The sequence below is a fragment of the Chlamydotis macqueenii genome, chromosome Z (assembly GCF_036417535.1).
Source record: "Chlamydotis macqueenii isolate bChlMac1 chromosome Z, bChlMac1.mat, whole genome shotgun sequence".
Lineage (NCBI taxonomy): Eukaryota > Metazoa > Chordata > Aves > Otidiformes > Otididae > Chlamydotis > Chlamydotis macqueenii.
Window position 1 is genome coordinate 60857022 of NC_141593.1, and position 144179 is coordinate 61001200.

Below are 144179 nucleotides of genomic sequence, written 5' to 3' on the forward strand. Positions count from 1 at the left end.
TTTTGAAAAGCCTTACAAGTTGTTAATTCTAGTAAGAAAATCTACAGCTAGTGATTTTTATTAGCAGAAAAATGTCTAAAGAATATTTATAAACCACCATGCTTAAGACTTTGGATAGAATAAAAAACTGTTTTGTCTATCTGTTTTTCAGAATGATCTATTGTACATCTAATATCGACCTGAGCTGCAGCTGGAATGCTGGACCGGATGAAGATCTGGTTGAATGCAGAAGAGCACTTCCTTTGCTCGTAGACACAGACCTGTCTGTAAAGGCCTTTCTCAAAATCCTAAGAGAAGACATAACTAGAAGCTGAGTTACACCACCATGGGCCATGCCCTATGCCACGCTCGTATAGGCGTGATTGGATCCCATGTGCTAGGGACAGTATGCTGCTGCTCCTCCTTCCCAGGGCTGCTGCCTGCACACAGGCCAGTCAGAGCTGGATGGCAGCCTCAAAGGTGGCCGGTTCAGAATCACCCTTCGTGGCTTTGAAAGTAAATTCACTGAAACAGGAGACCAGTTTGCACAGCTGGCCCAACACATAAGCTTAAGGCACAGTTCTGTCTTTACTCTTTTTTTTTCATATGCACAGAGCAGGTTGCAATCAAGTAGTTAGTAGGGCGCAGCGCTCGTTGCAGTGTGCAGTACATAGGTGATGACTCCTTATCAAGAAAATCTCCCTCCTGCTTCACTGTAGTGTGCAACTACTCTGTGTTCAGTAGATTTTGTTACCTAAATGCTGACTCCTCTAATTTGTATTGGCAGTTGCGGCACAATGATTTATTGGCTGTTTGAAGGGTTTTTAAGGTATATTTATAGTGAAAATACATAACAAGCAGCTAGTTTAAATCATGCTCAGTGTGCCAGCACTCTACTTATCTTTACAATGTGTTAAATCCAAACACTATTAGTTTACTGTGTCAGGCTTCCATTTTTTTTCACTAATATTTTATGGGTTCTGGTCTTAAACTCCTGGAGACAAATTAACCTCTAGTGTCATACTACCAACAGAGTACATTAACTGTGAATTCAGGCTGCAGCTTTATTTTCCAGCAGGAGTATATAAAAATGATTCTTTCTCTGTGTGAATCTTCACTGTGTGCTTTGAGTCATGTCTTTTTATTTGAGTGACTACATTTTCCTGTGTTTTCACCCTTAATAGCATTGGAGAGCCAAGACAGCAATGAAAGAAGCAAGCTATGTGTTAAGAAATTTGTTATGCAGGATGCACTGAGGATTCATCTTACTCTTTACTATACAGATAAGACCTAACATAACACGTAGTTGTTATGTCTGTGAGCTGTGGTGTACACCAGCTTGCAAACTGAGATCAGAATAGGGTCTGAGGAATGATTTTGCAGAATCACATGCTCTTTTTGTAGGTAGGCAAAATGATACTGTTAAGAGACAGGAATTGGTAACATAGCTGGGTTCATAATTAAAGATTTCTGATGAGACTCTTTCAAATGACTTATGATCTCTCATTTATTACTCTTGATACCAAGAAAGGTAAAAGGAATCCTTATCTTGTTAAGCTAAAGAGTTTAATTTTTTTTCATAATAAATGTGATGTGCTCTAACATGGCAATACTGAATGTTACAAAACCAGCTATAAGGAAATAGCATTAAGTACTTTGGTTGAAGATGGAAAGTACCTGGATTAAAAAAAACTGAGAAAAATTGAAAAGCAACCTTACAAACCTTCAGTTCAGCAACACTTCAGAATTACCATAGAGTCACAGAATCTTTAAGGTTGGAAAAGGCATCCAAGATCATCAAGTCCAACCAAATGCTGAAGTGAGCTTTGTACACAGCTTTGGTATACAGCTTTGGTAGAGGTCTCTTAGGAGATATTTTTCAGGCAGCTACATCAGACAGTCAGTGTTTATTTGCTGTTTATTTAGTTCTTAATTTCAGTTGTGGAATAGTTCACTCTTCTTCAAAGTGTTCTCCTTCTGACTGAATAATATTTCCAAAGTAGCAATCTTCAATAGTTAATTCTGTGTTATGTCCAAGAGGTTTTGTTGGTTTGTTTTTTTTTTTACCATATCCTCAGCGTGGAGTCACAAGACAGCAGGAAAAGATGATTGTTTCAGCCAAAGGGTTATTTGCTGATCCAAAGAACACTCAAGACACTAACAAATCCCCCATAATTCTAAATGGCTAAACAAATTCCCCTTGGAGTGCAATCTTGAGAAATTACTTGAATTTGACAAAATCCAGGGTAAGTAATACTTTACAGTGAAGAGGCTGAGGACTGTGATGGTCTTACCCACCTACATTAAATGTCATTCAATTAAATTACATAATTTACTACCAGACAGATAGCAGTGCTACTTTTTTAGTTACTGCCAATTGTACACTGTTCAGTGATGCACACTTTAACAGCCTAATGAAAAAAAAACCCATTTCCTTCTGTTTTGTATTTAGCTGACATCAGTTTTGGGCATGCAGCACCCCACCATTGTGGTGTACTTCAGACATCATCAGAGAGTATTTTTGCCATTTCTCTGAGTTGAAGAACGCAGCTTTCATTTTTCAGCTTTCGCGTTCACCGAGATGACCTGGGTTTGGCAGGGATGGAGTTAATTTTCCTCTCAGTAGCTGGTGTGTTTTGGATTTTGGATGTGAAGAATGCTGATAAACACCCTGATGATAAGAGTTCTTGTTAATGAGAGCAAGGACACTGTCTGGCTTTCCAAGTCTCGCTAATGTGCAGATGCAGGAAGCTGGGAGAAGACAGACAGAATAATTGACCCAAACTGGCTAAAGAGAGTATTCCATGCCATGAATGTCATGCTCAGTATGTAAGTGGGGGTTGCCCATGGTGGGGGCATCTATTTTTCCATCTCGTCTCTTTGTTTTGCTCGCTGGCATCGTTCCCTCTACCTTGCTGGCTCCCTCTCCGTTCCTTCACTTGCTGCTCGGTTTCGTTTCCGTGATCGCTGCTCGGGTCGGGCTGTGTCGGTCACTGGGGCATCAGGTGGTGGGAAATTGTGCATTGTTCATTTTGTATATTTCAGTATCCTTATACTCTGTTGTCACTGTAGTTTTCCTTTGCTATTTTAGTAAGCTCTCTTCATCCCAACCAACGAGTTTTCCTTTCTTTCCGATTTCTCTCCCCCATCCCGCGGGGGAGGGGGAGGCTCAGCGAGAAACTGTGTGGTGGCCCGGGCTAAACCGCCACACGAGGTCACAGTGCTGACAGCTGCCGGCAGCACGTCACGCCTCGCGCACCCTGCGCTTGTGCTAACTGACCCCAAAATTGCACCCGACTGGAAAGAGCCCCCCAGCCCCCGGGGCTGCGAAGCCGGCGCCTCCTCCCCCGGGGCCGCGCGCCGAGGGGGGCCAGCGGGGGCGCCTGCTGCCGGGGGCCCACCCCCGGGATCCGGCTCTCACCTCTGCCCACCGCCCCTGCCCTGGGGGCGGAGCCTCCGCCGGGTGAGCGCCGGGGCCGGGGCGGGGCTTCTCCTCCTGCCCTCCCCGCCCCGCTCGTTGACGTCGCGACGCTGCGCCGGGTCGGCCGCGCTCCCGTGCCGGTGGGGTCGCAGCCGCAGCGCTTGGCTTTCCCCGGGGTTCCCGCGTCGCCGTTGCCGCCGCGGTATCTGTGCCAGCTCCGGTCGGTCACCCCCGGTCGCGAGGCCATGTCGCGGCCCAGCAGCGTCTCCCCGCGGCAGCCCAGCGGGGGCTCGGGGGGCTCGGGTACCCCCGCCGCGGCCGCCTCTGCCGGCCCTGGGGCGGGCCGCGGCCGAGGCAAGGGGCTGAAGGACATCCGCATCGACGAGGAGGTGGAGATCGCGGTGAACCTCGCCCTGGAGCGGTTCCGGTACGGAGAGGAGAAAGGTGCGTAGCGGCGGCGGCGCCCCGCCTGCCAGGTGCGGCCGGGCGGGCCCATGGCGGCGGGCGGCTGGCGGCCGGGCGGGCGGCCGTAGGGGCTGGGGCGGCTGTGGGCACCAGGCCTGAGCGGGCGGGAGGAGGCGAGCCCCGGAGCGGGGGGGACAGGCGTCTAGGCCCGGAGGCTGTTGATCGGTTCCCCCGTAGAAGCCTCGCCACAGGTCCTTCCTGCCCGAATAAGGTGGCTTTCTTGCGAACCCTGCGTCGCCTGCAGGTGCCAAGGTGCGGCACTGCCTTCAGTCTCGTTGTTCACGGGAGAATGTGATGGGTTTGGGCGCTGAAAACTCCTAACGCCGAGGTAATATGTAATGCCTGTTGTATTATGTTTACTCTTTAAATTATCTTTCTAGAAATGGAATTTCCTTCTTCTTTCACTAGTACTGAAAGAGCGTTTGTTCACCGACTCTGTCAGTCTCTTGGACTGATATCTAAAAGTAAAGGGTAAGTTTGAGTCTGATTTTTATTTATTATTTTCTTCTTTTGGTACAAGTGCATGGAATTTCATTACTAGCATTAAAATGATCTGTGTTTCTGTTATGTCTTCCACTGTTACAGGGAATATTAATAGAGAAAAAAAATTAAGAAGTAAGATGACTTATCTCTGTGATTTGCTTGATGTCTACTTAAAAAAAATTCGTTATGTGCTTTGTTCTAGATAGGTTGCCCTTATACTGTTTTGTGGATTTCATGGGTCCATAAAAAAAGGCTTCTATTCTGTTTTTCATGTGCTATTTTGTGTGCCCAAGGGTTTTGCATAGAATCTCGTGCCTTGAAAGGTAAAGTGTGACCTAGAGTAGTACGTCCGAAAGAGTGCTGCTGTTGAGAAGTGTAGAAGAGGGTCCTTATGTAGGTATTGTGATGTTACTTTGTCTTACCCTGCTGGCATCTTCGAGGGAGAAAACCCATCTTCACTGACCTGATGAGCTTGTGTGAAAGCTGAAAATCCAGTTCCCTTTCCTGTTCCTTTGCCATTTGCTCTAAAGGAAAGTTGCAGGAAACACACAGATAGATTGAGTGTCATGTATGATGTGTGTGTGTGTGGACTGTTGTAAAACTGTAGCAGCATTTACTGTTCCTCATTTTTGGTGATACTTCATGATTCTTGCAAAAGTACTGTGAAACTCTAGTTCTCTCATCTGTACTTAATTAGGGCATAAGTGCTACTCAGCACTGCTTGTGTTCAACCTGTAGCTTTGTTCCAGAAGATCTTGTTCAAGTATAGCATTGTTCAAGTGAAGTTATGCTTCCAGTGTGGTTCCAATCTCGGCCGTGGTATAGCTGATTTTTGCCACAGATGCCTGACACAATAAATGTGGCTGAACTTGTGTATCTTTGCATTATATTTTGGGAATGTGGAGCGTTAGAAAGCCTTGTCAGATGTGCGCAGATGGTTAGCTTGGGTTGGAGCACACTTGGGTTGTATGGTGCCTGTGCTTAACTCGAACTGGTAAACCCTACCTGCTCTTTGTAGAGCTTTGTAAGTGTCTCTGAGCAGCTCCCTGGTAGGTTCTGTGGTATTTTTGGTGGTTGTTTTCATAGAATATCTCAAGTTGGAAGGGACCCATAAGGATCATTGAGTCCATCTCCCTGCTCCTTGCGTGACTGCCTAAAACAAAATGATACGACTAAGAGCACCATCTGGTTGCTCCTTGAGCTCTGACAGGCTTGCTGCCTTGACCAATTCCCTGGGGAGCCTTTTCCAGTGACCAGCCACCCTCTCAGTGAAGAATCTTTTCCTCACGTCCAATCTGAACTCGCCCTAATGCAGCTTCATTCCATTTCCTCGTCTTCTATCACTGGTCACCAGAGAAAGGAGATCAGCACCTCCCCATCCGTTGCCCCCTTTAAGGAAGTTGTAGACTGCGATGAGGTCATGCGTCAGCCTCCTCTTCTCCAGGCCAAAGGACCTCAGCTGCTCCTTGTAAGTCTTGTCCTCGAGACCTTTCACCATCTTGGTTGCCGTCCTCTGGACACGTTCTCATAGTTTGATGTCGTTCTTGTATTGAGGCGCCCAAAACTACATAGTACTCGAGGTGGAGCCACACCAATGCAGTGTAGAGTAGGACAATGACCCCTCATTTTTGTTTGTGTATTTTTTTTCTTTCATGTGGAGTGTTAAGGATGACACGAAGCTTGGAGAATAGTTGAACTGAAATTTAAACAGCTGAGGAAAAAGGAGTATTCACCTGGGAAGACATAAGTGGTTGTCGTAGTTCAGCCCTGATCAGGACTAGACTACATAGTCTCTCTCTCACTCCCCCCACCCTCCGAGAGAATAGGGGGAGATGATATAAGGAAAACGGCTCGAGGTTTGAGGTAAGGACAGGGGAGAAATCCTTAAAGTTACCATTACGGGCAAAACAGACTCAACTTGGGGAAAACTGTTCATTTATTACTACAAACAGTAGGATAATGAGACAGAGAACAAGATAACCTCCCCCCCACCCCTCCCTCTTCCCAAGCTTAACATTATCTCTACTACCTTTCCCCAGCCCGAGTAGCACAGGGGGGAAGAGGGAATGGGGGTTGCAGTCAGTTCATCATGCGTTGTTTTACACTGCTGCTTCATGGTCGGGGGAAGAACTCCTCGCATTCCTCCCCTGCTCCAGCCTGGGGTCTCTCCCACAGGCCACAGTCCTTCGTGAAACTGCTCCGGCGTGCGTCATCTCCTCCACGGGGTGCAGTCCTTCCAGAACGGCTGCCCCAGCAGGCCCTCCACGGGCCACAGCTGCCTTCAGGCATCCACCTCCCCCGGTGTGGGGTCCTTCACGGGCTCCAGGTGGATCTCTGCCCCTCCATGGACCTCCATGGGCTGCAGGGGCACAACCTGCTCCACCAAGGTCATCACCACAGGCTGCAGGGGAATCTTGGCCAGGAGCTGCATTTCTCCTCCCCTTCCTTCTTCACTGACCTTGGCATCTGCAGCTGTTCCTCTCACAAGAAAAGTTCTTCACAACAGGCTGGCCGACGCCTCTCAGAATCTCTTTACATCATCCATCTCATCTCCTCTCCACTTCTTGCAGGCAGGCCGGGCCGAGTGGGGCCCAGTTGGCTGCCCAGTGAGAGGCCAAAGGGTGAGGCCTGCAAGGCCCATGAGGCCTGCGCCTCCCCCTCAGCTTCTCCACATCTTCTCTTCTCTTTTTTTTTTCTGTTTTCCCCTTCTTAGATACGTTATCGCAGAGGCGTTATCATGGAATATTGTGCTACCAATCGGCTCGGCCTTGGCCAGCAGCGGGTCCACCCTAGGCTGGGCCGAGTCCACTGAACAAAGGGGAGCAACTTCTAGCAGTTTCCTACAGAAGCTACCACCTTAGGCCCCCCTCACTAAACAAAACCACAACAATAGTATATATATTTTTTTTACTATAATAACTGCATTGCATATTTAAGAAACATAAATTCATTTTAAAATAAATTCAAGTGTTCTACTTCTGTTTAGTCTTCTAGTCTCTGCTTGTGTTTAGTCTCCTTGCGTTTAGTATTTGGTCTTGCAATAACTTCTGAAATAATCAGTCTTTAAAAGCTTGATCATGATTGGCTTTCATAATTGAATTTCTACATAGAGTATAATTTTAATGTTAATATTCATTACTGTATCTGTACTTGTTGCACAGAGTGGATAAATAAAGGAAGCTATTGCCGGGGAACCATAGGACAATATTTTGTCTCCTTAGTTTTTTCCTTTGAGTTAAGCAAGCATTTGTTGAATATTTACAGAAAACTTATTGTAAACTCTTCATAGCTAGTATGTTTTCCTCTAAGCATTGTTAGCAGTGCAGTATATTTGGTCTGGCTGGGACGGAGTTAACATTCCCCATAGCAGCCCTCCTAGTGCTGTGCTCTGTATTTGTAGGTAGAACAGTGTTGGTTACGCACCAGTGTTTTGGCTACTGCTGAGCAGTGCTTGCACAGCATCAAGACTGTCTCTCCAGCTCCCTCCTACCCCGTCAATTAGGAAGAGGGTTGCCAGCAGGTCGAAGATGGTGATCCCCCCCTTTACTCAGCACTGATGAGGTTACACATGGAGTGCTGGGTCCAGTGCTGGGATCATCAGTAGGAGAGAGACATGGACATCCTGGACAGAACAGCCACCTCGTTGCTGAAGGAATTGGAGCATCTCTCCTAGGAGGAAAAGCTGAGAGAGCTGGGACTGTTCAGCCTGCAGAAGAGACGGCTCGGGGGTGGGGATCTCATCAATGTATATAAATACCTGCAGGGAGAATGCAAAGAGGATGGAGCCAGGCTCTTCTCAGTGGTGCCCAGTGACAGGACCAGAAGCACTGGGCACAGACTGAAACACAGGAGCTTCCCTCTGAACATCAGGAAGCCCTTTTTCACTGTGAGAGTGACCAAACACTGGCACAGGTTGCCCAGGGAGGTGGCGGATTCTCCCTCCTTAGAGATATTCAAAAGCCACTTAGATGTGGTCCTGGGCAACTGGCTTTACGTGGCCCTGCTTGAGCAGCAGGGTTGAACGAAATGACTTCCAGAGGTCCCTTCCAGTCTCAATGATTTTGTGGTTCTGAATTGCTGAGATACAAACTACTGAAGGCTGGGAGTGTAATCATGGGAAGCATTGGAGTTTGTTTTTTCACTTCTGCCAACCTTTCCCTCGATATGCACAGTCAAGTACTGTTCCAGCTTCAGTATTTTTGCTGTTCTGAAATGTTATCTTGCGTTGACCAGGAGATGACCCAAGCCAACAACCTAAAAAGCAGCCATGTTGTGGCGGTTTGACCTTGGCCAACTGGCAGGTGCCCAGCCACCTTGGTCTGTCACTTCCCCTCCTCAACAGAATGTGGGTAGAAAATAGCATGGAGTCTCTCCCACAGGCTGAAATTCCTTCAGGATAAACCTACTCCACTAAGATCTCTTCCGTGGACTTCAGGGGAATCTCTCCTCCAGCATCTGGAGCACCTCCTTCCCCTCCTTCAGTGACCTTAGTGTCTGCAGGGCTGTTTCTCCCACATTTTTCTCACTTCTTTCTCTCACAGCTGCTGTGCAGAGTTTTTTCCCTTTCTTAAATATGTTGTTACAGAGTCTGCACCATCGTGGCTGAGGAGCTTGGCTATGCCCTGCAATGGGTCTATTGAAGCTAGCTATGTCCAACGTGGGGCAGCCCCTGCCTCTCCTCATAGAGGCTGCCCCTGCCAGCACCTGGGTACCTGCGCCCCATACACATGCACCACAATACTGCCCCTGCCAGGGATGAGGCACTGGGCTCCTAGTGTGACCAGCTGATGTCGCCTACCTGGACTTGTGCAAAGCACTTGACACTGCACAACATCATTGTCTCTGAGCTGGGGAGTCATGGATTTGATGGACTGACCACTCGGTGGATAAGAAATTGGCTGGATGGCTGCACTGAGAGAGTTGTGATCAGTGGCTTGATTTCCAAGTGGAGACTGGTGATGAGTGATGTTCCTCAAGGGTCAGTACTGGGACTGGGTCTGGGTAACGTCTTTGTTGGCGACATGGACAGTGGCATAGAGTGCACCCTCAGCAAGTTCACCAATGACACCACGCTGTGTGGTGCAGTCGGTACGCTGGAGCGAAGGGATGCCATCAAGAGGGACCTTGACAGGCTGGAGAGGTGGGCCCATGCAAACATCATGAAGTTCAACCAGGCCAAGTGCAAGGTGCTGCACATGGGATGGGGCAATCCCAGGCACAAATACAGGCTGGGTGAAGAATGGATTGAGAACAGCCCTGAGGAGAAGTGTTGACGCGGAAGTAACGGACACTGACGACCAATATGATCAAGCAAATGCCAATTTATTGTTGATACATCCCGGTTAATATAGCCCTTCTAATTCCGTATCATGCGCAAGCTCTCTACTAATTGGCTAACTATATCGTGCACGCGCTCCTAGCTAAAATATGATTTGTTAAGTCTCTATGTTCACGCGCACGGCTCTCTCCACCTGCACCCTGTGTCACGTTCAGCCCCCAGTCACGTATGCCAGCTGTTTTCCTTCTTCTCAAGGTTGCTTCGTTTACTTTCTCACAGGAAGCTTCATTACTTTCTCACAGGCGGCCTCATTATTTTCTCACAGGTGGCTTCAGTACTTTCTTACAGGCAGCTTCAGTACTTTCTCACAAGCAGCTTCAGTGATGTCCTTGAGGCCTGCTGCTCACAAACATAACAATTCCATTCGGTCTGGATTGTTCACTAAGTGCCCCTGGTACTCCAGGTATCCAACAGAGAAGGGCTCGGGAGTGCTGGTGGATGTGTGTGCTTGTAGCCCGGAAAGCCAACCTTGAGGCATTCTGGGCTTCATCAAAAGGAGCATGGCCAGCAGGTAAAGGGAGGTGATTCTCCCCCTCTACTCTGCTCTTGTGAGACCCTACCTGGAGTACTGTGTCCAGCTCTGGAGCCCCCGACATATGAAGGATGTGGACCCATTGGTGCAAGTCCAGAGGGGGGCCACAAAGATGATCAGAGGGCTGGAGCACCTCTCCTCTGAGGACAGGCTGAGAGAGTTGGGGCTGTTCAGCCTGGAGAAGAGAAGGCTCTGGGGAGACCTGATAGCGGCCTTCCAGTACTTGAAGGGAGCTTATAAGAAAGATAAGGATGCTATCTTTAGCAGGGCCTGTTGTGATAGGACAAGGGGTAATGGTTTTAAAACAGAAGGAGGTAGATTCAGACTGGATATAAGGAAGACATTTTTTACAGTGAGGGTGGTGGAACACTGAAACAGGTTGCTCCATCCCTGGAAACATTCAAGGCCAGGTTGGATGGGGCTCTGAGCAACCTGTTCTGGTTGGACATGTCACTGCTCCTTGCAGGGGGGCTGGACTAGATGGCCCTTAAAGGTCCCTTCCTACCCAAATTATTCTGTGATTCTATGATTCTGTTCTTATCCTGAGAAGTCAGTTTCAAAGTATTGATATGTCATTCTAGCGGAAGCACAAGATAGTTCAGTTTCAGATGTATTTACAAAAAATATTTGCATTTCACCATCAGAGTTCAGTCTGAGAACAACTGCAGTGTTATGATTAAGTGTTTTGGCTCTAATTACACATTGTAAAGATTTGATAATTAACATCCTGGGAATCTAATCTGTTTTACTGGATTTTGTTAAGGCTTGGAATATCACTAGTAGGCTGCTTGTTAATCTGTTATGTCTATTTGTTGATTTTTAACCTCTAAATCTCTTAAATTAGTCTAGAAATCAGTTTTATGTCATATCTCTCCGTATCGATAGAGTGATTGATGGAGCTGGCTGTCTTTTGGGAAGCAGATGCAGTGAGAGACCTTTAAGAGAAAGGTAACAGAACAGTGTTATATTATAGAGGTCTAATTGTAAGGTTGTGCTGTGCGTAGTCATCTGAAGTCTGCGGTGTCTCAGTGTCTGTGCTGCACCACCTCATGTGAGTAGAGGGTGGCTTTGATGGTGGATAGCGTGGATGCTTCTGTTATTTTGATATGTCTTATGCTACTTAGGACATTATTTGGAGATGTTTAGTTATGACTTTACATTTAAAAATATTCTGACAGCCATCTTGAAAGAATTATGGTCAAAGGTCATTACATAGAGGTAAATAGGTTACTTGTTCCTTTGTATTTATTTATTTTTTTTCCTCCCAGAAAAGGAGCAAATCGATACCTAACGGTAAGGAAGAAGGATGGATCAGAACTAACACATGCAATAATGACTTGTTGCTTGGCTGCCAGTACGAAACATGCTGTTCGGAGTTTAATTCAGAGATTTCCTGTCACAAATAAAGAACGAACAGAACTTCTGCCAAAGACTGAACGAGGAAATGCATGTGCTGTTGAATCTGGTATGTTCAGTTGGTCTTCTGGTAGAGACTTGTGAATCAACACTACTTAAAAAACAAAACAAACCAACTCACAACCCAACCACAAAACAAAAATCTTTATTTTCTGTCTTCTCTCCTGTGCCAACTGACACCCTCCCCCTGAAACAAACCCATTAATTTTCTTGACTTTTAGTTGTTAATATAGGGACTTTTAAAACTGGTGTTATGAGGAACTTAGGCAGTCATGTCACATGCATTCCAATGTCTCCCTTGTACCAAGTTATTTTTGAATCCTTGAGCCAGTTCCAACCAAATTTATTTGGAAATACATTTCTGAAGTGTGAGTTCCTGTGACTCCTGTGAGGTGAGGTAGTAGAGAGAAGTGTTACCATGGTTGCTGTATAAGAACACTCTTATAAGAAAATAAGGCTGACTGTTCTGCTTATAGAAATTCATGTTCTTGATAAAATAAAAGATTTATTTTTTGTTTAGCTGTCTTCTGAAATAGATTTGGTCCCTAGGAGACTACTATCTACACTTCTTGATTTCTAGAATATGGAAGAGTTCACTGGAAGACAAACTTCTGATATATTGTGGGTTTTTTAAACAATGCTTTTGACAAGATTGTTGCTTTAACAGTTAATGAGTGTAAGAGTTCTGTTGTGTTTCTGTGCACAAAGCTGTGTGTAGTGCACAGAAAACACTTGTACCAATATGCCTTGTTTTATTGGATAGTTCTGATTTATGATGGTTCATGCTTTAAGTGCTTCCTTTGCTGGTTTTCTTTTCCAGTTGTTTCAGTTGTTTAGTAGGATTGTTTAATGAGCAGAGGGAAACTGTAATGAAAGTACTGAAAAGCAATTCCTTGGGAATGTAAGGCATAAACTAATGATTAGTGTAAAATGTTTCTCTTTTTACTTCTCTAGAATGGTTTTTGAGTTTTTTAGTCTGTCAGCCTGTGTCTGTCTTGGTAAGACAGTGCTTGTAATTTAGTATGTTAATCTGTTATTCAGATTAAATATCATAGAATCATAGAATCTTTAAGGTTGGAGAAGACCTCCAAGACCATCAGGTCGAACCATCAACCTAATACAACTGTGCCCACTAAGCCATGTCCTGGAGTGCCATGTCTACGTGTTCTTTGAACGCCTCCAGGGACGGTGACTCCACCACGTCCTTCGGCAGCCTGTTCCAGTGCCTGATCACTCCTTCAGTGAAGAATTTTTTTCTAATATCCAAACTAAACCTCCCCTGCCAGAACTTGAGGCCATTTCCTCTTGTCCTGTCACAAGTTATTTGGGAGAAGAGACCAACACCCTCACTACAACCTCCTCTCAGGTAGTTCTAGAAAGCGGTAAGGTCTCCCCTCTGCCTCCCCTTGTCCAGACTAAACAACCTCTCAGCTGCTCCTCGTAAGACTTGTTCTCCAGACCCTTCTCCAGCTTCATTGCTCTTCTCTGGACATGCTGCAGCAACTTAATGTCCTTCTTGTAGTGAGAGGCCCAAAACTGCACACAGGATTTGAGGTGTTGCCTCAGCAGTGCAGAGTACAGGGGCACTATCACTTCCTTACTCCTGCTGGCCATTCTGTTCCTGATGCAAGCCAGGATGCTGTTGGCCTTTTTGGCCTCCTGGGTGCACTGCTGGCTCATGCTCTGATGGCTGTCAACCAGCAAACCCAAGTCCCTTTCCACTGGGCAGCTTTCCAGGAGGTCTTCCCCAAGCCTGTAGGATTGCATGGGGTTGTTGTGACCGAAATGCAGGACCTGGCACTTGTTGAACCTCATACAGTTCACCTTGGCTCATCGATCCAGCCTGTCCAGATACCTCTGCAGACCCTTCCTACCCTTGAGCACATGGACACTCCCAGTTTGGTGTTGCCTGCAAACTTACTCAGTCCCCTCACCCAGATGATTGATAAAGATATTAAACAGAACTGGCCCCAGCACAGAGCCTTGGAGAACACCGCTTGTGACCGGCTGTCAACTGGATTTAACTCCATCCACCACAACTCTCTGGGCTCAGCCATCCAGACAGTTTTTAACCCATCACAAGGTACACCTGTCCAAGCCATGAGCTGCCAGCTTCTCTAGGAGAATGCTGTGGGAGATGGTATCAAAGGCTTTGCTAAAGTTCGGATCATATCCACAGCCTTCCCATCATCCACTAGGAGGGCCATCTGGTCATAGAAGGAGATCAGGTTGGTCAAGCAGGACTTGTCCTTCATGACCCTGTGCTGGCGGGGCCTGATCCCCTGGTTGTCCTGCACATGCCTGGTGAGTGCACTCAAGGTGAACTGCTCCATAATCTTCCCTGGCACCAAGGTCAGGCTAACAGGCCTGTAGTTCCTCAGATCCTCCTCCTGCCCCTTCTTGTAGATGGGTGCCACATTGGCAAGCCTCTAGACATCTGGGACCTCCCCTGTTAACCAGGACTTCTGGTAGATGATGGAGGGTGGCTTGGCAAGCTCCTCCGCAAGCTCATTCAGTACCCTCGGGTGGATCCCATCTGACCCCATAGACTTGTTTGTGTCCAGGTGGCGTTGTAGGTCAAAAACTGCTTCCTCCTGGATTGTGGGGATTTCGTTCCGCTCTCTGTCCCCATCTTCCGGCTCAGGAGGCTGAATACCCTGGGGATAACTGGTCTGACTATTAAAGACTGAGGCAAAGTATAATTGAGTTTACAGCAAGCTTTCATTCTTCTGGAAAATAATTATTAAGGAATTATAGAATAGCATTTAAAATCCTGACTTTGAAGTAGTCTCTGAGGACATGCAGATTCTTTGGCTACTTATGCATCGCTTTCTAATACATCACACTGTGTTGTGGCTCTAGGGGTCTAGGTACAGGATAGCTTAATTTGTGTCATTTAAGACACATGGACTAGAACATTAGATTATATAAGACTGACTGAAAGGAGGTCATAAAAGACCAGGGAGGATGTGAAGGAAGGCATATGAATCACAGTGAAGTTGTTTTTTTCTCAGAAGACATGTTTGTCGGTTTGGAGCAACTCAAAGGTTTAACTATACAGTGAATATTTCCAGGTGAAGCGTGCAGGTGTGAATGTGTAAACATGGTACAAAGGCCAAGAAAGTATATCGGGCTACTTTTCTGGGATTCAGTTTCTATTTCTCTTTCAGTCTTCATTACCTTTATTGACTTTGAGCAATGCACTGGGGTAGACTTTTGTTATTCAAAATAACACCTTTGAACAATACTTATTTCAAGTACTGTAACAGGATGTGTTCCTATAAATATGGCTCTTAAATGTGTGATGAGTTTGTCGCTTTATCTATAGGGATGCATATAAATTCAAGAATGTTCATTTTTATGCACGATTTTTAAGCAGTGTTTTAGTGACCTTCTTTTGTATCTAAGTAAATTGTTATCTTCTCCTCACAGAAAACAGAGAAGTGAACAAGACAAGTGGACGACTTAACAATGGTATCCCCCAGGTTCCAGTGAAAAGAGGGGAATCAGAGTTTGATTCCTTTAGGCAGTCACTACCAGTTTTTGAAAAACAGGAAGAAATTGTCAGAATAATAAAGGACAATAAAGTTGTTTTGATTGTAGGAGAGACTGGATCAGGAAAAACTACTCAAGTATGTTCCTTTAATAAAATTTAAATGATAACATATTTGTAGTATTTATATACAGTATTTAAGCAAAACTAATACAAATTTTGTAATAATTATGTAATAAGGGGTTACTTTATGCTAGCTTTAAGGCTTTTTGTTTTCTTTTGTAGTTGAAAGTCTTGTGTTCTAATTCACTTTCTTGCTTTTGAAATGCTAAGCCAGCAAATGCTTACTCAAGGCATAAATGGTTCTGCACAATTTTCTGATAGATACTAGTTTTTCGTTGAAGTAATTTAAAATATTGAAGGGAAAGTAGCTATGATTTTGTATAACCCTTTTCCTTCTAAAGCTAGTTCTGTTCTTAGTATCTAGAGTAGAATATTGTGTTAAAATGAAAGACTACCTACAGGTATTTTTTTATGGGATTTCTCTGAAGCAGGAGAGAGAAGCTTCAACTTTTTTTTTTTTTTTAAACAGATTACATTTAAAATCATAAATTTATTTTTGCTGCCTTTCTGCCCCTTCAAGTACGCTTGCAGTGGTAATCCTATTGTGAATACTTTTGCAACCTTTGGAATATTGAGACACAGTTAAGTTGTTTCATCGTTGTAAAAAAGCTATGACTTTATCAAGCTAAAAAGTAAATTTAAACTGCTTCTTTACAGATCCCTCAGTTCCTTCTTGATGACTGTTATAAAAATGGAACTCCTTGTCGTATATTTTGTACTCAGCCAAGACGTTTGGCGGCTATTGCTGTGGCTGAAAGAGTGGCAGCAGAAAGAAGAGAAAAGATTGGCCAGACAATCGGTTATCAGATCCGATTAGAAAGCAGGTACTAATGATATTTCTTAAAGTCAAATGATCTTGTGTTGGTATCTTTGGTCTTGTGTACATTTAAACTACAGTATATTTGAGATACAGCCTAGTAAAAGCTCGGTATGTAAAGTATAGGTAGGATACGTTCTTTCAGGTCATGGACTATTTAAGAGTGAAAAGGACAGTTTTCCTCCTGTATTTAGCAGTTTCATGTAGTAAGTTCTCTTATGTAAGTGAATTGCAGGTACTTTCTCTTGGTTTTTGTGTGTGTGTGTGTAATTCCTTGTCTTATTTTCATATCAAGTCTACACTTTCGTCTCTCTTTTTTTTTTTTTTTTTCCCCTCTCCCTGCTTTTAACATGTATAAATTGAAAAGTTCTGCAAGCTTGAAGACAGGTAGGAAAACCAGCATGCTGTAACAAATTTGTTACTAAAGCAGAGCAGGAATGGATGGAAGTCTGAAGATTGTGTGTGGTTTCTAGATTCTTTGAACTATGTAGATAGCGGGATTTCCAGGAATAGGCAGAAGTTGGGATGAGTGAGAATAAGATGGCCAAAAGTATAGCTGGTTATGTTGCTTGTATGGATGAAGATATCACATAGCTAATGAAAATGAATGCGTTTGAACAACAAAGCCAAGTTAGAGGAAGTTGAATATGTAGACAAAAGCTCATGAGGCTATTAGGGTATTGAAAGAGCTAGTAAAGATGAATTGCGAATAAAGTGGATTATTACTGTGTGGAAGTGTTATGCTAGCTGAAGGAGAGCAAAGTGTAGCTCAGATCAAAATAGAAGAATTACTGGAAGCAGTGCAGAAAATCCTGCTTAAGAATAATCAATAGATTCACTCAAGGAAAAGGGAGAGATAACAGTATTTCCAGCTCTGGCAAAAAAGATACAGGTGGAGGTGTTTACGGTAACACAGGAATCTATTTTTTTTTTTAAGTTTTATTAACTATTATACAGCAGTGATGATTTCTAGAAGGCTGCTGAAGAAGAGAGTAGAAATGGGTAAAGTAAAGCATTTCCATCTTGGATATGTTCCTTCAATTTAATATGTAGGAGGATTTTTGAAAGGAGGGATGAACTGCAAACTCGGAAAGAAATATGCATATGATAACTAGTGACCACTTGTCTTCCAGAAGAGAACTGTAGAGTACAATACAGAGGAACTTTTGAGTACTTAAGGTTGCAATGCTGGAGAAAGTAGTGGCAATCGCTGTTTTTCCTTGCACACCTAACTCTGCCACAGGTACTAGAATAGTAACTTTTAAAGATTTTTAAATTCTTGAAGAGAAGCATTAAAGCATTTGTAAAGGATCAGCTGATTTCTTTCCAATTCAGTCAAGTATAGTGTATTGGGTTTGTGTGGCAAGGTTTTGGTAGTGAGGGGGCTACAGCGGTGGCTTCTGTAAGAAGATGCCAGAAGCTTCTACCATGTCTGATGGAGCCAATGCCAACCAGCTCCAAGAAGGACTCACTGCTGGCCAAGGCCAATCCCATCAGCGATAGTGGTAGTGCCTCTCTGATACCATATTTAAGAAGAGGAAGAAAAACCCATGCAACAGCAACTGTAGCCAGAAGAGAGGAGTGAGAATACATGAAAGAAACAACTCTTCAGACACCAAGGTCAGTGAAGAGGAAGAGGGAGGAGTAATGCTGCTCCTGGCTGAGATTCATCTGCAGCCAGTGGTGCAGCCCATGGCACAGCCCATGGTGAGCCAGACTGTCCCCTGCAGCCCATGGAGGCCCACAGAGGAGCAGAGATCCACCTGCAGCCCGTGGAGGACCCCATGCTGGGGCAGGCAGATGCCCAAAGGAGGCTGTGACCCCATGGAGAGTCCATGCTGGGGCAGGCTCCTGGCAGGACCTGTGAACATATGAAGAGAGGAGCCTGTGCTGGAGCGGGTTTGCTGGCACAACTTGTGACACTGTGGAGGACCCATGCTAGAGCAGTCTGTTACTGAAGGAGCGCACCCCATGGAAAGGATCTACGCTGGAGCAGTTCGTGAAGAACTGCAGCCTGTGGGAAGGGCGCACATTGGAGAAGTTTGTGAAGAACTATCTCCCGTGGGAGTGATCCCAAGCTGGAGCAGGGGAAGAGTGTGAGAGGTCATCCCCCTGAGGAGGAAGGAGCGGCAAAGACAACATGTGATGAGCTGACTGAAACTCCCATTCCCATCTTCCTGCACCACGTGGAGGAAGGAGGTGGAGAATTTGGGAGTATAGTTAAGCCCAGGAAGAAGGGAGGAGTGGGTGGAAGGTTTTTTAAGATTTGATTTTATTTGTTATTATCCTACTCTGATTTGGTTGGTAATAAATTAAACTAATTTCTGCAAGTCAAGTCTTTTTTGCCTGTGACAGTAATTGCTGAATGATCTCTCTCTGTCCTTATCTTGACCCACGAGCCTTTTGTTAAATTTTCTCTCCCTTGTCCACCTGAGGAGGGTAGCGATAGAGCAGCTTTGGTGGGCACCTCATGTCCAGCTAGGGTGAACCCACCCCATAAAGGCAAATTCAAAGACTATATCCAAGCATAGGCTGAAGCATATATATGCTATAGCATATATGCTTTCCAAAACAATCTGCACTGAAATTTCCAGTAAATTAAATAACATGGAGAAGTCCTCAAGGTTCTGTTTTGCTTGCTTATTGATTTATGTAAATTTGAATCTCACTTTGTTAATTAATCCATTGCCTGAAATTTTGCAGCATAAGCACTAAGATTCCTTAGGAACTGTCTGGGAATAGGTGTAGTTTAAAAACAAATAGTATGCATGAATTCTTTAGTAAGAGAACTATAATCTAAATCTACTTCTGTTGAGCAGCTGTTCAATCCTTTAATTTTCAGTAAGTAGTGGAAAGCTAGCAGCATTTAAACAGTGCAAAAACCTGAAATATCTTTATGAACTGTTTAATAGGGTTTCCCCAAAGACACTGTTAACGTTTTGCACTAATGGCATACTACTTCGCACGCTAATGGCAGGAGACAGCACTCTATCAACTGTAACACATGTTATTGTGGTAAGAATCCTGTTGTATTTCGTGTGAGGTGCAATAGTATGTATTACTTGCTAATTGGAGGAGGAGATCCTAGTTTTCTTTATTAATTTGCTGAGCATTTAAGGTGTTTTTGTTTGGTTAGAATCTGAATTAATATTAAAACTTGCTGAGTCTTTATTGCAGCATGTACGTTTTTGTTTTTGTTTTTTTTTTAGGTAAAAGTATCTTATTCTAGGTTCATGCCAATAATTAATTTTGGAATCATAATGCAGTTGTGGATAACAGAGCTCTAAATTTTTTTAGGCTTCCTTTATGAGAAAGCAGAAAAGCTTTAGGGAGACCTGTGTAGATATGATTCAATTTGCGTGTGCCAGAATTATTTGTATCATGTACTTGTTTCAGCAATACCAGGTTTGCCCAGATGATTTCAAGATAATGAGTAGTCTAATTTTCTGCAAATTATTTAAATGTGTTCATTTATGATTATATGAATATTCCTATTATGGAGTTTGAGAAGTCAGTGGAACCAGACTGTTTACTGCAAGATTAAGTTCTCCACTGCTGAAGACAGAAAAATTCATTATAATTTTAAGTGCCTGCCTGTTTATCAAGATGGAAAAACGTGTGAGAATGATTTATGTGTTCTTGACCTCAGCCTAAAAATGTTGTATTTGGACCCCTCCTTCATAAGTTCATAATATAAACCAGACCAGAAGAACACACATTGATTTATCAATCATGTGCTTTAATTGATGATAAGCTTTGTGCGTGACTTAATGGATCTAACCGATCTTAACTTTTTTCTGATTATGTGGTATCATACATTTCTTTAAATGTTCATCAGTTGTGAAGTGAGAATTTCTTAAAATAAGATTTGTAGGATTTGCAGTTTGTGTCATTATCTTGAAAATGAGATTCAAATCTAAGAATTAGAAAAGTTTCAGAATTCTGCTTTACCTTCTGAAATCATGGTATATGTGGCTTGTGCATTACCAGTGCAGTCTGCTTTGATATTTCTATAAAACTTTTTGAAATATTTTTTTACTTTTGGATAGTTTTTTAAAAAAATCGTTACTTAAACTAGATGTACACATTTTAATGTGTCTGTAATGTACCAGGTAGTTATATATTTTAGTTTTTAAAAAAGTTCATATTTGTGAAAATTTATAATCTTGCATCTGTGATGTTTATCTGTTGTTTGTTTTTTTTTCCCCTTTTGTTATAGGATGAAGTACATGAGAGGGATAGGTTTAGTGACTTCTTATTAATAAAACTGAGAGATGTGTTGCAAAAACAGACTAACTTAAAACTAATTATTTCTAGTGCTGCTCTAGATGCAAATCTCTTTATTAGGTATTTTGGAAGTTGCCCAGTAGTACATAGTAAGTATGTATGTAAACTTTTAATTCTGAATATACCTACCCTATGACTTACAGATTTTATTAAACTGTAGCAAATCGTTCTGTATAACAACATGATAAATACACTGAGAGTTACAGCAGTGCTTGTTCTTTCTTTGTTCATTTTTGTTCTTAACTATTTGCATCTACATTAGAGTGAAGTGTTTTTCTCACAGGGAGTTCTGTAAGTGCAGGGCTGTCCTGGCCCTTGCCATGTTTAATTAAAGAAGCAGGAAAAGGTTCTTAAAGTGCTGGTCTCCATGGTGGTATAGACCCTAGGATCTACAGAGGGTGATATATATTAATTCCTTCCAGTAGATTCTAGTTCTTCAGGTCTCACAGAGATTGCTTCTACTTATTGGATAAAACAGAGATAACTGCACCTGGTCATTTCAGAAATACAGTTCTATGCAAATTGTATTTTCCTGTTTTAATCACATGATTCTTTATTTTAAAGGAAATTATTAGCTGTTGATCTAGTTAAGCATTGAGAAAAAACATAGGAATTAGAGTTTGTGATCAGTGTTGGAAGGCTTCCTCTGTGACAGCCTCTAAAAAGTATGTAAATTGTAGCTTTTTCTTTCTGAAGAAAAGGCCTAGGTGATTTAAACTCAGCTATGGCAAGTGTCTGCTAAGGGACCGGAAATTAAAATGTAGAGATTTTAATTCTTTCTCTGAAAAAGAATCCTTTAATGTAATAAGATCTAGAAAACAGTGATACTGGAAAAGAAATTATAGTAAATTATTAGGAGATAAAGACCATTCTAATTTATCAGGAAGTACTCAGTAAAGAAAGCCAAATTTGTCTGAAGTGATTGGGGAAATTGAGAGAAGTCCTTCTCCTCGTATAGTTCTCATGAAAAAAAGTAGTTTAATACAAAGGTGGTAATCTGCCTATAGGCTCTTGCACTAGAGCTGTATTAATAGCTTTTGTATTTTGTAATCTAGATGGCACTTACACAGTGAATTCTTTTTTGTAATCCTAAACAAAAATGTTTGTTATTTTTTTTTTGTTATTTGTTATTTTTCTCATTTTGATAAAATTGCAAGTAGTAAGTGTCAATCTTATGAAGATCTTGTGTTATAACATTTAATAGAATTGAAGAGGTTAATGAGAAACAAGGTATCCAGCTGGCATTTCTCTTTTGATGTGTTGTTTTGTTTTCTGTCCCAGTAATCTTAAGAAAATGAACTTCAGTGCTTGTATAAGACTTTTCAAGGAAAGTAATAATTCCTTAAATGAGACCCTAATAATGTTTAATTAACTTTCTATGTCTACAAAAATGCTTTTTAAAAATTAAGTTTATGAATGATGCTAGGGAGTATCTAATATTTTATGAATTATTTATACTTTCAGTACAAGGAAAACCTTTTGAAGTTAAAGAGATGTTTTTGGAGGACATTTTACGAAGCACTGGATATACAAACAAAGAGATGATAAAGTACCAGAAAGAGAAGCAGCGAGGTTGGTGGACTTCTTAATTGTTAGGGTTGGCAATGAGTCTTGTCGATGGATTGATCAGCTAAATAGGACGATTCTCTGTTAAAATTCCGAAGTCAGAATATTAAATGAGACATGATTAGATAACAGCCAGTATCTTTAAGCTCTTAGTGTTTACATTATTGAAGCAGATTATGTAATTTTTTTTCAAAAAATTTTCACTTTCTTTCAATGGTTGCATTCTTTTTGCTTTCACTTGATAATTATTATATTTTTCCCAATTATTCTGGAGTAGAATTGCCTATAATTTGGGCTTTGCCCATAGGAAAACTACAGAAGCAGAAGATAGTCTGTGCTAGCTTTTAGGTGCAGATTAAAGTGGAGCCATTACAAAGGGCAGGATTTTGTACATCTTGCACAGAAGTCATTCCTATCAGTAACATTTTTCAGTGCATTCTTCAGATATGGATGTAATTAATGTATGTAACCCAGAAGCATTAACACATTTGAACTTATGGTAGTTGTTTTTCAATTGATTAATTAGCTATATTATTAGAGAAGTTTTCCTGACAACTGAAATTAACGATCCTGGTGTATATTTAAAAAAAATAAAAAGACAAAACCCAAAGCTATAGCATACAGTCCTAACTGTAGGTTTATTCTGGTGCTCAGCTCTGATGACTGTGGATAGAAAAGTTCAGTTCAGTCACTAGTGTCTTCTATTGTTTCTTCTACTTGTACACAAAAATTAGTTGTTACATGCAGGAGCTGTTTCACTTCTTTTCATTATTTCACTTCTGGAGAAAGATCTGGACTGAGAATTGTGTAGAAAATATTTGCTTAGGAAGCTCATTCGAATTCAGTAAGTTGGAATATTGGCACCCAAATGGTATTTTTTACCGTGTTCTTAGAGCAGATGTTTGCAGTCGTGCACTTTGGGTGCCCCGATCGTGGAATTTATACTGAACTGGTAACAGTGTTCTAGATTAAATAAAAGAGATTGAATAGGTAAAACTTTGTGACTTATTATAACTATTTTTTTTTTGTAACTGAAAACAATGGATAATTAAGATGACTGTAAAACTTTTTTTTGGAAATACTTTATGCATTCCAGAAGAAAAACAGCAGAGCACTCTTACTGAGTGGTGTTCTGCTCAAGAGGGTAATAGCAAACTGGAATCTCAGAGGCAAAGATGTGCCCCAAGTGCAACTGAAGTGTATAATCTGTTGGAGGATGGTGGTGACACAGTATTTAATCAACTGGTAAGTTTTTCCTTTTGTTGGAAGAAAATTTTAAATCTACTGTTACTACTACCTATTTAAAAACTGTTTTCTGAAGATATTACTTCTATAGAGTTTCTAGAAGGGTGTTAACATATTTAAAAAACATGATTTTTTTTATTAGTGTGAACTACTCTAGCTAAAGTGTGCTTTTCAATTATGATGGTTGTATATAACTCTTGTTTAGATCAAATGGCTAAACTGCTATTGTTTAAAGTACTTGCATGTGATACAATAAGTGCTTTAACTGGTATCTGAATGCTATATTTCTGGTTCTTATTTAGAAAACTCAACTTCAAATTTTTCATGTGTAATATGTGAGGATTAACACAACTCTTTGAAGAGATTAATCTTTCAATAATGTTTTTCTTTTCAGACTGAAAAAGATGCAAATTGCCTTGAACCATGGCTAGTAAAAGAAATGGATTCCTGTCTTTCTGACATCTGGTTGCATAAAGATGTTGATTCCTTTGCTCAGGTGTTCCATCTCATTTTAACTGAAAATGTCAGTGGTAGGTTTCTTACAATATTGTATAAGAAAAAGACAATCATAAAATTACTTGAATTTCTGTGGCTACTTTATCTTCAATTTCAAATGTTGGTAGCTTTGAATTCTGATGCCTGTTGAAGGAATGAATAGAGTTAGCAGAATTTATGAGTTTTGTAGTTATTCGTTGTTGTACTTGTTTTGCAGTATTGGCAGATGTTATAATATGTTTCTAAAATAGTGTTAAATTCATGTGAACTGACTGGTGGGATGAAGTGAGGAAACAAACTTTTTGGGCTGGGTTTTGAAAGTCATATTCATACTATGTTCAGATGAAAAAATAATGTTTGTGTTATTTTTGCTGGGTTTTAAAAATTTTTAATAATTTTTTTTTATTTCTCAGTTGATTATAGGCACAGTGAAACCAGCGCCACTGCACTAATGATTGCTTCAGGGAGAGGCTTTCTGAGTCAAGTAGAACAACTGATCAGTATGGGAGCAAGTATTCACTGCAAATCATCCAATGGCTGGTAAAAACAAACAGATAAACTGACAGATACATTTATTTGTCAATATACAAATGAGAAAGAAATAACTATAACATCTAAACTAGTTTGGTAACTTACCAGACTCCTGTAAGCACTAAAAGGTTTTGACAGTTTAAACAATTTCTGAATTTTGTTTGTCACATTTTTTCCTGTAAATTCTAAATTGAATTCTTAATTAAACAGTCTTGAATATGAGATAAGCACTCTTGATTTCAATGAGTCTGACTTAAAACACTGGTTGGAATTAAAATCGGAGTCTTTCTCACTGGGTTAATTGAATTAGACCCAAAATATTTGGCAATTCTTATATTAAGAGAGTAACCTATATAGCATTTAAAAACAGTGTATTACAGGTGCAAAGATCTCTGCTGTGTTATGTCTGTAAATATGTTGTATTATGTGAAAATATTTGTGAATCTGTAAAAATTCATATCTTTGTGGCCATGAATTGTATCTTCATATAAACAGGGAACTATAGTAAATACTTGTAACTATAGTAATAATTGTAATGGAAATACAAGAATTGGGATTCCAAGTGTCTTATATTTGGTACTACCACTTGAAAAATGTGTGAAGGAATACAATTTAAAAGGAAAGCAGAGTAAACTGCATTGTGAGGAGGGCCACTTCCGTAAGACATCAAAAGGCCAAATGTTTTCACACATTTTGGAAAAAAGTCTGGCATGTGCCTTCTTGGGATGATTTAAAGGAGCAAGTGAAGGATACTGCAAAAAGGCCTGGCTTATCTCTGCACATTGGTGTGTGGTTTTTGAAGGAATGGCACATGCTTCCTCCTCATTTCCTTTTGCATGTTTGCATATACTTCTGTGTAAAACTGTATTCTTTCCTGGTAAAGAATTGCAGTTGTCTGGAAATCTTACAGCTATTACACCTGTATGTGCACTTTAAACTGGGAAGTTGCAGATCCAGCAATAACAGCACTGATTAAAAAACAATGCAGAAATTGATATAAAAATGTGTTAAAATGTGTTGTCAGTTGTCTCCTCACATAATGTGCTATTCATAGGCGTCTTTTGGAGTGAGAAGTTAGTAAAGATTTTTATGCGACTCTTTCAGGATGGCTTTGGATTGGGCTAAGCGCTTTGGACAGACGGAGGTTGTTGATCTGTTGGAATCCTACAGGTAAGCTGTAACTACAGAAACAGTTGTATAACATGGTGAAGGGAAATTTGTATTTTGTCTTCTTTTATTCAGGACAATTTTTATCTTTTTATACTTTAAAATCTAGCCTAAACAGTAAGATTTATTTGACAATAAGAATATTTTGATAACATTTTAAAAAACCCAGTGTGTATTCAGTATCATAGCGATTATGTTTGCACAACTCCTAGGATGAATATAGTTCTAACAATGTAATACTTCTTTTATATTATTAGTGTTTATAATCTTAATATAGACATTCCTATCATGATTCTCTATCTAGGCAGGATGTGATTATAGTAACTTGGATAAATAAGCAGAGGACATGCTGATTCTATACCATGTACCATTTTAATTTCAGATGCTTATTTAGGAAACAAATCTGTTGTGTGGTTTTTCAATCTGTATATTGTTGATACATGATAGCCATATTAAACTTTATATGAGTAACATGTTCACTAGGCCATTCAAGAATTGTTTTTTGATTAACTTACAGTTATCATAGTTTAGTTACAGTTTGTAGAGACCTATGTAATTATAATTTCTCTTAGTGTAGTTTTTGTTAATGTAGTACCTGCTTAAATGTTATGGTAGGGAAGTTTTTGTAAAATACATTTCTTTTTACTATTTTTCCTTTAACAGATGAACAAATGATGTCTCTATACTTCAAATTCTGTCACATTTGCTTAATGGTTTCATTTCAGTGAAGTATAATAAAATTTAAGTTAATGCTAAAAATTGAAGTTGTGTGCTTTCCTAGGTTAACAATTAAATCAGTGACCAGTAACAGTATTGTGGAGATGCTGTTCTGCTACACTTTAAAATTAAAATTCAAGACAAGTAGTCGTGTTGGTTTTCATCTAAATTTGAATTGATAGCTGAATGCAAATCCAAAGCAAACAACTTTGACTCTGGCCTGCGTATTTGTATATTTTAGTGCTTCAGTGGAATCTGGAAATCTGGATGAAAGTTCCCTAGTCCAGACAAGTGGTAGTGACCTTAGTGCAGAGGACAGAGAACTGCTGAAAGCTTATCATCACAGTTTTGATGATGAAAAGGTGGATCTGGACCTGATTATGCACTTACTTTATAACATCTGTCATAGTTATGATGCTGGTAGGTATATATACAGTCTCCCAATAAATTGCTCTGGATTCAGCTTCTGATGAATTGTGCTCTTTTTTTCAGTAATACCAAATATGTGAAACCTTCTGAATGCTTGTATATGTGGTACTGATACATATTTGAAGTGAATTTTCTGTTTAACTCTGCAAACCAACTTTTTTTTTTAGGAGCAATTTTAATATTTCTTCCTGGATATGATGAGATAGTTAGCCTGAGGGACCGTATTCTTTTTGATGACAAGAGATTTGCTGATAATGCTCACAGGTAAAACCTCTGGTTTCTATGGTTGTCTTGAGTTTTTATTGTTTCTTTTAAAGATCCTTAAAATGTTTTCTTTATCTTGCATTAGATACCAAGTTTTCATGCTTCATTCAAATATGCAGACTTTGGATCAGAAGAAGGTGCTTAAAAGTCCACCTTCTGGCATCCGCAAAATAGCAAGTATCAGAGGACTTCGTCAGATATTGTATTGATCTATTTTGCCTTTGCTTTTACAGTTACTATCGCTTTTTTTTTAATTGCAGATTCTTTCTACTAATATTGCAGAAACCAGCATAACAGTCAATGATGTTGTATTTGTTATTGACTCAGGAAAGATGAAAGAGGTACGATTAGCTTAAACTTTCTTAGGGAAGTAAACTTCCTAATGTTATTTTAAAATATATAATAAATAAATTTTGGAGAACTTTTTTTATAGTAGGCTGAGAGCTAGTGCATGTCAAGCAACAAAACTGACTGAGATGTTCTGACATCCATTTGACTTATGACAAATACTGTAAATAGCTAGCTGTTCAAAAACACTCTAAAAGGTATTGCAAGTTGATACATTGATATATTGATTTAAAAAAAAAAATAAATTTAGTGTTTCTGTTTGATTTTTAGAACAAGTCTGTTAGTTCACACTGCCATCTTCCTGAGACTAAGAGAACACTGGGAGTTCCCTTTGCCTGCTATTGTACCTAGCCCAAGTGTAATCTGTTAAGTTTTTAAGTATTGTTTTTGATGTGTTGAATGCCCATTCCCTAATTACTTACTCAAGAAAAGTGAGATAACATGATGAGGCAGTTTAAGACCTAGTATATGGCTTAGAAAATGAAATTGGATTTCATAGGAGATAATACACACCAAATTTCTGAACTTCTCATGGTGATTTTTTTGTAATTTTTCATCAAATGTAGGAAAATAAGGATGTCGTTTCCAAGTGAGACAAAGAGGAAAACTTTATTCAGTATAATAACATATTTTTGCTTGGTTTGTGATATCACAAAACACAATCCGTGTCTTTTATTGACTTACAATTACCTATTGACTAGAAAACTTTTATTTGGAAAACTGTATAGGACAAAGGTAATGCAAAGGAGGTAGCATAAATTCACTTGAAACTAAGTACTTTAGAACACACCTTTGTGCCACAAGCTGCTGGTACTTGTTCTTATTATTTTTTTAAGAATTTCTGTTGATTATCTAAATAATTAGTAACTTTTATTTCATGTACCTTAGTCAATCTTGTTTTTGTATTCCTTGCTTTGCTTTTATAGAAGTCTTTTGATGCGCTGACTTGCGTTACAATGCTAAAAATGGTGTGGATTTCGAAAGCCAGTGCTATCCAGAGAAAAGGCAGGTAATAAATGCTTCAACTGAATTTTATTTTGCAAATATTCGCTATCCTGTGTGTTATGGATAAAGTACACAACGTAATAGCAGCCACACTGGGTAATGTTACTAGCCTAATCCAGTATCGTGTTGGACAATGGCAGGGCTAATTCTCTGCAGAAGTGTAAGGGTCAAACCTGTATTTCCTTGGAGTAATTTCTCAAATTGTAGAAGAGTGACACTTAGGAATTTCCCAAAGCTTACATTAGGTCTAGGTTGTTTTACCCCCATGAACTTGTTGTTCTTCCCCTGTTTCCTATGTAGCACCAGCAACCGCAGTATCCAAAAAGGTGTTTCACAATTTATCTTTGGGCAAAGGGCTGCCTATTGCTAGTTTCTAGTTGGTGTCTCTTCATCCCTATATTAGAAGAGACATTGAGCAGTGATTCTTTGTTCACGTTCTCTGAGCTATTAATGACTTAACAGGCCTTTAGTATATGCTTCCCAAGACTATGTGAGTGGGTGAGGGCTAAGAGGATATGGAGCAACAAATGCCTATGTTTGGTGATATGATATTCGCATTAACTTGCGGGAATTTGAATGTGAATGTGAGCATTTGCTGTCTCTGTCCTCTCACTGACAAGTTGTTTGGTCTTCGTTCTACCTTTTACTCCCAGAGTGACTTCCAACTCTTTGGGGGATGTGAAGAGGAAGAAATGAAATTAACGATTTATATTCCTTAGAGCAAAGGACAGTTGAGATTTGGCTTGATCTTAGGTTAGCAAAAAACCCTCATCACTTTATCTTTAGAAAGGCCTTATTATTATTTCTCCAGATCTTTCAGTGTTGGGGTAAAATCATAATAACAAATTTCCATCAGAAATAATCCATGTATTGGAAAACTCTCACTTCACGTGTGGGACTTACACTTAGTAACAAAATTGTCTTTTTCTGAGACCTTTTTCAACATTTCCATTCTAAGTTTGTGTGTGTTGTTCTTTTTATTTTTAATTTTTTTTTTTTTTAAAGAAATTCTAATTTTCAGCATCTTCCTATATTTTATTTTCAAGGGCTGGGCGCTGTCAGCCTGGAGTCTGTTTTCGTCTCTTCAGCAGACTCCGATTTCAGAATATGTTGGAATTTCAGACTCCAGAACTTCTAAGAACGCCACTTCAGGTGCACATTCAGTTAGAAATTATAACTTTTAAAAAATGTATTGTCATCAAAGCATACTATTAACTCCAAAAAAGTGTTTTGTTTTGATTAGGTTTTTTTACAATCCTAATGATCTTTTTTTTTTCTTTTTAACTTGCAGGAGCTTTGTTTACACACAAAACTTCTGGCTCCAATTAATTGTCCAATTGTTGACTTCCTTATGAAAGCTCCTGATCCTCCACCAGCTTTAATTGTGAGAAATGCTGTGCAAATGCTTAAGGTCAGCAGAGGAATAGATTTAAATGGGAATTGTGTACGGTTCTGTTTATGATGTGCCAACATATAATACTGAGTTTTAATTATAATGAGACTGTTGGTTAGTTACTTAAGGATGCTCTGAGCTTTTGTCTGTTTTCTGTTTTCATTTTATGTGTGTTGATGTTCCCATGTTGAGGGAAGAGAGTGCTTAAAAATCCTATCTCAAACATAAGAGTTTGACTTGCTTTCCTAGGGTCTGGGAAGAACTCTAGTTAATGTCTAGTATTCACATCTTTTCTACTTCTATTGTAAAATAATTTGATCCACTTTCCCTGTCTCTGCCTTTTTTTATTTTTTCTTGCTCAGACAATAGATGCCATGGACCCTTGGGAAGATCTCACTGAACTTGGTTATCATCTCACTGAATTACCAGTAGAGCCACACCTTGGTAAAATGGTGTTGTGTGCGGTTGTTTTGAAGTGCCTGGATCCTATCCTTACTATTGCTTGCACTCTTGCATATCGAGACCCTTTTGTCCTACCTACACTGGCCTCTCAAAAGCGCGCAGCCATGCTGTGTAGAAAACGTTTTACTGCAGGAACATTTAGTGACCATATGGCACTTCTCAGGGCTTTCCAGGTATTATTTCTTCTTCAGAAAGAGTACTAATCAGAAAAGATCACTTGTCAAAGTAAATGATTTACCAATCAAGTTGGGTGTAGAATGATAGACTATGATTAAGTCCTTGGAGAAGAGACTTTATTTTTGCCTAGTGGCTTTCCTAGATATTGGACTCATAAATTTGTGAGGGAACACTTTTTGTAAGATTTTTGGTTTATATTTTCAAACCTGGTTAAATTCTGAATGTTCCAACAAGATGCCACTTTATATCCTGCCACATTGATAACTTAAAATAATGATCTTAACATAATGATCTTTATAATAACTTAATAGAATGGTCTTATAATAAACTTAACATAATGATCATTATGTTAATTTAAGGAATGGGTAAAGAGAATCTAGTACTTAATCAGAAATAAAATCTAGCTTGATACATTTCCTTCCTTTCAGAATGGTTTTTGCCTTAGTATTATTGTCATAAATGTTATTTTTTTAAAAAACGTGCATTTAAAAAATTTTAGCTAATCAAATTAATAGGCAAATGTAAAAAAATAAAAAATCTTTACAGGCGTGGCAGAAGGCACGCAGTGATGGCTGGGAGAGAGCCTTCTGTGAAAAGAACTTCCTATCTCAAGCCACAATGGAAATCATCGTAGGAATGAGAACGCAGTTGCTTGGCCAACTTAGAGCCTCAGGTAAATAGCTTGTAAAGAATTTTAACATAGTTTCGGGTCAAGTGTATACCTAGTACAAGTGTATACAAATTGTAACAGGAATCGTTTTCACTGGTGTCATTTTTGTTCCTTAGTTTGAAACAGACCAGTCCACATCCATGCTGGGCATGGTGCAGATGCTAGAGTGAGGAAGTGTGGTTGGGTAACAGCTGGTCTAGCTGAAAGCACCCTGATTGTTCCACATGCTGCTGGCTTTCAGATACATTTCCTTGGATTTTTGCATTCTAATAAATTATTTCCATCGGAAATGTTGTAAAAAGTAATTCTATTCTATGTTAGTATAAAACCACCTATCAGGAAGGATTTCAGTATAATGGTTTCTTCTTGCTGTTAAGGTTGGCAATGGTGAAAAAATGCAACAGATTTGTAGTTTATTTAACTTTTTTTTTTTTTTTTATTCCTTTTGAGAAACAAAAAAGTAGATCTTAAATACCAGCAAATATAACACACATTTTCCCTCTTTTTTCTTCAGGTTTTGTTAGAGCCAGAGGTGGAGCTGATATCAGAGATGTTAATACTAACTCTGAAAACTGGGCTGTAGTTAAAGCTGCCTTGGTGGCTGGGATGTATCCCAATCTAGTGCATGTGGATAGAGAAAACCTGGTTTTGACTGGACCAAAGGAGAAGAAAGTGCGATTTCATCCTACCTCTGTTCTTAGTCAACCTCAGAATAAAAAGGTGAAATCACTTTTTCTTTTGAACTATAAATGCAGAGCACTATAGTCTATCAAAAGTTTTAGAAAGGTCTCTTCATAGTTATCAGTACTATAAAAGCAATATGTGCATTAAACACTATATTTTTAGAAAATATTTTTCCTGGCAATTGGTAAAATAAAGAAGTGGAGTTAGTTTATTTTTCCAATATAATTTCATCAAAACTTACATCAGTTAGTCCTTCTAGGTGGAATGAGACAAAATGGTTAAAAAAAAAAAGCTAGTTATGAAACTGTTTTAAAGAAGTAACAATCACTGCTCATAATAGTAGGAGACAGTTCTACTCTGAAACTGATTTTTTTGTGGATCTTTTTTTAAAGCACAATATTTTATTTCAAGGTGGTAGGATGATTTGTAAGTCTGATTGAATTCTCTGTTGCTTTATATTTGTGTTTGTAAGTTTATGTGTATATAAATATGTATGTATTTATTTCTACATATATAAAATAATAAATATGTTAAAATTTATTTTAATTGCAAATAGAGGATAAAATAGCTTATTCTTATTTGCTCTTGCACAGATTCCCCCAGCAAATGGGCAAGCTGCAGCCATTCAGGCACTCCCTACAGACTGGCTTATATATGATGAAATGACGAGAGCTCACAGGATAGCAAATATCAGATGCTGTTCTGTTGTAACACCTGTCACTGTGTCACTCTTCTGTGGGCCAGCTAGATTACCAAGTAATGCTTTGCAGGAACCTGCATCCTTTCGAGGTATAGTGGATTTTGGATTTGGAATGTTTCCCTTCTTATATACTATTGTGTGATATGGAAGGTTTGTTTTTCAAGAATATTTAATATATATATTGGCTAATACTTAAACAACAGAGCTAGAGTTCCTATAGCTGTTCAAGAATAGTTTATAGGCTCTGTAATAAATGTCTCAGTTTTGTGAATCCTTATAGATTCATATCCATAAATTACACTTACATAGTTCTGAAGTCTCAGAAATTACAGTATAGTTGTAATAAAATAAAAAATGTAAACAAAATGTCTAATGACATCACTAATGTTGAAAAGTGTTGTATGTGTATGTTTTTCTACAGACTTTGGTACTTTAAACCAGTTTGTTCAAACTGAATAATAGTTTATAAACTATCAATATCGCAAATACTCATATTGCTTCCAGCTGAAACATGCATTTTAGAGATTATTTTCCACTGATAACTTTTAATGATAATTAGCTACACTATTAACTAGAAGTAATAGGGAATACCGAGGAATTATCTTTTTAAAAAAAATTAAATGGCATGCTGTAGGAGTAAAAGCAAAAATAATCTGTTGTGCTGCCAGTTCTCTAGAAATATTAGTTTGAATCAAAGTAAGAGTTCAAGTTACTTTTGAAGCTTTTCTGTCTTGCTGTTAAGCTGCTACCCTTAAAATAGTGTTTCTGCTGATTGAATTGCACCTTTTTTAAAAAAAAAAAACATATTTAATAGCCATATATATATATATATTTTTTTTTTTTCTTAATGAGTCTTTAAATCTGCTCTTTTACTGGGAAATACAGCATAGAGCAATGTGTGGTTCTGCAGAAAGCTTCAGGCAACAGTTTGATAATGGCTTATTGATACTGATAAAGCTACATGAGTGAGTCAGATCACATCAATACAAGTGCTTCATAGCAGGCTCTCAGCAGGTCTAGATACTTGAATTCTGCTAACTGAAGCAAAGACTTTTCACTGAGGTGTATTTGCAGAAAATAAAAAGTGGTTTTACAAATGTTTATATTTTAAAATAAAATTTATAAGGAAAATGGGTTTATTTCTGGGAATACAGTAATGTTCAGATTTTTGTATGTAAGTGCAAATAATATAGAAATGTTAATGCACCTCTTATATTTAATTCAGGGGATGGGGTATCTAATGATAACAGTGATAGTGAGATGGAGGACAAAACAACTGCTAATTTGGCACTACTGAAGCTAGATGAATGGCTCCAGCTCAAATTGGACCCTGAAGTAAGTAATATATCACTTCAGTGCTTGTTTCTTGTAGAAGGATATTTGTGTCATACTTTCCTAAAAAGATTTCTGAAACATTTGAGTAACCAGTAATTTTCTGTAAGAATGGCTGTTAAGGTCCATTTGGGTCTCTCAGATTTACAGGACCGCATAGTCTGTGATTTAACCTTTGTTTCATTAGCCTGTTAGGCTCAATCCCCTTTTGGCCCAGACGGATCTATTACAGGAATTAACTTATTTACCATTCAAATAATAAGTCTTCATAACTTATAACCCATAACTCTTAATTCGTGCACCTATGAGCAAAAAGATAAAAATAGTTAAGTTACTTAGTTAATGGTGAGAGTGCTCATCCTTCTTCCTCCGTCACAATGTGGGTGTCACCTGTATCGTACTGGAAAGCCAGAGAACCTCAGCCATCCAGCTGCTGTTGGATCCATTTCAAAAGCTTTTTGGTAAGCTGATGTTTTATACCTTTCAGCTTGGAGTTTTGGTCCATTTCCATGAGTGAGCAGATTCTGATGAAACTGCCAGACAAAAGATAATGGCTGCAGGAGACAGCAAGCTGCAGATGATAGTGGCTGCATAATGGCCCTTCAGCTCTTTCTGACCACCTGTCCTACCTACATGTGCTCTCGCTTTGATGTAATGGCACTGCTCCCACAACACATCAAGCCTTAGCATCAGCTGGGTTAGCCAAAATCTGAGCAGAAGTTGAATGAACAGTCACAATGGCATATAGTGTGTTTCCTTCTCTGAGAGGATGACTAAAGTTGGATCAAAATGGAGTACTTAAAGTTGGAGTTGCTGAAAGAAAGTTGCTGCCAGATTTTAGAAAAAGGAAGAAAAAAAAACCTTTTGAAGATAGAAGTCTTCAGGTCATGGAGAAGTTCTGCCTGTGGCAGGAGATAGAGTAGTTTGTGGATTGTGAAACACTTGGACTTACCAGATCTAATAATAATACTGTCTCTTCTAGAGATGTTCAAAGGGTGATTTTTATTTTTTTTTTAATGGAAGCACTTCTGATAATATATGAATTAGACTATAACCTTCTAAATTCAGTCATCTCATTTGAACAGAAGTTTGTGTAAGAAAATATGTCACTTACAGCTCTTTTCCCTCAGGTGTGAAGGAAGAGTGCATGAATACAGACTGAATTGAGAGAAAAGGCTGTCATAGTTCAGCCCTGCTCAGGACCAGACTATGCAGTCACTCTCTCGCTCCCCCACGCTCCAAGAGAATAGGGGGAGATGATATAAGAAAAACAGCTCGAGGTTTGAGATAAGGACAGGGAGAAATCCTTAAAGTTACCCTTACAGGCAAAACAGACTCGACTTGGGAAAAACTATTCATTTATTTCTAAAACTAGCAGGAAAATGAGACAGGGAACAAGATAACCTCCCCCCACCCCTCCCTCTTCCCGGGCTTAACATTCTCTCTACTATCTTCCCCTGGCCCTAGCGGCACAGGGGGAAAGAGGGAATGGGGCTCGCGGTCAGTTCATCATGGGTTGTTTTACGCTGCTGCTTCTTTGTCGGGGGAGAAACTCCTCGCATTTCTCCTCTGCTCCGTTGTGGGGTCCCTCCCACGGGCCACAGTCCTTTGTGAAACTGCCCCGGCATGGGTCATCTCTTCCATGGGGTGCAGTCCTTCTAGAACAGCTGTCCCAGCGGGCCCTCGACGGGCCACAGCTGCCTTCAGGCCTCCACCTGCCCCAGAGTGGGGTCCTCCCCGGGCTGCAGGGGGATCTTTGCTCCTCCATGGGCCTCAATGGGCTGCAGGGGGACAATCTGCTCCACCATGGTCATCACCAGAGGCTGCAGGGGAATCTTGGCCAGGAGCCGCATTACTCCTCCCCCTCCTTCTTCACTGACCTTGGCGTTCCTCTCAGAAGAAAAATTCTTCACAACAGGCTGTCAGATGCCTCTCAGGATCTTTTTACATCTCATTCACATCTCATCTCCTCTCCACTTCTTGCAGCCGGGCCAGGATGAGTCAGGCCCAGTCGGCCGCCTGGTGGGAGGCCAGAGGGTGAGGCCTGCAAGGCCCACAAGGCTCGTGCCTCCCCTTCTCTGCCCCTGGTCAGCTGCTTCAAATCTTCTCTCCCTTTTTTTTTTTTCTGTTTTCCCCTACTTCAATACGTTATCGCAGAGGCGTTATCATGGGACATTCTGCTACCAATTGGCTTGGCCTTGGCCAGCAGCAGGTCCGCCCTAGGCCCGGCCAAGTCCACTGAACAAAGGGGAGCAACTTCTAGCAGTTTCCTACAGAAGCTGCCACCTTAGGCACCCCCTCACTAAACAAAACCAGAACAAAGGCATAAAGCATGAAGAGGTGTGTTTTTTTTAAGGATAAAATTTTAAAGTGAAAAATAAAAAAAACCTGTGATTTTACAATATAATTTTAAGTTTGGTGCAGAGATAAATGAAATAAAACGTTTTAAAAAATGGTCTTGCACCCAAGGAAAGAAAAGATAACAGCTTAGTTTAAGTGTGGGGGTTTTTCTCTTTCTCCCTGGCACTTTAGTCTTGCCTTTCAGTTTGGACCCTGTTCATTTTAGAATGCCAGATGCTGCCTGATAGGAAAGATGTAGGGTACGCTCACCTGTCTGATCTACTTTTTATCCGTCTCTAACAGAATTTAAATTCATTACAGGCTGCTGGTTTGCTTTTGCAACTGAGACAGAAGTGGCATAGCTTATTCCTGCGTCGTATGCGAGCTCCTTCTAAACCATGGTCTCAAGTTGATGAAACAACTGTAAGAGCAATTATAGCTGTTCTGAGTACTGAAGAACAGTCTGCAGGTTTGCAGCAGCCTTCGGGAATTGGTCAGAGACCAAGACCTATGACTTCTGAAGAACATCCTTTAGCATCTACATGGAGGTCAACCAATAGTAGAAAAAGCTCAGCAGAAACAGAATTTTCTGATGACTCCTCTAATGCTGAAAAGTAAGCTTTTGAGATCTTATAGAGACTGCAGGTTACAATTTTGACGTAGATGTCAAAGCATCACTTAAATTTCTGCTAGTAATAAAAAGGAAGAAACAAATACAGTTGAAAGAATTTATACTATCCTATGTTGCATTTCATTTAGAAGTATTTCATATGTGTGCCTGCTGTTTGAGAGAGCAGTCAGGAATATTGTCTATGAACTGTGATCTCTGGGAAGAAGTAGCAGAAGTGGTTTAACCCTAGCATTCAAAAACAATGGGTGATCCATATTTTTTTTAGCTAATATTTAATGTGTGGAATTACTGTAATACGTATAGTCATACAATAGGCTGATATGTAGATACAAATTGTTCTGTGACTGCCTGGTGTGTCCTATATCTACCTTTTACTTTTTAGAGTTTTAATGAAATCTACACCTCCTACTCTTCACCAGCCAAAGTACAAAGAAAAAAACATTTTGCACTCCAAACGAACTTCAGATGACAGGTCAGATCAATCATCATTGAAGTCTACAGACAGCAGTAGCTATCCTAGCCCCTGTGCTAGTCCGTCTTCTCCAACATCTGGAAAGGTAGAGTTCTCGTAAACAAATTAACCTACTCTTAAAAATCAACAGAATTTCAGAAATACATTTCCTGATATCTTTCAGCAACTATCAGCATTATATTGATAAATTAAGAACATAACTTAGATTTTAATTTTTAATGACTGCATAATATTTATTTATTTCTAGAACTTAAAATCTAGACTAAATATCTTTGTTATACTAGTTTAATACAGTAAAAATATAGTTCTTTGCAGACTGCTGAGGTAAAGCTATCCAAAGTAGAAAAAAGCAGATTTTTTTTTTTTAAACTTGATATAATAACCAGTGAAGATGCATTAATTTTTTTCTAAATCAGTATACAGTACATGCACTTCTGAATTCTTTGGATTCTGCCTTCCTCAATTTCTATAATAATGTACATTGATACTGATTCTCTTGAAGTTTTGTATTATCAGCCTTATTATTACTGCTTTCTAAATTATGGTTATTTTAAGAAAGCACACATTTTTAATGAGGTTCTTGGCATAATTCTCCCTATGTACTTGAATAGTAAACTGCAGCAATATTAAACAGATCACTGAGAGGAAAACCTGTTGTTCCTCTAAGTGCAGACTCATTGGAGGATTTAATAATTCCTCTTAAGTCTTTCAATTTCTAAATTCAGCCAGTGTAAAAGGGAAAAAACTTAGGTTTCCTGAAGATGGAAATGTGAACAGTGTGCTTGAGGCTACAGTCTAGAATGATTAATTTTGTGTCATCTGAAGGTGTGTCAGACTTCAAAGAATCGTATTTAATCAGTAGACTGTTTAGGGCCCTTCTGCTATACTTGTTTGCTGCTCCTCATGAATTATTTCGGAAACTGTTTAAAAAATGTAAAATAGATGTGAAATACATTTTAAAACCAATTCAGACAGTATCAGCTGATAGATTCTGTGTTTCCTGTAGAATCGGGAGGAGGAGGGTAGGAGCGCTACCAAGGCATTTCTGTCTTCCTATGTGTAAGACTTTAGAACTAAAGCCTGGTTTATTTTATTGTAGCTTAATTTATTTTAATGTTTCCAGGGTTCCAAATCTCCTTCGCCAAGACCAAATATGCCAGTTCGGTATTTTATAATGAAAAGTAGCAACTTGCAAAACATCGATATTTCTCAACAGAAGGGTATATGGTCTACTACGCCAAGTAATGAAAGAAAACTAAATAGAGCCTTTTGGGAGAGCAGCATGGTTTACCTAATATTTTCTGTTCAAGGGTCTGGACACTTTCAGGTGAGTCCTTAGTTAATACTAAATATTGGCTTTGACTGAGGGTTTAGGAGAGCACAGCAAATTACTGTGTAGTATGGAGGTTTTTGCTTATGACTTCTGACCTTTTAGTAAGTAGAGTAGCAAGCAGATGTATCTGAGGAAAGAGTACTTCATTCTTCTCTGAAGTATGCCCTTTTAGCTAGCTCAGTTTGTCACTCAAAGGCTAAGACTGAACTGCCTCAAAACATCTTGAGTCAGAATAATGTTTATACCCTTCACTAATCCTTTAAAACAACAACAAACCAGCCAAACAAATCCAAACAAAGTGAGGATTGATACTCTTTTCTCTGCATGCCAAAATAAATATTGTAAGTGAACAAGCAGTTATAATCAAGTCACAGCTTTCTAAAGCCATGAAACTCATAGATATCTTTACTACAAATCTTAGTAAAATCTATTTTACCTGAGCTGTAGTTTCTAAAAATTAGGAGGCTGGAAAGTCATGACCATGATTCTTCCAGAGCTGTTTCTTGACTTCAGGCTTAGCAAGGTATTTGTCGATAATTTGCTGACAAATTTGTAGCAAATTTGAAGTTAAAGACTTGACCTGGTAGTGCAAAGTTGCAGGTTAGCTGTGATGTAGAGGGCTAAACTCAGTTCTTCCAGGTAAAGAAATTTCAGCTTACCTCTTTATATATCAGCTATTCATGAAATCAGCTAAACTTAAAATCTAAATTCTTAAATTCTTAAATTCTAAAATGAAGTAGCCCAAATGCAGCTGTCTTGGTGATACCACTGAAGGATTACAGTAAGATATACATATGGTGATTTGTGTCATGATGTAGGTTTGGAAAGTAATTTTCAGCATGCCGGTTAATACTGAAAATGGGCTGTTGTATTGGTGCTCTTAGATGAGGAAGCTGGGAGGGGAAGACATGCTGAAGTAGGAGTGTAGGTGGTTGATATTGCCTTGCCCTTCCGGTTTTGACAATGCACTGGACATTCGTGTTAATGTGAGATTAACATTCCTATTAATATTGTCTTGTACCAAGTGTCCCTTTACTTTCCGCCTTTATTTTTCCTCTGTTTCTTTTATTCATTTCCATTTAAGTCTGGCTTGAGCTATCTAGGACTGCATGTCTTACAACAGTAGTGTGTGCTGATAACTTATGTAATGCACTGCATCTCTTGGACTCCTAAGTCATAACTGGCATAAATTTGCTTGAATAGTTCCTAAGTTGGGTGTGTGGTGGTTTTTGTTTTGTTTTGCTTGGTATGTGGGCAAGTAGGTGTGTCCTTAAGTAAGTTAGAAGCAATCCTGGATATGGGGTTTCTTTAATTTTCTTTCTGGATACTTGTCTTGTTGGAATTTCTTCCCACTTTGTAGAAGAAGAAAATGAAAGCAACTTTGACTTCTCTCTGTGGAGAACAACTACACTGTTCTGTAGAGTGGAGAGCTACACTCTCTTAATTCTATGTGAAAGTTTGTTGACATAGAGGGAACATGGGAAGGAAAGAATGGATTTCTGCAAAAAGTATCTACGACTAACAAGGGATAGCTGATGGACTATTATGTAGTAGAACATTCATCTCAATTCCTTATGCTTCAAATGTTTTTACAACACCTTTTCAACCTCTGTTAAGAAGCTTTAAAAAACTTTACATGGTAATTGTGAGAGATTAATTGAGAGGCATTTTCTCTGGTCAAACTCTAGAAGGCCTATTTGAAATGGAAAAACAAATGATACTTCTTTTAACTTTCTAAACATTTTAAAAGATCCAATTCCATGGGGGAGAGCATGTGAATCACTTTGAAACTAATTAGTTAGAAAGTTCTGTGTGAAGTCCAGTCACTTATTTAATTCCAGCATAAGCAGATATGCTCTAATTATGTCTTTCCTTTCATATTTAAATTTTTGTTCCAGGGTTTTGCTAGAATGGCTTCAGAGATAGGATGTGAGAAAAGTCAAGACTGGGGATCTGCTGGTTTTGGAGGTGTATTTAAGGTGGAGTGGATCAAAAAAGAAAGCATTCCTTTTCAGTTTGCACACCATTTACTCAACCCTTGGAATGACAATAAGAAAGTACAAATAAGCAGAGATGGACAGGTAATGTTGTTCTCTTCTTAAGTCTTCTTTACTTGGTGGAACTGTTTACTAGCTTGTTTAGCCTTGGTAGTTATCTCAGCTGTCCTGATTATTAATCTGAATCACAGTTCATTGATGCATGTTGTACATTCTGCTGATGCAGAATGTTGGTGTGTGTTAATGTGTTGAAGTAATAGAGGTGTTTTGATAAAATCAAAGCAGTTTCTTGCTTATTATGTGTTTTTAAAAAAAAGATTTAAAGCTGGATGCTTCCAAAAATAAAAGCTTTTTGGAATTTGTAATTTTGATTCTGGAGATTTGTTCCCTGTTTCATTCAGGTTTGTTCCCCAAGATAATCTATCACACCAGAATAACTGTTCGTAATTATAGCTTTGAGTTTCCTGTAAAGGCTGAAGAGAACCTTGAGATTTGAGGTAGAATAAAGCTTAGGACAGTTCTCCAATCTGTTAAAGCAAAATGCAACTACAAAAAGCTGAAAAAGAACTGGCACAAGAGTTCTGTATGGCAGTTTGTGTTCTCCCAGTCCCCTTCCAAAATTCCTCATTGATACTAGATTCTAGAGCTGAAGTTTTTGTATCATCTTCTCACTACTTCCCCAACACCCTTCCAGTTTTAAGAATGAGGAAAGGAACATACTGTAAGAACGAGGAAAGGAATGTAGCGTGTGATGGAGTGAACAGTGCTTCTGTAGTAAGTGGCTCTTAAGACCTAAAGAGTCTTAATGATCTTAAAGATCATTCTGTCAAGAGCCACTGTATTACTTGTGGCCTACCTTTCCACATCCACTTGATGGAATGTGTAGAATAATTCTCTTTAGTTAATAAGTGACCTGTAGAAGGTATAAAGTGTATAGTGCATATGTTCCTGTATATGGTGGTGGTGTGTTCACTCAGAGTTCTCTTCTTAAGAACTGACATCTTACTGTGGATGAAAAAAAACAACCAGCTAGGCCAGGGTTGCTTATAAAAGTTTTAATCTCTTCTTGAGCTCGAGTGAAAAAACCTTCCTGTGCAGGGAGTTCTAACGTATGTCTCAATAGCAAAAGGAATGAGCTCTTTCAGAAAGACAAAGCAATCACCAGTAACATCATCTAACAATGTTGTTATAAATGGTTTCTAAATGTTCAATAGTAGCAGTGCAAATAACTTCTGTAATTTCTTGCTCATTTCTAGGAGCTGGAGCCACAAGTTGGAGAGCAGTTGCTACAGCTTTGGGACCGTATTCCTTTGGCAGGAAAAAGCTCAACTGATTGAGCATGTCAAGTAATGTGATAGAGGTAGTTACTTCATGCATTACTTGCTGTTTTTGTGATAGAGAAAAATCTATCTATATACAATGCATCATTACAGTACTGGACACTTGGTACTAAATATTCTCTTCCTTATGATATTTTTTTTCTTTTTAGCTGTGGTTGTTGGAACATCAGCTATAATCACTAGAACCAGCAGTGTGCCTACAATAAATATAAAGATGAGGAAGAAGATGGCTCAACAAGCTCCTGAAGTTGTTAGTCATGCTGTGCAGCTAGCAGTGGAAAAATAAGAGGGAATTATGTTGGTTTCAGTATTTCCTTGTCTTAACAAATTTCATTACATTATTCACCAGCCTGTTTATGACTGAATTATTTTTTTACAGTAGTGTGCCGTTGATACTTAAAAACATGGTTAAGTTCAAAAACCAAGTTTGAAACAAAGGACCACATATAAGTTGTCTCTGGGTTTAAAATAGTACAGCAGACAGTTTAAATATACAGTTTACATTTAAAGCTTTCTCAACACAGTAACATGTATGAGAGAAACCAGTGTAATATTAATTAATCAGTCCTGCAGTTTGCGTAAAATAAATAAATTGAAAATAGATGTCTCCAAATATATTGGAAGATTCCGTAAGTATTTGTTGAACTTCTACATGCATGCTGCGAGAGAGCAGGATATATTCATAAAAACAACTGGGCAGCTGGAGTATGTAAAATGTTAATTTAAATACATAAGTGAAAGAAGCATGAGACTTTTGAGAGTGGATTGGTCCAGTGGTGTTTCCAGTTTCTGCTATTTTTCACCTTTAAAAGGTATTCACACTTTGGCAAGCTGAAACAGTCTTTCAGAGGCCTGCTGCCAAATGGTACTCTAATAGTTCCCTAACTTGGGCTTTACTAGAAGATTTTTATTTCTTTAAAAAAAAAAAATACCAGTACAACTTTCTTCATCTTTCAATCTTCATCTGTACTATGTACTATTGTTTTGTTTTATTGGGCTTCTTCTTAGTCATTAACATACTGTACTATAAGGCTGGTATAAACTCAGTCTGCTCAGTGTCAGCACTACATTTGTGGTCATTCTTATATTAAACTGAGAGCGTTTTCGGCTTCTGAGCCTGTACTTAGTTTTTAATGTCTGCTAAGGATATTCATGCAGTTCCAGAGTACCCTGGGTTTCATTCTTGCATTCTGTGTAGTGACTTTCATACATAAGCAGTCACTTTTGCCTTTACAAGACTAACTGGGTCCTTGTAAGGCTCGTATTGCCTAATACGGCATTTCTGGAGACAGTGCATACAGCAGAGCTGTTAGGCCCATGCTGACAAAGGAATGCTGGGCAGTATTGCCTTGTACAGGATTCTCGTGCCCCATGCACACGAAGGACAGAGCTGGCACAGAGAGGGAGCAGAGGTGGGGTGTAATGTTAGGTTAACAAGCCCAAATAGTGCTTTTGCAGCTTGATGATAAAAAGGATGGTCCAGCCAAGGAATTTGTGTTCCTCAGTGTCATTAACTGGTCTGGGTCACTGGTCTGGAGAAGAGGTCATGCCCTGCTGCCTGCCTGACAGTCATGGTCGTGTAAGTTTTTGCATGCCCAGATGTTAGGTCTAGCCCAGTTGTAGTGAATTACTTGACTTGGTGTTGTTACAAACCAGATAATTGTACTGCTGATCTGTATTTTTTTCCTGTATTTACTTAGAGATAAACTGTTTATTCTTGAAGCTGTTGGTCAGGTGTCTGTTACCATATCCCAAATGTATAACTTGGCAGGGCTGCCTTAAGCCCTTACATTCTGATGTCAGAAATGGGTTACAGTACACTGCATCATGACCAGCCCTGACACTGCAGTGGGTGCCTTAGTTGACTATTTTGGCACCTTGCCCTGCCTGTGAATGTCACATTCTACTTTGATTAGAGAAAGTCAGAAAGACAGAAACATGAAGGGAGAGTTACTCTGCTTATATCTCTTAGCTCATTGCCTTAAAGGTACGGAGCAGTGTTTGAAAGCAGACCAAGCCCAAGTTGACCACCTATGAAAAAGAACTGCCCCACACCCAGCAGGATGCTGGTGCTGCAATAGAGGAGAAGACTCTAGCCCCTGCCTATATTAAAAGCCATCAGGCTAATGTGGAGAAACTAGAGCAATGCATTGTCCCCCATGTAGCAGTATCTGTCTTGCAAATACTTGACCATCACCTAGAAGCTACAGAAAAGGGAATTTCTTTATGTAGAGACTCAGAAGACAGGGATGATACTTGACGTGATTCAGATTCAGACTATGCTGTGTCAAATTCCTCCTTTCCTGAAGATTTACTAATCAAATCAGTTAAAACAGAGTGTGATGCTACTGGAGGTGTGACACATGCCTCTGCATGCTCTTTGATGAGCACAGACCTAGCCAAACTAAGCGAGTGCTGTCACAGTTCTGTTACTGTGGATTGTTTAACCTAGCTTGCACATATGTTGTGTGTCAGGGTGGGATGCCATCAAACTGGAAAGTTACAAACTGGAAAGCCTGGAAACTCACTTTGGGGTCTGGGATCCAACTACAGCTTCCAGCAGGAAGTGTTGACAGTCTTCTGGGCAGCACTAGTGTATATTTGGAGAAGTAACCTGAGATTACTGAGGACCCCTGGCTATTCCTTGGGTCAGTCCCACAGATTTGGAATTGAGCATTGCTAGCTGATTATCAGTCATGCTTTAGAAGTAGCTGCTGTGGCAGAGGAAGACCTTATGTGTACATTGTCCCATGTGGCCCACTGGTGTCCGCTAATCAAAAAGGGTCCTGGTCCACTCAGCACCCATTCAAAGTCAATAGGCACTGGCCTTACAGGCGCAGCAGCCAGCCTCACGTGGGCCCAGCTCTTACAAAAGGTAGTTTCTGCTGTGCCCATTCATACCTCATGTCCAGGTATTTGAAAATTCCCAAGTATATGTGAAGAAAAGGAGTGCACAGGAGCTGATTATGTATTGAGATGCTTTTTTAAGTACACTTGAAGCTACTTTCGTCTTCTTCCATGATTTGTCAATGTTCTCAGACTGTGTATAGTTGGTTTCATTTTAGCAGATATTTTAGCAAGTATTTTAAAACAAGGTTCATGTGACTTTGCTTGTTTCACATGTCTTTTGTTGTTTTAATGATTTTAATGCTGAGAAAACTAGGATAAACCCATGCTGACGGTGTGGACAGTTACTTAATGTGATCTTTTTGGTTCTAATAAGCTGAAAAATTGTTGTTCAGTTGTACTTGTCTTCCTTTCCTGTTTGTATTTTCTATTTTCTCTCCTTTTCCTGTGAAGTTGCCTGTGACCTCATGGATATGCATTCAGGATTGCTGTTAGCATCTGCACTCAGGAAAGACCACATCAGAGATGACTTGTGTCTAGAGAATAGATCTGGGGGACTTTTCTTGAAGCTATTGAAGCATCAAAGGTTCATCTGTAACGCGATAATTATGCTGGGTTTAAATGATGATTTGGGGGAAAAAAAAAGCTTACCTCTGATCTCTCTAGTTGTTTGTTCAGTGCTGCGGGGTATCAGTGCTTCCAGTAACTTCTCAGACCACCTTTACAAGACAGAGTCATCTAGTAGTTGCTGGTGCTCATCCTTTGGACTTCTTTCGTTCAGCAACAATAACAAGTGGTCTGTAAAACTGAAGGTAAATGCTTTTTCTGTAAACAGCAATACTGCAACTTGTCTATGGCACAGTCTGCAAGAAGCATTGTATAGAATATTTTATATCTGTAGTAGATTTAAGTGTTTTCATAATTGAGCTAAATTACTAGATGAGTTTATTTTGGATGAAGAAACACAGAACAATGTGATGCATAGTAATCTTTTGCTGTGCAAAGTTATTTGCAGAAATATTTCTAAATAAAAATACATATGCTGTCATTCTCTTTTTCATCTGAAATGAGCAACTGTTTATTGGTAATACCATAGTAACACACGTTTCTGAACTGTAACTTTCAATAAATTAACATAAATTATTTTTGAATGAGTCTGGATGAATGTCTGCAGTAAAATATTCCACTGTTGAATCTCAGAGGAAAGTGACCGTGTTTTCTCAGGTAAACTCCTTTTACTTTCTGCATTGTCATCTATACAAGTTTTGCTAGGTTTCATCCAGTGGAAATAATGGTGTCTTTATGGCAGACATCATTACTTCAGTTAAATCCATGCAAAATGTCTATACTGTTATTTCACTGTGCAACCATGAATTTTCTGATAGTTCTTTCCATAGAATCTTCTGCTTTGGTTTCATATTAAAGTCTGTAAAACCACCACTCTGTTTTGGAAAAGTGTTCTTTTGAGCCATCAGGCACATTCCAGTTTCCTGACCCTCTGTATTGTCATTCTTTGTTTTCATTCCGCTCTTTCTATCACCCAGATCCCCAAAGAGAGAGCTACCTTGGTAGCCATGTGTGTGATGGTACCAGCAGTATCATCAGTCTGTGGCAGAACCCCAGTGCTGTGGATCTGTACCAGGATTTTTGGAGACACCCAGACTGCCTGATAAGGACCGAATGTGATTAACCTGAAGTGAAAACTAAAGCATCAGGAAGGGCAAGGAGGTGAATCTGTCTGAAAAATACCAGGGCAGCAACAGCATGTAGTTCACAGAATCCTGCCTATGATGATAAATAGCCCATCACCATCTACTCTGCAACAGCAAAAATCCCAGCTTGGAGGTTGTCAGTCAGGAGTTGATTTACTCTGCTTTAGAGTGAATGAAATTTTTGCAAGCTATATGGTTGTCCATAAACAGTACAGTGAGGAGGAAGGCAACAGAAAGAGGGTTAAGGATGACAGCCATGGGTTTGCAAAGTTTGTTCATACCGTGAAATCAGCACATGAGCAGTGCTGCTTCAGGACAACTCCAGTCATGTTCCGCAAGACTTCCATTTTAAATGCCTGATACACTGGCTGTTGTCAAAATGAAATCATAGCTCACACCTGGCAGGCCAGTTTCTCTGGGTTGTGGTTGGAGTAGTTTGTAGTTACCCCTAGATATTTTGTCTTTAAAATGAATTAGAGTGGTTTCTGCAGCTACTATTTTTTTTCTTTTTTTTTTTTTTTTCTTTTCTTTTTTTTTTTTCCTCATAGGCAGCTGAAGTGATTATTCCAGAGCAGGCACTTCTAGATGTATTCAGTCACAGCTTCTACTATCTGAATAGTATTAGCAGTTTGTCTTCTGTTCATCTACATCATTCTTCTCACACTCAGCTGCACTGTTTCATTCCCTGTGGATTATGCTATGTTGCTTTCAGCCATCATCGTTGCTATCTTGCAGCAGTCTTTGTTGTATCTTCTAACACGTACCACAATACAGAAAGCAGGTGATGCTACTCTGGATTAAAAACTTTATTTGTTATTAATGATTCTCTTGGCAAATGTTGAAAGGGTGTGGCCTAAACCAGAAGTATAAGTGTGGGTTTAAAGACAAATCAGTTCTCAGAATAGTAGACTGAGAGAATATCTTGCATCATATTAGAGAATAAAAAGTTAGAGTCCTGAAAAAACTAAAAAGCATGGCACATAATGGAATCAAGCAATTCAGAAAGGAGGCTGTATTTTTATTCATGTCAAGCCCTGGAGGAGTTTTAAAGCTAATTCCACACCATGTGGGTGTGAAATTATTAATTTTTGCCTTCTGCTGTATAATGCACAGCTCTGAGATTCACAGCGTGGTCTTGTAACTTTGCCTGTGTGAGTGGGCATATTGTGTTTGGTTCTGTTGGTGTATGAGCAAAGGTTGTAGCCTGCGGGTCTTAAATAATTTACCACTTTGTTCTATCTATAGGGAATACCTAGTGAAGCCAAATAAGATTAAGGAACAAAACACCATTTCCAGAATTGCTCATATATGAGGATGTTCTGGATGCTGGCAGGAACTGAGAGTGAAATTGTATGACACATGGAAAATAGACTTAATATCTTCTGCTCTTATAAAACATCTTATTAATCTTTTTAAAAACAAGCGGTGCAGAAAAGGGTTCTGACTCGCTGTGGGCTGACAAGCTTGCTGTGACTTTTAGTTTATAGTGTGTCCTGTCAAAATAAAAAGCACAAACCTTCCTTTTTTGGGTTGTTTTTATGGCTCTGTTCAGATTAAGGAACTCTTTTTGTACTCACGCTTTTTGTATTAGTTTAAGTACATTTAGTAGTGAAGAAATATGTCTTGCAACTCAGCAAGGGTAGCATTTCAGTGTCTGCACCGCTGCTAAGTTTTAACATGCCCTAAAACAATATTAAATGAGGTGTCATCACTGTAAGAGAATTACTGTGCTCTATCTACAGCTTTTATACAAAAGAGGCATATACCTTTTATTCTAGGACAGGCCTAGGGACTTGATAAGAAGTACCAATCTAGGAGGGAGAGAAAAGAGAAAAGAAGGGCCACAGGACTCCTTACAAACAGGCTTCCAGGAGACTCATGAACTGATGCTCTGGTTTACTTTTCTGATCATCTACATTGCTTGAATTGAACTGATTAAAGTAATACATATTCGGCATAGATTTCATGGGTGAATGTCTCTGAGTCTTCTGTCTTCAGAGGCACTGCGCAATATGTTACAAAGGACCATGTCCCAGCTTGGACATTAGAGAACTGCAGTAGCCATATTTATATTGCTCTTTTGCCTGATGTTGAACTGTAGCTTAGCTACTCTGTTCTGCTTTCATTCCTCTTCAGAGCATTGAAGCTGGATGAAGTCAGAACGTAATTAAAAAACATACCATGGTGCATTTACCCAAGGGAGGTACACAGACTCTGCTTTTTTGTTCTCCAGTACTTAAGTTCAAAAACTGCAGTAAACGTGTTTTGTCAGAATTGAAACTTAGTGGGAAAGTACCAGTTTTCATTTAAAAGTCAGGACAACTTTGATTGAAGTCAGAGATCACAGGCATTCTGTTTCAACACTCCTAGAAAAGGAAATACTGAAAAATACTGGAAACGGGAACAAGGGAGCCTTTAACTTCCCAGATACAGAATCAGTAAAGTGGTGGAGTTCCTATGTACCGAGGCGTGTTTTAATCGAGGGTGCCCCATTCAGCAATGAATCAAACCAGCAACAGGTGCTGTCAGGCTTTGGTGAACTCGGACACAAGAGTTATAGGACATATCCATGGGCTGACAGGTCACGTCAGCCTGCGTAAGGTAGAAAATGAAAGGGTAAATAAAGCAGCTCTGTTACACCACCAATGCTAGTTTGTTTTTTGGTTTTTTTTTTTTTTAGGTGAGAGGTTTCTTGAGCTCTGAACTTGTCGAAGGTGTTGAATTGTTTGTAGTATCAGTGGTGATACACCAGATGAGTAGGGGTGATGCTGGAAGAAGCATTCACCTTGAGGGAATATAAACACTGGTGTAAAGAAAAATAGGACCCTGAAGATCCTTCAGTGTGAAGCTAGGTGGTGCAGTTGTTGCATATGAGCTCTTGTCTGCTGGAGACTGTTCTAAAACTGTTTTCACTTCTCTAAAGAGGAGAAAAGACAAGAGGTACTAGGCTGCAGGTAGATAAGAAAAGATATGTCTTAAAAGTTGTTTTTTGAATACTTTTTTTTTGTTTGTTTTCCCCTCTGTGGAAAGCAGACAGTATAAGACCAGGGCAATAAGGATATGTTAGTTATTAAAGGCTTTAAATTATACTTTTCTTGTGTAAACATTATTTCTATTATTCTACTTACCTGCAAGAAATAATGGACATTTCTAAGTAAAAAGATTGGCTCAGAACAGGATCCAGCTCTCGGCCCTGGTGTGGCTTCTCTCCATGATCTTAATAAAGTGTTCAACTTATAATGCCCAGCCCAGCTGCAGGAAGTGGAGAGGAGATGTGAAAGAGAACCTGAGAGGCGTCTGCCTGAGCTGGTTGTGAAGAATTTCTTGTGAGAGGAACGGCTGCAGACACCAAGGTCAGTGAAGAAGGAGGGGGAGCAGTGATGCTGCTCCCGGCAGAGATTCCCCTGCAGCCCGTGGTGCAGCCCATGGTGAGGCCGGCTGTGCCCCTGCAGCTCATGGAGGTCCACGGAGGAGCAGAGATCCACCTGCAGCCCGGGGAGGACCCCTCGCTGGGGCAGGCGAATGCCTGAAGGAGGCTGTGGCCCATGGAGGGCCCGCTGGGGCAACTGTTCTGGAGGGGCTGCACCCCGTGGAAAAGGACCCCAGGCTGGAGCAGTTTCACGAAGGACTGTAGCCCGTGGGAGGGACCCCAGGCTGGAGCAGGGGAGGAATGTGAGGAGTTCTTCCCCTGAGGAGGAAGGAGTGGCAGAAAGCGACGAGTGATGAACTGACCGCGACCCCCATTCCCTCTTCCCCTCTGTGCCACTTGGGGAGGGGAAGGAGGTAGAGATAATTGAAATGAAGTTAAACCTGGGAAAAGGGAGAGATGGGGGGAAGTTCTTTTGTTCTCTTTCTCATTATCCTGCTTTAGTTATAATAATAATAATAAGTTTTCCCCAAGTCGACTCTGTTTTGCCCATAATGGTAACTTGAATGATCTCTCCCTGACCTTATCTCAAAGCTTTAAGCCTTTCTGTTATATTATCTCTCCCCTATTCTCTTGGAGGGTGGGGAGGGTGAGCGAGAGACTGCGGAGTTTGGTCACAGGTGGGGCTAAACTACGACAAGGAGCTTTCTAGAGAATGCTTGTGAAGTGCCTCTTACTGAAATACTGTGTATAAAAATGATTTAAGGTTTGTTTATTAGCTTAGTCTCGCAGCACATGGAAAATGTGACTCCTTGCCCAGCTGAAGTGCAGACATCAGTAGACTTCTTCATAACACTGGGCTGTGCCCCTTGCTGTTTCTGTTGTCCTAGATTAGTAGCAACAGACATTTTCTAAAGCAATTTTGTTTTATTCTACTTAAGCTGGAAACTTAAGAGCACAGGAGCAAGCAGTTCCAAAGTGTTAAAAGTCAAGCAAGCAAGGCAGAAGGCCAGCTAGGCGGAGCAGGGATCTTCTTCTATAGCTTAGTCAGGAAGGGAAAGTGAATGGATGCTGGACGCAAGGCCAGGCAACAGAGGTGCTGTTTGCCACTGTAGAAAGAAAATTCTTCTGGCCAAAGCATGATTAGAGTTCAAGCTGGCCACCACTGTGAAGGAAAATATTGCTTCACCAAGGGCAGATCGTGCCTGACCAATTTGGTGGCCTTCTATGACAGGGTGACAGCATCAGTGGACAAGGGACAAGCAGTGGATATCATCTACCTGGACTTATGCAAAGCTTTCGACACTGTCCCACACGACATCCTTCTCTCTAAATTGGAGAGACACGGGTTTGATGGACGGACCACTCAGTGGATAAGGAGTTGGCTGGATGGCCGCACTCAGAGTGGTGGTCAACGGCTTGATGTCCAAGGGGAGACCGGTCACGAGTGGCATCCCTCAGGGGTCTGTGTTGGGCCCAGCCCTGTTCAACATCTTTGTTGGCGACATGGACAGTGGGCTAGAGTGCACCCTCAGCAAGTTTGCTGATGACACCAAGCTGTGTGGTGCCGTCGACACGCTGGAAGGGAGGGATGCCATCCAGAGGGACCTTGACAGGCTGGAGAGCTGGGCCCGTGCCAACCTCATGAAGTTCAACCAGGCCAAGTGCAAGGTCCTGCACCTGGGTCATGGCAATCCCAGGCACAAATACAGGCTGGGCGGGGAATGGATTGAGAGCAGCCCTGAGGAGAAGGACTTGGGAGTGCTGGTGGATGAGAAGCTTAACAGGAGCAGGCAATGCGCCCTTGCGGCCCAGGCGGCCAACCACATCCTGTGCTGCATCAAGAGGAGCGTGGCCAGCAGGTCGAGGGAGGTGATTCTCCCCCTCTACTCTGCCCTGGTGAGACCCCACCTGGAGTACTGTGTCCAGTTCTGGAGCCCCTAGCACAAGAAGGACATGGACCAGTTGGAGAAGGTCCAGAGGAGGGCCACGAAGATGATCAGAGGGTTGGAGCACCTTTCCTATGAGGACAGGCTGAGAGAGTTGGGGCTGTTCAGCCTGGAGAAGAGGAGGCTCCGGGGAGACCTGATAGTGGTCTTCCAGTACCTCAAGGGGACCTACAAGAAAGATGGGGAGAGGCTGTTCAGTAGGGCCAGTTGTGATAGGACGAGGGGTAACGGTTTTAAAATAGAGGGAGGTAGATTTAGATTGGATATTAGGAAAAAATCTTTTACACTGAGGGTTGTAGAACACTGGAACAGGTTGTCCAGAGAGGTGGTGGAAGCCCCGTCTCTGGAAACGTTCAAGGCCAGGCTGGATGAGGCTCTGAGCAACCTGTCCTAGTCAGGGATGTCCCTGCTTCTTGCAGGGGGGTTGGACTAGATGACCTTTGAAGGTCCCTTCCAACCCTAACCATTCTATGATTCTATGAAAACAGAAAAGGCTTTTAAAATATGTTAACAGCAAAAGGAAGATCAGAGATAACACTGATCCATTGTTTTATGAGGTTGATCACCTCACAAATAGGGATGTAAACGAAGTGGAGATCTTTAATGCCGTCTTTGCCTCTGTCTTTAACACTGCTGATGGGCCCTGAGACCCCTGGAGCCCTTGTTGGAAGACCACAACTGAAGGAATTACAAACTCTGAACCTGTTTGAGACTTGCTGCTCCAGCTGGATGTGCCTAAATCTATAAGGCTAGATGGGGTTCATCCCAGGGTACTGAAAGAGCGGGCCAATGCTATCATCGGACCTCTCTCCATTATTTTTCAATGGTCTTGGTGTCTGGAGAGGTTCCAGTCAACTAGAAGCTGGTAAATGTTGTTCCAGTTTTCAAGGAGGGTAAGAAGTAAGATCCTGGTAGTTACAGGCTTGTCAGTCTCACTGCAGTGCTTGGTAAAATTATGGAGAAGGTTATTTTGAGAGATACTGAAAAACACTTGAGAGACAACATGGTCATAGGAAGCATGGGTTCATGAGGAAAGTACTGCTTAACCAACTTAATTTCCTTTTACAACAGGGTCGCTCATCTAGTTGACCAAGGGAAGCCAGTAGATGTGTTTGGTTTTTATTTTAGCAAGGCTTTTGACACTATCTTTCACAGTAGCCTTCTGGACAAAATGTCCAGCATACAGCTAGACAAGTTCATTATAACAATGGGTGAGCAACTGGCTGCCAGGTCAGGCTCAAAGGGTTATAGTAAATGGGGTTACGTCAGGCTGGTGGCCAGTCACCAGTGGGGTTCTGCAGGGATCAATTTTAGGGACAGTGCTCTTTAATGTTTTCATAAATTATCTGGATGCAGGAATCAAATGTATATTAAGTAAATTTGCCAATGATACCAAACTAGGAGGAGCTCTGAACTGCCTTGACCGCAGAGAAGCCTTACAGAGAGATCTAGGTGGACTAGATAGCTGGCAAATCATCAACCATAGGAAATTTAACAAGACCAAGTGCTGAATTCTCCACATGGGATGGTGTAATTCTGGTGATATGTAAAAACTGGGGGACAAGAGCCTGGAGAGCAGCCCTGTAGAAAGATATCTGGGATTTTGGGTTGATGGCAAGTAAAACATAAGTCAACAGTGTGCCCTATCAGCCACAAGGGCCAACTGTGTCTTGGGGTGCATGAAGCACAGTGTATCTAGTGGTTGAGGGGGGTGATTGTCCTGCTCCATACTGTACTGGGGCAGCCCCAACTCGAGTACCATGTGCAGTTTCGGGCTCCTCAACAGAAGAAGGACATCAGACTATGGCAATGTGTCCAGAGGAGGATGACCAAGATGGTGGAAGGTCTTGAGGGCAAGACTCAGAGGAGTGGCTGAGGTCACTTGCTTGTTCACCCTGGAGAAGAGAAGGCTGAGGGGTGACCTTATTGCAGTCTACAACTTCCTTAAGAGAGGCAATGGAGAGGGAGGTGCTGGTTTCCTCTCTCTGGTGACCAGCAATAGGACACAAGGAAAAGGAATGAAGCTGCATCAGGGGAAGCCCAGACTGAACGTTAGGAAAAGGTTCTTCACTGAGAGGGTGGTTGGTCACTGGAAAAAACTCCCCAGGGAATTGGTCATGGCACCAAGCCTATCAGAGCTCAAGGAGCACCTGGATGGTGCTCTTGTCATATGGTTTAGTTTTAGGCAGTCCTATCAGAGGCAGGGAGTTGGACTCGATGATCCTTATGGGTCCCTTCCAACTTGAGATATTGTATAATTTTCTCTCTCTTTTTTTTTTTCTTTTGGGTGCTGCTTCTGTAGGGAGTTAGTAACTAGATTTTCAACTAGAAAACACAGAAATCTAGATCAGTTCTGTGTGCATTGGAAAGGTATGTGCACTTCTGCTTTCAGTGACTGCTATTAACAGGCAGAAGAGAGATGAGAAAGTTCAGTAGTCTTGTACTTCCTTGAGACTTTGCAATAATATGCATTGGTACTATTTGCAGTAATGTTAAAAAAAGAACAACAAAAAAGGTGAAGTGCACAACTCTAAAGGCTCCAGATCAGTGCCACTTCTTGTTTCTTTAACTTTCTTCTGAAGTCTGGCATAGCAGCATTAGAAGGTTAGGTTAGACCTAAACCAGGCTACTACAGGACCTGGTGCAGTCACTGAAAAGGCTACCAGGGGTACAAATGGCTCACTGTATCAGAAAGAAGGAGAGGAAAAAGATATCTAAAAATTTAAAAGAAAAGCAAGCTTTAGGCAGTAAAGAACAAAAAAGAATAAATAAGTTTAAAGAAAATTATACATGTTTTAATCTTGAATCCAGAACTGAATACTCATTTACACCAAGTAGTGCTGTTTAAAATCCGTCATTGTCTCATTTTTTTTTTTTCCTTGGGATAGATTTATTACTACTTTAGCACTCTATTTAATTTACATAAAAATGGTGAAGATAGCCTAGAAGAACCTTGTACTTGGATAACAATCAAATTCTTGGCATGTTACTACTTCTCTGTGCCAATCCAGGTGCAATCTTTCAGAAGCAGGCTTCCCAAGAAGAAGGTGTGCCCTGCAGGTTCTGCTCGAATTTACTGTCTAGTTGAGGCAGCAGACAGCTGGAGGGGCAAAGTTTTTAGCTGCACTGCAACCACTCTATCTCAAGATCAGCCATAGGAAAACTGTTTCTCTCCATGGGAGCCTCTTCTGTCAGTTTTCTTGACTGAGGAGTATGTAATGTGAATGAGAAATGAGCAAAAAAGCCTCCAGACCAAGAAGGGAAAAAGAACACATTTACTTAGTAGAAAACTCCAACATAGCAGGCAAAAAAAAAAAAAAGTTCTAAGTGGATGTGTACACATGTCTGTAGAAAAAATAAAAACAAATTAGCCAAGTTAGGTACCTGACCTGCCATTCTACCCTCAAATTTTGCAGTAACTATTAAGTATATAGATATTTTTATTAGTTTTTACCGTAAGTGAGAATGCAAAAAAGACTTTGTGAATAATTTATTTTAGAAAAATATACAGGAAATCAACTAAACCCATTTTTTTTTACACTTACCGTATGAAATATCTCTGAACTTTGTGCACAAATTAAGATATATGGGTTCTCCACTGCCATAGTCTTGCCAGGGCTGCTCATAACCTTTTCATTATTTTGACTCACACTTGAACTGTTTAATGTCAGCCATAGAAGACACCTGATGGTATGCATTTTATGGAGTAAGTTTTGTTTTCCAGCTGTAGAATGTTCCCATGAGTTATGAAAGCTCGGAAGGGTTCAGCCTTTTTCTGTTACCAGACTTTGGGTATGATGTATTCACAAAATAGATGGTTTCAAGTCTGATGAAGAAAACAGCTACTACACGATGAAGGAAAAAGAGACAGCTGAACATCTACTTTGAGGACTCCTGATTTGCCCTTTCCCCCAGCTGCTTCAAGACTCAGAAGCCTTGACCTCCATCACTCTTTTTTGCCACTTCACTGGAAATGCAATCACTTGTGGCTTTTGATGAATATTCAAAATGGCACCATCTGTCACCCTGTCATCACTGAGGGCAAAGCAGCTTGACTCTCCAAAGATCCTTTCTTCTCTTTTTTTTTTTAAAGCAAAGTTGAATAATGATCCCTGTCATCAGAGAAGACCATGAAGTGACATCTGAAGAAAAGTAATTAAGAAAAGTCATACTAGGCATCAGATTGGAGGGGAGGCACTGGAGCTGTTTCTGACTGGCATTTCAGAGGCCTTCTCATTCCCTGAATTGGGATGAGAGAGAAACAGCAGCTCATTATATGGAGAATGTTTTTTGGCATTTATTTTGACAAAGGCTGTGCTGTTGCTATCATTTGTGCTGATATGCGATTTGTCTCCATCACTTCTTTGTCCTGGGTAACTTGTGATTTTATCTGTATCTGACTGCAGGAATGTGGTGAGGATTGTTCCCCTGAAGTGGGGACTGAGAGTGGTAATTCTTTTGCCTGTGATTTTGCTGAAATGCATCAGCTCTAATATTGAAATCAAAGGGAGGTACTGGTATCCTTCTTACAAACATGTGCTTTATACACTGTAAGCCAGGAGACTGAGCTTATGGTGAACACGTAGTTTGGGTCTGAAAAATTAAGGTACTAGTTGTGTTCCCTCTGACTGCAACCCTTGCCCTCTCTGTGATCAAAGTGGTCGTTCCTGTTCATTAACATGGCCTTTGGAGGAAACCTGCTTACAACTACCGTCATGCTCTAAGAAATAAATTTCTTGTCTTGTAAGAGTAGAACATGGAATGTGCCTTTTTTCTTCCTATATCTGAAACTGGCTGACGTATTGAAGTGAGAGAAAAAATTTGTACTAACTTTTCAGCCTCTGAGTGTTCCCATTGCACAATGTACTCTGTGCCTGGTGTAAACGGTGGATTTTGTGAACTGATGTCTTTCTCTACCCTCGAGCCTTTTATTTTTTGTCTTTGTGCTATCAAAGGGGAAGCATTGTGTAATGTTACAACAGACAAAAGCTTTTGTATTGATCTGGCCTGAAATGGCTCTGCAGTGAATTGTTCTGCAGTGTCCTGGAGCATTGTCTAAGTGGTCTGTGAGGCAACTAGGCTGTACCTATTTACTCTTTAAGGGAACTATAAAAGTTTGGGTTTGGTTTGCATTTACTGATGGAGAGAAGGTGCCGAGTAGCAGAGGTAGAACAAAATAGTATTTCAGAATTTGGAGGCACCACCAGAAGCCTCCCCATCACCCACACTTCCTTTCAGTTCAGATCAAGACAAGTATAGCATGGAGCTAAGCTCCAACTCTATGCTGGAGAACTGGGGAGTTTCACAGTGCTTTCCGCTTTGCTGTGTTCACTAAATTAGATGCCGCTATGTTTCCTTTACTTGTGCATAGTCTGTGAATCCTGCTGCAGCTGGGCTTCTTCCATGCTCTGCAAGGGAATCCTGTTTGGCTGGGTTGCAGGTAATTAGTACGAAATACAGGCAGGCATCATGCCAAGTTACAACTAGGGACTGACGTCTAGAAGTTAGTCCAAATAATTAGGTCCTCGTTGTTGCTTGCCAGGATTATGTTGTGTTTTCCATGCATTTTATTTGAATATTTGGTTATAAATCTTGTGCATTGCTTTTTCAGTTTGCAAAGAAGCAATTTTTTTCTCATTGCCAGAAGCTTCTAGCTTCTCTTTTCTTTGTTCCTCCTGTGACAGGTATGGTGTGCTCTTACCATAATCCAAAGACTTAAAAAGCCAATTAAATAATATCTGATCTTGCACCTCTTGAGCAAAGCAGAATTTTTAGGGCTAGTGGAAAAAATGTTGAGGTAGAGAAAGGGGAGGAAGTCATGCATTATTGCCTGTACCTGACCCTCCTCTATTCTCTGGTTATCAGCTATGGCTCAAATAACTCCTGGTTCTTCGCAGGGCTGCTTTCTCTCTACTGTTTCCTGTGGGAGACTACCAGTTTATTATGCCCAGGATGTTCTCAGACTTTATGTAATCTTTAAAGACAGGAACAGTCATTAAATTGCGTAGTTCGACCTCCTGTGCAACACAGACCATTAAATCTGACCTAGCATAGATGTGCATAAACCTTCCTTGTACCCAAAGGCTCATCGTGCTGTTAGAGACAGTAGTTGTGTTTCCTCCAGACTCCAGTAACAGGCTCTTTTCCGTAAGGACTGTGGTTTGGAAGTTGAAATTAATGTTCTGATTTTTTTAGTTCCAGGCAAAAGATAACACTGCCCTTTCCTCCTGGGCTGTTCAGCCTGCGGTGTGCAATGGGCAGCACCGCAAACCGTGGGTGGCAGGTCTGTGTTTCTGCAGATGCTGTAATTGCTCAGACAGCTCTGAACCAGGCTTGCAGGGGCAAAAGGAGACCTGGGTGCTACAGGGTGTATCTCATGGCAGAAAATCAATTCCTTGCTTCTGTCACCTCACTATTCTCCTGATTGATGGTTTACAGATATTGAAGAACACTCATAAAGAGGCTGCTGCGGAACTTTCTAACTATGTATTAAAACTATTGTATCATTACTGAGAAGAAAAGAGCTATGTTAATTTTAAGGGCTTTTTTTTAACTATGGGTAAGTGAAACACTAACGTCTAAGAGTAAACTTATGTTCTGGTTTTGTTAGTGAGGGGGGGCCTAAGGTGGTGGCTTCTGTAGGAAACTGCTAGAAGTTGCTCCCCTTTGTTCAGTGGACTTGGCCGGGCCTAGGGCGGACCCACTACTGGCCAAGGCCGAGCCGATTGGTAGCAGAATGTTCTGTGATAACGCCTCTGCAATAACGTATAAGAAGGGGAAAACAGAGGAAAAAAAAAAAAAAAGGAAAGGAGAGAAGATGTGAAGCAGCTGAGCGGGGATGGAGAGGGGGAAGCGCGAGCCTTGTGGGCCTTGCAGGCCTCACCCTCTGGCCTCCCGCTGGGCAGCCAACTGGGTGCAACTCGGCCCGGTCCGGCTGCAAGAAGTGGAGAGGAGATGAGAAGTGAATAAGATGTAAAAAGGATCCTGAGAGGCATCTGCCAGCCTGTTGTGAGGAACGGCTGCAGACGCCAAGGTCAGTGGAGAAAGAGGGGGAAGAGTAATGCGGCTCCTGGCCAAGATTCCCCTGCAGCCTGTGGTGATGACCATGGTGGAGCGGGTTGTCCCCTTGCAGCCCATGGAGGTCCACGGAGGGGCAGAGATCCACCTGCAGAGATCCACCTGCAGCCCGTGGAGGACCCCACTTTGGGGCAAGTGGATGCCTGAAGGCAGCTGTGGCCCATAGAGGGCCCGCTGGGGCAGCCATTCTGGAGGGACTGCACCCCGTGGAAGAGATGACCCATGCCGGAGCAGTTTCACGAAGGACTGTGGCCCGTGGGAGGGACCCCACAACGGAGCAGAGGAGGAATGCAAGGAGTTCTTCCCCTGACCATGAAGCAGCGGCGTAAAACAACGCGTGATGAACTGACCATGTCCCCCATTCCCTTTTTCCCCCCCGTGCCGCCTGGGAGGGGAGGTAGTAGAGATAATGTTAAGCCCGGGAAGAGGGAGGGGTGGGGGGAGGTTATCTTGTTCCCTGTTTCATTCTCCTGCTAGTTTTAGAAATAAATGAATACTTTTCCCCAAGTCGAGTCTGTTTTGCCCATGACGGTAACTTTAAGGATTTCTCCCCGTCCTTATCTCAAACCTTGAGCCGTTTTTCTTATATCATCTCCTCCTATTCTCTCAGAGGGTGGGGGGAAGCGAGAGAGAGACTGCGTAGTCTGGTCCCGACTGGGGCTGAACTATGACAACTTAGTAGCTTTAGAGCAAGAAGAAGTATGGCAAAATTGGCTTGTATTTATCCAACAGAAGTTTTGGGTCAGGAATTTTTGAAAAATAAAGCTTTATTCTTTTAGTTTAAAATGGTGGCTTTATTTGGAAGTTGATCCCGGAGAACCATGAAGAATGTTAAGGAAACCCTAGAGAAATCATTGTATTTTGGGCTGATTCTAAATGAAACTTTTCTTCCTCCTTTCTCTTTCCTTACCAAATGACTTGTGTAATCCAAGTCTAGTTTCTAGTTTTCCATATTTTCCTGTACTCACACTTCAAGTTTATCTATGAGCATAGAAGACCCAATATGCCCAGGCCAGATCACAGTTTTAAGGCTTTATAGGTGTAATGTAATAGCGATAATTTGCAATTCACATTGGCCATAGAAATTGGACTAGAATTATTGTTGTACTACGAAAGTGATACGAAGCTACAGCAGATCTGTAATGGGCTATTTTAACGAAGTATGATAGTGAATGTTGCCCCTGGTATTGTGGTCAGGAAGCTAAAAAGGACCGTTTTCATCTCAGATTCGTTTCTTGCATATTTATTCTTCTGTTCTGGAAACACCTGAACTGGAACAGATAACTTACAAAGCTAGCCTATGTAACTGTGCTCTGTTCTTAATTAGTATGCTTCTTGTTCAATCTCCTATAGCTCTCTTGCTCTTCTGTTTTCCTTTAACTCACAAACTCCTAAACATGCATATTAAAATACAGTGCCTAAGCACAAAGAGCTGTGGCTGTTATCAGTGTGGTACAATAGTAATAGCCATGTTTGGAGCTCGAGTCACTTGCAACTAGACTTCTGCTTGCATATGCCATGATATACAGCAAGAACTTGTCAAATACTCTGGGGAACAACCAGGAATGCAGTGTGCTTTAAATTAGAAACATTTCTGTTGTGTTGTGTCTCCAGGACAGAATGATACTGTTTTTCTCAAGGGCTACTTTAAGAATACCAGGATGGAGACCTATCTCCTGATGAAATTCCTGACGGTTTAGCACTGCATGAAACTTTTTAAACTTTAAAGGGAATGATGCCTTGTGCTTCTGTCCAGAAGCAGGATTTGTCCCCCTTTTTGAGGGAGTGTATGTTTACTCCAAAGTGCTAGCCTGTTGCATTTCTTTGTAAAGCGTGGTTATGCTTATGTTGCTCTTGGGCTCTGCTACCATTTGTAAAGATGAAGACGAGGGTCCCTGGAGTTACTAACCTTGACTTTGGTCTGTTAGTCGCCAATCAGCTCAAATAGTCTCGAGGAGTTTGTGCTTCCTTTCTTGTAGATTCCCAGATGTTACTAGATATGCAGGATGATATGACCTCTAGCCATGTAATGAGGTTTGTGATATGTTTAGAGATCCAGGATAGTGATAAAATGGAGGCTTAATAGATTATTTATTTTTAATGAACAAAATAGCTGTATGTATGCTCCACCAGGCACAAAACACTGTATGTTTTAAGATAATGTGTTATTGTGTTTTGAAATGTTTGGGCTGATTGAGTAATGCTTCCTCACTGGGCAGTCTGGGGGCTGGAAAAAGGTAGTAGCCAGCCTTAATTGGGGAGAGGAGCAATGTTTGAATTTGCTACAGTGGCCCTGTTTGGAAGATTGGTAAGCAGAAGTTTTATATCAACTTCTGTAACATGAACCGGTTTCTAAAAATAATAGATAACTTAGGAAGTTTTGATTTTTTTATTTTTAGATAGGGAAAAAACCTCCCTTTTACTGCCTAATTCAACCTTAAATAATTTCTCATACAATTTAGAATAGTGACAATCTCTGCTTTGGAGGTGCAAGAAGTGGAGTTACATTTCTTTTGCGCAAGCGAAACTGTAAAAATTATGAAGATAGGCAAAAATAATAAACATTGGAGACTAACTTCAAATTAGTAAGGCTAGTAAATAGGATTTGTTCTGGAAAATGAAGTTCAGATTACTTTTAGATTCATTTATGATCATTAACTCCGGAAGTCCGACTTTAAAGCTAATGCTCAGGGCAGAGTAAGCCAAAATAAATAAATCACCATACTAAATGAATTAGAACATCACTGAGCAATTCAGTTTTAGTGAATAAGGTCTGTATTTTGCTTAACCACTGAATAATACAGTATCATCACAGCATATGACTGTGACACTTTATCTTAGTGTTAAAATAAAACTAGTCTGTAGCCTGTTGTTGGACATCCTCTTTGCAATTTCAAACTACTTCTTTTTGAGGAAAATACACTTAGTAGGAGTGTATTTATTTGTATGTTTGAAAAAAAGTGCTACTCAATAGCTTCAAAAATATATTTGATAGACCCTCCCAGTGGTGCATGCTAAGTTGTTTTATCTACTTTCTTTAAAAATGCAGTATGGGATGTGTATATTTTACTTTTTTTTTTTGCGTGTAGGTAGTATTAGTTGCCAGTGACTTAATTGTTATTATTGATGCTTCTTAAGTATACAAAACTGAGTTACTGATCTGAGTCAAATTTACAATGAAAGGATTATACTCTTGCAAACAATAAGAAAAAAGAGATTCCTTTGAATGAATTTAATCTTTAAGAAGTTAAGATGATGATAAAGCTGGGTGTCATAACTTAGATTTGACCCTGTTTTAACTGACATCTATAGCAAAACAAATGTTGGTTCAATGGGCTTGTATTCAGGTTTTTGAATGCAACTTTCTTCACAGAGCATCCAAATGGCACATTTATTTCTTACCCAGCTGTTTCTTTGTTCTTGTTTTTTCTGCTGCTGTTATTTTTAATCACAGTGCAATTCGCCCTGAAAGGATTCCCCCTGGCAGTTGTGGGAAAAATAATTCACAAAGCTTCGGAACAGGGCCAGGAACTGAACTTTATTGGCAGGAAAGGCATGAATATAATCCTTTCAATGTACTTGTAGGCAATAAAAGGAATGGGGGAGAAAATGCTTTAGCAAGCATTTTAAGAGGCAAAGCACTTTACCAATATGCTGGAGTGAACTTGCCTAAAAGAGTCCTTGCTGTCGAGATCATTATTCCCAGGTTAAACTTACCACAAGGTAATTTAATTGTCTGGCGACTCCCTTACTTTTGGCAGAGACTTGTGAGGCTGCTCAGTGTTAGTTATAGCTGTGTTCAGTGTCTGATCAAGCTGAAAACTCCAAGTATGTCAGCTTTGGAGAAATGATGCTAGGAACAACGTCATTTGACTGGCTTTTAAATGAGTGTTACCTTCTGCTTATGTTCAGCACAAGATAATAATGATGATTAATTTTGCAGGTCTATGTACACAACTTCAAAAATCTGTTTTTTTTTTTTTAATATTTGGAAAAGGTAAAATACATAATGAGTTAGCCTTTATTTTGTATTTCTGTCTTGTAAAATTGCTTTGAAGGTGAACACAGTATAACTGGAGTGGTGGTATGGTCTCACAGAAAGCAACACTTTAATAATGGTTACAATAATATGTGATTTATTTGGGAGAACGTTACCTACAAATGAACTTGATCCCTAATATTTTACATTTTAATTTAATTATATTTAGATCTGATATTGCTGAACTAAACTGATCTGAGATAGCATGAGCTAAAAGCCTAGCGTTTCTTATCTAATATGATAAATATTGTTACTTAATTTTAATCATTTAATCAATCTGTAAATATTTCTTGCATTTCATTAGAATGTCTTCTTTCAGCTTGCCTAGGAAATTTTTCCAATGTAAATAAAAAAAGGATTGTTCCTCACTCTCATCTTTTTTCTTCCTATCAGCCTTTTATTTTCAAGATCTGCTAATCTGGTTTCTGGAAGCTCCTATAAGCACTCAGGGTCACTAGGTGGTGATGTTCTGTCAAGAAAAGCTTGAAACATGGGAAGTACAAATTAATGAATAAAGGATGAAAAAGACCGTAGAACATAGAGATTACTATTCTTTAATTATTGTAGCTTTTTCTTTACATTGTCATAAGAAACTGCAAGTTTTGAAAAAACCTCTTGCTGGTCGATTTAATTCAATCTGATGAAGGATTTGTTACGGACCTTAACTTAAATGAGGGTAAGGAGAAAGTGTATGTGGATAATTACACCTTCCATCGTCAGGCAGTTAGCATTATTGCTGTGAAGAGCTTGGGAAGGTTGGTGACATCTGATATTGCTTTTTCAAAGCTAGAGTTTAAAAATATGCTTGGAGCCAGTTTACAGAAGGGAGTAAAGAAAAGGCTGAGCTTGACATATGATTATGCTAAGTTTCTGTTTTGATAAACGTATTTGCTCTGTCTTGTGCTTCCCTGATCTGTATGGAGGTACAAAAATGTTCTTCAAAACCAGCATGGTCTTCTCCTTCAAATAATAGGATAGTTGTTTTTTATATCACAGGAAATAGTGTACGGGGGACTTGGACTTTCAGAAGGACCATCTCTTCATAATTTTCAAACAGCTGTTAAAAATTGTCAGTTTTATCACAATTACTGCATTTCCAGTTATCTGCCAAAATTTTGATCTGATGAGTAGAATTTGCATTTCCAAAGCATAAAGCAGGTCTTGGTCTTTGCCTATGTATTAAAAAGAAGCTGAAAAGATAGGTTCCTTTCTTTTTTTTCTCTGGCAGTTGCTGCTGTCAGCTTATGTTAAGAAACTTGCAAGCGAATGCAGAGCACCTGTGTGCTAAAATAAGTTAATTTGGTCCTGTCTGCCCTTTGACATGTGCTTTTCCGTAGCCTGCTTCTCTTTTTTTTCCAGCAAATACAATTTTCCTTAGACTGACTACCATTCCTACATCTGCAAAGTTATTTGTCTTTGCAATTTCCTTAATATAGATTAAGACGGATCAGAAAAGCCCTGGAAGTAATGAAATAATAGAGGAAGCTTCTGGATAGTCATCCTTGATCTTGTAAGTTATCAGAATTTTTAATCTATGGGCACCAGATTTTAAACTAGACAGGCAGAGGGGTAAAGTAATACTCTCCTGAGCAACAGCAACCTGTCTAGAAATTCCTACATGTCTCTTGGGAATTGTGCATGTGCCAAACTCTACCACCAGATTTTTCTACCCAGAGCCTTGTTAAGGGCAGTAGACAACAAATGCTTAAGGGCTTATACAGAAATATGGCTACCCACCAACCTTATGCACAATAGAGTCAGTTTTTTAAATGCAGACAGTAGAGAAAGGAGAGGGAAAGGCATTGGGACAGGTTGGTGCAAAGAGTTTTTTCAAGTCTAATGATGTCTGTGAGGGTTGTGGGGTAAAAATAAAATAATCAGCATTTTTATACCAGGCGAGCAAATATGTAGTGCAAATGCAACTTATTTTGGCAAACAAGTCAATATAGGTTATTTCATTTGTGGTAGCAGTAATAAGCTGTGTCAGCACAAGTAGTCTTGCTGTGTAAGCTCTATCTGTCCTGCGAGGGTTTGTTAACCTTCTCTGCTGTAGACCAGGCCTTTTAGAGGAGTTTCTTGCTTGCTTACTGGCAGCAATCAAGAAATTAGAAGAGACATTAGTGGCTTTCAATTTCCATCTGACAAACTTTTAAATTCTACATTTGTCCCTTTTAAATGTCATGGCTGCTCCAGCATCACTGTGTCAGCATTGCTGTGAGCACTGATGATGCCCTGTGATGAGGAGGTGGCTTCTAGGTAGAAAGCAAACCACACCATGTTAATTTGCTTTTTCACACTGGGAAACGTGGACCCTGTGCAGCTCTGCAGCTCTTGCTGCCCCAGCCGAAGGCTTTTGTCTCTTGTTTATGCCGTGTCAAATCAGGCTGCGAAGGGAAGATTTTTCTCGAGTGGAAAATACCACGCTGCTATTACTGACCGTATCTGGAACACAAGAGGGCTGTAAGAGAGGCAAAAACATGACATCATTATAACAACTGAAATCTTAAGAAACTGCTGGAGAACTGTCAGGACACTGTGGAATCGGACTATGGCACTCCTATAAAGATGCCTGTGCTTATTACACTTATTTCTTGTTTCATGCTGTCATTTTACAGCCAAGTGCAGAGTTTTGTATCAAATAGGAGAGGAGGAACCTTGTCTCTCAACTTATCTGAGTTTCTCAAGTCCAGCGGATGAGGCCCTAGCATGGCTGGCAAGAGGAGTGTTTAGCAGTCCTCTGTGGCTATCCATCTCCTTTTTTTATTTAACCAGAAATCGTATTTAATAAGAAAGTGAAACAGCACTTTGTAGCACATTTCCCTTGCAAGCAACCATTTTAAATCCACAGGCTGATGGCATTAAGACCTTTTGAAAACTCTAATAAACTTTGAAATGTCTTCATTCATAAGGAAATCTGTTGTATTTTCTGAAATATAGGCTTTCAGCTGTGCTTTCTGTATTAAAAAGTAGGCTTTGCTTAAGAGAACATGATTCATATTTATATATGAAAATTGTGCTGCCTCTGTAAGTGACTGAATTCTGTAATAACCTTTTAGTTTTACAGCTTTTTAATGCTATCACTTAGTAACCCTGCAGATTCCACAGCTGAATTGAATGCAGATCAGCTGTAGTCATGATAATATTTTAGGTTCATTTTGTTTACCCCTGATAGAAAGCTAATTTTTAAAGTATTTAATTATGCCACACTTTTCCCTTTATTGTGAAGCATTAGGAAAGAACTCCACAATTTAAGCTTCGACTCTCCTGCTCAGTAAAGCAGCTCTGCTTCTTGCATACTCTAGCAGTGTAGGTGTTGATAATACCAACATTGCTTGGGTTTCATTGCAAAGTAATAAAATGCTGAGGCTGTGTTGGTGATGTATTCAGAATGGCATCCATACTCTCAAAATTTAACTGATCCTGTTTTAGAGGGAAAGGAGATTTTGGTCATTCAGCTAACTTCAGAACTGGAAATGGCCTTTAACAGCATTCTAATGCAAAGGTTGTGCACAGGTAACCGCTTTTGGTTCGGTCTTCTCAGGCTATACTGGGTAAAATTACTGATGAGAAATCAGTCAGAAAGCTATTTTTCTGCTGCTGCTGGAACGGTGGGATTATCATAACAGTTATTTTATTTACCTTCTCTAATTTTAAGTTTTTCATTTGTAGAACCCCTGGAGACGGCTGCGCAGCTAAGCTGTTTTGGTGGTGCCAATCCCAGTGAAGCTATTGCGGGAGCCCTGTGGCTGCAAGGTGGTGCCGGGATGCCTGGTTGCAGGAGGCAGACCTGTGCCTACAGCAGAGCTGACCGCCTGCAGCAGGATGGTGAAACCAGCAGCAAGTCCTTGAACTTGGCGAAAATGAGCAAGAGGGTAGTATAGGCTCTTTGCTCACTGGGAACAGAAACTTTATACTACACTTAACAGCTGCCAGATTTCAGATTTGAGGAGGGCATTCTCTTTGCGTCTAGGATGGAAACATCCATTAATTTCATGCCATTTGGGGTAATTGCTGTCAGATGGTGGTACCTCTTCATCCTTTGGTACTGGCCAGCTTTGAACCAGTGATACAAAGGTAAATAATTTTGCACATCAAAAATGATCTGTTGCGGCACCTGTGAGCCATTTCCTCCTTCCTTGAACTTCTCATTCATCTATTATGTTTTGCACATCTATTTGAGGTAATTAATAGAGGGTTTTTAAGGATTATGGCTGTCTGTATATCCAGAAAAACTATTTGAAGAAGATTTACGATTACTCAGCTGTAATGGCTCAGAGGCTGGTGCCATCGGTGGAATTTTGGTTTTTTTTGATCATGGGGAGGTTTACACAGCACCAGACCTGCTGGCAACAGATGGAGTTCAGCTGTTTCAAAGTGGGAAAAGGATTCTTGGTTATGAGTTGGCGGGGCTCATCTAGAGGGTTCAAAGGGGGAAGGGGATATAATCAGACTCATTAGAGATGAGCCTAGGGGTGGCATGCCAATGTTAGGGATGAAATCGATAGCCCAACTCAAGTGCATTTACACCAATGTGTGCAGCATTGGCAATAAACAGGAGGAGCTGTAAGCCATTATGCAGCAGGATAGCTATGACTTAGTCACCATCACAGAAACATGGTGGGATGACTGTCATGACTGGAGAGATCCATTGGATGGCTGTAGGCTCTTCAGAAGGCAAAGGAGAGGCTGTGGGGCGGCTCTGTATGTTAGAGAGTGTTTTGATCGTATAGAGCTCAGCGATGGTGATGATAAGGTTGAATGCTTATGGGTAAGGATGAGGGGGAAAGCTAATGCAGCATGTATCCTGCTGGGAGTCTGTTATAGACCACCTAACCAGGATGGAGAGCTAGATGAAGCATTGTACAAGCAGCTGGCAGAAGTCTCACAGTCGCTCACCCTTGTTCTTGTGAGGGACTGCAACTTATCAGATGTCTGCTGGAAATACAACACAGCAGAGAGGAAACACTAGGACATTCCTTGAGTGTGTAGAAGATAACTTCCTGACACAGCTGGTAAGTGAGTCTGCCAGGGGAGGTGCCTCGCTTGACCTGCTGTTTACAGAGAAGGGCTGGTGGGAGATGTGGTGGTTGGAGGCCATCTGTGGGCTCAGCGACCATGAAATGTTAAGCGTTCTCTTATTTGCAAAACATTAATTATCTGTGTGTGTTCTGATGTTTACTTATAGCCAACAAAAATAAACAATTGGACTAAATTGCATCGTATTGTTTGGTGTGGGTACCAAATGAAATCAATCTCCTTTTGTAATTTTTAAATAACTATTACTGAGTTTCACTTTGGGAGCCTTAAAAGCTCTGTCTTGCTGGGTTGTTATAAGCTATGACTAGTGAATGCTCTGCTTTAGTTGCTGTTTCTCAGTTATTGCTGTTACCAAAGCTGGATCACGTTTCCTTTCTGTCCAGTGTTTTAACCTTGTGATTTAATTGCAAAATTTGGAATCAAGCTGCAGCAAAAACACGGCGGTGTAATTGAACATTTCCAGGCGGTGCTTATCTGTTTAGTATTCAAAGTATGGAGTCTTCTGACCTTTTCATTTTATTGGCATCAATTTTTTCCCTTACCTCCTTGCTAATTATTAGTGATCTGAAGGTTTCCAACCATGTATTTCCCTGTAAATCCAATCTAAATCATGTTAGGGATGAATCCAGAAAATCGTGTGCCCATAACAACAGGCTGCAGTCATTTTACTGTATGAGGTGACAGCAAAGCAAAACCAAGGATTTGTTTCCTTCTGTGTGTATGTTTTGAGGTGCAGGGTGGTTTTTCACCATCATCTCAAGGGAAAATAAAGGGAGAAAAAGACAACATGGTTTTCCTCTGCTTTGTAGCTGAGGAACTGCAGTTGCTAGTGCAGCAGGATGGGAGATGAAAGATAGTTCCTGAAGTATGCTCGCAATCTCTTAGTGACTGCATGGATATTAGGTTATGGGCTTCTCCCATTTCCCACCTCGGCAGGAGTGACCCAAATGGCAGTTTTTCACGTAGACAAGTAGACAGAAAAGGGAACAGAGCTGGAGGGGACGATGAGGGGGAGATGTGGCTGCTGCAGGAACTCACAAGAGAATTTTTATTGCAGGTTGTTTGGCAGTGAGAAGGGAAAGCTTATGGCTGGTGATGTTCTCGCTACCAGAAAAGCCTTTGGGTTTAGTAATTGGAGGCTTTTAATTTGTTTTCTCAATGCAGGTAGGCACCTCTGTGACATGTAAATACTTTCTCCAAACATAAGCTTTCAGCTCTGTTGGGGCTTCCAGCCCCCTGTGATAACACCAGACAAAACTGTCAGGTGAGAGGACTGCCCGCAGCATGTTCCTGTGCTCCTCGTCTTGGAGAATTTAGAAACTGACACGGAGAGAAGAGACTGGCTGTACATCAGCGTTTCTTTCCCTAATGCCTGGCTCTTCGAGGCAGTTTGCAATTCAAGCCATCATTTATATATGAGTCTGCAGTATGACTGTGAAGCCTCAGGAGGTGGAAGTCATACTAACTGTGAATGACACAACTGAATTATGAAATAAGCCAGAAATATTTCACAGGGATGCCAGGAAACTTTTTTTTTTTAATATAAGATATATTTTCTGTAGGAGACTGAAATGACTTTTTTTTAGTATTTAAGATAAGATAATAAGTTCCTTTCACTACTTTACAACCAGCATTTGCACGTAGATAGCTCAAAAATTTTCTTAGGAAGCAAAATAATTATATAGCATTCATATATTCAATGAATTAACTTCTTGTTGGGGTGATTCCCTTTGCCTTCCCTCCATTCTTTCAGTCTGCGACAGATGAGGCTGTGCAAGGTTTTATAGTGCAGCGAACAGTATCACCTAGAAACAGACAATTGATAAGAGGTTGCCTGGGAAACCCTGTGCCCATAGATCTTCATTTTACTGCATTATACACTTATAGATGCAATTATTTATAATAAAAAAAAAATTCCTCCTGTGCAATCAGTGAAGTGATAGGGAAATTATGTTAGATTCTGTGCAGAATCTAATCCTAGTTTCTAATTTGATTTTTGATCATCTCTAACAGCAGGGGGGTGGTGGAGTGGTGGGTTAGTTTTTTTGGAAAATACTTGCGGCAATAGAAATTCTGCTTGAGAAAGCAATATGGAAATATGCTGGTGACTGCTTTAAATGCAGCTCACGTATGATGTAGTCTGCTTGCCAGTGGAAAAACCCCACCAGCTCTCGAGAGAGCCTTGCTCTGATCAGTCTGAGTAGATTATTCCTTCAGCTTTAATAATTTAAACTCCCTGTCTGCCTTACAGGGAGTTTTCCTCTTGCCTGGAAGATACATGATGCTGACTGGGGAGATCCCCAGTCTGCTGCTCGTATTTTTAATGATTGGTTTGTTCTTGACACTTTCTTTTCAAGGAAAAAAAAATATTTTTATCCTTTTCTTTTTTAATGAGAAAATCCATATAAGATCTAAAAGATTTATGTAGACTTTCACTTTCCAGTTACTTGGGATTTTTTCCCCAAGTAAGAGAAAAAATTTAGGTTTGACTATTTAACTTCTGCTAACAGAAATATTAATCAAAATAACAATTAGCCTGTTTCATCTGACTTGCTACCCTGAGCTTCCTTACACTCATTGTGTGCCTAAAATATTTTCTTGATAAAAGATTTGATGCTAAAGTGTTTAAAAAGGAATAAATTAGAACCTGACTGCACATACTGCATATCCTCTGTGCGATTTGCTGAGTTTTATGTGTGTGTCTGTGCCTGCGTGGTGGTGGGGAATATTTTGCTGAGCTTCTTGCTGCGGGGTTTCAGCTCTTACAATCCACGTACGAATGATGAAATCTCAGTAAGCCCTGCAGTCTGTCACTGGCCTCCATGTTTCTTGTATCAGGATGAGGATCCCCAGCAGGTGCCTGATCTGAAACCAGCCAGGCTGAGATGAGTGTCCTGGTCCTGGCTAGGACAGAGTTAATTTTCACCTGAGCTGGGAGAGGAACTGGAGCTGGTGGCCCCTGTGGCTGGGGGACACGGCTGGGATAGGTTACTAATTAGCAAACAGCTGGGATAGTTTACCCAAATTGGCCCAATGGCTGTTCCAGACCCTCTGACATCATACTCGGTGTATAAGTGAGGAGGATGCTGAGCAGAGGTTCCTGCTACTTGAGAGGGAGCTGGGCATCAGGACCCACTGTGAGCTATTGTACTGTAAATTACATGCTTAAGTATATTCTGTTATTATTTTTGTTATCCTTCTCTGTTTTATTTTCTTTGTTGTTCTGTTAAACTGTTTTTATCTCACCTCACAAGTTCTGCCTTTCTTTCTTTCCTGATTCCCCTCTCCTATCCCATTGTGGGGAGCAACGAGGGGGAGGAGTGAGCGAGCAGCTCTGTGGTATTTTAGCTGCTGATCTGGGCTAAACCCTGACAGTTCTTTTTGGGGTTGAGATAACTACAGATCTGACCACAGCATGTTTAAACAAAATTTATTATACATACTTATTGAAAAATATTGATAGTATTGTATTAGTTAAATAGTTGCTGGTAATGATGTTGCTTTGGTTGGTCACATGATTGTTATATATGCTCTCATATGGGCTACGTATTCCCTGTGGTGCTGTTTATCACCTTGGGAAGAAAGATGAGAATTATCATTTTGTTGTTCTCTGCAATATCAATTTATGATATGACAATATTGGTGGCCTTGAGGTTAAGTTGGTATCTGTATGTGGATGATTTCCCCCACTCTTTCACCTCCAGGGTAGTGTCAGCAGTTTTTGAGAGCTCTGAATATCCTGCAGATGTTCAAGTCAGCATGCTCTTATTGCTATGCCTCCAGAATGTGTCCCAGGTCCTGTTTAGGGTTACAAAAACACTTTTTAGGAATATCACCCAGAGACCTGCCCTGAGGCTGGATGGTCATGGATGGTACAGCATGTGTGAAAATATGGGCAGCTATCTAGAGAAAACTTCTAATCTCCCATGGTTTGGAATTTCACTCCAAAACAGTACCCTCATGAAGTGCCAGAACATTTGAAGAGGAAATGCTGTGGCCATTCCGAAGAGGCACAGCTTTACTGTACTGTTCTGGGCGGTACTTCTGATCATCTCAGAGGGACTTCTGATATTTACAAGAAGTGAACAATTAATACTGTGACGAGGATTAGAGGAGCCCTGCCTCCAGCCAGGTGGAGGAGAAGGACAATTGGGTTTATTGGACTGTGTGTACCTGATGGCCTGGCACCTCAGACCCACAAGAGTGTAAGGCTCTGGTGGACACTGGTGCACAGTGTACTCTAATACCATCAAGCTATAAAGAGACAGAACCTGTCTGTACTTCTGGAGTGACAGGAGGATCCCAACAGCTGACTGTATTGGAGGCTGAAGTGAGTTTGACTGGGAATGAGTGGCAAAAGCACCCCATAGTGACTGATCTGGATGGTCCATGCATTCCTGTCATAGACTATTTCAGGAGACGGTATTTCAAGGACCTGAAAAGGTACCGGTGGGCTTTTGGTATAGGTGCTTTGGAGATAAAGGAAACTAAACAGCTGTCTACCTCTCTCGGAGGACCCTTCTGTTGTGGGGCTGCTGAAAGCTAAAGAACAACAAATGCCAATTGCTACCACAACAGTGCACCAGTGGCAATATGGCACCGAGAGTCCCTAATTCCTATCCGTAAACTGATTCATCAACTGGAGAGCCAGGGAGTGATCAGCAAGACTTACTCACCCTTTAACAGTCCCATATGGCCAGTGTGAAAGTCCAGTGGAGAGCAAAGACTAACAGTGGACTATCGTGGCCTGAATGAAGTTACCCCACCACTGAGTGCTGCTGTGCTAGACATGCTAGAATTTCAATATGAACTGGAATCAAAGGTGGCCGAGTCGTGTGCCACCACTGATATCACCAATGTGCTGCCAAAGGGATGGAGAAAAACACAACACAGGCCAAAGTTTGCTTTCACTTGGAGGGGTGTCCAATACACCTGGTATCAACTGCCCTGGGGTAGAAACACAGCCCCACCGTTTACCACGGACTGATCCAGACTGCACTGGAAAAGGCTCCAGTGCAGAAGCTCCAGAACACCTGCAATATATTGATGCCATCATTGTGTGGGGCAATACAGCAGAAGAAGTTTTTGAGAAAGGGGAGAAAATAATCCAAATCCTTCTGAAAGCTGTTTTTGCCATAAAACGAAGCAAAAGTCAAGGGACCTGCACAAGCAATCCAATTGACGTGTCTGTGAGAAAGAAGTGTTAGTCATGGCCATAGCGTCCTTCCCCCTGGAAGAGAATTAAGTCTGTGACACAAACAGAATTAAAGTAAGAGAAAAGATGGTGGTGGTGGTGGAGAAGGTCACCATTCAGCCGAACTGATTTTGGTAGGTAGGTGCACTGCTGGGACAGCTGGATGGAGAAGAAGGTTTCCCAGGGCTTGGCATGCTGCTTGCTGTTGCAGCGTATGTGTGCTTTGTGGGGGCTGTTGCCACCTGGCCATAGGAGGGGGTGTGCGTGTTGAGGGGCTGAATTAATGCACAGCCCCTGTACACCACCGTGGGGCTTGAATATGTAGGGTGGGAGGGAACAATGCACTCTGTACTAAATAAACCACTTTTCCCCTCCATGCTCAGCCCAGCTCACAAAACAGCCTTGGACGGCGGTGTAATGAAATGGGGGAAGCGGACGTTGGAGCAGCAGCTTATTTTTGCAGGTTCCCGTGCTTGTACGCTCTGCCCTGCAACTGCAATGCTCTCTTGTGCCAGTTGGGGCTGTGATGCGGCATCCTCCTGACTGCACACCCTTGAAAATTTTCCATCTGAGGTGAGGACAGCAGTCAAGCGAACCGAGAGCAATGAATTGCTTTTCTTAGTTGCTTTTCACGTACACAACAGGAGTGGTACTGAGAAATCCAGGTGACCGTGGGCTGGTGCGGTGGTTGAAAGCTGCTGCAACATAGTGTAAGAGGGGGGGCATCCAGAAATTAGGACAGCTATCTTCGTCCTCTTTGCAGAGACAACCTATCAACACAGTCAAACAGTACATCAGTAAGTGCAGTAAGTCAAAAGGAGAACAGGGAGTGTTTCTTTGTCCTCCACTTCTCTTTTTCTGTAAAACTTAACTTCTGTGCCTGAGACTATACTTGTTCTCAAGCACTCTTTCCTTGCAGTCCAGGGCTGACAAGGATCAAACCCCAAATTTTCTCCTGTAAAAGTACTTTTATACCCGATGAGTGGTAAAAGCAAGATATTTATATTTTAAAAAGCTAATAGCAGAGAATCTAAATACTTACAGCTGACTGTCAAATTCACTTCTGTTGCTATGCACAAATTTAGATTCAAGGTTATGCAGCTCCAAATGCTTCCCTGAAAGAAGTGATACTTCAACTTGTTTAAAGTCCTTTTTGCACATAGCTATTATTGTAATTTCTTTGATTTTTTTTTTACATGCATTTTCTGTAATAAATGTCTATTTTGTTTCTTCTTGGCAATGATGTAATGCAAAGATTTGATTTCCATATATATATTGCATATTCCAGGGGAATTGCAAATTGCTAGCAACATTGCTTCAGCACAGAAATTCATTTAGCAAGACAGATTTATTGAAGAACTACTGAAATAGTTCACATAACATATACCCCACAGTTTGATATTGCCTTCTGTCCTCTCTGCTTTACAAATATTAAGCAGAATAGCTTGACCATGCAGCGAGCTGTGCCTGCAATTTCCTCTTTTATGGAGTGGTTAAATGAAACACCACAGAATAGCTGTGCTGACTGTGGTCATAAAGCAAATCTGTGACTAGACAAGAAAGAAATCTCTTAATTCCTATGCCTGTACTCTATCCAAGTGATGACACTCTCTTGTTAAGTGTCATACCTGTTATTTTCTATGCTGTTTTTCATGAAAGAGACAGAAGCTGTAGGGTACTTTTTAATAAAGAGCCCTTCCTAATTATCCTCTGCCAAGGATATTTATGGGTTTATCCTGAATCCAGCTCTTCCAGTCTCTGAGAGATGGAAAATGTGAATTATAATAATTCAAAATCTCTTACATGATCATTTCACCTCTGCCTGTGATGCTGTTGTCCCTGGACGGCCATTGCGATTGGTTATTGCAAAGCAGAGGCAAGTTCAACTGTTTGGTGCCATACACCACAAAAGGTCACCCTTAAAATCTGTTCCATGGCTTAGGAAATATCACTTGATCAACTGGGGCGATGGGCACGACAGCCCTTTGCAACAGCCAAATTCCCTTTTTCTGTGTAGTGGGGAGAGTCAAACCATCCAGTCATGGAGCAGAAGTGGATGTATTCCTTGAGCTGCTTTCAGACAGTGCTATGGGGCTAAGAAAAGCTGCCTTTTCTGCTTATTTGGGAACCTCATCTTTCCCCTCCTGCCTTTCCTGTCTGCATCTTTTAAACTTTCACTGGTGCTGGCTTCCTTAAATTTTGCTGTTATGCTAGCTTGACCTTCACAATTCTTAAACCCAGCAACAACAGATGCATGCCTGCTGCTGCTCCAATTGCTTTATTTGAGCAGTTCTTCTTTTTGTTCACTTTTCCTCCCAGCATTCACTTGCATTTTCTGTTTTCAGGATCCTAACTGCAGAGGTGGGACTGCTCCGTATGACTGTACAAGGACACTTTGGTTGCTGGAATAAAAATATTTGTATTTTCTTTTCAGTATTCCCTATGTGATCTATAGGGAATACTGTGTAGGTCTTGAAATGATGTTATCTAAGACAATGAGATCTTAAGGGCAACCTCTAGTAATATGTTATAGCACATAATAAATTTGTCTCTGCATTGTGGTTATGAATTCTAATGGCAAACTGAGATAAAAACCTCAGCAACGACATCATGTATTACAAACAAAAGGGTTACAGATGAAACTTAGACATCACTAAAGAATGAGGCTTGACTCTGAATTTTGAATTCCTCTACATTTGTTTTATTCCTTTTCATTTAAAAAAAAAATTAAAAAAGGTATCTATCTGTGAGCTCTAAGTCACCTCTAGAGTCAGCATTAATACAACAGCATACAGCTGAAAGTGTGAAATCAGCATGAAAGCTGAAAGAGGGAACATAACTCCTATTTTTAAAAAGGGGAACAAGGAGGACCCAGGCAACTACAGGCCGGTCAGCCTCACCTCTGTGCCTGGCAAGGTCATGGAGCAGATTCTCCTGGAAACCATGCTAAGGCACATGCGGAGCAAGGAGGTGGTTGGTGACAGCCAACATGGCTTCACCAAGGGCAGATCGTGCCTGACCAATTTGGTGGCCTTCTATGACAGGGTGACAGCATCGGTGGACAAGGGACGAGCAACTGACATCATCTACCTGGACTTGTGCAAAGCTTTTGACACTGTCCCACATGGCATCCTTCTCTCTAAACTGGAGAGGTATGGGTTTGATGGACAGACCACTCAGTGGATAACAAGTCGGCTGGATGGCCACACTCAGAGAGTGGTGGTTAATGGCTCAATGTCCATGTGGAGACCGGTCACGAGTGGCGTCCCTCAGGGGTCCGTGCTGGGCCCAGCCTTGTTCAACATCTTTGTTGGTGACATGGACAGTGGGATAGAGTGCACCCTCAGCAAGTTTGCCGGTGACACCAAGTTGTGTGGTGCCGTCGACACGCTGGAAGGGAGGGATGCCATCCAGAAGGACCTTGACAGGCTAGAGAGGTGGGCCCGTGCTAACCTCATGAAGTTCAACCAGGCCAAGTGTAAGGTCCTGCACCTGGGTCATGGCAATCCCAGGCACAAATACAGGCAGGGCAGAGAATGGATTGAGAGCAGCCCTGAGGAGAAGGACTTGGGAGTGCTGGTGGATGAGAAGCTTAACATGAGCAGGCAATGCGCCCTTGCGGCCCAGAAGGCCAACCGCATCCTGGGCTGCATCAAGAGGAGCTTGGCCAGCAGGTCGAGGGAGGTGATTCTCTCCCTCTATTCTGCCCTTGGGAGACCCCACCTGGAGTACTGTGTCCAGTTCTGTGTCCAGCCCCGAACATAAGAAGGACATGGACCAGTTGGAGAAGGTCCAGAGGAGGGCCATGAAGATGATCAGAGGGCAGGAGCACCTTTCCTATAAGGACAGGCTGAGAGAGTTGGGGCTGTTCAACCTGGAGACGAGGAGGCTCCGGGGAGACCTTATAGTGGTCTTCCAGTACCTAAAGGAGACTTATAGGAAAGATGGGGAGAAACTCTTCAGCAGGGCCTGTTGTGACAGGACAAGGGATAAGGGTTTTAAAATAGAGGGAGGTAGGTTTAGATTGGATATTAGGAAAAAAAAATTTACAATGCGAGTTGTAGAACACTGGAACAGGTTGCCCAGAGAGGTGTTAGATGCCCCATCCCTGGAAACATTCAAGGCCAGGTTGGATGGGGCTCTGAGCCACCTGATCTAGTCAGGGATGTCCCTGCTCCTTGCAGGGGGGTTGGACTAGATGACCTTTGAAGGTCCCTTCCAACTCTAACCATTCTATGATTCTATGATTCTGAAATACTGTTTCTTAAAGTACTTTTGGAATTTGTAAAAAGTGGAACTTTCTCAAAACTGTGAAACTCCTCAAAGTAATTGAAAACTGATCTTCAGAAAGGAACTATGCCTGGCATGTCATGTGACCAACAAAGATGCTGCCCATTTTCTGTGAATTAGAGAAAAATGCTTTTTAGCATATATTTTAAATTTGTAGTAAGTTTCTTTTCAAGCTATGCACTACTATATAAATACAGATGCAACATACACACATATACACACACGTACACAAGTTTTCAAATCACATTTCCAGTTGAGTATATTACTGCCTAGTATATTACTGGTTGAAATTTAATTAGGTTATCGCAGTATGTTTTTATTTGAACTTTGCAGTTTTCAGCTCTCTTTTACTGAAGTGGGTGAGTGTGTTCAGGTTTTGTTTTATTTACTACTTTTGTGGTCTTGTTCCTCAAGAGTGGAATGTCACCTTCACTTTCATATCTCATACCAGAAATGAGTGACAATACACTGCTATGGGTAAAAAATGCTAGCCAAGCACCCAAATTGTAGAGAAAAGTAGGAGACTTTAAAAGACACATGAAAGGTAGTAGGAGATGAGACATACAGGGACACAACAAATAACATAAAAGCATAAGGGAAGTTATTTCTTTGGTGCTGAGCAGTTTCTGCTCCTTCTTCTTTGCTCAGCTTTATATGCTGAGCGTGATGCCATATGGTATGGAATATCCCTTTGGTCAGTTGGGGTCAGCTGTCCCATCTGTGTCCTCTCCAAACTTCATCCTACTCGCTGGTGGGGTGTCATGAGAAGCAGAAAAGGTCTTGACTCTGTGTAAGCACTGCTCTTGAACTAAAGTTTAGTTACTTTTGTAACTAAAACATCTCTGTATTATCAGCACTGTTTCCAGCACAAATCCAAAACATAGCCCCATACTAGCTATTATGAAGAAAACTAACTCTACCCCAGACAAAACCAGCACAGCAGGTCACGCTATTTTACCCTAGACTGATAGTGTGCAGTGGATTTAGGGCCCATTAACCCTAAGTTTTCCTTGCATATGGAAGAATGCAGTGGCAATATATACATATCCTGAGCTGGGCCATCGTAGTGTAACTTGGAGGTACTTTTGTGCAGCTGAAAGGGAGATGAGGGCCTTGCCTGCTACTGCTGAAGTTAGACCAGAAATTCAAGTGAAGTCTTTAACAGCTCCAAAAATAAGTGGTTAGGATACCAGGAAACCAACCTGTCATGGTCCAGGAAGCAATTATATCTTGTAATCCTCTCTGCCTGTAAACTGTCCCCAAATATATTTTGTTCTAAGATTTTAGGCTAGTAGACTCATGGAAAGATTACAAATCTAATAAAAAGAGAGGGCAAACATTTGTACGAGTTGACTACTGCCACTTTCTACCTCTTGTGTTCATCAGTCCTACCCCCTTGTTTTGTCTCCTCTCTATCACTCCAAACCACAGTTCAACATTAGAAGTCTAATGGAGATGTCTATCTCTTAGCATGGGTCCCATTGTCCTGGGGAACCTCCCACTCCAAGCAGCTGGTGTCAGAGCTTCCTCAAGGTGCAACTTGCTAAAGGCAAGAATAGAAGCATAGAATCATAGAATCTTTAAGGTTGGAAAAGACCTCCAAGATCATCAAGTCCAACCGTGAACGTAACACCACCATGCCTATTAAACCATGTCCTGAAGTGGTCCTGCCAGTGCATTTCCCTTACACCTCTGTTTTTATATGCCTTTTCTCTAGATGTTCCCATAGGGCTTTCACCTGGCTGCTGTCTTCAGTCCAGTTTTTCCCTGTTGACATTAGTTTCCATCTCTTTGCCTGGCCCCCATCTTTACCTCTATATGCTCTTCATATTCTTGCAGTCCTCTCTTTCATACACAGTCCTCAATAGTGGGACCTGGGATTCATCCATTCTCCTGGGAAGCTAAGTGAATTTTCTCACCAGAGGGCTGTTGGGCCTCAGACCCTTAGACAACAAGCTAGCCTGCAGCAACAGACTTTGTGAAACCCAGAAGATTAATGATCCAGCAGCCTTTACTGTTAGCTGTGAAGCCAGTCAAGCCTCAGTACTCTTTAGCTACTCTCTATTTTTAAAAGAATTACAGCAGTGTGCCAGCTCAGCTACAGCTAAGATGGTGTATTGCTGCCTGTTTAAAAGGTCAGCTACTATAAGATCTTGAAAATCCACATGGTAATTAGGATTGTCTTGAAATTTGCTGTTTCTCTGGGGACACATTGTAAGGCAATTGTTGACATTTGGGCACTCTGACACAGCCTGCCCAGAATGTGCTCTCTGTAACTCCCCAGCTCCTTTTGCTTTGTGTGCATGGTGGAGCCTAAAACTGCTGTTTGGCTTGTCCTTAAGTGGATCAGAGTTACTGAAGATTTACCTAGTGTCTGGCATCCCTTGGCAGAAGCAGCACAGTGTTAAATGTAATTAAGGATGAAATTTGTAGCACCAAGTCAGGATGAGAGAAACAGTGGACCGGGAGACTAGAATAGATGTGTGCAGCAAAATTAAGTGAACACAAGGGTTTGTTGGCAGCATCTTGCTGCAGACCTGAGCACCTCTAGGCAACCTACTGTAATCACAAAATCTCAGCTTAATTTGTGCTTTCTGAATTTAAACCTCACATTGACAACTTCCTCTTAACGTGTGTAGTGAACTGGCCCAAATGAGACCAGTGCTGCTGAGTTAAGAGTAATACCTCTACAAACTGCAAACCACGGGCTCACCCTGATTACCGATTAGGAGGAAACGCGCACTCTCAGTAACTCCATACCTGAATGGTGCAGATATTTGTTGTGGCCCATGCCTTTCTCGCTGCGCATGACAGAAACATCCCAGAAGCGGTAGCCCAGTATTACTCACTGCTTTGTGACTCAGCAAAGAAAGAAATCACTCCAAGCGTGGCTATGTACAGCTCTTCCAACTAGTTTCATGCTACTCTCCTAGGAGTTTTTCTTTTAATGTGACAAATGAGTGGAAGGTAGGAAGTGTGGCTGGTTGAAATTCTGTTTCATGTCTTTCTCTTGTCTAAGTAGGCCAACTGACATGATTATTTCTTTAATCAGTTGAGGAACCTCCTGTCCCACAACAGTGACAAATAAAAGGAAAACATCTTTTCTCCATTGCTGTCTTTCTCTTAAGGGCAGATAAAAGAAATAGTATTTGTTTTAATGCATTCCTTAATCTAAGCAAGGACTTCAAAGAGACTGCATCTGTTACTGATACAAAAGTCAGATAATAGTATTATTGAGATATATCTCATCTCACAACTGATGCAACATCATACCAAAGTTGGGAAAGGACTGTAAACCAGCAAATGTTTGCCCCAAATGCAAAGCTCTTTCTCTCCTGATTTTGATAATATTTTTCTCTTTCCTCTATGTGAACTGGAATAACAAAGAGACAGCTAAATCCTAGAAGGAAAGCCACTGATTCCAGTCATCCAGAGGAAGAGACAGCATGATTGACAATGCTCTTGTGCCAATGGAGGCAATGCAGACCCATTTGCAATGAAGAACAGAAACCTGAATGAGAGGTGGTGCATCCCCCGTGTTGTCTGAACAGCCTGCTACAAGACAAATTATACAAGAACAACTGACCGTGTGAAGGAAAAATAATTTGGGGCTTGGGGCCAGCTGTTACTGTCAGTTTAGCTAGTAATATATGTCTTATATATGTCTTGGCTTATTAGCTTTACTTGTACTTAAAAAAGGAAAAAAATATACTTTCCTGGAGCTCTGCACAAACAAGAGTTGCCTTCTGGAACTTCAGTGTGACCAGATGTTGCAATGTGTGGAAAAACATTGTGCCTTCTTTTTTTCCCCCTTTGATATTTCCCTGTTTTTACAGTCATGACAGTTTATAACCTTAATAGCCTGCACTTTAATTATGCGCTGGGGAAAAGGACTTAATTTTCTTTTTCTACAGCTATGACTTGTAAATTTCACTGGATGTCTCCCAAACTGTATGCTCATCAAACAGTTAATTACCTGTTAATCTTTTTTGTTACCCTTCAGGTACCATTTTTTTTTCCCTCAGTCATTTGTCTTCTAGGTTTAAGGAATCCTAATCTATTTATCTTTCCCTCCTCCAGGAGCTGTTCTGCAACACTGACCCTTTGGTGTACCTCTTCAATAGCCCTCTGAAATAAAGATCTATTTTCTGACAGTTTTGAGATTAGATTAGATTAGATTTTGTAATTAGATGAAGCTGCACAGAAGATCTATATGGTGGCAGAATGGTATTTTCTTCTCTGTTCTTGATTTCTTCCCTAATACTTCTTAATGCTCTGTTTGCCTTTTTGACTGCTGTTAAGTATTGTTTTTATGTTTACAAGATTTTTGTTTGGTTCCCAGGATGGACTCCCTTTCTTTTGAAAAAAACACCTTATTTCCTACCTTTGGTTTCCTAGCTTCTACATTGCTATCATGTGTGAGAGGATTTTTCTTTTCATCTTTTTTTTTAGTGTTTCATGGGGCACTTTGACTTATTATCTGAAATCACCCCCCCTTCCCATATACATATTTGTGGATTCCCTCTGGGAGCTCTAGTAGAAATGCAAGACAAGCTTCTTTCACAAAAGCCCTGTTAATTCTTTCTTAGTGTTATTCATCCCTTAAGGAGGGATGAAGCTTCCAATTAAAGCATCAAGCTGTGAGAGACAGCAGACTTGTAGAATGGGATAAGAATTTAAAGTAATCTCAAAAATTAAAATAGTCTGTGCAATTTAAGGCATAGTTTAGAAACAAATTCAAAGTGTCAAACTTAGGTAAGATGAAACCACTCCAGTAAAGAATAGGGAAACTCTAGTCAACAGCCCTTGAGAGGGAAAAACCCTGTGAACTGCAGTGGTTCTCAGACTGAGACACAGGTAAAGACATGGTAAACACAGGTAAACCATGCCAGGTGCTGTGAAAACAGCAACCACCACATGAGAAGTCCCAGTAGCATTACAACTTCACCTGCCTCATTCAGGATGGATGATGCACTGCTTGAATACAGGTGGAGGAGGAGAAGGAAAAGGAAGAGGAACAGGAAATGGAGGAACAGGAGGAGGAACAGGAAGAAAAAGAGGAGGAGGAGTAACAGGAGATAGAACATGAGAAGGAATAGGAACAGTAAGGAAAGCAGGAGAAGCAAAAGAAGGAGGTGCAGAAGAGAAGGGAACAGGATTAATAGTAGAAGCAGGAACAGGAGGAGGAAGAGGAACACCAAGGAAATTAGAAAAAGGAGGAAGAACAGGAGGAACAGCAGAAGTAGGAAAAAGAGGAGGCAGAGAAACAACAGGAGGAGGAAGAGGAGAAACAGGAAGACAAGGCTGAACAGGCACAGGAACAGGATGATGAGGAAAGACAGCAGGAACAGGAGAAGGAGGAGAAGGAGAAGAAATATGAGGATAAGGAGAAGGAGGAGGAAGAGTAAGACCACAGGGAAACAGAGGGACAGCAAGAGTAACAGAAGGAACAGGAGGAAGAGAAGGAAAAGGAGGAGGAGAAGAATAAGGAACAGGAGGAAGGGGGACAGCAGAAGGGTAAGGAGAAATAGGAGGAAAAGGAGAGGGAAGACAAAACAGGAGGAGGAACAGGGGAAACAGAAGGAGGAGGAGCAAGAGGAAGAGGAGGATCAGTAGGAGATTGAGCAATAGGATGAAGAAGAGGAGGAAGAGAAAGAGGAGGAAGAAGAAGAATAATAATAATAGGAAGAGGAAGAGAGGAAGGATAAGGAAGTACAGGAAGAGAAGGAATAGGAGGAGGTGGAGGACCAAGAACATGAGGAGGAACAGCAGGAACAGAAGGAGGGAAAAAAGGGCAGGAGAGAAGAGGAAGAAGAAGGAACAGAGGAAATGGAGGAGTAGAAAGAGGGGAAGATGAGGCAGAGGATGAACAGGGAAAATAGGAACTTGAGGAGGGAGGAGGAAGAGGAGAAAGAACGGGAGGAAAAGGAATAGGAGGAAAAGAAAGAACAGAAAGAAGAACATGAACAGGAGAAGGAGGAGGAGGAGGAGAAGGAAAAGAAAGAGAAAGTAAAGGAAGAGGAAGAGAAGGAAGAAACAGGACAAAGAGGAGGAGGAGAAGGAACAGAAGAAGGAGGAACAGGATGAGGAGGAACTGCAGAAACAGGAGAGGCAGGAGGAGGAGGAAAAGGAGAAGGAGGAGTGGGAACATGAAGAAGAACAGGAAAAACGAGATAAGGAGGAACAGGAGGAAGAATAAGAACAGATTAAGGAGGAGGGGCTAAGGAGGAGGAGTAGAAGGAGAAAGAGGAGGAAGGAAAGAAGAAATAGGAGAAAGAGGAACAGTACAGGGAGGAACAAGAAGACAATGGACAAGAGAAAAGGATGAAAATGGATCGGAGGATGGATAGGAGGGTGAAGATGAGGAGAAAGAGGAAGACTGTTTAATGAGAAACTCAACGTGATCCAGCAATGTGTGCTTGTAGCCCAGAAAGCCAACCATATCCTGGGCTGCATCAAAAGAAGTGTGGCTAGCAGCTGTCCAGATAGCTTCTCTACAGAAGCTGGCTGCCTACCAGGAGCTTACCTTCAAGATGTCACTGAGAGGCTGCCAAGCATGATGATTTCTACAGATTACCATCCACTCCTATTCCATGTAGGCTCCAGTGAGACAGTATTAGGGAAGTACTGTGATCTTCCTTCCTTCCCTTCTGGAAAAATGCAATTTAAAAAGTTATTTGCAAACATCTTCATTAGTTGGAGAACTTAATGGTCAAAGGAGCAGAGGAAATGTGGGACTCCTCACCCTTAAACATTTACTCCGTTGTGAGTGACCCTAGGAGTATGTGTTATATCTGTGAAGTGTTGCTCTGCCTGGTAGAAAGTGTCAGAGACACAATGTCACAAGGTGCAAGAAGTTCTCTAAGCCAGCAACCCCCATGTCTTCCCTCAAGCCATCCTGTTTGCAGTGCTGGCTTGTGTAAGCTAGTGTGATACTTCCAAAATAAATCAGCATCGCTTGTTTTGTTTTGGTTTGGTCTACAAGGCCAGGGAAGACTGACAGATTCAAGAGTGGGAGAATACATTGCTCTGGCTCTGTCCTTCTTCAGCTGGTGAGAGGCCTGACTAGCATACCAAAACCACTTCACACACAACCTCTTTTTAATTCTAGATCTGACAGGTAAAGAGAGGCCCAAGACTGTGTCTCCCAGGCATCTGTCTGTGCCAGCCCTCACTCTTCCTAGTCCTGAGTGGTACTTCTTGTTAGTTATACGTGGGAGGGCGACCTCTCTGCTGAGCTTCTTGCTGCTCTGGCTGCATGCAGTCTTTCCATTTCCTGGTCAAATGGAAAACAGGCCAGCCTTCTGCCACTAGCACAGCACTCCCTCTGCTCAGTGCATAAGCATAATAGGCTGGAAACTACTTAAGTTTGCAATTATGTCTTAGCCAGATGCTCTTCATTTCCCTGTTTCTGTTGCCTGCTGCTCTTTTTGTCACTGCTGCTTTGTGAGCTCTAACGTTCTGCAGCTCAGAGGGAAAGGATGTGCACATCTTGAGAGCGAGCGTTGTGTTTTGCTAGTTTTAAATACAATTGACAGGCTGAAGCACATTAGTCCTATTAACATAATTAGAATGATGAACTGCCTTGTTTGATGCATGCTTCTTTAATCAAATCCTTCCCTTGCTCATTTCTTCTCCTGTCTCTGTTCACTTGTCTTCAGAAATCACTGAGTCCATTGCCACTGCTTTTCAAACTATGCAATCTGTCTGTAGGCACTAGTTCTTCAAAGCCTTTATTACTGTCATTAAAGGAGTGCTAACTAATAAACAGACATACGTAGCCGAAAGGGAATTCCTCTCTTTTGAGTATTCACACACATCAATGCATGGTCCTATGGAAAATATTTAAATGTTTTTCTGTGAGGCAGATAAATTAATCCTCACTGTAATGTTGTCAAGTGAAATAAAACTTTTATCCAGAGAACTTCCCTCCTCTAACTTCTATGTCACTCTTCTGTAGCATCTTCCATTCAAGAATCCTGGAGAACTTTACAGGTAGCAGTAATTTCCCAGCACTGCTAAAAGATGAAAAAGATTGAGCCTTACACTACAAGTGATGAATGTAAGGTGCAGGCTAACACCAGATATTTATTGATAAACAGCCTTTATATGGCAGGATTTAGTACATAACCAGGAGGGGCAAGAATCTGCTACTGTCCTCCATCCATCCAAATGTCCTGGGCCAACTTTCTATATCTGCACGATCAGTTTGACAATACAGGAAAAACATTAAAACCTGTGCCTGTGCTGTGTATTTTTCAGATTTTGCAACATAAAGCAGCTTCCAAGAGGTATCCTGGCTTGGAAAGTTGAAATACATAGTGCCGCTAAGCTTTAAATAAAGTACAGGGCTGGACTGTACAGCAGAAGAAAGGCTTAGGTGTGAAAGGACATCAGCCATACACACTGTTTAAATAAAACTATTTGGCTACTGCTGAGCAGCAGCACACAAAATCCTTCCAGTCGTCTTCTCTATGGACAGGTTGCAGGCTGAGAAGCATGAAAGTAAATGCTGAAAGTTAGGGAAAGGATCTTGCAAAATAATCTGTAAGGAACCATTCACTGAACTATGTTAAAGACACCTGTGATTAATTCCAGAGTCAACTTTGACTGCTATATCTTACTTTTGGTTATTAAAAGAATATTTCTCTTGTACTCCCCCAAATAATTGCAGTAAGAGTTTTCAGTTTGGGATGTGTCACTTAATCCTTGTTGTGAAATCCAACAACCAGAGACATCTATACAGATATGACAGCAGAGAAAACAAGAGGCAGCCAATTTCCTGCTGGACTGAGCAAAAGCTTGAAAAAACTGAGATTCATCTTTCTGTCTGGCTGCTTGCTGGTAGCTAGGACTGGAGCAAGGAAGAAACGCCGAGTCCTCTTCTCCTTTGTGTGGAGGCATGCCAGTCACTAGTGTGAGCAGACTGATTACTCAGACTTTGTCTTGCAGCCAGATTTTGTGCAATATTGTCCAAAATTTTGTCCAAAATGGCCAGTTTTGACCGTTACAGTGGTCTCTGGCCCATCCAGGTCACTGAAGTCTGAAAACCACCCCTTTTGTGGAACATTGATCAAAAGTCAGGGCTGGTAGAACTGCCGGAGACAAAATATAGTGCTTACCAGGAATGAGAAGTATTGGCTCCTGGCCCTCCTGAGTTTTTTGTATAGTCTTTCTCCTGTTACGTCTCTTGCCTTGTTTTGCAGAATTAAAATCCTTATTGCTTTGCATAGTGACTATCATTTTAATTTTAAGTTATAGTCAGGCTAAAAAGCTCTTCTTCAAGTCACATACAGACACAAACATTTCCATAAAGTCTCACTAGCAAGATTTTAAAGTTTGGTAAACTTCAGAACTGAATGTGAACCTCAACAGCAGCTTCTGAGTGAAGGTTGTAAACAATAAGTCTCTAATCTGTTTTGTGTTGATGTGAGATCTTCTGAGAAATCACAGCACTGAACAGGAGCACTTTAAAATTTCTTTACTATTCTGCTTGTTTACCTTCATACTTGTAGGGGTGGAAATTATTTCTGTGATCCTCCAGGGAATTTATCTTCAAAATCAATCAAAGATGGAAATTTTAGCCAAAGACTGGAGTGAGTTCTGCTCTGATGTTAATGTTGTACAGAACTGAGGAAAAAAAATAATGCAAACAAATAGATGATACCTATTGCAGTGTGAACTTATTTGACAAGTAAATATGGAATTTAATTGTCCTGAAAATGTGAATTCAGGGGAAAAAAAGAAATTTAAGTTTAAGTTTATATTGAAAGTTTGTTGTAAAGTTAACAAATCCATTTTAAATTTTCTTGGAGGGGAAAAGAAAGAGACTGCCTTCACCATCAGTGGCAGGGTTACAAAGAAAATCTGTACTGTTTAAATATGATGAAACAGAGAACAAAGCTATACTATAACAAGTATTTTATTATTCTTTTTTTTTCTTTTTAAAAATCTTCTAAAGTACATTTGCTGCACTTTAGATTTTGAAACTTTTGGTAACACAACCCAGTCAGATCCAGGAATCCTTAATGGATGCTTCCAGATAATGGGAAGTTTTTCTAGGTGTCAGTCACAGCTGAATGTTGCCACCCCTTATTCTGAATATTCATATTCAAAAGCACTTTGAGCAATGGGAACAAGATTGGAATTACGGAATGCTTCTGGCCTGTTCGTGTAGTAACTGTATGGGCTGGATTTCTGTATTCATGTGGGAAATCTTTGAGCTCAGCGTCCCAGAGGTCTGCTGTTCCTTTTATCAGGGTAAGAACTTTTTAAAACCATAGAATAAGTGGTATAAAAGCTGTATCAGGATAAGCATGAAATCCCTGCATGCCTCAGCAATAGTAATGTTCAACAAATAACTCCTAAATTACAGTTAATAAACTCTTGATAGTATATCATAGCAGTAAGGGATAATGAGAAGACGGAGAGAGGTCCAATCTTTTGTAGATGCCATACATATTCTAAATATTTAATGTGGTAACTGCTGTCTTGGAATGTATTATTTTTTGTTCTAATGGAAATCCTCTAGTGCAGCTGACTTTCCTTTTTTTTTTTTTTTTGCTACACACTATTATTAACATTTCTTATAATTCCTTAGAAACTAAAATACCATTTTGGTGAAAAAAAAATAGACCAATGAGTGAAAATATTTTGTCCAATTTTCAGGGAGGCTTGCTCTCCTTGATGAGTGACAGTATTATTAGACTTTTGAACCCCAAAAGGTAATTTTTTAGGTAACCTTACAAAACACAAAGATTAAAAAATTATAACAGCATTTGTAGTTTTAGTTTTCTGAGATTATAAAGGCATTCAGCTAGGTTTAACATACTGAAATACGCCAACATAAGAGTGAGCATAGCTGGGAGAATGTGTAGTCTCACTGACGTGAGTGATTTTGTTCTTGCAGCCTATGGAGAGACTGGGATAGGTCGGTGAAATGTGCTAACCTGGAATGAGTCAGCTGATGGAGGTCCGGCTCTGGAGGGAGCCTCTCACAGGGCACAGATTTAGCTCACCTATGACTTCAGTAACCAGGGTGATTTTTTTTCAATGGTAATATAATCTTCATTTAGGCAATACTGCTTTATTTCTTATAATTTATTTTAAGTCTTGAAAGTTACTTTTTTTTCCCCCTTTTTTTTTTTCCTTTTCTAATTTCAAGGTAGATGGCATCCCCTTGCAATGTCTTAATCCCCACAACATTAAACTGATTTTTTTTTTTATCTGATGTTTTTCAGTACTCTAACTGCCTACTTTTCCCTTCTTCCTACAATTTGTCCAAGATTCCAGGAAAGAATCTTAAACCAAGTTAGTAAAGGTTGATTTGAGAAAAAAATAAGTATGCCCATATATTGTTAATATTATTATAGTAATTTTGTTCTTGACATTGCAGGGATACATGGCACACATACCTTGAATTACCAGTCCCCATCGCCTCTTCTCCACACACATTTATGTGTGGTTTTTTTTCCCATTTCTCCCTGCTATTTCTTCTCTTTTCTAAAGAAAGAATAATTTTATTCTGATTTAGCCTGTTGTACAACCTGGGACTATAAAAGCCTATTGCTGTAATTCAAGTCAATCAGAAACAGTCTATTGAATTAAGTGGGACCAGGACCAGGCTCTAATAGAATTTTCTAAAGAGGTGCAAAGAGCACAGTCCAGACAGGGTCCAAAGGAGCTCATTGTTATGAGAAGTGCTGCTAGAATAGAAACAGATATGAGTCCTTAAAGACTATGCAACAAATACAGACCCCGAAGTGCTGCTAACCTTTCCTGGTGGCAATGAGCTGTCCACAATATATTGTGCTCGTGAGAGTAATAAATCAAACAGGTTAGGAAAATGGATATGATCTCATCAGCTACCAAACTGCTACAAGCCTTTCCCCTATGTTTTTCTTCTCTAACATGTTAGCTTGTAAGAAATAATAGTGAGCTACAATGTACACTTATTTATTTTCTGCGTGAAAGGCGATCTGAGAAACAGTGATACAGCTGATCTAACTCCACTTGGCCTACCAGAACTGAGCCTGTTGGTGCTTTTTGCAGCATGATGATGACATATTCATAAACAGGACTATGTCTCCATTTGGGAATAAAGCTGGTGTGCTGGGCAAGAGAATGAGAAAATAATAATAGTACTAATGTAGAATCTCGTGAAATAAAGCCTGGCACACAGTCTTCTCTGGGGATATCCTTTTTCTCCTCTTAGCTTACTGCAACTCTGTTGAAGATAAACAGCATGGCTTGATCACTTTCTCTTTTACAGTACAACTGATGGAACTGTGAAGGCATTTGTAATCTTTGCAAGAATGCAAATACAATAGCATGGGTTTTTTTTTCCCCCAAATGATCCAATAGTTAATTTTGTTACCATACATATCTAATCATAGTTTGTTTCCACATCATGAAGTAGCTTGCAGAAGAGCATGCTCAAAGACAGACAGTGCTTCTGAGGTGCTGTTTCATGAGTATTGTGTTATCAAATCAATTTAAAAAAAAAATGATGGAATATCTTGAGTTGGAAGGGACCTACAAGGACCATCGAGTCCAACTCCTGACTCCACACAGGGCAATCTATCAGACAGTGTTGTCCAACCACTTCTTGAACACGTGGCTTGGGGCCACGACTCTTTCCAGTGGTTGGCCACCTCTTAGTGAAGAACATTTTCCTAATATCCAATCTGAACTGCCCCTGATGCAGCTTTAAGCCATTCCCTCACGTCCTATCACTGAACATCAGAGAGAAGACATCAGCATCTCCCTCTCTACTTCCCCTCATGAGTAGACAGCAATGAGGTTACCCTTCAGTCTGCTCTTCTCTAAGCTAACAAACAGCTAGCATCCTCAGCTGCTCCTCATAAGTCATGCCCTGTAGTCCTTTCACCATCTTTGTTGCCCTTCTTTAGATATATTATAATATTTTCTCCCTACAGTGGTGAACAGCACCTTTCTAGTCCTCCTTTGTAGACTGGTTTTGCTTCCAAAGCCCATACACTTTCCTTTCCCTCCTAAATTCCATAGGAATTATTGGTCTATAGAAAATATCCATTTGGACCATGTGATCTGTTTCTTTTATCTGCTATTCAAGATTCAGAGTTTGATTGGAAATTGCACTTTTAATCTGATACCATAGTTTCTAGTCTTGTCAGAGACTGGGAATTTGGTTCAGATTGTCTAAGCCTCAGGTGTGGAATATATTGGTTCTAGTAGCATAGTACAGCATAAATTTCTGTAGTACTGGCCACCATTTTATACTGTGGAGGGAACCCTTCTGAACACACAATGTGAACCTTTCCAGCTGAAATTAAGACTGTAATCAAATTCACTTAGTACCATTATTTCTTCCCCCTTTTGCCTCTTTCCTACTTCAGCTTGAGTCCAATTACTGCTTCATACTTTCATAAGAGTTTTAAATGTAATAATAATTACTGTGATATTACTGTTCTATCTGAGAATGTTTTAATCAATGATAGCTTATAAATGACAACTCAGATGACTGTGTAAGAGGAAAATTGGGAGAAAAGTCAGTCCCCATAAACTGTGAACATGTCAACTGTGTGTTTGGTAGTAGACTATGTATGGTCAGTGACTGTCAGGTATACTCAGCTAGATTCATCTAATTGTATATACTGTCTTCCAAACAGAAACAAGATTACAAGAAGAAAAATATGTTTTTTTCAAAACCAGGATGTGAAATCAGCTGGTCATCACTGCTGTTTTGGAAACTTGAAAAGATAATTAGATACAGATTTTTTTTTTTAAAACCCAAACTTGCTTGCATTGCAACAACAATTCCTAACCTTCCACCAATCTCTTAAAGGTAGTTTGTTGACCTTTGAGATCAGAAATTAATTTTACTTTTTAAAGGAGAATAAAAATTTCAATTCTATATTAAATTATCACCACAGAATTTGTCTAACTCTGTGGCAATTGCACTTTAGTATATCAGTCTAGCTCAGAATATTAATGATATAATAGTATTTATTCTTGGTCATTTTAAAAGCTCTGAAGGCATGTAAGAATTCAGGAGCTCTACTAAACCAACAAAATGGAAAACTGACAAACATTGCAATCCTAGCAAAGTAAAAATAGCTCATTAAAATCTTTGTTGCTTCTTTCCAACTTGGCATACTTTTTGAAAATAGGTTAATGAGATCTTTTTTCAAATATCTGTCTGTGTCTGGGGAGAAGGGTGTCAAATTAGTTCATTTGGTAATATCTGTGTAATTGAAAATGCTGATAAAAAGAGATAGCAATTTCTGCATTAATGAGTATTTGAAACTTAAGTGTGTTTTTGTGTTTAAAAGGTGTGAAGATACTTCAAATTCTCTTCCCTGACACAGAAGATGCCTCCATAAAATATGTTTTTGATGTGAAACCATCTCTGTCTAGCATGAACACACTTCCAGGAAACTAACAGTATCAAAGCAGCCAAGAGTCTTACTAAGACGATAAAGACTGAGCAAGCTTATTAGTTAAGAAAGAGATAGGGAGTAAATGCTCATGTCCTGGTAGAAACGTTCAGGCCAGGTCTGCCAACCTGACAGCTGGATACCTCAGCACAACTGTCCTGGAGACCCTATTTTTCACCTATCAGAGGACTGATAGGATTCCCATTTCATATGACTGAGAAATAACACTTGGCAGGAATAGTTCATATTTACATATTTACATGTATTTACAACTCTGCAGCTAGCATCCAGTTCCAGAAATCTGGCATTCAAGAAATCCAGCAGGAGTTGAGGGAGGAACGGTTGTTTGCCTTTCAGCATGCCAGTAAATCCCATAAGTGCCCTTCTACTGTTGCTTCAGGTGAGCTCAGCTGTACTAGAGGGTAGGATTAGTGAACATAACTGCTGTGGATTAGACTAGCAGTTTCCCTAGTCTTACCTCCCCAGAGACACAAAAGTCTGCTTGACTAGAGGAATCAAAGAATAACAAAATGGTTGCTCCAAGGATGGAGATTTCACCACCTCTCTGGGCAATATGTGCCAGTGCCTGGTCACGCTCACAGTGAAAAAGTGTCTCCTGATGTTCAGAGAGAAGCTCCTGTGCTTCAGTATATGCCCATTGCCTCTGGTCCTGTCACTGGGCACCACTGAAAAGAGCCTGGCTCTGTCCTCTTTGCACTGTCCCTGCACGTATTTATATACATTGACGAGATCCCTCTGAGCCTTCTCTTCTCCAGGCTGAACAGTCCCAACTCTCTCAGCTTCTCCTCCTAGGAGAGCTGCTCTAGTTCCTTCAGCAGCTTGATGGTCCTTCATGGGACTCTATCCAGTATGTCCACACCTGTCTTGTACTGGGGAGCTCAGTACTGGATACAGTATTCCAGATGTGGCCTCACCAGTGCTGCGTAGAGGAGAGGGATCACCTCCTGCTGTATCAGGCCCTCCTCCCAGTTTGGTGTCATCAACAAACTTGCTGAGGGTGCACTCTGACCCATCATCTAGATCATTAATGAAGATGTTAAACAGGACTGAACATAGTATTGACTCTTGGGCTACGCTACTAGTTACTGGCCTCCAACTAGACTTTGTTCCACTGACAACCGCCCTTTGGATTTGGTTGTTCAGACAGTTTTCAGTCCACCTCACTGCCTGCTCATTCAGCCCATACTTTATCAGCTTCTCTATGAGGATCTTGTGGGAGATGCTGTTGAAAGCCTTCCTGAAGTCTAGGTAGACAACATTCCCTGCTCTCCCCTAATCTATCAAGCTAGTCATTTCATCATAGAAGTTTCTCAAGTTGATCAAGCATGACTTCCCTCTGGTGAGTCCCTGCTGCCTACTCCTGATGACTTTCTTGTCCTTCATGCCCCTGGAAGAAGTTTCCAGGATTAGCTGTTCCATCACCTTCTCAGGGCTTATACGTGCAAAGTGAAGCAATGACCAGTTCCTCAAACCCTGCTCTAGCACTGTGTGCCTGTCTGCCATAAGCAGTTACTCTATTATGTTTACGAAGCCCTTTCTTCCTTCCTTCCTTCCTTCCTTCTTTCCTTCCTTCCTTCCTTCCTTCCTTCCTTCCTTCTTTCCTTCCTTCGTTCCTTCCTTCCTTCCTTCCTTCTTTCCTTCCTTCCTTCCTTCCTTCTTTCCTTCCTTCCTTCCTTCTTTCCTTCCTTCCTTCTTTCCTTCCTTCCTTCCTTCCTTCCTTCCTTCTTTCCTTCCTTCCTTCCTTCCTTCCTTCCTTCCTTCCTTCCTTCCTTCCTCTCTTCCTCCCTCCCTCCCTCCCTCCTTTCCTCCCTCCCTCTCTTCCTCCTTCCCTCCCTTGCTCGTTCCCTCCCTCCCTCCCTCCCTCCCTCCCTCCCTCCATCCGTTCTTTCCTTCCTTCTTGCAAGGAAGAGCCTAAGGGACTAGAGACAGTTGACCAACATTCAATGTCTCTGAAGCAAGGGGTGATATAAATAGGGATGAAACATGCTCACTCTGAACTCAGTTCTTCCATACCTGTTCAAAACTGAATTGTAACTTTCAGCTGAGTGAATTAATAGCATAATGATAAAATAGAAGCCCCCACAAAGCATAACCTGTGCTTTCCAGAAAATGTTTTGAAAGAGATTACATCAGGACTATACTGTGGGAGGACAATTCACTGTCTCTGTACCTTGTACTAATCGTGCTGTAACAAATACTATTTACCTTGTGCTATATCCTTATTTGCAATTAGAATATGAAATACTGTATAATAATTATTTTATTTATTTTATTCATATCCTCTCAGTGCTCCTGCAAAAAAATACTGGCTTGCATCATTGCCAGTTGCAGAGCCTGGCCTGTTTAAAAAGAGCAAGGCTTTGTAAGGCATGACACCTGCTCTTGTCGAGGGAAGACAATCAAGGCATCAGTCCAAACTCTTTGCTGGTTGTGAAGTCAATTATAATGCTCTTCCCATTGGCACAGCAGTCACGAGAAGCAGCTTTCCTTTCTTATGCAAAGTTGTTATTATGCTGGCAATAATTTCCCCTCTTGTTTCTTTGTCTGACTATTATTTTCAGCAAAGCAAGTTCTCCTTGTTATTTTCAGACAATTATTCCTAAAGCCTTTTTAATTACAACATGCAATAGCATCTCCTCACTTAGTGATACTATTTTGTGTATCAGGTGTTGGCTGAATACAGAGGTGCAGTCTGGGATCTGCACCGTGATTAATTAATCTGCATGGCAACTGAGACAGAGATAGCATCCAGACTCTTCAACACAGTGTTGCTCAAGTGACAAGAAATGATAGGGACTTTAATGTTTTCTTGCTGAAATAGACTCCCTGGTGTGTTGCCTGCTTCTTATATTTTGCAAGAAGCATCACAAAAACCTTCCAGATTTTCTCTTCATCTGTACATTGGTTACATTTTAAACTCTAAATAAATAAGTAAAATGTGTTCAGCACCAAAGAAATTTTCTTTCATTCAGCCCATAATTTTTAAAGTGTATGAAACAGATTGTGTGACTGTCAATATTAGTAATATTTGAGTAAGACAAATTATATCCAATTACTCACTTGTAGTATATTTTCTATTTTTCTCAAAAGCCCCAAGGTTACAAATTTCGTTGCAATTCTTGCTTACAGGAATAATAAGTGATGATTTGTGAGCTGCTTTGGGACACTATTAATAATGCTTTTATCTCTGCACAAAGCAGACCTTTGGAAGAAATGTATTAACGATTAGAATGTTACATGGTGTGGATCCGAAGCCTGACTTATGCAGATAAGCAATCCAGCATAAGAATGTGTGTTGTCTCAATTTCTACAGATGGCAGAACACAGATTTATAAATTAAAAACTGTTTGTACAATTTTAGCTTTAAATGCATATTTTGAAGTTATTTTGGGGGAAGATTTTTTCATTGAGGTTTGGTAGAATGCCAATAGCTTTTGTGCAGAAGTTCTGCTCTGCTTGTTGTTTAAGCACATGAACATGTTGCTTCCTAAAAATCAACTACTTACCTCACTCAGACTGTATGTTGTATTTCATGAAGCCTAATTTTTCATAGCCCATTCTGGGATTCCCAACACGTTCTGTATGTAGGTGGTATTCCTTAAGAGCAAACAAAACATTCTTACTCTTTCTAAAAACAAGAGAGACCCTTTTGGACCTGCGAGAGAACAATCATAGAAGTTTAGAATGGTTATTGTGTCTGCAAATTCCTCTCTGCTGAATTATAAGTCCCACAGAATTTACTACAATTTTATTGCATAAAGCAGGATCTACTTAAGTAATTCTGCAGATTTTCTAAAATAAAATGATAAAGAATCTTTTTGGTTCATCCTGATTATGGTTTCATAATAAGAACAAAAGTTAAAGCTTTCCGTATGAAAGACTAAGTTGGTTTATGCAGCCTGGAAATAAAATTTTCCAAGCAAATGCCTGTGTCATTTGTGCATAATGTTGGTGCTCCACTGCCTTTGGTGGGCCATATGCTCCGTTCTTCTGTTATGAAGAGCACAAACTTTTGTGGCTGTGTAGGTCTTTGCTTTCTTCCTTACTTTCCCATTCCTACTCTCTCCCTCCCCAAACTTTTGAGGATATGTGGATCCTCTGTTGCTACCTTTCACAGCCAGTAGCAGCTGTGAGAGACACAACTATGGGAGAAACTGTAACAGATTTTGGGATTGGGGTCAAGAAATGAAGGTTTACGAAATGCTGAGACTGGGATGGAAGAGTAAATGTAGTGACTGAAGACATTGATTTACTGTAGGACTGGTATAATCCCCTAGGTTCAGAAGTGGTGGACAGCTATTGGCGAAGTGACATCCATTGCCACTCCCCCAGACTCCTCTCCATGCAAACACTCCCTAGACTGCTTTGTAGTCTATACGTTCTGATTTGTTTGGGTTTTCAGCAAGGACAGGATATTAATGAAAGCCTCAGTGGGGTAGTTGTTAGTGTTGGAGGTGCCTGCATTAAGAATATCTTTGGGATAGTATGTGCTCTGCAGTGGTGTCCTGGAAGTCCATCACCTGGACAGCAGTACTCATAATAATGGCCAGACAGTCACAGTAACCTGTGCCCTTGACCTGTGCTCTTGACCTGTGCTCTCATGCTGCTATGAGCAGCAAATGCTGATCAACTGCATCAGGGGACAAGGGAAGAGCTATGGATGTCGTTTACTTGAACTTCTATGAGGCTTTTGATGCAGTCCTCCACAACATTCTTACCTTTGAATTGGAGACATACGCGTTTGATGGAGAAGGAATTGACTGATGGTTGCATTCAAAGAGCAACATTTAACAGCTCAATGTCCAAATGGAAACCAGTGATGAATGGTGTCCCTCAGGGGACCACCCTGGGACCAATACTATTTAATAACTTCATGAGTGACATAGAGGGATTGACTGCACCCTCATCAAGTTTGCAGGTGACAGGAAGCTGAGTGGTATAGTTTTGGTATATATTTGCTGGAGAGAAAGGATGCCATCCGCAGGGGTCTGTTCTTTCTAGCTTCACTTGGTTGTCTTATATTCTGCTCTGGAAAAGTAGCAAATAGGTACTTTTAAGGAGGTAGTTACATATTTTTAGTGATCCTTATTTAGAAGCAGATGGAGATGAAATAATCACTAAGCTTCTACTGAAGCCACATTTACTTACATAGCCCTAAGATGTGGGAACAAAGGCATTCTACATAATGGTTTCCTTGCAGCAGGCTAAACTACTTCATGGATTGTCTCTTATAATTATGAGAGTGTGTGCATCCACCTGTTTCTAAGAGGGGGAATTGTTACAAAAGTTAAGACCATGTACTGTACTGGGGTCATGTTAACAATAGATAAGTTATACTAACTTGTGCTTCAGCTTGTGGACCACTGACAGGGTAAGTACCTTGAGGGAAAAAAGAATCACTATGTTTTAATTCTGTGTCTTTGAGCACAAATGGCATTAAAGCAAAGAGAACACTTAACTTCCCAGTGAAAAAAAAATTCTACGCAGCCAGGGAAATCCCTTCAGGGATCTATCAGGTACATTGGCTGACTTGTTTTAATTTCCTGGAATGTGGTAGATAAGTATGCAATTTATTTTCAGCAATGAGAAGCTTTAATTATCAGTAAGGTAAGAATGTACGTGTTCAGGAACAGGATAATTGTGTAAAGTAGCCTGAGAAAGGCAACAATGCGTAAAAGCAATAAATGAAATTTAAATACAATTTAACAAAATAACAAGCAATTGTACAGATCACAGCAATTAGTGCATGACCTGTGACAATGAAAATACAAGAAGTGGTGGTGTGGTTGTGGGTTTTTTTTGTTTTTTTTGTTTGTTTCGTTTTTCCGGATGTAATTGAAATATTCACATTAAGATGTTTACTGAAATTCTCACCGCTACAGACACTATCAGTGCACTAGTCTTGACAGTCATGAACCTTGATATTTTGGGGCCTAAAAAACCCTAGAGAATCATCATACAAGACTTATGAATCCTAGGAGACATGAAGCTTTTAACAGCAATTTTTTTTTTTCTGTAAGTTTCTTGATACAAGAGACAAATAATTCTATAATATGAACTCTTAAAGAGTTCAGAGGAACTGACTGTTGTCCATTGCACACAGCTCTTGGTAAATATTGTGCACTGCTGAGAATTATTTTTTTTTCTGTAATGATTTAAAATGAGAGCACATTTGAAGTGGGAGACAATATGGACTGTTGACGTCATAAGAAGATCAGCTAGCTGACTCCTGGAAATCCAAATGACTTACTTGTATGGTAGTGTGGACTGATTCTGAAACTTTGATTTTTATCAAGCCCATATTTTATTTACTTAATAACAACCTAGGCGTGCTGAGTGAGTGTCTTGGTGTGCATTAGTAAAACCAACAGAACTGTAAAAGGATTATTCCAGTTCTGCTTACTGTTATTTTTGTCCTGGACATTAAAAGTGTTACTTCATCAGTATACCAGTCCCTTAGAGACAGAGAAATGCTTTGATTAGCCACAGGAGCTCCCACGACACTACAGAGATGCTTAGAAGTAGATGAAGAGGTGCAGCTGGGCAACTTGCCCAGCAAACAGTCAGGGCTTGTCCCCATCCTTTCTTGTAGGAGCTGTTTAAGATGACATTGTATCAGAGTATCAGAAAATAAGCCCCGAAGTTAAACCTGCTGTATCTCATATTTCTTCCTGGAACTATGACAAGTTGAGGAAATCCTTTGTATTTGATCTCTACCTGTTCTAAAGTCTTTTCAGAGCCTCATCAGAACCAGTTTAAAGGTAAGCAGTAACTGCTCTGCTGCCCTGTGTTTCCCCTGATGGCCACTTTTTAAAATGATTTCACTATAAAGTGCTTGTCAAATTCAATATATGCTGTCTCATTCTGTTACATTTATCTTGACAATGGCTAGGGTAGCAGTCTCTTTTAATTGCTCCTTTGCAATTCTCATTATCTTATTATCCCATAAATGATTATGCAATTAATTATCTGTGATTTGCTTAATACAATTTGGGGGACATTGGTAATGAAGAACATCACCTGCTTGGAGAAAGAAAGGAGGTCACTAAGCATGTCTTCATATGTCCTGGAACACCATAGTCCCCCAATCGGTTTATAACCTGCCTGGCTCTTAAGTTGCAGGTGGAACAAAGCTATACTTAATATGACCCTGTGTCATGTTTATCACATCTTTTTGTATTGTCTCTAGAAGGAAGATCAAAGTAAGTAAGCTGAGTTTCAGCTTTGACTTTGTACTGGGTTTTTTTGACACCAGACTTTCTAACTGATTAAAATCAAATGACTGAATTTAACCCTACTTGTTGCAGTGATGGACACCTTTAGCATGAACTACAGGAGAGGACAGCTCCATAGTCCTTCACTTACAGTTATTCCTGCAGGTCCTGAATATTTAGGAAATGAAGACCTAATAACATTAGGTCTTTAAAAAATTATTTGAGATGGCATTTTCAGGGCTTTCTACATAACCATGGCATAAACTCTGTGTATGTATTGCAGTTTGCTTTGGCAAGTGAAGAGTTTAATTTATATCCTTATTGATTAATTTATATCCTTCTGCATAGACTTTCATGTCTATGCAGAATTTAGTAACACCTAAGGGGATGCCATAATCCGTATGGGGTGCTTCAACTGGAGATTAGGAAGTGGGACCACACGGAGGAAACTCTCCCATGCATGTTAACTTCTAAGCATTATTATAACTGATTAGAGCTAAATTTCTTTTCTAAATCAAAAGCTAATTCCTCAATTAGTCTGCACTCTGTCTTTCCTATTTGGAAATTATGTGTGAAATCCTTCTTCCTATCTTCTAACAGAGATTTGTTAGAAGCAATAAAGCCAGTTAGATATCAGGCAAGCCAATGTTTGTAGGGCAAGAAGTGGTAGCTCTCAGACCAACCAATGTAGCTAGAAAAAAAAAGGATAATTTTTTAGGCACACAGCCCCTAGAAACACATAGATAGAGAAATAAAAGCTACAGAGTATATGCAAAACCCTACAGAAATAGCTATCTGCCAAGCTAGATATAGGTTGAAAACATGCCTTGAGTTTAGCTTGAATTAAAAAGCTAGACAATTTGGAGGGAAAGATGTTTTGTAGAAGTGACATATGGGAGGGGTTAGCATAGAGACAACCAAGGAATTCATTTAGCTCTTAAGGCATAGATGAGTAACTGTTGCTTCTTGGACACAAAGAAGCTAACCATATGTGGTGTCTGAGGAAGATTATGATAAAACCAATGGTTGACCATTACGATGACCCATAAAACCAATGCTGAATCTGTGAGTTTTAGTGTGTAGTCACTTTACTAACTTTAGAAATAGAATAATTGCAATTGTAAGGGACCTACAACAGTTGTCTAGTCCATCTGCCTGACCACTTCAGAGCTGACCAAAAGTTAAATCAAATTATTAAGGGCATTGTCCAAATGCCTCTTAAACACTAACAGGCTTGGGGCATCAACCACCTCTCTAGGATGCCTGTTCCAGTGTTTGACCACCCTCTCAGTAAAGAAATGTGTCCTTATAGAATCATAGAATGGTTAGGGTTGGAAGGGACCTTCAAAGATCATCTAGTCCAACCCCCCTGCAAGGAACAGGGACATCCGCAACGAGATCAGGTTGCTCAGAGCCTCATGCAGCCTGGCCTTGAATGTTTCCAGGGATGGGGCTTCCACGACCTCTCTGGGCAACCTGTTCCAGTGTTCTATAACTCACATTGTAAAAAATTCTTTCCTAATATCCAATCTAAATCTACCTCCCTCTATTTTAAAACCATTACTCCTTGTCCTGTCGCAACAGGCCCTACTAAACAGCCTCTCCCCATCTTTCTTGTAGGCCCCCTTGAGGTACTGGAAGACCACTATAAGGTCTCCCCAGAGCCTCCTCTTCTGCAGGCTGAACAGCCCCAACTCTCTCAGCCTGTCCTCATAAGAGAGGTGCTCCAGCCCTCTGATCATCTCCGTGGCCCTCCTCTGGACCTTCTCCAACTTGTACATGTCCTTCTTGTGCTGGGGGCTCCAGAACTGGACACAGTACTCCAGGTGGGGTCTCACCAGGGCAGAGTAGAGGGGGAGAATCACCTCCCTCGACCTGCTGGCCACGCTTCTCTTGATGCAGCCCAGGATGTGGTTGGCCTTCTGGACCACAAGGCTCATGTTAAGCTTCTTGTCCACCAGCACTCCCAAGTCCTTCTCCTCAGGGCTGCTCTCCATCCATTCTCCGCCCAGCCTGTATTTGTGCCTGGGATTGCCATGACCCAGGTGCAGGACCTTGCACTTGGCCTGGTTGAACTTCATAAGTATGGCACGGGCCCACCTCTCCAGCCTGTCAAGGTCCCTCTGGATGACATCCCTCCCTTCCAGCATGTCGACAGCACCACACAGCTTGGTGTCATCGGCGAACTTGCTGAGGGTGCACTCTAGCCCACTGTCCATGTCGCCGACAAAGATGTTGAACAGGGCTGGGCCCAACACGGACCCCTGAGGGACGCCACTCGTGACCGGTCTCCACATGGACATTGAGCCATTAATGTCAAGTTGAGCGTTATGTCAAGTCTAAACCTCCTCTGATGCAGCTTCGAACCATTCCCACATGTCCTGCCACTGGATACCAGAGGGAAGAGATCAGCACCTTCCTCTCTCCTTCCGCTCCTCAGGAGGTTGTGGAGAGCAATGAGGTCACCCCTCAGCCTCCTTTTCTCCCAACAAACCCAGTGTCTTTGGTTGCTCCTCACAGAACATGCTTTCTGGCCCTTCCACCAACTTTGTTGCCCTCCTCTGGATGCATTCAAGGTCCTTCACATCCTTCTTAAATCATGGGGCCCAGAACTGCACACAGTACTCAGGATGAGGCTGCCCCAACGCTGAATACAGTGGGAGAATTACCTCTTTTGACTGGCTGGCTATGCTGTGTCTGATGTACCCTAGGATGAAGTTTGCCCTCTTGGCTGCCAGGGCACATTGCTGACTGCAGTTGAGCTCAGTGTCAACCAGCACCCCCAGATCCCTTTCTGCAGAGCTGCTCTCCAGCCTCTCCTCTCCCAATTTATACCTATCCCCGGCACTACTCCATCCCAGGTGCAGAATCCAACATTTATTCTTATTACATTTCATGTCATTGATCATTGCCCAATGCTCCAATCTATCTAGATCCCTCTGCAAGGCCTCTTGTCCCTTGAAAGAGTCAACAGCACCTCCCCGTTTGGTACCATCAGCAAACTTGCTAATGGTGGATTCAACTTCTGCATCCAGATCATTGACAAATATATTGAATAGAACTGGCCCTAGAATTGAACCCCAAGGAACACTGCTGGTGACCAGTCACCAGCCATGTGTAGCCCCATTCATTACAGTCTGTTGAGACCTGCTGTTCAGCCAGTTCTTCACCCAATGCACCACGTACCTGATCGCACTGTAACAAGGCAGATGGGAGCAGGGACCTCACTGAAAAGGAGGTGGGATGCAGAGCAGCAATTCCAGGTCAGGACCAGCGCCAGAGCTGGTGATCAAGGTCAGACACAGCCAGAGTACATTATAGTCTGGATGTGGGCTCATAGATTTCAATGTTTGTGTTTCGGATAGGCATCTACTGTTGCTGAGTGGATGCACTGGCAAACTTTGGTACATGGCTTGTTTTTGGTCTTTGTTGCTTTTAGTGTCTATGGATAAAGGCTATCACTATCATTATGGGAACGTTTTACAAACCACAGTATGGAATTTTAAATGAGGGGAATCAGTAGGAGCTTTCTGAGGACAAGTGACGCTTTGAGAGACAACAGCGTTTCAAACAGTATTCCCCATCAGACCATCAGTAGGCATCAGTTAATCAAGAAATCTCAGCAGCTTAAACCACTCTGACCTATTGGAAAGGCTGTCACATACCAGGGGTTTCTAACAGGTCTTGGGATAAACTTGCCTTCAGGGAGTTGCTGTTTCTGTTGGGGCTTCTTTTCTCAGCTTTCTCTCATTCAAGGCAAGCAGCATTCCCTCACAACACTACCTACCCTACTTTGGCCAATGTGCAGTGGACACGCCCATCACACAAGGTTGTGAGCCATCTAAGGCACAGGAAAATCTTGCTTAGTAGAAGCGATGTTTCACTGTTCACTACTCACAAACAGTTCGGTTTGAACAGTCTCTTTCTGGAAGTGAGGGGCAATTCCATGCTCACCTCCTGGCAATGTTTTTCCTCTAAAGCTGGAGGATACAACAAACTTTTGATTAATTTCCTACTCCATGGGCCTTCTACTTGATTATAAGGAAAAGTCCAATTAAAAATGCTTCAGTAATCACACAGAGGATTGCATTTTATGGATAGTTGAACTGGAAAATAAAAAGTCATTACCTGTGAAATATCCTAATTGAAATATCCTAATTGAATTCTTGACAGAAGGGACAAATGTAGTTTTTTAAGTAATGTTTAAAAGATTTTATAGTTTGAAAGTGTAGTTTCAAAGGTGTTTTTTTTTTTCCTTTTCGTAATTTCCAAATATACCTTTCAGTGCTCCTAGCATGTTATGAAGGTGCACTTTTCAAGGTGATAGACATGCATGTGGAGCATGTAGTTTGCAACAGAATACATAAAGATTTTACTCGTTGCAGAAGAAGCACAGAAATCTGAATCTTGAATCAGGCAGATCTGGAGATCACAGCTTCTGAAGTACTGGTTTAAGAAGTAGACCTGTCCAGTGTTTTAAAGGATGCTCTTGCTCTGCTTTGAAAAGTGCATGCAAATCTGGCACTTCTGCTCAAAAAATTACTTTCCTGAAGCTATTCAAGTTTTTTTTCATGATTTTAGAAACTTTTTTTTTTGTTGCTATTTTATTCTTGTTAGCAATGGAAATACAGAGAGAGTTGAGTGTCATATTTCTTCCCATATATCACTAAAAGAATTACCAACAGAATTTCAGTCAATGGTAGCTCCACAAATCATTTCTGTAAAGGGAGAAAAAAAGATGTTTTCATGGGTATCACAATTACACTGGAAAACATGTTTGCAGAACTCTGAGAGTACAAATTATTCTGAAAAAAAATCTTTATTTTAAGAGAAGAATACACGTTTATGTGCAGCATCTAGATGGAGGTGATACAAGAGGGCTTTTGAAAACACGGGTTTGTCTGAAAACCAAGCAGGACTGAAGAAATTGTTGTTGGGCAAAAGTAACCATAGAACCACTGTATTGTTTTTACTGTCATTTACAGAGTGGCATTACTTTACTAATACTTTGGAATATTTATTACTAAATTTCACTATAATTAATAATAATAATAATAATAATAATAATAATAATAATAATAATAATAATAATAATAATAATAATTCCTTTCCTCTTGTCCTCTCTTCTTTTATTCCTTATAATACAGTATGTTTTGTTTTTCATGTTTACTCTTTGCTAAAACATTTTGCAGGGTGGTAAGGAATGGCATTTGGCAACTGCCAAAATCTCTTCCTGTGCAGAGTGGATGGGAATAGGATATTGGCTAACATAGCTCCCACTGTGTACAGAACTGTTTATCAATGCTCCCTGCAGCCAATTAAAAATATCAGAAACATACAAGGCCAAGTGTTGAGATCTGACTAGAGGGGCAATTACTTTTACTGTGGTAGAAACTGCTTCCTATTCTACTGTCCACCTCTACACACAAAGAGCATTTAATCACTCATCTTACTGTGGGGATGGTTCTTTTTTTTTTTATTTCTGCTATTAACTATTCATTTTTAATACACTGTCAAAGTGGATATAGCAATGAGGACCATGAACTTCCATAGCTTGGCAAAGGACACTCAGTTCTGCTATTTGAGCTTCTAGGAGACTCCTGAGCTTGAACATGTGGACCAGCAAGCCCCAGCTGTAACTGTTGAACCCAGTTACATGTTCTCCCTAGCCAGGGAAGCTTGTGCTTTACCTTATATTGCTCTTCTGGCCATCTCTTGTAAGAAGATGCCACTGTGAGATAAACAAATTTCTTTACCTAAGAGTATAGCAGGTACTGGACATTGGGTTCTGCAGTCCTTGGAACACAGGCACTGATGGCACTATGTCGAGTGATCTAAGTGCAAGTGGGAAGTAAGAGACTAGAGGACTGCAGTAGTTCTTTATCTGAAAACCGTCTTCACATGAGAATTATTTGATTTTGCATCTCCTGAGACAGAATTTGAATTTGTAGTTGTTGACAGAAGAATTTGTCTTGCAGTGGAACATCTAGACCAAATTGTTCTAATTTGTAACTAACATATTTTTTACTTCTTTAGTGGAATTGAAAAACCAGAATTTAAATTATGTCCACTCTGAACCAGTTGAGAAACTCAAAGAGTTTCTTTCTTTCAAAATTAAGTAATGTTTAATTTCAATTGCATTTTTCAATAGATTGAAAGAATTAATAAACTCTATGGGTACAGGTGATAGAAAAAGTCTTTGTTTCTTAAGAGAAGGTTATTTTGGTCCAGCTGCAATTCATAATATGCTGTTTCTGTGCCTAAGATGAACGGGATATTTTTTCCATGGGCTGGGGTGAAAGAGGACAGCACGTGGGCATGTATTTTATGTTATTCAAGGATCAGCTCATTGTAGTATTCAAGAGTAACATATACCTGATGCTTATTATGCCCATTAAAAGCTGGTACTAAAGCTTCATGGCAAGAAAATATCTGTATGACTAAATGGCTGACCTATACATGGAAGGTAGTTTATATTTTTTATTTTAGTTTTAGTTAGCATTGGCACATATCTTAAATTACACAAACGAAAATCAAGATGGACTGAGATTGCACACTGAATTGAAAGTATCTTTAATATGAAACTTAAATTTCTAAGACAAAAATGAAAATGACTTGCTACTTTTGCTAGTTTCATCCAATCTGAGATACAAAAATTACTAGAGAAACCTGCGGATTTACTTAAAAGAAAATCAAAGGTTTTGTTTTATTACTAAAATAAAAGTGGATTTTTTTAGTAAGGCTATCTTGATTACTCATGTATCTTTAAAACAGCCAGGCAGAGGCGAGTAATGAAGCAACCAAAACACCTGCAAATGAAAGCCCAAAGAAACACCTTTTATACTGCATTTTAGCAGTTTTATCTAAGCATTTTCCTGACATTTCTTGACCTTGTACATTATTATCTGATTCCTATTGACCACTCAAATTATTTATGTGAAGTATGCAGCCTTTGTTATTACTTTGTTTCTGTTACCACTCATGTAGTTGCACATCAGCAAGATCTGTCCTATCTAATAATAATGCCTTTAAAGAGATTTAAACTTCCATGTCTAAAGACTTGCTTAGTTTTGAGGAGCTGTTGCAGTAGAGGCAAAAAATGTCAGCCATTTGCAAGACTGCTCGTTACAATTGCTTTTCTAATAATAGCGGCTCTACGTGTGCCCCAGCATATGTGGACAACTCTATCAGATTTGATAGGCTCTTGTTTCACTCACGTGCAGAAAGTGACTCTAGTCTGCTACCGTGTATAAGGCAATGACAGCACTGCCCAGGAAGATTTTCCTTCAGATTTGGCTTTGCCCTATGCAATAGCACAGGTTGGTCTGGAATGACAGACAAGATTGTCGTATTTTTTTAGAAGATGAAATCTCACCTGTGAGTTTAAGGTTGAAGGTGACTGTGTTCTAACATTGAATAAATTCTTTTATTCTAAAGTTCCTGTGTTGAATGCTGACTTTGCTATTCATAGTCTGGCTGTAATTAGATATGATGCTAAAATAGTACTTGCAGTTCTTGCAGTTTTGGTAGCAGGCCTGCCAGTAGTGTGAATTTCATCATAGGAATAACAAGATATTTAAAGTGATGACATTTGTAATAATGATTTGTATTAGTAAAACATGAGGGGGGTGTGCATTCTCTGTTCAAACATTTAATTATTTAATCCTATTTTTAAAAGAAAAGTCCCAATACAGACAGCATTATATTAGTAGATGTGTGTGTTATATTAGGTTTCCAAAGGATTTACTACACTGAAGTAAGGGCTCTGGAATAATTTAGCTAATTATGTTTGAAATTCATATTCCTCCAAATCAAGTTCCACTGAGATCCAGTCCAGCATATACTCTGTAGTATGGCACCCACTCCAAGGGGTTTGGGCCTTTCATGCAGACAGGTACTTCCGATCTTTTTTTTACGATGGTATTGGTAGTGGTACACTTTCATACAACTCTGATTAATAATATTCTAATATTTCGGAGTATTTGTTGTTGTAGCTTTAGTAAAACCCTAATAACTTGCTCAGGAAAACCCTAATAAGTTGCTCAGCAAACAGATTATTTCTAAGCTATTTTGAGTCAAGGATGATTAAATTAACGATCACTGGTTTCCAGTGCAATAGAGGAGGCTTCCTGGGGCATTATCCCTCTGCTCCTTTGTCTCTCTCCTCCTGGTTGAAACCAGGCACAGAAGCAAGATGGACACTGGATTTTAGGGGCTAAGACATGTACTCCAAAAGAGGAAATCCTGATTTTTCAGTGCTCCAGGACTCTATTTACAGTTCCCCTTAAAAACCTTTTAAATATAATGTGTATTACCACTGTTGTAGTTTAGACCTGCTCCGGCAAAGCTATGCAGTCTCTCACTCACTGCCCCCACACTCCGAGGGGAATGGGGAAGAGATAGTGTAACAAAAAGCCTCAAAGTCTGAGATACAGACAAGGAGAGATCATTAATGTTACCATTATGGGCAAAACAGAATCAACTTGGGGAAAACTATTTGTTTATTATTAAACCCAAAGCAGGATAATGTGGAAGAGAACAAAGCAACTTCCCCCCTACCCCTCCCTCTTCCTGGGTTTAACTGCATTTCAATTATCTCTACCTCCTTCCCCCTCCCCTAGCTGCACAGCAGGGAATAGGGAATGGGGGTTACGGTCAGGTCATTACTTGTCGCTTTACGCTGCTCCTTCCTCCTCAGGGAAAGAACTCCTCACATTCCTCCCCTGCTCCAGTGTGGGGTCCCTCTCAGGGGCTGCAGTGCTTAGTGAAACTGCTCCAGTGTGAGGTCCTTTTCCACGGGGTGCAGTCTCTCCGCAATGGCTGCCACAGCATCCTTCAGGCATCCGCCTGCCCCGGTGTGAAGTCCTCCCCGGGGCTGCAAGTGGATCTCTGCTCCTCCGTGGGCCTCCCTGGGCTGCAGGGGCACAGCCGGCCTCACCATGGGCTGCACCACGGGCTGCAGGGGAATCTCTGCCCGGGAGCAGCATCACTGCTCCCCCTGCTTCTTCACTGACCTTGGCGTCTGCAGCCGTTCCTCTCACAACAAATTCTTCACAACCGGCTCAGGCAGACGCCTCTCAGGATCTCTTCACATCTCCTCTCCACTTCTTGCAGCTGGGCTGGGCTGAGTTGGGCCCAGTCGGCCGCCCAGCGGGAGGCCAGAGGGTGAGGCCCGTAAGGCCCACAAGGCTTGCACCTCCCACTCTCTGCCCCTGTTCAGCGTCTTCACATCTTCACTTCTTTTTTTCTTTTTTTTTAAAGTTATTTTTCTCCTTAAATACGTTATCGCAGAGGCGTTATCACAGAACATTCCATCACCAACTGGCTTGGCCCTGGCCAGCAGCAGGTCTGCCCTAGACCCGTCCAAGTCCACTTGAAAAAGGGAAAACTTCTAGCAGCTTCTTACAGAAGCTGCCGCTGTAGCCCCCCCCTCCACTAAACAAAACCAATACACCCACCTGGGTTGATATCAAACCCTTTCTTCACCTCTTTCTTGGCTCTTGTTCTTATTGCTGGTTAACTGAAATCTCTTTAATAACAAGAAGGTACCCCCCGCACAATGGTACTGAATGTTAGTGATTCTCCAAAGCTGGCTCATCGACCTGTTCTTGGTGTTTGTTTTCAGAAATTTTTGATTCTGTTTTACAGCTGCTAATAGATTTATTTTTGGTTTGTGGATTTGGAATTTTTGACAAGATGGCATAAATTTTAGAAATAGCTCCTCTATGCTTCCAATATCAGTTTCTGTAGTACTGGTAACAATGCCATTTTTCTTAGCCTGGTATCTCCTCCTGGCAAATTCTCTTCCTGACTTTATTAGGGTCCCTCTCCTGCTTTCTGTCATGTCCTATCCTTGCCCTGAGTGCTCTGATTTAAGAATTTACTCCTACTCCAGTGGTCAGGACAGGTCAATCTGCTTTTCATTGCATCTAACGTAGAGCAAAGCAAAAAAAGTTTTATGCTTTGCTTCCCATCAGCATGTGATGTCCAACCACTTCCTGGGAAGTAGGGAGTAATAGGCAGAGTTGTTTCTTTGAAAGACAAGCACATAGATAATGAATACCTGTCTCTTTTTCTCAACTTTTATTGCTGAGTATAATGCCATATGGTATGGAATATCCTTTTGGTCAATTTGGATCAGCTGTCCCAGGTGTGTCCCCTCCTAGCCTCTTGCCCACCCCAGCCCACTGGTCTTTGGGGTTTGTGGGGGTGCTGGAGAGACAGCCCTGATGCTGTGTCTGAGATGCTCAGCAGCAGCCCAGACACTGGAGTGGTATCAATGCCCTTCTAGCTACAAATACAAAGCACAGCTCTAGAAGGGATGCACTGGGAAAAGTTAATTCCATCCCAGCCAGACCCAATACAGGGGAGAAGATCTAACTCACAATTAAAATGCAGCCTAGGAATGAACAATTAGAATGATTTCTGCTTTTCTTAGGTCAGATATAAAGAGAAAGTCTTGTGGTTAACAGAAAAGATGGTCTACTAATTTTTGTATCAATTTCATCTTCCATTGCACATTTCATATAATTTTAATTTCATGTAATGCAATTTGCATTGCATATAATGATTCCAGGTAAAGACTAATTGAAAATATATTGCAGTCATAGGCATTTTGAGCTGTTCCTAAAATAACAGAAATCTTTCCTTCTCTTCATAAAACCAATTTTTTTTTCGTCTACAATCTGTAAATGCTATACAATCTACCGATTACAGTGCTTCCTTGTCTTCTTCCTTTTAAGAGTGTCTCATCACATGTATTTGGGTTGATAGAAATTGTTTTGCTTCATATCATGGGTCTTATCTTTAAGAGTGAGTGAAAAAAGACATACTTAAGAGGGAGCATGAAAACCCTGACATTCATTTCCTATTCAACATGCTGGCAAGGTAGTTCTGTATCTCTCTCAAAACTCTCAGTTTACTTAAGACTTTCAGCTTTATCTGACTGACACAAAAACACAAATATTTTTTTTTTTTCAGAGCTTATAGTCTTGGTTAATCCTCTTGCGATAGCTGCTGACTCATCTGCCTCAATTACTACCTGCAGAGAGGGAACTGACCAAAACTATTATTGTTCCCTTGAGTCCTTTTGCAGTGAGAGAACATATTCTTTACTCAGAACTGTCTTTTGGGATTGGATAAACCAGCAGTGGTGGACTTTCAGAAGTTAAAAGGAACACAATTATCTTGGTTTTCATATTAAAAAAAATCCTATTTAATTTTTTAGGGAATATCAAACACGGGGATTACTTTTATGGGCATTTTTGCAGTTGTTGCACAGCTCATCATGGATGGACTTTCCAGAGTCCATTGAAAGCACTGCCACGGTCCTTGTAATTCTTCTAATATTCAGAGCTGTAAACTATTGCTGGTACCTTGTTTGTTTTCAAAATTATATTTTCTAATCTGTCTCCTTTGTAGCTACACTTTCCAGATCTGCTTGCACCCAGTCCTTGACAGTGAAATGCATGTTGTCTTTGACCAGGGTTGTCTTTGGACCAGGGATGAGGTCCTCTTCCAGATAGGTATTTATACTACTTATGTTGGACATACCTCTACTAGCTAGGCCTTTGGCAGGGCAAAAGATCTGTTAATGACTGCCAGGAAACATTTTTTTTGAGATCTGTTTTACAGCTTTACGCCTACAGAATTGAGGAAACTTGTTCAGAGTTTAACCACTCAATCTCCAAAGCTATGCAGTGGCTGTAGTCTTTTGTCTTGCATTACAAATACTGGTAGCAAACCTGTGGACAGCACTGGGAAGAGAGGATGGCCCCTGAGCTTTCAGTGACTGCACATCAGAGTAAGCATCATGAGTCCTCCCTCAGTACACAACTGAGCAAACACAGCTGGTTCTGGTCCCAGGTCTTGACTTGCTGCAGCCTCAGTTTTTGTGGAAGAGGAGAAGCATAGCAGTCATGTAGATACAAACTGACATAAACGTAAGTCTTAAACCCATCTACCACCTCTTGCTTCTTCCCAGGTCCTGTCACAACTTTTCACAAATTTTCTGTGTCTTCTTTCCACATAGGCGATGTCCCAGTGAAAAGCTGCTGGTCTTGGTGGCTAAGGGAGGTGAAATCTTGCACCAACAACTCCCACTCTGCTTAGCCCTGTGGGGTTACTGCCCTCAACACTGTGCATATGCCCATCATTCCTTCTTCTTTCTCACATATGCCACAACTCACATCTTTGTATTCTCATCAAAGTGCGCTCTGCCTGTTGCTGATTATTTTACCCATTATCCTCCCTAGAATTTTAGCCTTTTCCAGATCTTCCTTATTTCTGCAGCCATTCACAGACACTAAAGTTAGGGAGACTTGTGGCAGTTCACTTGGGATGGCTCTGCAAGGAGACTTTCTAGAAAGATGGATGATCGAATAAATAAAATTCTTCCATTCCTTACTATTGTGTCCTCATGATGATAGTATCTTTTCTGGATGTATGGAAATATCGAAAGTTAGAAAAACTCTCATCAGGTGTGGGAATGCTCCCTCCTGTCCTGGATCGTTCCAGCTTTTCCCTTCACACTCCTTCCTTTATTGAGGAATCCTCATTTAGTGTAATTTAATGTTATTGCTACTTTTCCTCTTGTCTCCCCAGTGTCACCAAAATTGGGAATCAAACTCCTTAACACCAATGTAGGAATAAGAAGCAGGCATTCTTTACTGTGGCGCTGGATGCACGGGGGATCCTTCCACCTGCATGCATGCTGGTCTGGAAATCTGGACAGAATATATTTAGTGATTTCATGCATAATCATTAATAATTCCCAGAATACTCATACATAATCATTAGTTTTCCTAATAATCATTATAATATTACCCACCCACTTGGGCATGCTCAGTCTTTTGAGTCGAGGGTCTTCTGGTGGTCTTAGAGGTCGTCAGAGCGCCCCCTCCTCAAATTCGCTGGTCAAATCCCTCCTTAAAATCTCCATATATGGTCTTGGGAACAGGTCGCATTGCTCCTTGATTTTCTGGCTCCAAGGTGATGCCTCAGGGACTATTTCCACAGCTGGTGTTTGAGGCCTACCTCAAACAGTAAGTGGTTCTACCACCTTTCTTAACTACCCCAGACATGCTATCTTCTAACAAACGAGATGTTCTAGCAGTTCTAAAATTCCCCATTCCCTCTAAGGACAAATAGATTTCATATAAAATTTAACCTATGTGACTACAGTTCTATAGTTAGCAAGAATCACCTCATATTGGTAATTAATTTTCAAAAATCATATTATTCTAAAATTATATTGATTAAGCATTTTATGTCATGTAACACCAGCTGCCCTGTGTTTAGAGAAATTCACATTTTCTTACTTATGCAAAAATCCTACTGTTCCCTGAGGGAAGCTTGAAAAGGACTTAGCTTTAAAGTAGACTTTGAAAGTAAATAAGACCTCCAAGATCCAGCCTTATATTTACCATATTTTTTTTTGTCATATTTTTCTGTCAGTTTGGTCTGAGAAATGAGATGTGGCTCTTAGAAGGTTCCAGTAATGATTTCCAGTCTACAGTCTAAAACTCAAGGAACTAACTCCTGCAAAACATGGAAGCTAGTGTAAATCTTCCCAAACTTTATTCCACACTGAAGTTACTTTGAAAGAAAAAGGTGCATAACAAAAGCTCACCTGTGTAACAGTCACATCTAGTTTTAAGGTAACTGTCTGGCAGCACATAAAAATTTTAACTTCAACCGTGTCTTCTGATTAATAGACCTTTAAGAAGAAAATATGTACAGCACACGAGTTTCAGCTTAGTGCATAGCTGTATGTGACGGAATCTTTTCAGACTTAGTATCTTCTGCCTGTTTAAGGAAAATCCATAAGTTGATTTTGTGAGTTTGTTTTGAAAATTGATTACTTCTAAAATTGGTTCTGCTGTTGCCCTTTACCATAGGTTGTGCTAGAAGCTTGCTTTATTTTTACTTATATTTGAAATAGAAAGGTACAGCATACACTGAGCACTCATTTCACAGTCAGATTTATTTCTCTCTTGGTTCTCACGCACTTTGACTGCTCTATAATTCATCAGATCAGAAAGTGAGAATTACTTTATGCAAAAAATGTATCTTTGGAAATATCCTCTGCTGAGCAATTTTTCCTCAAATCCAAAAGGTGTTTCTGAAATAACCTGTCTAAATACATGACAGATTTTCCTTCTTTTCCCAGCCCTGTGAAAATCTATCTTATAGCTTTACCGTGGAGCTGAAGGGGTAGACACTGTGGCTTTGTGACAGCCAGCCAAGCCAAGCTTTCCTGGCTCTCTATGTAGGTGAGGATCTGAAGCTCCAAGAAATGAATCCCTGCCACTCCCTGACTACTGGAGTTCTTGACAGGAGATGGCAACTATGAGAGCTACAGGCTTCCAGGTGCTCTGCTGCAGAGATGAAATTCTAAGCCTGAAATTGTTGGTGCTGGATCCAGGGCATCTGAGTCAGGGAAGCCCAGTATGTCACCTTGAAGACCCAGATACAGTTTCTGAGGAAATTCACATGAAAATTTATCAGAGCAGCAGTAGGGTCAAGGTGTTCCTGAAACGAGATGGCTTCCTATTTCAGCGTTTCCCAAGCAATTTTAATGTAAAATTCAGAGTTTGTGGAAATGTTGAAAATAATCTCTTGCTTGGAACTTCAGGGTTTTTTTTTTTTTTGGAAACATGTATTCTGCATCTACTGATTTCAAATAGTTTTCCAATTTATCAAGATAATTTTGAATCCTACTCCTTTTCTGCACAGTTCTCATAACCCCTCAAGCTTTGAGTTGTCCATAGAATGCTTCCTGCTCTGTATGATTGATGGTGCTATAGAGTAATTGCACTCAGCTTTTTGCAGGGCCATGTTTGATGTGTCTTTACAGTGAGCCACTGGTCTATTACTCGCAATTCACTTTTCACCTCTGATCACCATTTTCAGTAAGTTTATCTTGACCACATTTCTCTTCTCAATTTGTTTCTGAGAATACCGTGTAAGTCTATGTTAAAGCCTATCTGAAGTAAAGGTATGTCACATGTAGCTCTACCTGCCAAGGCAAAACAGTGATGGAGGGTAACCTGGTTTGACACAGTTTGTTTTGAATAAAGTAAGGCTTGTAAATATTCAAGCAGTATTCTTACTTAAGAAGTATCAGGTCCCCTTGTATTTGCTCAGAATTGACAGCCTGCAACAAGGAAGGGCATGGCTGAACAGGCAGGAGGTCCTGGCTGCATGGTGTGGGCAGGGCAAGCTGCTCCTGTACTTGAGGTGGCACTCCTCAGCCTGCAGTCTGCACCACCACCAGTACTTTGAGTACGCCCTTAGCAAACCAATTAGATCAAGGCTTTTTAACCCTCTTCAGGTTGCAGTCAAGCACTCAAGAGGTGTGTAGTCAACCTTTGGGAGTGGGACAACTGCTTTAGAAAAGCCTGTGACATCTATCAAGGATGAGATTAGTCCACAATTTACTTGTACTCCCTCTTCTTTAAATCTTCTCTTCAGCCATTTATTAATGTTAATTGCTCTGATCTGGATTCTGAAATATTTTTTTTTAATTTTTATTTTATTTTACATGTCAGAAAAGTTTTTCTAACTTGTCATTAACCTTTAAAATGGAAAAGCTTTTGCTGTTAGGCAGAAAAAAGCACCTTTTAGAGACTTCTGTTGCGATATTTTTCTTGATTCAGTTACAGCAGATGTGACTCCCATTTATATGTGACAACTGTTCTTAATCAGAATTGTTAACAAAGGGAAGCACTGTGTTAGATACCATAAAATGAAAAGTAGTAAATTGATATGTTAGTCACTTTCAAAATATGAATTACTCTTTCTATCTGAAATAAACTAACATTTTTTGTAAGTGTATTATTTTATAACACTTATTTTGTAACATTTATTTTGTATTATTTTGTAATATTTATTATTTTATAATATTATTTGTAAACTTGAGGATCAACTTAGCTTTTCTCTGAGGAATTAGTGCTGAGTGCCTTAAAGCTGCCTGCATAGGCTGTAACTTTTATGTGTTCATCCACCTACTAGAAGAAACAAGATGAAAGGTGGATGCCTAGCGTCCCTGTGGAGTAAAAGGAGTGAGATGGGTAGCTAAGAATAGGATATAGAAAACTATGTAACCTCTAAGAAGAATCCTTTGTTTTGTGTCCTATTTGCAGAAGCTCTGAAAAAGATTCCTTCCTTTTCTGCTGAAATTCTCTGCAGAGCTGCAAACTGTTTTCAGCTCTCAACCAGAGCAACCCAATTCATTATGTATTTTGATCTTGTCTTCCTTATATATTTGAATCTCTAATTGCCCTTTTTTTGGACTTGTGTGGCCACACTGTTCTTGAAGTGTTTTGCCCTTACTGAACACACAACTGAATGCTAAGCAGAACAGAAGTATCATGCACCCTGCTGACAACAGCCGTGTCAGTATGACCTAGTGTGACTTTGTGGCTTTTCTGCTAAGCTTCTGCTTGTGCTAAGCGGTGCAACACATGGCCATGTTTGCTCGAGTTGTGCACTATGCTTGTTTTGCCCACTCAGACACTATGGGGAGTGTTTGTACAACAGGCTTGACAAATACTTCTGGAAGCCCTAGAGCATCAAGTAGCTGCTTCTGCTGGTCCAACATTCAGTAATTTTAACTATCCAGTAAAACAAAACAAGCATCTACTATGAAAGTAAGGACTAACACCCTGCAAAAATGCCTGTGGATATTTTAAATGTTTATCAGAAAGTGTTGTCATAAAAATAAGGGAAAATTATTACATACATTTTGATTTCCACATAGGAAATAGATTCTGTCTAGAAGTGAGAGGAGGTTTCAATTGTTTCTAGAGGTGAAAAGGTAGGCTATGTCATACAGTCATTAACTTTCAATTATATTTGAATTTTGGCATACACAATACGCCGTCCTCTAGCCACAGCTCTGCAGCTTCAGGCTGAGTATTTGTTCCAGTTTTCCACTGTAATTTGTAAGTAGATATGTTTGAGTCCAGGTGAATCTTCAAGCTCTGTGGTTTTTAAAATTTGGTCTCAATATTGAAATGAAAATGTTTCTTTTCCCCACCACCTCTACCAAAGAACTGACCAGGTGGATGCTGAGATGGCACTGTGCCTAGCAATGAAGTGTTGCAAGGCTGAGCCAATATCTCTCTAGTGAATGTAACCCAGAGTCCCCAATGTTCTGAATGGCTCCATGCTCCAGAGTAGTATGTGTGATTATAGACAGAAACTTTAAAGAATGTATCTTCTGATGTTGCCTTCCAAAAGTTAGGAAATAGAATTTGAAGGGGGCCTACAAGAAAGATGGGGAAAGGCTGTTTAGTAGGGCCTGTTGCAATAGGACGAGAGGTAATGGTTTTAAAATAGAGGGAGGTAGATTTAGGTTAGAAATTAGGAAAAAATTTTTTACGATGCGAGTTATAGAACACTGGAACAGGTTGCCCAGAAAGGTGGTGGAAGCCCCATCTCTGGAAACGTTCAAGGCCAGGCTGGATGAGGCTCTGAGCAACCTGATCTAGTCGGGGATGTCCCTGCTCCTTGCAGTGGGGTTGGACTAGATGACCTTTGAAGGTCCCTTCCAACCCTAACCATTCTATGATTCTATGAGTCTATGAACAAATTCCTAGGACTTTCTAAAAATGTAACAGAAATTCCAGTGAGATCCTCATGAATATAGTGGAAATGGACTGTTTATTTATTTTTAATTATCCTGTATACTTCCATAGTTCAAGGGCTATATGGTAAAAATACTTATTTCCAAAGGAAAGCAACGGACACATGCTGCAGGAGCACATAGCTGCTATTGAAGAGTCCTCTTGTTCCCTGGTAGAGATTTGTTAAATTCTTGAAGATTTTCTCAGGAAGAGATAAAACATAGTATGGCAGCAGATCATTGCATTTATAGTAATTTTGTGACCTTTCAGTCTATTTTGCAGGAAGTATCAATCTTTACATGTGAAAACAAGATCCCTACCTTTTATTTTTTAGGGAATTGCTTCCCAGTTCACTAGTTCTGGTAGCTGATAAACGAAGCTTCTTGCAGATAGTTCCCATATACCTCAGCCTAGGCAAACACCAAACTGCTCAGCCAGGATGCTGAGGCAACCGGAACACATATAGTGTGTTGACCCTGGACAAACACAGCCTGCCTCTCAAGCAGGGCTCATGAGTCGGGCTCATTGCTGTACCAACTGTAAGCATATAGCTTTTGGATTTGGTTTGGGCAGAACAGCTCAAAGTGTGGGAAGGCTGAGTTTCACAAAATATGTCGTGTAAATATACCCTCAGTGGATGCAGTTTCGGGAGAAAAAAACCCTTCTCATTGGCTCTGGCTTGCTTGTGATTGAATAACAGTTGCTGTTCTGTTTTGTGTTACACACCCAGCTGAATGCAAGATAAGTATGTTGCTATAGAAATGATGCTATAGAAATGAAGGTCTAAGTCTCAGCATATCCATATGTGATGATAACTTGAAATGTTTCAATTAAAAATACACAGGGAAAACAAAAACCTTCTGCTTCACAATTCTTGTACGTGACAGATGGGGAAGGTGGTCTTGCTTCGGAGGGAGATAACTACCAAAGTCACAAATATAGTCACTGACAAATGTGGCCTGAGCAGTCACTGACTCTAAGCACTGGGCTCCGAAAATAGCCACAGCACATATGGCTTATGTGTGCACTAGGAGCATTACAGAGTGCATTCCCACAGTTGGCAATGTGGCTCCAGAGGAGGGGCTCTTCCAGCCCATTTGCAGCCGGTAAGGCCCAGGGTGTGCCGGTCACTGCCAAGGCATGTGTGGCCACCATTCTCCTCTCTTGCGCCTTTGTCTGGCCATCCAATGGAGCAGGGGGTGTTCTTCCAGCACCTGGCCCTACTTTTTCCCACCTCCTGCTCTCTCCTGCTGTATTGTGGTCATCCACTATGGTGGTATCCCCCTGACAGCTCAACAACCTTGGCATGTAACCCTGGGTTGGCCATGGGAATCCACCCAGGAGAGCCTGCCTGGCCCTGGGCTCTTTTTCTTTTACCTACTCCGTTGTCTAGAGTAGATAGGACAGTGAAAGCTTGCAGCTGTTCTGGGTTTCATGAAATGCACACTGGGGACGCTCCTGTTACTCAATGTGTATGGATTGATTGCACTACTTTGTTCACACTGGGAAATTTTCCTTGCCCTGAGATCTTTGCAGATTGCAAATTTCTTCAATTAAGATCCTTTTCCCTGTTTCTGTGTAAAGTGCTGTGCAAAATGATGATGCCATAGGCAATTTCTGAACTTCTGAAATTCCACTTGTCCCTCAGCAGGAGGATGTCTGTGTGGCATTTATTTGCCCTATAGGACTCATAGATGCAGAAGTCCTAATGAGATGGTTGTGTGAGGTGTACTCTCTCTTTTTTACTTTTAACCCTACATGCCCCGGCATTACTCTTACACATTGCTTGCAGAAAATCTGGATGCCCCCTGATTACAGGGCAGGAATTCCTTTGTGGAAACTTCTGGTAGCACAATTAATTTAGAAGTGCTTTGGTGGTGACAAAATCCTGCTATGAAAATTTTGTCTTGGGACTGCTCCTTGGTCACATGACATATATACTGAACCATGTATTGTTTATACCAAACAAAAGAAAAAAAGGAGAAAAAATACTACAGTGCAGTGAAATGTTTTTTACTTCCTTTCAAGGGCAGACTGTTCTTAGTGCTTCAAATTTTGCTATGATTGTGACTTTTTGGAAATGTATGTATATGGCTGTTGATTTTCAAAGACTGTATAGAGTGTAAGGTTTGATTTCAAGGTACGGTGTTCAAATCATACCTAGGTGAACTAATGGAAAAGGCTTTAATAAGTCTTAATAATGGAACGCTTTAGTAAGTTTTTGTCTGATATGCCAAGTGTATTGAACCTAGAGCTAATAGGAAGTCTAATGCTGGCTTTGTCACTGGCTTTCTGTCATTTTGGTAAATAATTTATTCTGATCTATGTCTATTTTGTCTTCTTTTAAATTTGAATAATAATATGGAGCTGCTGTAAGGGTCAATTAGTTGTATATTAACACAGTAATCCTTCAGTAACCTGTCAACATTTTCCTCGAAACAGAAACAAACACTGAGGACCTAGTTTTTATTCTTCTGTGATCCACTCCAAGCCAGGCTGCATGGCTGTGGTTGGAACATGCACCTTCTCCATGCTCTGTTCCAGGCAGGAACTGGCATTTGATTGACAGATAATGTGTCATTTTTAAACATACTGTCTTTAGGAAACATCTCTACACCCTGCTGCTCCCCTACATCCCTGCACTGAGGTGCTTTCACTTGCTGTAGTGACACTTTCTTCCTTTTCTTCAAAGTGAAGGTTGTTTATCTAGTAATGTTCTACTTATACACATTTGTTTTGATTCAAAAAGCATACTTTCAAGTTACAATCCCACAAAAGAATTTGAAATATCTGTATAAGAATATGAGCTTTGACCTTTAAGAGCTAAATGCCCTTCTTTTTTTTTTTTTAAATACACTTGCTGTGTAGTCTGTCATGAAATAGCTCTACTTAAGGTCTCCAAGGGCAAAACAAATATTTCTTCCAGCACAAAGGGCCCTAGCTTCTTAATAAACATTTCACAGGACTGTCTTTCCCCTAAAAGAGTGATACCACAAGAGAAGAAGATAAATGAGTTTGTTAAAGTCTAGTAGTAAAATATGGATGTCCATAGCGCAGTTTAGTCACAGATTTTTTTTTTTGTTATAGCCATGGCTGAAAGATGCTGCTGTTAAACATAGTGTTTTGTGTGCTGTAACATATCTTGCACTTTCTGGAAAGGACTCCACCTAGGTCAGTGTTTTTGAGTTGTAAGACCAATTGAAGAGACTCTGTGTTATTGAATGATGAACTTGAAAGGTGACATCGGTCAATACTCTATAAACGTCTGCTTTTCCTCCATGAGGAAGGAACTGTAAAGATTTTCCAGATAAGGTGTCATGGTTCAGCCTCAATTGCCACACAGTTTCTCACTCACTCTCCCCCTCCCCAGCGGGATGGGGGAGAGAATTGGGAAGGAAGGAAAACTCGTGGTTTGAGATGAAGACAATTTACTAAAATAACAAGGGAAAACTACAATAAAAAAGAATATAAGGATATTAATATATACAAAATGAACAATGTATGTTTTCTCACCACCCGGTGTCCTAATGACTGATACAGCCCGTCCCAAGCAGCAATCACGGAAACAAAACCGAGCAGCAAGCAAAAGAGCAAAAGGGAGCCAGCAAGGTAGAGGGAACGATGCCAGCAAACGAGAGAGAAAGATGGATGCCAGGAAGGCAGATACTCGCCCTGACTGAGCATGACGTTTATGGCATGAAATACTCTCTTTAGCCAGCTTGGGTCAATTATTCTGTCTGTCTTTCTCTCAGCTTCCTGCATCTGCAAATTAGCAAGACTTGGAAAGCAGGACAGTGTCCTTGGTCTCATTAACAACAACTCATATCATCAGGGTGTTTATCAACATTCTTCACACATGAAATCCAAAACACACTGGCTACTGAGAGGAAAATTGACTCAATTCCTGCCGAAACCAGGACATAAGGCATTCTAATTTCTGCCCTGTAAATCTGTTGATTTTATTTTTCTTAATACTGATTCATTCTTTGTTAGTACAATGAAAAGCTGTTTTTTGAACTTGGTTGTTTTTCCCTTCTGATATACTTTTTTACTTTTTTAATTACCAGGGATAATTCTCAGTGACATAGTTACCTTTTACATGGCAGATCGAGCCTGATGGAAAGAGTCCCAGTTAGCTTTCCTCTATGCCTTGTTATACTAAAAGTGGCCTAAGACTGCAGAGGACATGATCTGGAAAAGGCTGATGGGTGGCTATTTGTGTAAAACAAGCTGCAGTGGATGGAAGGTGGGAATTTCAGGTCAGAAGAAATCTGCAATGTGAAAGCAGTAGTGGGCGGAGGAGTGCCTTTTCAGGTTCCTCAGCACTGTGAGATTGGCATGTCAATGAAAAATCGCAGTCCTTGCTCATCACAGTTGTCCCTGTGTATTGGAAGCTGATGAGAGAGTATTACTGTGATGTAGCTTCTGGGAAACTGCCTGAAGGCTTATAGCTGTGTTAGAATAACAGCGAGTGGCAGTTTGCACTTCCCTTACTGAAAATTTTGGAGGCTGGATGAGCCTAGCAGAGGACACATCAAGAGGACTCCCTCGGCAAAGATACTCATGTTGTTGGTGCTGCTAGTTGAAATTGGAGATGCTGCAGCTGTGATGGCCACCATCTTTATTATTGCACTGGGGAGTGAACTGGAAAATAATCAGAGCTAAAATGAGCTGCTTTTGCTTGACCAAACATCATTTTGACAGGGCTGTAAGAGATTCCTGTTTTCTGAGCTGCAGGCAAGGAAAGGCTCTGTGAAACACATTCACCTAGGTTATACATCCTGTGCTCAAGGAAAACCCAGCCTCAGTATCCTCAGCCTATCTCCATCTGAATCCCAATCAGAGCCATATTTATACATTGATCTGATGATTCTTGGAGTACATCAGGAACAGCAGATACAGGTTCAGTGAGACAGGGGGGCTCTTGTGCACTAGCACTGGCTTTCGACTGCATAACAGACTGTCTTTCCTAGCTCAGGAGGATTTTTCTAGCTTTTCCTCTATTCCTTCTGTACTGAAGGTTGTGCTCTTAAACAATGAAAATCCAAAAGAGCCTGGTTTCCCCAGACTCTCACGGTAGTCAATAGGGAGAGGAGGACTCATCCTAGGAATTATTTTACAGTGCATTGTGTTTTCACATGAAATTTCCTGCAAATTAACTTTTTCAAACTCTTCCTTATGAGGAGAAAGACTAAGGATATTAATATTTTCTTTCTAGTCTAGGATGACAGTGAGTTTACTCTGTATTTATGTATGTTTCCATATTTACAAATGTCTAGAAATTGTGGTTGGACCCAAACTTTTCACAGAAGTTGAGTTAGGAGTTCAAAACAAAACCAAGATCTGGATTTGCTTGAAGTTTAGAGATGCATGAGGAGTTTTTCAGGCCTGAAGCTTCATCCTTGCTTATAGTTGATTCGGAACGTCACTTAAGATAAAGAACGAAGGATGTGTTTAACTCCAAAATATTTCTGTAAATGGAGTTTAAAAGCTAGCATAAATTGAAGATTCATTGGAGAATCCACTGGGAAGAAAGCCAAGAAGAATCCATGTGTTTTATTTTAAAATCTTACATTTATTTGTTTTTTAGGTAATAGACTTCTTCCCAAAAAGAAAATTACAACAACATGCTAGGTCAGCGCCAGAGGGCCTGCATTTTTTTCTGCAGTATGATGGAATAAGAGACTCATGCAGAAGGAGAAAGAAGTGAGTAAAGCATGAGTAAGTGATTGTAGGAGAGAAAACTTGTTTCCTAGTTTGTTTTGTCTGGCTTTTATAGCCATGGTCCTATGTGTAAAATTCTTCTGGAATATTTATTTTTAAATGGCCTTGCATTCTGAGTTCATAACATGAATGTCATGGGGTTGAGTTTAACTCTTACCCTAAATAGCTCTCAGAAAACTGGGGCCTATGTATAATAGAAGACAACCTAAATGAAATGAATTAATTATTTATACAAAATTTATTACTGTGAGAATAATTTAATATGTACTAAAAGCTGTTGTAATGAAACAGTCATAGTGTCTGCAAGATTGATGATCTCAGGATGACAGAGAGCAATTTTTAACAAGTCAGAAGAGGACAAAAATTTCTGGAAATTTTAACTTCTAGAAGCTGGAAGGTAAATTTAGAAACAAGATATTTTAGTACATATGGAGTTGTGCTTCTCAAAAAAAGTAAAATCTGTACAAAATTCTGTCTTTTGTTCCAGATGCCACAGTTATGGATGTATGATGTGAACTTCTTGTAACCATAATAATAGAATAAAAATTTTAACAAGTTTGAAATTCGGATGCGATCCTATCTAAATGTCACCATATAGACTCATTTCTGGTTATTAGGAAACTCAGATCCAAACCTCTTCATCACAACAAAAAGACCTGCGTACAGTTCATTACCACACAGAGTGAGAAGCTTGGATTTCTCTAAAGGAAGTTTTCAAAACAGAGGCTAGAATTCAGCTATGCATAGAACAGCACCTTAATAATTAGGAAGTGCAAATTAGTATCAAAGGTAAAAATTTCCTGTCCTTCAGGACTGGAACTTCTTTGGACTAAATTTCTTGTAACTAGAAGGCTTCATAACTATATAAATTCCTGGATTTATATATATTTAACTTTTGGTTTCAGATACAGCAAAGCACAATAGCAAAAGTTTGAATCTTTGATTTGGAGGTAAGCTTTATGTCAGAAGAATGACATTGTGTATATATATCTTCATCAAAAGCAAGACCAGACATTAATTTGTCTAGGCTTGGAAGCATTAAATGTTCTTCAAGGTTAATTATTTACTCTATTAAAACTAACTTGCTTCCTGGTTAATAAAGCAGCAATCTATTAATGTGCTAAACATTCTCACATAGTCTATTGCAAAGAGTACCTACTGAGAAGAAAAAAACCCAACAGTATGATATATGAAGGTCACTTGAACCAGTTTTTTCCTAGTTTGTCTTCTAGCTTGGTTTTTACATGTGAACTTAATATCTTCTGTGTTTTTTTCCCACACTTTTAATATATTTACTTTTATTTTATTTTAGAATTGTAGAGAAAGCTACTAAGGTTGGAGCTTCCACAAAAATGGTTTTATCTACAGTTAGGATAGGCAGTTGTATTTGGCTGTAGAGGTGTGAAAGTCAGTACTAGTGCACAAATAGTGTCCCTCTATTTAGTGGGGGCGGGAAAGGGGGGCTATGGTAGCAGCTTCTGTAGGAAACTGCTAGAAGTTTCCCCTTTGTCCAGTGGTCTCAGACGGGCGCAGGGCAGACCCGCTGCTGGCCAGGGCTGAGCCAATTGGTGACAGAATGTTCTGTGATAACGCCTCTGTGATAACATATTTAAGAAGTGGAAAAATAACTTAAAAAAAAAAAAAAGAAGGAAGAAGATGTGAAGACGCTGAACAGGGGCAGAGAGGGGGAAGCGCGAGCCTTGTGGCCTTGTGGGCCTCACCCTCTGGCCTCCCGCTGGAAGGCTGACTGGGCCCGACTTGGCCCAGCCCGGCTGCAAGAAGCAGAGAGGAGATGTGAAGAGATCCTGAGAGGCATCTGGCTGAGCCAGTTGTGAAGAATTTGTTGTGAGAGGAACGGCTGCAGACGCCAAGGTCAGTGAAGAAAGAGGGGGAGCAGTGATGCTGCTCCCGGCAGAGATTGCCCTGCAGCCCGTGGTGCAGCCCATGGTGAGGCCGGCTGTGCCCCTGCAGCCCATGGAGGCCCACGCAGGAGCAGAGATCCACCTGCAGCCCGGGGAGGACCCCACGCTGGGGCAGGCGGATGCCTGAAGGAGGTTGTGTCCCGTGGAGGGCCTGCACTGGGGCGGTCAGTTCCAGAGGGACTGCACCCCATGGAAAAGGACCCAGTGCTGGAGCAGTTTCACTAAGGACTGTAGCCTGTGGGAAGGACCCCATGCTGGAGCAGGGGAGGAATGTGAAGAGTTCTTCCCCCATGGAGGAAGGGGCAGTATAAAGCGACAAGTGATGAACTGACCATAACCCCCATTCCCTCTTCCCCCCTGTGCCGCTTGACACGGGGAAGGAGGCAGAGACAACTGAAATGAATTCAAGCCCAGGAAGAGGGAGGGCTGGGAGGAAGTGGTTTTGTTCTCTTTCTCATTATCCTGCTTTGGTTTTAATAATAAACAAATCATTTTCCCACAGTTGAGTCTGTTTTGTCTTAAATAAATGGAAATTTTACCACCTGTGACAAAGGCAAGACAAGAAGATGTATGTGCTAAAGACAGAAGTATAAAATCACAGGACTAATTTAGGGTAGAATAGATATTGGGAGGTTATGTAGTCCAGTCTCCGTCTTAAAGTGGCACTCATCTCAAAGCTGGATCAGGTTACTCAGAGTCTGGGTCAGTAGAGGTTTGGAAATATCCAAGGCTATGATGACAGGTGTTTTCAGCCTTGCTGAGAAAGGCTTAACAAGTCCCAAGTCTGGAAATTGAGCTAGGAATCAGGTTCAACCTTCAGATAAGATATAGTGAGGAAAGAGACAGCTGAAAGTGTATGAAGACCTCATTGCAGCTTGGAGGCTTCTTAATCAGATTGTTTAATCAGAGGTGCTGTGGTTAGTGTATATGGGGCTCAGAAGGAAAGCAACAGATTGAAGAATATGTTGTTGCATGGAAATTTTTGTATCTCATACTCTTAAATCCATGAATTCCACAGTTATTCTCTTACAGAACTGTGAAGAGAATAGGATTGCATGTGTTGCTCTTGACGCTGATAGCTTTTTATTCAGGTTACAATCAAATCTCATGTTTCAGGATAGCATGCAGGAGTTCTTTTTATCTTCTCCATGCACAACTAGCAAAATACAGTGTAGGAAAGGTGGTAATGGTTACAAATAGGAAAGTAAACACTCTCTGGAAGGCTGGACACCACATGAGGAGGATGAATGTTCTGCAGTCCTGAGGAAACCCCCTTTCTGAGATGCTGGAGTGATGTATTTTGTTACCAAGTCACCAAACTGAGTGATAGAAAGATTTGACTGGTAAAGAGACATAATTGTAGGGGCAGACAGAGAAGCAGGGGTGAGTAGAAAAGGCCTTCCTTTGCATCATTTGTATGGGGGGTAAGTATGGGATAGTGTGTCCTTTTTGGTAATGTGCTTCTCTAAGGCATGATGCCCTGACTGCTGTGGCCAGGACCACAAGTCCCTGGACCAGTCCTCATGAAGATCTGTGTCTACAAGGCACAATTCAGTCTAATCTGTGTTGAAACTCTGTTTTTGCTGGCAAGATTAGGTTACTGAATATCTTCTCTTCCTTCTAGTTATAAGGAAAATTTCTGCTGGTCCCAGAGCTCACTTGACTGTGGGGCTGTGAACTGAATGTAGCACGCAGACCCATCAGCACATGTTCCATGCAGATCATAGAGCAAGAAGTATTGATCAAAAGAAAGACAGTTATTTCTGCTTTGCATACATTGTACAGTGAAAGCAGAAGTGGCCTGATTCACTTAAGGTAAGCAAACTCAGTGAAAAAAAAGTTTGAGTTTTTTTTCAGGGTGGCAGGATGAGAAACTGCTGAAAATTAAGTCTTGTAAACAGGAGGTCATTTGCACTTCTTGTATGTTCAAAGATGCTTATATGTTTTTTTCCTCGCATTTGTTTTGGGGTGCTGCCTTCCTTAGAGTAATGTCAAACCTTCTAACTTAATATCTAAAGGCAACTGCTCTCTTATTTTTTCCTTTTTTTTTTTTTTTTTCCTGACACAGAGAATAAATGTTCCCCATAGGAGCAGGAACACTGATGGGGAGAAAAGCTGGTCTTTAGACAGTTCAGATTTGGATTCTTCTATGAGGTTCCCTATCTTTATTTGTGATTTTAAGGTCAGGTGAACTTAGCCTTTTGTGTAACAATTCTAAAGCATCTGTTACCTATTCAAAGAAAAAAAGTTTCTGTGTCAGCTACCTGTTTGACCAACAGGTTCAGTGCAGAACTGAGGCAGAGATAGAGTGGTTCAGTCTTGCGCAGTTGTTTGTAATTGTAATGCTCAATCAATGACGACAACACAGCTGTAATTACACAACAGAATGCAGGGTGTTATCAGTATTCAGCACAAGGTAAGATCAAAGGGCCCAGAGAAAAACATGTTGACAGGAAATGAAATTTGCTTTTTATCTTGCCTTATCTGTACCATAGTGTTGGCATTTGGCCCTGTCTTTCCCCAAGGTGAGCGTAACCTGTGTTTGTTAGATGCATTGCAATAAAAAATGTGAACTGGAAAGGCATTGTAAGATCTGATATGAAGGCTGGGCATGATAAACATGAACTTAGATGAAATAGTCTAACTTTGTATTAAAAATGCTAGTTCTTACATGGGAACCTTGAGTAGTCTGTTGGCATCACTGCAGGTGAAATTAGTGCATTGTTCAGTTGAGTTTGGAAAGTCTCTAAGGATTAAGACCTCAAAAAGTATCTGGACAACTTGTTCCAGTGTCTAACCACTCTTACAGAGACTTTTTCCCTGTTTCCATCTGGAATATGCTTTCTTGCAACTTGGGGCCATTGCCTGGTGTTCTTTTAGTGTGACCCGCTAAGGAGAGTCTGGCTGTCTTTCCCTGTCACCCCAGTGTAGTGGGAGACACTAATTAGATCCTCTTTTAGCTTTCTCCCAGGCTAGAGAAATGCAGTTTTTTCAGTCTCTCCTCATGCATGATGTGCTCCAACATCTGACTTGCAATAGTGACCTTCTGCTGGGCTCTCTCAAGCTTTTTGCTATCTTTCTTGCACTGAGGGCCCCTTAACTGGGCACAGAACTCCAGATCTGGCCTTGTGAGTGCCACAGAGATAGAAGCAACCTCTGTGCTGGCTGAGTTCTTGTTAATGCAATGCAGTATGCAGTGGACCTTCACTGCTGCAAGGGCACGCTGCTGATGCATGTTTAACTTCTTGTTTGCCAGGACCCCCAAGGTTTTTCTCTGCAAAGCTTCTCCCCAGCTGTGCTCAGCCTATAGTGAAGCACAAAGCTCTTCCATCCCAGGTGAAGAGCTTTGTATTTATCCTTGTTGAACTTTGTGGGATTCCTGTCAGCTCGTTTCTCCAGCTTGTTGAAGTCTCTATTAATGGCAACCCTGCCCTTCAACTTATTAACCATTGTGTCCCATGTGGAGTTATCCAGACACTTAGGGTTCACCCGCTGCCATTGCCTAGGTCACTGATGAAGATGTTAAGTGCAACTGGCCCCAGTTAATTACTGAGAAATATTTCTTGTAGCTGTTGGACTTACATTACAGTAACACTGAATTAGTTTAACTGATAAAGAGGTAGATTTTGAATCTTTCACCACTGCCCTTTGACCCCAAAATCCAGCTAGTCTTCTACTTAGTTGGGTTACAATGCACCCATCCTCGTTACCTTTTAAGGAATGATGGAACACCGTGCCAACACCTCAAATGCCATTTATATCCACTGTTCTCTCTTTGTCAACAGAGCAGGTCTCCTCATCACAGAAGGCAGTCAGGATGGCCAAGCATTATTTGCTCTTGGTAAATATATACTGGCTATTCCCTATCACTTTTGTGCCTTTTGTCTATCTGGAAATGGCTTCATAATGCTGCAAGGGAAGGTAATGCTTCCTATTCTTCTGAGTGACTGACTTCAGGTTGACTGGCCAGTAGCTCCCTAGATCTCCCTTCCCCCCCCTCCTTTTTTTTTTTTCTGAAAAAGGGTGGAATATTTGCCTTTTTCCAGTCACTGGGAACCTCTCACAACTGCCGTCACCTTTCAGGGATGATAGAGTGGCCTTGTAAGGACATCTGTGAACTCTCATTTCTCACAACTTTTTGTGCAATTCCCAGTGAGTATAAGGGAGAAAATGCGTAATAAACAGGAATCTCTTTACGGCATGACACTGGTTCTTTCACACAAGTACAGAAACAGGGAGAGATTTAGTGCAAAAGTAAAATACAATTGTGCAACTATCATATGGTCTCTTTCCAATTTGTCAGAGTATTTGGAGGAGAGAAGGGTTGCGACAACCCAGAAAAAGTGAAAATACAAATTATATAACACTTCTGTAAATTAAGCTGCAAGATCATACGTAATATGTTTGTAAGTTTAGAAAACTTGTAAACTGCAGCCTGGAGACAGCAGGGAAAACTTTGAAGAGCAGAAGGCAAAGTGGGGGTGATTTGAGAACTATGTGCTCTACATATATCCCTGATGCTGACACTGTGCCACAGACTGGGCTCTGGGCACAAGGCAGGGTTACCTGCATGCATCAACGAGTTACTGAATAATCGAGAGTTGTCTGATTGATAATGCATGTGTGCAGAGTGAACCAGAAAACTCCACTTCATGGGTTTTTGTAGCTTGTGTGGAATTACACATGAATGTCTAAAGCACTATCTATGCTGTGCTGGATATCTCTGACACATTATCAACCAAAAAAAACCCTTAAAGGTAAGCGTTCTGATAGCCTTGCACCAGTGAGTAACATACTCTGCACTCTTCGCCTGGATTGTGAATGCATACAAGATTGGACTTTTCTTGGTTTAAAAAGCAGTGAATGTGTTATGTGATTCCTAAAATGCAAGTTTGCTCTGTCTTAAAAGTGTCAAACTTAGCCCTGGATATATAGAGGATAAAATTATTATTATTATTATTTTTTTCCCAAAAGCTTGTTTTCCAAATGCACAGCTTGCAAATTCCTTAATCTTTCAAACTGATAGTATGCTGCTTTGCGTAGAGTTCCAACAGTTCAGTGTGCTCCAGATCATGCTTGAACATTTCCTCTCTATCCATATGTTCTTAGCCCAAGCTTGTTGTATGATCAGCTTGGTTGAATTTCAGAACTATGGCAAGCCTTCTGAATTAACCTTGCTGTTTTATTGAGATTACTCTAAGATTTATCAAAGCCTAATTTCTGAAACTGCTGTTGCCTCATTGGAGCATGGTACAGACAAAGTAGTAGGATCCAAAAGAATGATCAGAGAAGTAAAAAGATAGTGAGTACCATTCAGAATTTGGCTCCAGTTTTAAACATCCAGAACCAACAAGTGTCTTTATGAGTAGTACATGGCATTTATTTGGGGGAGTGCAGAAATTAATCCTCACAAGATTGTTAGGAGGATAGCTGTACAATAAGATCTTTATTTTTACAGATGAAGACTCTTACATCCATGTGAGATGAAAGGCAGAGCTGCCCTGGACACATTTGTGGAATCAGTAGGTTAGCCTTGTTGGTCTAAAGCTATGTCCAAGTTAATAAACGCTAAATCACAGCCAAGCAAATTTACATGGGTGCAGCACCATTCTTTCCTGCCGGTTTTGCTTTCCGGACCCAAAAATCTCATATGTCTGCCTTCTGCAGTACCAGCTCAGGTCAGGCAAACTTGGGAATAATGAATTTCAGGCAAGCTTGGGAATCATGAGTTGTTCCAGTGGGAACTGGTGAGAGATCTCAGGCTGAACACCAAGTTTCCAATCCCTGGACTTTGGATTCTGACCCAGACCAAACTGCCCTCTTGAGGAAAGATCTGTTTGCTGCAACAATTCAAAATTGTTTTGAAAGCTTTTTCTTCTACACTGTTCAAGTTTTTTTTTTTTTTAAGTACTTTTTCTTGCTGTTATTTTTTTTAATCCTTTGTAAACTGAACATTTAACTGCTCATCAGGACTGATTCTGTCTTTGGTGCACTGCTTGTGTAACAGAGCTGCATGCAATCTACACTCTTGTACAAGAGAAGGATGAGAGCTAGTTCCGTGAGGAAATGTAGGTGAATGGATTCCTAAATCCATACATGGAGTCTTGCACTTTTCAGTCAGCAGAGCTTAATGTGCATATGGATTTGTCTGGGTTTTCTTTCACATGAAATCTTCCTTCCTTCCTTTACTGTTTTCAAAGCTCTGCTTTTCCTTAATGAAGGCGTAGCTTTGTTCATGAACACTAGGTAATCCATTGTCATCTGGGTTAAGTGAAGGTTGAGCTCTCACTACATCTTAGAACTTAGGCTCAGCTATTAGGGTTTTTTTGTTTTGTTTTGTTTTTTTTTTAATACTGTGAAAGCATTACTTCTATAACAAAACTTCCAAAAGAGGAGGTTTCCAAAGCAACGAAAAGCAAGTAGATGCCTAGCCACCTGAAAGTGTACTCCTTTTTAGAGTCTTTGACAATTTAAACTTCTCTTTTTCTGTATTTCTTCAGTTGGAAACTACTAAATCATGTCAAAGAGTCTGACTTTTGTTAGTCAGCACTAAAGCAAATACTGAAGCAAGATCTGAAGAGATATGGCACAAGTATATTTTTGTGATTGGTTCTAATCTCATCTAACATAAATAAGAAGTATCTCCACTGACTTAGAAGCATTAATGTGTTTACAAGTTGCCAAAGTTGAAGATCAGGCTCTGTGTTTTTATCCTGTGTGGAGCTCTTGTTGCATTAGCGTCAATGTATTTCGACCTTTAAAATTTTTTGTGAATGTCACTTAACTACTCAAACATAATATGATGATGTTTTTCAGCACACAATGAAACTTGCTTGTTACTGCTGTGATCTGGCAATTTGTGCTTCCCCGTGTGTACACCAGTGCCTAGGTGGCTACAGGGCTTTGGAGAACCATCTCAGCATTTATCTGTTCAGAAATTATTCACATTTTGTCGCAAATGTGCACTTCTATCTTATTAACTATTTACTCTTGGGTTACTCAATTATTTAGGAAAATAAACCTTGTAGTGTGTAAATGTTGAATACATTCTTATGTAGTAGCTGTTAATTTGGCAATGTAGAAATGCCTACATTTGTGTTTTGTTATCCACCTGTGTTTTTGAGTCGTGTATTCCTTTTTGCATATGAGACACAGGACCCACCAGAGATTCTGGACCAGGTTGTGGCTAATAAGAGGCTTTGTTTTATTTCAGATGTGAGAAGTACACTGAATACTAACTTGCCATGAAGTCCCTGTGCTGCAACCACTACGCTCACAAAACTCCTGCTGAAGTTAAAACAATTTTGAATTCAAGTGGTTGGTTTAAGAGTGGCTATTCAATCATTCTCTGACTTATCTGAAGTCAAGAACTTTAAGTGCTTGTCTTGATTTTGAGGTTTACATTCTGTAGGAGGTGAACTGATGCTGCAAAATGTAGCTTTTTGAGCAGCCTGGCATTTAAAGGCATTGCATTTTAGATCATAACTTAGTCTGTAATTAAACCAGGCTTATTTGTGAAACCAACTGGAATCCTAATGCTGGCTCAGAATTTTTGAGTATGTGTTGGTGGGAAGCTTTGGCTTAGGTATATAGCTGTGAAAGAGAAAAGCAGAAACTGAATGAAAAATTTAAGGCACTGAGTAAAGGCATTTTATTTTTGTGTACTGAACAGCACATAACAAAATGAGGAAGCTCGTACTAAAAGCTGTAACATGGAAGTGCTAAATGAAGAATGCACTGAGTGTTAAATTATATCACAGATTATATGATTCATTTACTTTATAGGTACAATAATGGAAAGTCCTTTAATTTTTAAGGCTCACAGCTGGAGTTCTTGGCAGGGTATTACTGGGAGGGAAAGCCTGAATGAGGTTGGACTGCTTTTAACTACCAGTCTCAAAAGAAAAAGAAAACTAAGGACACCTTACTTGTACGTCTCCCTCAGTAGCTTTTCTTGATCCTAAAATCAAATAACAGCAAATGCTTAGGGTCTTATGTACATTACAAAAGTGAGTTGCCGCTGTTGATGACGTAGCAAGGCAAACCTAGCTGTTTTTTATCTATGTAGCTATCACTTGGCTTCTAATCATCAGGTAAAGTCTTCACTATCAGATGGGGAAGAAAAGATGTGACAATATTCTTAGTTAAGATAAGTTTAGCTTTTGTGACAGGTTTTAAGGTTATTTATACTGTAAATTTTTAAGATGTGCCTTGCAAATGGTGTATAAACTCGTGTCTATCTTTTATTTTAGTTAATTTACAGTTAAATCAGTTGACTGCCTTTTCCCTCTGTTGGGCTGATTGAGTGTTAAATTCCCTTACATTGCAGATTGGTTGTTAGGGAGTTGTTCTAATGCAGCAGCATAAGGCAACTACCTTCATCCTTCCCATAGTGTGCTTTGTAAGACTACTTCATAGGCAGGTAGAACCAGTCTGCTTAAAATCAGCTGTTTGGAGGATGCTCCTATGACACGAAAGCTGAAGTTGTGTCTGCATCTGATGTAACTGTTTTCTCACAAGGCTTTTTCAGCTAGAGCATGCACAACGGGCTTTTCCTTGTGAATGTTTTTTAATCGATCCATGTTTGCTGCAAAGGTGAAACCTGGCCAGACATGTCTTTGCCAAGCACATGCACTCTCCGCGGTGGGTTTGTCTGCCTTACTTCCTTGGGCAGTCAGAGAGGTCACTGTGATTTCATTAGCTGTGTTGACCTTAGCAAGCAATAGGAATGAGTCATTAGGTTGAAGCAAGTGATGCTGGAGACCTATGTCCACTCTGAATGTAATTTAGGCATTTTACTTTGGAGCAAATTTAGTCTGTTTCCCTTGATTATCTATCACCATTTCAGGTGTGGTTTGAGGTTGTCCAAATGAAACTTACCCCATATATTTTTGCTTGACTGCCTGCTGTCCCCTTAAGTGGGCCGCTTTGAGAAATGCTACACTGTCCTATCTCACATAGATAGTGCCATGCCATAGCACTTGCTATCATTGCCTGTATAAAACCTTGCACACAGAAGCAGGGACAGTAACATTTGCAGTGTTCAGATGCCTCCCTGCATTGTGGGTTATGCTGTGCCTGCGCTGTTGACACTGCAAAGGAGCCTTTCACCAGCTTCACCAAATTGCATCTGGAAGTGTCTGTGGCTGTCTGACTGTGACAAGGAAGACAGGCACTGTATTATGGACCAGATTCCCCAAATCCTCTGCTGTGGGAGTGCCTGCCATTCTCTGCGCAACCTCTGTGAGGATGCAGATGAGCTCGCTTTCCATCGGTACTGAAACAACAAGGAAAAACGCCTTCAACATCTGTATGTGCAGCCTTCTGCCAATGGTTTGTGTTCCTGAGCAACACTTTTACAGGATGTCACCTGTCTCTTCACAGATGTGGTGGAGGGGCATGCTGAGCATCTATGAACGTGTCAAATGGGGTGGAGGAAAAGCAGTTACCTGTGAATGTAATTTGCTAGTGTGGTAAGTGTAATGGAACAGGGGTGGATTCCCAGTTTTGCTCTGAGTCATCCTTCCTCCTTTTTCCACCAGCCATAGGTATCTTTGTAGCTAGTGAGACTTCCCTTCTTTACCTGTTACCTCTTTGGTCACACTTGTCCACCATCAGCTTTGTGCAGGCAAGGTTGAAGACCATGTCATGCCAGGTCTTTGTATCTTCAACCTTCCTGGTTGTTGGCATGTGCTTGATGTCTCCACAGAAAACCTTGTAGGCCTATCCCTGAGTGATTTCCTAGGGGAATTGCAGCATATAGTGACTGGCACTGCTTAGGAGAAGGGTGAAGCGCTGGAAACCTTCAAGCACCTAACAAGGGATTGGAGCAAATTTGGTGTGCACATCAAGTGGAAGTTCTGGTTCTGCTTCCTCTGAGAGGAATGTACTTTGTATGCACCAAGACTGCTTTATGATCTGGCCTCCCGTTTGGAGACAGTGAGCTGTTTACTTCAAAAATGCACCCCTGCCCCAAGCCAAGACACACATGCAGATGCAGCCATAGTGCTTCAGGCTGTGTGACATGGCCAGAGGTGAGTGCTGGGAGAGGCAGGCAGGGTGGTTTACCTGTTGAAGTTATGCCGTGAACGAGTTACATCATATCTTAATTGCTGTTAGGGAAATTAATTTTCAGAAGTTTAGATTCAGATTTAACTGCAGGTTGGTGAAATAGCATTTCTTATTGCATGTTTGTGGTATAGTAATGTTTGCGATCCACGGTGTAAAACCCCAGGTGATTTTTCTCTCTGCACAGTGTAGCAGAACAATTAGAAAAGGAGCCAGCATTCTCTTTGGTGCCACCGAGAAGAAGAGATTAGGACAATTTTACAGGCTTATATGGTCAAGGTTAACACACTTTTGTTTTGAGACCCATAGAAAACAAAGCAATTTTTTTTTTTTTTTTGCCACCATCGTGTCTTATAATAGAAGCTAGCATTTTTCTTTTCAGCTTATGTGTTTTTAGGGTCCTGTTGACTCTGTGGATGTAGTAGAAAAGTGGCTAATTAAGCATCTTGATGTGAGTCCAAAGATCAGTTTGCACCAAAAGCTACCTTCACTTAACCCACCTGTAAATGGGTACTGTGCAGCCCAGGGTGCAGTCTTAAAGGAGCAAGGTAGCCTGTTAACTACAGTTCTTCCTAGTGAACAGAGGAGCGCTAAGGAATAGAGGACTAAGGGCTGATGAGCTATATGTCGGTTGGATGTGCTGTTAAAAGTCACAGTACTTGCTTTTAACCTGTCAAAAGGTATGGTTCTAAGGTAATATTAAATTTTGTTTGCTATGCGCCATGCAGCAAGGTATAAGCAGGCATGTCTATAAAACCTTGTTATTCAGGGCCTCTGAGATTCTATAAAATTTGACAAGGAAAAAAGTAGTGTAGATTTTATGGTATAGTAATAAACCTGTGTTAAGATTGGAATAATCTTGTCATGTGGTTAAAATAAGTATCTTTGTTGATTTCATCAGAATTGACAGAGGAACACTTTAGAAATGCAATCTTTTTAGATGACTGTGGTCTCCAGTTTGTGACAACTGACTCACTTATTCCCCAGAAGATGCTCTGATACTGCCTGTGATTACAGGAAATTAAATGCTGTCGCTGGGATCAACAGGGAAAGCAAACTATGTCGTCATTTGTTCCATGCAGTCTGCCTTGAAGAAGCTCTGTTAGCTCTAAGACAGTGTCTGAATAGCTTAAGTACCAGTAGATGGCACTCAAGAATATGCAACCTAGCACTTGGATTTTGGTGAACCCATTGAACTTGTTCATTGTGAAGACTTCCACCAAAGGGGCACTTTAGATAATGATAATGGTACTGATTCTTATAGTAGACAACGTAAGTAAAACTTGCTATATTGAAAATACGTTGGACTAATTGACTCTCACTCTGCTATATAGAGAAATAATAAGTAATAACACTGTTTAAATTTTAACCAAGTATGATGTCCTAGGGAAAGGGGGAATTAGATGACCCTTTGAATCTTCTTCCACCTTTATTATGGTAAATCTATTGTTGCAAAATATGTATATGAAGTTGTAAGATTTTGTAATACAAAGAGTTTATAGTTACCTAGGTTGGTGTTAGTATTCAGACAACGTCAGCATGTAGCCAGCATGATGATAGAAAGGGTCCTCTATTTCTGATTAGACTTCATATACCTACAAAGAAGACTGATATTAGAAAGACATAATTTTATACACAGGGACAGTATAAGAATGGGATTAGATTTCAGTTTTCAAATATATACAGGTTTATTGTAGAGAGGAGGAGAGTAATCTGTTCTCCATGACTGTGATGAGTAGGACAAAAACTAATGAGTTTAGAAGTTATGTAAAGAAAGGTTAAAGTTAACCACAAGGAAACGCTTTCTGGCAGTATGAATAATGGAGCACTAGAGAAGATTGCTGTGGGAGCTGATATTACTATCATCATTGGGAGAATTTTTAAGAACTGCTTGAAGAAGATTTCTACAAAATGGACACAAATCCTGCCTTGATGCGTGGTGGGGAGATCCAAAATGTCCTTTCCAGCCCTCTTTTTTTTTGTTGTAGTTCTACCACTGTGATTTTACTGTTGTGAGGCATAATGCAGTGTAAACTTGAGGAAGTAACTGAAGCATCATAAGTCTGAGAGTATTTCCTGTTGCTCCAGCAAAAGGGAACTGTATGTATGTTCCCCCTCACCTGCAAGAAAATTTAATTATAATTTTAAAATGTTAATGACTCTAAATGTAAGCTAACACATCAACTTTTTTTTCTGCTTGCATTTACTTATTTTGTTTGGTGAGAAACATATTTTTGAATTGGATTTATAAATATCCATCTGCCTTAAGTAAGTTTGAGTACAAATTGTTGTAGTAATCTGAGCATTTTTTTTTGTTTGTTTCTGTAAAACTAAGTTAACTGAAGAATGATACACATTTGCATGTTGGTGAGTGTTCTGTTATTTTCATCAATATTACAAATTTGAATGAGTTTTCTTTAACTAGAAAACTATTTGACATAGGATGATCCTGTGAGAATTCTAGAGAGCTGCCTTTAGTTGTAACGTGGTATTTTACATCATACTTTCTCTGCCCCTTAGTAACTGAAGAAATAATAAGAAATATGATCTCCAAGTTAATTAGTTTAAAAATTACTTAATTTAAATTTTTGCAGACATATATTGATGTTATGATATTAGCCAAAATGATTAGGCAGATACTGAGAGTTTTCAGCACATTTCAATAGTCTGGAATACAGGTCTTTCATGTAGGGTGGAATATTAGAATCACAGAATCATAGAATGGTTAGAGTTGGAAGGGAACTTCAAAGGTCATCTAGTCCAACGCCCCTGCAAGGAGCAGGGACATCCCCGACTAGATCAGGTTGCTGAGAACCTCATCCAGCCTGGCCTTGAACATTTCCAGGGATGGGGCTTCCACCACCTCTCTGGGCAACCTGTTCCAGTGTTCTACAACTCACATTGTAAAATTTTTTTTCCTAATATCCAATCTAAATCTACCCCCCTCTATTTTGAAACCATTACCCCTCGTCCTATCACAACAGGCCCTACTGAACAGCCTCTCCCCATCTTTCTTGTAGGCTCTGTTTCCCTGACGAGGCCAGTGAGGTGAGCTCCTATTGAGGAGTTATAAACTGTAAATACTATAGTGGATTTGGGAGGCCTAGACTGTTAGGTATCATTAGGAAATGTCTGGGAGGGATGTTGGGCTGTGTGACTGTTGTAGAAGTCATGTGCTACTTTGGTTTAAGGCATCAAGGTAGTTCTGGCTGCAACTGAGCAATAATGTGAAGGTGAAATAACGGTCAGTTTCTCTGACCTAGAAGATTTAGCTTACTTCCAGAAAAATGCATAGTCATCCTGTATACGCACTTCTGTATAAGAGTTCTTCATCTGCTGTTTCACACAAACTCTGCCCATCCAATAATGTACTGATTATGTTTGTCAGGATCACATTTACAAACAGTTCTGCTCAGGGCTATTTATTGCGGCATTGCTTTTCTCTTTGGATATGTCTCCAAAAAGCATGGAGACAATCTGGCTTAAATAATAAAAATATTTTATTGTGTTATGATAGGTTCTTTTTTTTTTTTTTCATGAAAGCAGATACACTGTGCTATAATCACAGGTAGAAGGATGAGGTTTTGGAGAGCTCCTTGTGAAAGCACTGGCAGGAAATCACTGGGTTTGCTTACCTTAAATGAATCAGGCCACTTCTGCTTTCATTGTACAATGAAATGTATATTGTACAATGTATGCAAAGCAGAAATAACTGTCTTTCTTTTGATCAATACTTCTTGCTCTATGACCTGCATGGAACATGGGTCTTTGTGCTACATTCAGTTCAGAACAGGGAAAAAAAGAAATATTGATTAAAGAAAAGATGTTTAGTTCTTGTCTACACTGTTACAGAAGTCAAAGAAAAAGTGTTTAATTTAGGATTAAAGGATTTACACTGTGTGGTGCACTGTAGGAGAGTACCAAGCACCAATCATTTATCTGGGGAAAATATTATAAATATTGTTAATAATCTGTCAAGTGCCAAATTACAGTGACCATATAGATACAAAATGAAGGCAAAAGCCACAAAGTGTAAAGATTTAGATTTAGGACTAGGTGAGCTCTAGAGGTCCATTCCCACCAATGTTCATAGAATCATCAGAATCACAGAATCACAGAATGGTTTGGGTTGGAAGGGACCTTTAAAGGTCATGTAGTCCAACACTCCTTGCAAGGAGCAAGGACGTCTCTAACTAGATCAGGTTGCTCAGAGCCCTGTCCAGCCTAACCTTGAATGTCTTCAGGGATGGGGCATCTACCACCTCTCTGGGCAACCTGTTCCAGTGTTCCACCAATCTCATTGTAAAAATTTTGTCCATTATATCCAGTCTGAATCTACCTCTTTCTGTTTTAAAACCGTTGCCCCTTATCCTGTCACTACAGGCCCTGCTAAACAGTTTCTCCCCGTCTTTCTTATAAGTCCACTTTAGGTACTGGAAGGCCGCTATAAGGTCTCCCCAGAGCCTTCTCTTCTCCAGGCTGAACAGCCCCAACTCTCTCAGCCTGTCCTCATAGGAAAGGTGCTCCAGCCCTCTGATAATCTTCACGGCCTTCCTCTGGAATTGCTCCAGCAGTTACACATCTTTTTTATGTTGGGGACTCCAGAGCTGGACACAGTACTCCAGGTGGGGTCTCACGAAAGCAGAGTAGAGGGTCAGAATCACCTCCCTTGACCTGCTGGCCACACTTTCTATGTTTCCTTTATGTAGTGACTATTCACCATGAGCAGTTTTGGGAAAAGTTTAGGTGAGTGTTAGGAGAAAAAGACTGCTTAGAGTTTGAGTTGGAGTGAGGCTGTGAAGGGTCTGCCAAAGGAAGAAGTGTAAAAGTAGTTGTCCCCTGAGAACTTTTCTATCCTTGATGTGGCTGGGGACCTTGTGCCAAGGATTAAGTCACATCTTAGCTCACATGGTAGGCCTACGTTAGTCTTAGGAGAAAGAAGAAGCCTAGAGCTCCAGCTGTCGTCACGCTTTGAAGTGTCCACCAAAGAAAAAATTCTTAACTGCAAATACAGTTAAGATACTGACTATTAAAACCAACAGTGGCTGGTGAAGGAAACTGTAATTTCAGCTATCATATCTGATCTGTGCTAAAAATACAGTGCATTGCTGTTGTTATAAGATTCCACATTTTTTGGTAGATAAATTTTTTCACTGTGTTGGAAAAGGCACCAAGTGGTGACACTGAGTAGGTTTTCTCTGTTGTGTTATTTTTTATTCCAGGCACCTGATTGTCTTTCTAGGAACTTTTGAAATCACTGCAGGACACTGAGATTCTGATGGCTACCTATAACATCTTTGGATCACAAATAAAGTTAACAACTAATTTTGTTTCAGCTGATGTCTTAAGCTTTGTGGGTAACAAATGTTGGGGCTTAGGGGTTTATTTTTTTACTGTTGTTGCTTAAGTGCCCTGTATTTTGGAACTTCTGTCATAATTTTAATATCTAATACTGGACTTGCAACCATGGTAACTTCATGCATAAAACATTTGTAGTCTGTTTATATTGTTTAAATTAAATAAGAGATACTTAGTTCAGTTTTTTTTTTTTCCAACTAATTCAGCCCAATCACTTTTTTGTTCAAAGTTAAGAAACTGAAGGAGTAACGAGGATGTAAGGGCTCAGCTGTCACCTGCAAAACTGCAGATTTCAACAGTGTAGAAACTTCTACCTGACTCACTTGTCTAGTTGTCTCATTTGCCTTTATGTTCACTGGAGAGGAAAAAGTGTATTTCAAGGGGCTGACCCATCTGATAGTAAGGCAAAGGCCTAACAGGGTGTAGAGAACCTGAACAGAAGACCATTGTAACATCGAGGAGGTGGTGATCCACATAGCAATTAACCTGAGTAGGTGCACTGTGCTGCAAGAACGATGAATAAAATTGTTTCCTTGTAAGAAGGTCCTATAATACCTTGAATGACCCAAATGGGGGGAATCTCATTTATGGACAGCATCTGCTCTGTGCCCTGTGTGTGGGTTGGAGAGTCTGTACCACTTGGGCTTCTCAGCATCTAAAGGGAAGTGAGATTATAATCTACAGTATTCTGCCTTTCTTTATAGTGTTAGCTCTAATAAATGGCATGCTGTGTGAAGCTTTACAGAGGCTGAATGTCTTTCTTACTGGAATCATAATGGACCAGCACCTCCTGGTGCAAAACACAGGGATCAGAGAAGTCTTGTTCTGATAGCAGCTAATTCTCTCTCCTACACTATGAAAAGGCTCTAGAACAATAGCTCGGAAGTAGAAACCTATGCTACAGGCCTCAGAAATTAGGCTGGGTTCCCACTCAGCAACTAGGAAGAGTCCAATCAATGTGTACAGATACTCAGTGTTTGACTGACTGATTTAAAAGTGTGTTTTGGTAAAAGCTATCTTCTTTTTTGCATACTTAGCACATCAAAAATTAATTAAGGAAACTTCTGAAATGCTGGTTTATCTATTCTTACTGAGTCCTTATTTTGACCAAAATAGGGCTTGACAGCAATATGCAAGAAGAAAATCTATGCAAGTAGAATTGAAAAAAATTGTATTTTTTAATTTTAATAATAAAGTCATTACAATAAATATAGGGAATTTTTGAAGACTATTTATCAGTCCAGATAAGATGTGCTAGCAAAAAAGGTAGATTGCTTTACTCTTCCCAAGTATTGCTGAATTTCTAGTTAAGCGTTGTCTATGCTTAGATCCCCTTCTCCAAACTACTGGTTGCCTTTAATCATTGTATAAAGGACGCATAAAACTGCTAGTATGAAGGGACTTCAGGTCACCAATCCTGTCTTCTGCTCCATGCAGAGGCTTTGCCTGGCTTTGCCTTGCTGACTCTTGCACTGCCTTGTTGTATTGAGCTGCCTCATAGTTATGTTTGTTCATTGCTATTGGTGAGTCAGTTGTTTTTCATTTCTTTCTGTACCAATGAGAAAAAAGAAAAAGACAAAACCACATTGAATTGGCTGTTAAAGCGGTGACAATCACTCATTGGCTAATTTATACTGATATTTCTGCAATTGCTGCTCAAGATGCATGTGTATGTGTACAGACTGGGTAATATCTTGTTAGAACGGAGGAAAGGATCAGGCTTTATTAGTAGACTGTATATAAAGACAAACTGATGTCATGCAGTTGAGAAAAGAAAAATGCTGATTTGGGTAATACTAACAGAAGTGATGTATAAAAACTGAAGGAGAATTCTTGGGCTTGGTACTTGTGAAGCCTCAGCTGATGTTGTAGGACTTTTTGGCATCACTGTTTGAAAGGAGATTGAGAGATTAGAGAATGACCAGAACAGTAAAGAACCAAAAATGATAACTTTATGAAACATGATGCAAGAGAAACTAAGAGAAACTAGAGAAGAGAAAATGAAGAGGGAAGAGAAAAGGTTTCAATATGCAGCAGGTAGCTAGTAAAGACAACAGCATTCAATTGCTCTGAGCATCAGTTAGGAGCTGGCAGAAAGAAACTGGTGGATTTGCTCTGAGGGAGTTTAAGGTTGACTGTCAGTTCTAGATGCGGTTACAGTATGATATGATGGAATTATCATCAACAAGAGGTTTTTAAGAATGGATGAGCTAAAATATACCTGCTTCATGAGATCATGCTTAAAATAAAGAGGTTGTTTCCTTGCAATCCAAGCTAGCTCACTTATCTGTCGTTTCTCTGAATTGGAAGAAGGAATTGTTTGAATACCAAGCCAGCACACAAGCTTTATGGGAGCTTCCTCTTCACAGGTATTTAAGCTTAGTGTCAGACTTGGCACATCAGCTGGGACTATGGCAAATGAGTCAATCTAATATGACTAAACAGAACAACATGGCCCTTTCAATTTATCATAGTACTCTGAGGCTGGAAAAGGTTCAGTAAGCTGTATTTGGCTAAATTTTCTGACAAAGTGCTTGTTTGTGGAACTTCCAGCTCTTATTGTCAACTGGGAACAGAACCAGCAGTATAAGCCTGGATTTTGGTGCCCTTTTCCCATCGCTTTTCCATAACCTAAGGACCCGTCTTTTGGAGTAGCTCATCTGAGCTGCTAGGTTTTTTTGTTTTAATGCAGTCACTGCAAATCTGAATACATTGGGCTGAAAAAGCATTTAATTCTTCTTTACATGTATGCTAATAAGACATTGGGTGATAAAGATGCCCTGGTGTGGGGATCCTGACTATGAAACGAAGGGTTTCATGCAAAGACTTCATACTTCCTCACTGGCATAGCAGGAACTTAATACAGAGGCAAAGATCTACTTGTGCAGTGTATTTGGAACTCTGACCCCAGAAATTAAAAAATAAGTTAGTTATGTACAAAAGTGTAGTTTTGCCCCTGCATAGATGGTCGGTTTAAGAGATGTTACGTTTGTTTACTTTCAGTTTTGTTTTTCCCCTTTGCAGGATGAAAGGATAGGAATGCCATGTAGACCTGGTACTCACTAGTTATTTATGTTCATAAACACTTCCTTGGGACTGCCTTTAGTGGCACTTTACTACGACACACTTGCTTTACTTTTTTTTTTTTTAAATTGTGCAGAGCAGACAGTTTCTGCTTTATTGCTGTTGATGTCAGTGTTCATGACAGAAGTGCTCATGCTGTTGCTGTTGGAACGGCTACACAGATTCTCATTCTCTCTGCTTTGTCACAAGCAATTTCTCTTTAAGAGTACACTGTTTACTGTATTGATGAACATTGAAGATGGAGAATGTAGAAGAATTTGACTTCTTAACAATTTTTCTGTCTCTCCTTGTTTAGAGACCAAATTTCAGATTCCTCATTCTCAGCAAAATATATGTTACTGGTCTGGAAGACCAATATATAGGAGTAAATATAATAAATTTTGACTTCATTATTCGGCTTTTTCCTCTTCCATCCTTGAGATATTTTCTCAAGCTACTTTGCAAATACTAACTTAAAGCATGTAGAAGAAAGAAGGACTGTGTAGGTAAGTGTGCTGTTGGTTATAAATTTCTCAGTTATTCATGCCTGCATGACTGAATATTTGCACTTACCACGTAAGAGGATGTCAGTTACCAATGTGTGGCTGAGGCGTAATTGAAAATTCTGGGTAATCAGTTTTTGTAAAAAGTGATACAGCCTTGCCTGGCAGTGCTGGATTTGTGGAATGTCTCCAGAGCTTGGGTAATCTCAAAATGGGCAATTAGGATTTTGATAATAAGAATTTGCTTATTAAAAGAAAACATAACCTAGGAAATGGAGCTACTTATCACTTAGCACTATCAAAAAATTGTAAGTGAAATATATTAAACCCCCAGAGAAGAAGAGCTCTTTGTCTGAGGGTCAACAATTATAAAACCTTTGGAATCAAAGTGATAATGATAATTGCATTCCTATTTTAAGTATCAAGTGTTATTCCCAGGGCTAAAAAAAAGTTTGCTCATGGGCAGCCAATTAGCTGCAGTGCAGTTTCAGTACAGTACAGCTTTTGCGCTTACAAAACCAGCTCATTCCAGTTTGTCTTCTGAAGAGGTCTGAGAGGTTGATGTGATAATAGGCCAAAGCCATTCAAATAATATATGAAAATGCAAATTTTTCTTCATTTAGTTATCTCCCTGTCATGGTAATAAGGTCCTCTTATGTTTTTTTCTTTTTGTGTAAATGACAAAGAAAAGTCTTTTTTTCTTCACGGAGCGTGGAGAGGTTGTTGGTGCAGTTTTGCACATTGCAAATGCATACTCTTCCTCATTCCTTTTCTCCAGATATAACAGTTAGCACAATGTAGAAATTAAAATAGTGGAATGAGATGGAACACTATCCCATTTTTTCTCAGTGCATTTATTTAAAATACTCATTCGACATATTACATTTTAAAACCTCTGTTTGTATAAGTGCTTATTCCTGAATTAGTGGTTGTATTTCAATAAACTTGTGCCTATTTTCTTATGAACGGGAAATTTGGTGGTTGTTAATGGCACAGAACTGTGACTCAGGTGACGTGGGCCTGATTCTTAGCTATGCTGCAAACTTCTTTTTTGACCTGGCAAAAAAATTGTCCTCTGGTTCCTGCCAATTCTTG

General features: G+C 40.6%; 1 protein-coding gene across 1 annotated transcript; it reads left to right on the forward strand.

Annotated features, from left to right (window-relative positions):
• Positions 1 to 3566: 3566 nt before the first annotated feature.
• Positions 3567 to 42969, forward strand: YTHDC2 (YTH N6-methyladenosine RNA binding protein C2). The gene is made up of 30 exons (XM_086770226.1): positions 3567 to 3844; positions 4246 to 4336; positions 11487 to 11683; positions 15067 to 15266; positions 15908 to 16074; positions 18980 to 19082; positions 20287 to 20443; positions 21819 to 21926; positions 23017 to 23165; positions 23560 to 23695; positions 24074 to 24200; positions 25296 to 25361; positions 26317 to 26495; positions 26672 to 26768; positions 26854 to 26941; positions 27029 to 27109; positions 28043 to 28125; positions 29168 to 29273; positions 29413 to 29532; positions 29877 to 30149; positions 30700 to 30826; positions 31338 to 31543; positions 32101 to 32296; positions 33433 to 33542; positions 36201 to 36493; positions 36893 to 37067; positions 38106 to 38309; positions 40214 to 40396; positions 41569 to 41672; positions 41802 to 42969. The coding sequence occupies exons 1-29, from the start codon at positions 3646 to 3648 to the stop codon at positions 41647 to 41649; spliced, it is 4302 nt and encodes a 1433-aa protein (XP_086626352.1). The 5' UTR covers positions 3567 to 3645; the 3' UTR covers positions 41650 to 41672; positions 41802 to 42969.
• Positions 42970 to 144179: the final 101210 nt, after the last annotated feature.

What these genes read in the sequence shown, in the direction of transcription:
- YTHDC2 (XM_086770226.1), top strand. Translation starts at nt 3,646, where the DNA reads ATGTCGCGGCCCAGCAGCGTCTCCCCGCGGCAGCCCAGCGGGGGCTCG. An exon ending in CTGATATCTAAAAGTAAAGG is followed by an intron (nt 4,337 to 11,486) that starts GTAAGTTTGAGT and finishes TTTTCCTCCCAG; the next exon opens with AAAAGGAGCAAATCGATACC. An exon ending in GATCTGTTGGAATCCTACAG is followed by an intron (nt 25,362 to 26,316) that starts GTAAGCTGTAAC and finishes TGTATATTTTAG; the next exon opens with TGCTTCAGTGGAATCTGGAA.